Here is a 141,659-nt window from a genome sequence, read left to right as displayed (position 1 = left end):
TTTTTTTTTGTAACTTTATTTTAAAATAATTTCAAATTCACAGAGAAGTTGCAGCAATGAAAATAGTATAAAGAACATTTATATGCCTTTTAGGCAGATTCTCATAACATTTTACCCGTTTTATCATTTGTTTGTTCTCTCCCTCTCTTTCATGAGTATACATGTGTGTACAACATTGCCTGTCAGTGTATAAATGAATGTCTGAGTACCTATAATATGTATATAAACATCATATGTGCATAATTTTTTTCTGAACCATTTGAGGGAAACTTACATACATCGTTTAAACCTAAATACTTTAGAGAGTATTTTCTAAGAAGAGGGATATTCTCTTACATTACCAGGATTTAGTCACCAACTTCAGTAAATCAGACATTGATGCAATACTTTCGTCTAGCTTACTGTTCATACTCCAGTTTTGTCAGTTGACGCAATAATGTCCTTTCCTTCATAGCATTTTTCCCCTGGAGGGTTGTGTTTGAAAGCATATATATGTATATGTGTATGTATGTATGTATGTATGTATGTATGTATGTATATGTGTTCTCAGTCTCTATTCATCACTGGAATTAGTGACCCAAAATTGTGAATACTTTCCAGGTTGAAAGAGTTAATCTGACTAAGGTGCAAAAAGGCTGAGAATCCTGACCCAATGACCCATTCAAAAAGCCATGGAGAGGAAGGCTTTGATAAAAGTGAAGGGAGGCTGCAGGTGGGAGAGACCAACCTCCAGGTGGTTACCTGCACAAGGCACCCAGCCCCAGCTGGAGCCTGAATGCATGTCCTTGGACACAGGGGACATGACCCAACTCCTGCAGTTCCTGTCATTGGGAGGTTGACTAACTATAGGTGGGTACCGCTAGCTCAGAGGCTCACTTCCTGGGGAAGGGATCCTTGATGGACTGGTTTACAATGGGAGTTGGGGGAACCAGCTCCTTGTGCACCAGAGCAGATGTGGATCCCGAATATCAGAGGAGGGACCCTGCATCAAGCAGACTTGCCTGGGACTCCCAGCCCTCTTGGAATTGGGATCTCATATAATCTTCAAATAATCTGGCATGCCCAGCAGGAAAAGATTAGTCTCATTTTATAGACAGGCGTCTGAGGCTCAGCATGGTTGAGCGACCTGCCCCAGGCCACTCACCCACTAGAAAAATCTTCAGGATTCATACCCAGGTCCACGTGACTCCGTGTTCTTCCTTTTCTAAGTGGCCACTGCCTGTCCTGGAGACCTAGTGGGTGTCTGTTATACAGCCTCAGCTCATCGTCATGTGTGTGCCACCGTGGTGGTTAGCCAATTGGTGACAGGGAAGGGACAACAGGGTTCAGTCTGGGCTGCCTTCTTTTAACTGGACCATTCATGGGGTGCTTTGACTCAACTCCTAAGTCTCCTCGATTCCTTTACCCTGCAATGTGTGTTGGGACCAGGGTGGCTTGACCAGCAGTGTCACTCATGTGACTGAGCCAAGACTGGGAGAAATGACTGAACGAGTAGGATGGGTTTCAGTAGTCATGGTGATGTGGTGTCTGCAAAGGGGAGCACTTAGGAGTGCTGTGGTCACAGAGATGGGGAGAGGCCCAGCCCAGGAGCTGGGGGCTGGATTTGGTGGGTTCCTGTCAGTTCCTGGGGTGGCGGTGCACTGCATCTGTCCCAAGGCCCTGTCTTCCCATCCAGGGTGGGCAGAGGAAAGAGCTGAGCACTCCTCTAATACAGGACCCGGAAGTGGGGCACTGCCGAGAGCTCTGGAAGCCAGGCCACATCACACTTCCTTCTCCGAGCTTCCCCAGTCACTGCACAGCCCCCCAGGACTGATGCACACATCATGAGCTGTGCGGTGTGGGGATAATGTAGTGGGTCCAGGAGGGCCTTGGAATCAGATGGAAAAAAAGGATGGATCCACCTCCCAGTTCTGCCACCTACTTGCCCTATTAAACAAATCACTTCCATTTTCTGAGCCTTAGTTCCCTCGCTTGTAAATATCTACCTGACAGGGTTGTTCTCAGAACTAGAAACAATGTAAAGAACCCGGCACCATGGTTGGACTCAAGAAAACTGTGCACAGACAGTGCAGGCCTAGCTCAGACCTGGATGCCTACTGGACATGCCCCCCGCCCCCCCCCCCGGGAGTTCTCTCGTCTGCTTCCCTGTGCATGGCAGAGGGGTGTCCTCCTGACCTCGGGCACACCCACCACGGGGCCTCCACACCAGCACAAGACCACGTCCAGGGGACCAGAAATACAGAAAAACATGGGGGAAATGTTTGATCAGGGCTTTCAGTTTCACAAAAGTGAAACTGAAAATTATGAAAAGTATTTTATACTGTGTTTACTTTTTTAAAAGTTGTAATTGCAACTGAACAATCAATGAGGTTGGGGTCACCTGTGGTTAATTTTTCCACAGCTTTGTATGACAGTCATTGATGCTGAACTTTTCCAGCAAATAGGGTTCTGCAAAAGGAATTAAGGGCCCAGTGGTTTTCTCAAGGCCTCTCTCAATCATTTGATGGTCCATTATTCTCTTGAGAAGTGTCTGTCTCCTTGCGGATTTTCTCTCACCTTGCCTATCCTGATGTAGCCATTTCCCTCACAGGAGGAATAGCTGTCCATGCCATCCATGGCCTTCCTGACAGGCTGCACCTTTTGCAAGATTTACAGCTCGTGTGCACCTTAGTGTCTTTGCATTTTGAGAAAGACCCACCAGCAATGCCTTTGAATCCATAGGCTGGCAGTAATGCTGGGGGTAAGTGGTGAGGATCTGTTTGCTTTCTGGTACAGCCTCCTAACTGAGCAGGCTCCCCGAAGAAATAAAGCGCCTCTTCCCTACATCTAAATAATTTTTTTGCCAACTAACTAAGGTACGCATACAAGGTCACACCACCCTGACCCCCTGACCACGCACTATGTCCACCCTTCTTTAGCACTGTTCTGCAGTGGGGCCAGAGTTCGAGCAGGCAGTTTCTGTCCAGACAAACGGCCAGCGGGGTCGGGAGTTCCTCTTGCATTTTGGCCTTGAGCAAACTTGATCTTGACCAAGGCCAGCGCAGTATGCAACCGGACCTCGGCTCTTGGCAACCTCCCCCCCAGCAAAGCAAATAGCCCGCAGTCCCGATTCTAGAAATACCCACAAGAACGACGTCCAGCAACCCCCAACCCTGCCCCAACGGCGTCTCTGCAGAGCCTCTGTCCACTCCAAGCAACATTTATTGAGGGTGGCGTATAGCTAGGTGGGGCGGGCCCGGGACTGCCCTCGGCGTCCAGACCTCAGGCTTTATACACATATACAGGGATTGGTCGGTAGGGGGCGCAGGAGCCAGGGCGTCATCTGTGGTCTGTGGCCGGGCCTCAGACAGCCGACGCCAGCTTCCGCTTGGTGCTCTCGCTGCAGCGGTTCAGGATGAGGTCTGCGCTGGGCCGTGGGGGCACTGCCGGCTGCGGCTTCGGGCGCTCTGTCTGCGGCTGCTCCTCTGCTGCCAGACGGCGCGGCCCAGTGAGAGGCCCCGCCTCTAATCATCCGCTTGGCCCCGCCCTGCCCCCAGGCCTGGCTCCGCCCTGCCCCCGGCCCGGCCCCGCCCTGCCCCCGGCCCGGCCCCGCCCTGCCCCCAGGCCCGGCCCCGCCCTGCCCCCGGCCCGGCCCCGCCCCGCCCCCAGGCCCGGCCCCGCCCCGCCCCCAGGCCCGGCCCCGCCCTGCCCCCAGGCCCGGCCCCGCCCCCAGGCCCCGCCCCGCCCCGCCCCCAGGCCCGGCCCCGCCCTGCCCCCGGCCCGGCCCCGCCCTGCCCCCAGGCCCGGCCCCGCCCTGCCCCCGGCCCGGCCCCGCCCCGCCCCCAGGCCCGGCCCCGCCCCGCCCCGCCCCCAGGCCCGGCCCCGCCCTGCCCCCAGGCCCGGCCCCGCCCTGCCCCCAGGCCCAGTCCCGCACTCACTCAGCGGGCTCCGTGCACCCTGCTGCTCCGGCCGCGTCTGGCGGCGGCGCTGCTGCAAAAAGCGGACGCTGTTGCGCCGATAGGTGTCCTGGCTGATGCGCTTCCGTGATCGCTGGTGGATGCTGTGCGCATTGCGGATGGACGACCTGGGCCCAGCCGGGAGGGGCGGGGACGTGGGTCATCACCCGGGTATCCCCGCTGCCCCCGCTCAGCCGCGTCCCTGCCCGCGGGGACTCGCATGGCCACCCCTGGGGTCCAACGACTGGCCCGAGGAAGTGGAGAGAGGCAGGGGGAGCTGGGAGAGGGGAAGCACTGCCTGAAGGCGGCTGCCCTTCACAGTCGCGGACCCCTGCAGCGCCGCAAAGCCCAGGTCCATTTCCCACCCCCTCGCCAGACTTCTGCCGGCCCCTACCAGGAGGTCCTCCGGACTGCCACAGGGACCCACCCCCAAGGACTCAGGACATCAAGTGCCTTCACCTCCACCTCACACTCCTGCTTTCCTACCGCCCGGGTGCCAGGGCATGTCCAGACTCAGACTCTTGGTCCGGAGAGGGTGCTGACTCCCCAGCCAGGCTCGGAGCCCCGGCCCTGTCTCCCCTGCCCCAGCCCTGCCAATCCAAGACTGACAGAGGGAATCCGTGGTACACCCTCCTCAGCCCCGCCCAGTCCCCCAGCCCCAGGGACTCGCTCACCGGCGGGGCGGTGCCCCTCGGCTCTTGATCTGGCGTTGGGCCTGGGCTATGTCCTCCCCTGCCTTCTGCAGGTACATGGACGGGAAGTAGCCTGTGACGTCGTCTTTCCTGCAACAGACAGAAGCCCCGGCAGTGGGGAGATCAGGACGCAGTGGGGAGATCAGGGCTCCCTTGACGGGGGTCAAGGCAGCTGGGAGGTTGCAGACACCTGGGATGGCCAACACCAGACCCTGCCCCTCTGGGCTTCAGTTTCCTCGTGAGTGCAACACACAGGCCCTCCCAGCTGTGATACTGGGAAGGCGAGGAAATTAGCAGAGCCAGCTCTCCCCAGAGACGTGTTTGCTGTACATCTGCAGTATTATATTTGTCCGTTTTTCTTTTTTGGTGATTGCCTTGTGTGTCCTAAGAAACCTTTGCCCAACTTCACATCACCAAGCGCTATGCTTTCTCCTAAAAGCTTTTTAGTTTTGGGTTTTGTGCTTGGTAAAACCTGTGATCCATCCCAAATAAATGTGTATGGTGTGAGGTAGGGGTCTAGATTTTCTTTTTCTTATGGATCTCCATAAGGAATATCATTTGTTCCAACATCATTTGTTGAAGTTTTTCATTCTCACTATTATATCTGGGAGTGGAAAAAAAACATTGCATAATACAAACGTCATTCAGTAAAACTGATTCTTCTTGCCTGGTGGGAGAATCACAAAAATATTCTCAGGGGTGCATGACGGGGATTAACTGAGTGTCGATCTAAAAGGCTGAGAAACTGTCTCAAAACCTCCAGCCCAGGGCCATGCTGAGGATAGTTGTTGCGGCCACAAGTTTGCTGGGGTCATGGGCTGGCCCTCTGACCCAAGACTCTGAAAGCATGTGCAAGGACCTGGGGAGGCCTGGTGGCTCCGGGTAAACGGCTCTCCAAGCCCTGGGATTCTACTTTCCCCAAAACTGGGGGGCGAAGAAGGGGCGGAATTAGCATTCCTAAATTCATTTGGAGAAATAAACAGAGGGGAATTACAAAGAAAGATTTAAAAGGATTAGGGATGACGGGTCTGTTCTACTAGTTATCAAACATAATTAATATAACAATTAGTTGCATTGCTGGAGAAGAAATAGATGGACTGGTCAGGGGAAGTGACCCCAAGTCACAAAGGAAAAACGTACCCACTCTGACAAGGACACTGAATCCAAGAGGGTGGGATTAGCACTCATCCACTACCACAGTGGAAACTGAGCCCGGAGAGGGGCAGTGGCATCCTCAGTGTCACCCAGCCAAGTCAGCACTGAGCCCAAACAGGCCCTGCCCCGGGGCAGGCACAGTGCAGAGAGGTGGGGAGGGGTGCTCTCCTACCTGATGACCCACCAGCCGTCCAGGAGCTTATGAATGACCTCAATGGTTTCACCCTGGTTCAAGGACACCTCGTCCTCCAGTATGGCAGTGTAGGTTTTGATGGTGACATAGGGCTCACCTGGTCCGAGGTGGGGGGAGGGGCATTGTGTGAGGGTCTGCCCAGCAAGGGTCTTACCACCCCTCCTCTCCTCTGGGCCTGGGGCTTCCTCTAGCTGGTCCTTCTTGGTCCCTTTCTGCAGGTTCCTCCCAGCCAATTGTGGGGGCACCCTGGAGTTCTGCCCTTTACCCATTTGACCCAGGGGAGTTTGCCCACTCCCACCCACCACCATCCACACCAGCCTCCAGAAGCTCCCATGGCTGCAGAGACCTGGTCAGGCACCTAAATAAAGGAGTGGCTGGGTGGAAGTGTGGGAGTGTAGCACCCCTCTATGTGGCACCTGAGCCACTCGACTCCAGCCGACTGTTGGCATGTGGGGCTGTACACACATCTTTCCAGTTTTTAAAGAGGAGCCATAAATCCACATAAAATTGTGAAACCTCCCCATTTTAAAATATGGGTAACCAATTCTAATTTTTTCAAACTCCACAAGGACCCCAACCAACCTGGAGGCTGCCAGTTTTCCCTTTCTAATCAGTGATGATGCTCCAGCCTCCAGGCAGCCCTCCTTCTGGAGCCTCAGGTCTGCTAACCATTCAGCTTTCTACTGGCCCTGGCCCCAGGCTGACCTCATCACTCCCCACCTCTACCCCACCTCCTGGTGCCCTGCCCTGACCAAGGGCACCACCTCCTACCAAGGCCCTCAAGCCAGTCAGTCAGCCCTGACACCCCTCCGCCAAGCCCCCGTCATGTCTAACTTGCGGCTTTTCAATATCCCTGGGCCCCTCTCACCCTTCCCTCCACACCTCTACAGACATGGAGGGCAGAGCGCACCTGCATAGTTGGGCTCTGGGTCCTCCACCTCATCAGGACTGTCCAGGGGCTCCAAGTAGGATGCCGGGACCCAGCCGCGCTTTGTCTTCATTTGACAGAACCACCAACCTGTGTCAGGGGTGTGGGGCCATAAGTCGGGTCGGGCCTGGCAGCCTCCCTCAGCCATCAGGGAGGTGAGGGCACTGGGACACAGACCCACAGACATCCGACAAGTGGATTCGGAAATGTCATCTTCACTCCACTCCACACCAAAGTCACATACACCCACACACACAATCACAGAATCACAGTTCAGAACCCACTTCACACACATGATGAGTTGGCTTGCCCACCCGAATAGGACCCCCAGACATGTGCAGTGAAGCAGGCAATGCGTGCAAATACATGCAGCCACCCCGGGGTACATGCTCAGACACAGGGTGACCCACAATGTGGGAGAACAGTCAGGGCCCCACTGGGCCAGCCGCCTGAGGGGCAGAGCCTTGGTGGGGGCTTGTGGCTGTGAGCCAGGAAGCAAGGAAGGAAGGTCCCGGCAGGGCAGGGGCTAACCGCTCTCGCTCTTCTCCACGACGTCCACCACGTCGCCTGTGGCCAGAGTCATCTCCGTGCGCGAGCTCTTCTCGTAGTCAGCAACAGCCCGGTATGTCTGCAGGATGATGGGGCCCGTGATGTCTGGGCAGAGGGAGGGCAGGGTAAGTGGACTGGGGAGGGGGCCGCCTCCCTGTGGTCCCCTGTGGGGACACCGGAACTGGCACTGGCATCCCGACCCCACCCAGCCACAGATGGACTGCAAGCTGGAAAGCAGCAGAGACACGCTGGTCTTTGCAGCCGTGCGTTTAGGGAGCGCCAAGTGTCACACATTCTCTTTCTCATTTGAGGGGGTTAGTGAGCAGGCCTCAACATTAATCAAGGTGCACACAAATCACCCAGGAAATCATGCAGAAACGAGGTTCTAATTCTATGGGTGGGACCCAGGAATCTGCATTTCCAATCAGTCCCCAGGTGATGCTACTGCTGCCGTGTATTATGGGCTGAATTGTGTCCCTCCCCACCCCCACCCCCCGAATTCATGCACTGAAGCCCTAACACTCAGTGCCTTAGAATCTGACTGTATTGTGAGCTAGAGCCTTTAAGGAGATGATTAAGCCTAAACGAGGTCATAAGGGTGGGGCCTGATCCACCAGGACTGGGGTCCTTATAAGAAGAGGGCGAGACACCAGGGCTGTGTGTGCACAGAGAAAAGGCCAAGTGGGGACACAGCGAGAAGGCAGCATCTGTAAATCAAGATGAGAGGCCTCGGCAGGAACCAGCCCTGCCACACCTTGATCTCAGGCTCCCAGCCTCTAGAATGTGAGAAATAAATGTCTGCTGTTTAAGCCGCCCAGCCTGTGGTATCTGTTATGGAAGCCCAAGCTGGCTAAGATACTGCTGGTCCCTGGACCACACTTTGAGCGACCCAGAGTACTCTCCTGGGCATCCCACTGACTGGTTGAAATCCTGCTCCACATTTAGTAGCCATGTGACCCTTGGTGAGAGTCTCAGCTTAAATCAAACCGCAATGTGTCCAGCTGTAAAATGGGGATCATAGCACAATAGTACCTATTTCATATTGTTATAAAGATGATTTTGTGAGTTAATACATGGAAAACATTTAAAATAGTGCCTGACACAGAGTAAGCGCTCGGTAAGTGTTAGGTAGTATTATGAACAGTTATCGTGCAATAAAGATGAGATACTGCCGTGCCCCTGTGGCACCCCTGAAGGCCACCTCTGCCCCTAAACCTGTTTGTTCAGTGAGTCACAGCAGCCTCCAGGGTCTGTGTTGGGCTCTGCAGCCGTGGAGACCAGGGAAGTCCTTCATCTCCTAGGAGCTCCCTCACTGTCCAGTGACACTCAAAGACCCCAACTCTTTAGTATGGCCCCCAACACCCTGCACACCCCGTGCTCGGGTCCCCGATCACGTCACAGTCCCTTAGGGTGACCAGACTGGCTGCCCTTGGTCCTCACCCGCAGCATTACTCTTGCCATCTTTAGGCACCAGGTATGTCTCCGGCTTTTTCACCCTGAAGGAGAGAAGTCTGGGTTAGATGCTAAGCTTCCCACTAGGGAACGGGACACTCCTAGTAGACCTACAGAAGGACTCCCCACAGGGAAAGGACTGTGGGAAATGGGGGCCACTAGCAAGGAAAGGGAATTGGGGATGACAGGGCGGCAGCTCAGCCAGCCCGAGGAGGGGCTGTGCCTCCTGTAGACCCCAATGAGAAGGTGCCAGCTGTTGAAGAGAGCAAGGGCCTCCTCCCCCAGCTGGATAGAGTGAAGCACTGGGCCTGGGCAAGGCTCCTGTCAGCTCCTGGGCCAGCTCCCTTCTTCTGGTGCCTGGAGAGAGCAGCCAATGGGAGGGGGCACCCCGCCACCCTGGCCGATGGGAGCTGCCCTTCCCTGCAGCAGGGGTACGGTCAGGGGTCAATAAGGACTGGCTGGGTGATGCTGTGTCTATGGAAGCCCTGTCCTCTGGTCTCCCCCACACTTAGTGACCAGAGAGGGACAGAGAGAGGGACCTTCTCAGGCCACGCCCCTGAGATCTCACTCAGCCTCTCAGATGTCTTCTACACAGGGCCTTGAGGACAGCAGACCACTGGGGCAGGGGCAGGCAGAGAATGAGGTGACAAAAGGGAGTCAGGGGCCTGAGATGTGCTCAACAATCAACAGGGGCCCCCGACCTCCACATCCTCTTGGGGACGCGCACTTCACTGTCTGTCAGTGCTCTCTACACTCTCCAGGGCACCCAGGACTGCACTGGCCCTCACCACCCCATCAGAAACCGCTTTCAGAAGGCTTTCCGAGCGCCTGCCTCGAGTGCCTTCCCTGGCACCATGAGGCTCAGAGGGGTCCAGGTGGAGACTTGGAAAGATGCCGGGTGGTTCCAGGTCACAAGGGCCGGGTTGGAATCCTTGTTGTTTCCCGCCTCTGAGCTTCAGTCTCATCTGTAACAGGGGGAAGCCCCGCCCCCGCCCCCCAGGGTGGGGCGTGCCGGCCCGTTTCCTCTCCTGCCAGCCTGGGAGCGGGAGGAGGGGGCCACTCACTGGCTGTCCGTGGGGAGCTTGAGGTCCTCTGGCCGCACCTTGAAGAAGTCCAGGACGTGCGGGCAGCGGGAGATCTTGACCGGCAGGCCCATGAGTGTATTGCAGTACTCGGTGAGCGTGCCCTGGCGGCTCTCAGCTGCCCGCTGCCCGTCAAACCACCGCGGCGCTGACCCGACCGGGGAGGGGCACCAGAGCACCAGTGAGCACATTCTCCAGGCCAAATCCAAGAAGGGGTGCGGGTGAAGGGGACAGCGTGGGGGGCAGGTGTGGGGAGCCAGGCCAGGTGACCCGTCCCAGGTGATGCAGCCTCTCACCTGGCAGGTGGGGGATGACCCTGCTCTCTGGGCTGATGTCCCCTGCCTCGATAGGAAACATTTCCTTTAAGGTTTTCTAGACAGAAAAGCAGACGTGAAAGAATATTCTTTATTACAACACCGTCAAAACACAAAGTTGGGAATGACCTAAATATCCTTCCAATTGCTTGGGCTAGAAACTTCTGGTGGCATCTGTGATTCCTTTCTTTCTCTCCCACCTCACATCTAAGCCACCAGCAAATCCTTTTGGTTCTCCTGCCAGTACCTCCCCATAACCTGACCCTTCTCAGTACCCCCACTGCCACCATCCGGGTCTGAGCTTCCACAAGGCCTGGATTTTACAACCTTTTTCTGTCACTCCCCCTTCCACTATTTCCTGTCCTCAATCCAGCACCCAGAGGGATGCTCTTAAAACCTCAGTTGGATTCTGTCCTTCTTCTGCTCAGAACCCTCCCTGCCTCTCGACTCGCTGCGAGTGGAAGCCAAAGGCCTCACGTTGGTCGGCGCGGCCCCACAAAACGTGCCTCTGCCATCGCACTCCTCCTCCCCCACGACTCTCCCTGTTCCCTCCGCTCTAGCCACCCTTAAACACGGCAGGCCTGCTCCTGCCGCAGAGCCTCTGCACTTGCTCCTCCCGTTCTTCCCCCACATACCTTTCTCTTGCCCTTTCTTCAAATCTTTGCTCAGCTATCACCCCGTCAGTGAAGCCTTCTCCCTGACAGTTGCCCACCCTTACTCAGTCCTCCCCTCCCCCTGCTGCTTTATTTTTCTCCATCGTTCTAATGACCACCTAACACACTATATAAATTACTTTTTTTTTTTTTGTCTATTATCCTGACTCCTCCACTACAACTTAAGGTCTTCAGGGCGGGCAGGGATTTGTATCTGTTGTTTGTGTCCTCCACCTTCAGCATGGTTTCCTGCTCCCCAAATAGAACGTGCCTGGCACTTAATTGGTGCTCAATAAATAGTTGTTGAATGAATGAGTCCATCAACTGATAAAACGGGCTAATCCTACAATGGAATAATCCAGAATAGTTTAAAGTGGTGAGAAGGAGCCACACACCTATCAGCAAGGACAGGTCTAAAAAACGTAGCCTAGTGACGGTTATAAGACAGAGAAGGAAGCCAGTGGCACACTGATGGCTTTTACATAGACCACATAAAATGCACACGTAACACTAGTGCATATTGTGTGTGTGTGTGTGTGTGTGTGTGTGTGTGCGCAGTCACCCAGGGTAGAAGCTGGGACCGGGTGTGGGGTGAAGGGAGACTTCCACTTCTTTTGTGATGTTTTATTTCCCTTGTCTTAAAAAGCACTTGTAGCAAATGGCCCAGTGACATCAGCTGTGATCCCAGGTGCTGGGTCTGCAGGGCTGGTTAGAGTCTTCTTTGCATTTGTCTGCATTTCGCTTTAAATTTTTCACACAAGAGAAATGCAGGAAGTCTCACAGTCCAAGATGCCATCCCTGGTTAAGGAGGGCTCATTTGGCTTTTGTGGACCCTCCGTCCACCTGACCCTGGAATCAACAGCCAAGCTCTACACACCATGACCCCCCCACACACCCCCTCCAGTGACCACCCTCAATTCTCTAACCAGTTGCTGGTGTGGGGACCCTATGGCATTTTAGTGCCTACAGGATTTGCTCATGTCAACCTTGGTGACAGCAGGCACCCACAAAGGAGAGGACCTGATTTATTGGGTGTCAGGATTATCAATCCTCCTTCTGATCCACCAGCGGCCCTCATCAGGCCAGTGACCATCAAGCTCCTAGGATGACCATGGTGGTGACACTGGCTAGGCTGCCCCCTGCAGGGCCAGAACAAGTGTGTCCCTAAAGAATGCCCCTTTGAGTTCATGTTGAATGGACAGAGTTTCTGTGTGAGAAGATGAACGTGTTTTGGAGGTGGGTGGCGGTGAGCATCACATGACATTGTGAATATACTTAATGTCACTGAGTTATACACTTAAAATGGTAAATTTATGTTATGCATATTTTACCACAATAAAAAATACATTAAGTAAAATGATTTTTAAAGTTAAAAATGCCCCCTTAAGTGTGGGCTGGTGGGGGGAGACTCCAGGTGCCTCAGCTCCCAGCCAGCGCCTGGGTCACTCTCCTCCCCAAAAGGCAGAACTGAGTGTGGCATCCCCTCCCTGACCCCCCCCCCACTGGGCACTCACGTGAAACTCATAGATCTCGGTGAACCGCCGGTAGACCACCTTCTCAGACAGGTCCTGCCACTTCACCAGGAACATGTACACCTGGGGGGCAGCCGGGAAGAGAGGACCTCATTAGCTTCCAAGGGGGCCTTGCCATGCACCTGGGCAGCCTCCCACCCCCGGTGGAAGCCTGAAGGACTGGGGGGGGGGCGGAGAGCACTTTTTGGGGGCAACCTGGGCCGTGGAAATGGCATGAACTTAATGGACCCAGAGTGGTCACTCTCCAGCTTTTGGACCCAAGGCAAGATAATTGGCTTCTCTCATATTAATTCAAATTCCTCAGTTGGAGATAGAAGTAGGACCTCACCCTAGGGCTAGTATGAGAGATACAGGAGCTAAGATACAGAAAGAGCTGGGCTCAGACAAGAACTCAGTAAGGTACTGTATGGTTCCATTTATGTGAAATGTCCAGTATCGACAAGTCTGTAGAGACAGAAAGGAGATTAGTGGTTGCCAGGAACTGGGGTTGGAGTTGGGGTGGGGAATGAGGAATGATCATTAGTGGTACAGGGTCTCTTTGGGGGTGATGAAATCTTCTAAAATTGATTGTAGAACTCTGAATATACTAAAAACCGCTGAATTGTACACTTACATAGGTGAACTGTAAGGTATGAGAATTATATCTCAATAAAGCCATTATTGTTTTTGTTTTAAAAAAAAGAATTCAGTAAAGAAAAATAACCCTGCAAAAGAGCTAGGAGAATACTACTCAGCCACGAAAAGGAACAAAGTGCTGCTACATGCAACAACATGGATGAATCTCAAAGCAATTAGTGAAAGAAGTCAAACACCAAAGGCCACACACCGTATGATTCCATATCCATGACATTCTACAGAAAGTGCAACTAATTTAAGGTGGAAAAAAATCCGAACAGTTGTTGCCTATGGGGGCTAGGGGAGGAATGAGGGGTGTGAGGGAATGTTCTGGAGCGATGGTGGTAATGCTCTGTATCTTGATGAGGGTGGGGTGACGTGGAGACATGCACCATCAAAACTCAGCAAACGTATCTCTATGATTTGCATATTTCATTTCATGTAAATTTTACATCAAAAGAGAAAAAACTATAAACAAATACTAAACTCTAGTTAGTGATATGCGTGCTGAAGTACTAGGGCGAAGTGTACTGAGTTTTGCAATTTGCTTTAAAATGCACCAAAATTAAGACAGATTGGTGGATGGATAGATAGCTACGTGGTTAAGCAAGTATAGGAAAATGTTAATAGTAGATTCTCGATAGTGGGTATATGAGTGGTTGGTTTGGGGGGAGTTGTTTTGTTTTGTTTGTAATATTCTTTCAACTTTGTTGTAACTCTGTGTTTGAAAATTTTCAAAATAAAATCTTGGGCAATAAAAAGAACAGTTACTAATGGATACAAGGTTTCTTTGAGGATGATAAAAATGTTCTAAAAATTAGCTTATGGTTATAGTTAGACAACTTGGTAAATATACCAGAAATCATCTTGCACATTAAATGGATGATGTATTTGGTGTGTAAATTATGTCAATAAAGCTGTTTAAAAGAAAGAATATGAACTTCAGGCAGCTTTCATAGTACACTACATGATTCTAATGTTAATGATTAGATATGAATATTCTAATTCAGATCTCAGACCAAGGGGGGCAACAAACCTTTTCTGGAGCCAGAAAGTAAATACTTCAAGCTCTGCAGGCCCTCTAGTCTTTGTCCCAACAACCCAACTCTATCATTTTAGCATAAAAACAACCATAGACAATATGTAAATAAATAAGCATGGGGAGAAAATAATAGCTAGGAAACCCCTCAAACAGAAGAAGTATGTGGGAGACTATCCCTATCAGATAATAAAACAGACAATAAAACCTTTATAATTAAAAACAGTGTGCTTCACACTGGTTAGCTATTATTTAAAAACACAGAAAACAGAAAAAACAAGTGCTGTCAAAGATGTGGAGAAATGGGAATACTTGTGCATTGCTATTAGAAATGTAAAATGGGGCAGTGGCTATGGAAAACAATACGGCAGTTCCTCAAAAAATGTAAACATATATCATATAATCCAGCAATTCCATTTCTGGGTATACACCCAAAATAATTGAAAACAGGGTCTTGAAGAGATATTTGCACACCCGTGTTCACAGCAGCATTACTCACAATAACTAAAAGGTGGAAGTAAGCCAGGTGTCCATCAGCAGATGAGTGGATAAATACAATGTGGTCTACACACACAATGGAATTTATTCAGTCTTCAAAAGGAAGAAAATTCGGACAGATGCTACAATATGGATGAAACTTGAAAACAGTATGCTAAGTGAAGTAAGGCAGACACAAAAGGATAAATGTATGATTTCGTAAATATGACATACCTAAAACAGTCAAATTCAAAGACAGAAAATGGAATGCTGGTTACCAGGGACTTGGGTGGGGCTTATGGGAAGTTAGTGTTTAGGTACAGAGTTTCAGTTTGTGATGATGAAGAAGTTCTGAAAATGGATGGTGGAGACGGGTGCACAACAATGTGAGTGTACTTAATTCTGCTGAGCTTACACTTAAAAATGGTTAAGATGGTAAATTTCACTATGTATATTTTATCGCAATAATTTAAAAAAAAACAGCAGTTTTTGGTACTATTAAAAAAACCAGTGGTACAAAATAGAAAATCTAGAAATAGATCAAGTACATATTAGATCAAGTACAAATTTAGGATATGATAAAAGTGGCATCTCAAATCACAGAAGTAAAAGTGGACTTTTAAAAAATTGGTGTTGGGCCGGCCTGTGGCTCAGGTGGTTGGAGCTCCATGCTCCTTATGCCGAAGGCTGCTGGTTTGATTCCCACATGGGCCAGTGCCAAATGGTTCAGTTGGTTGGAGCCCGGACTCTCACCCACAAGGTTGCCGGGTTCGACTCCTCGATTCCTGACTCCCGCAAGGGTTGGTGGGCTGCTGCGTCCCCTGCAACTAAGATTGAACACGCCCCCTGCAACTAAGATTGAACACAGCACCTTGAGCTGAGCTGCCACTGAGCTCCCGGATGGCTCAGTTGGTTGGAGCGCATCCTCTCAACCACAAGGTTGCCAGTTTGACTCCCACAAGGGATGGTGAGCTGTGCCCCCTGCAACTAAGATTGAAAGGACAATAAGTTGACTTTTGGAAAGAGTCCTGCAAGTACACACTGTTCCCCAATAAAGTCCTGTTCCCCTTCCCCAAATAAAAAATAATAATAAATAAATAAATAATTGGGGTTGGGACAACTTTCTAGCCTTTTAGGAAAAGATAAAATTGGATTGGTTTCTCACACCGCACAGCACTATAAACTCCAAATGGATCAGAGATCTGAATGAAAAAATCAAAACCATGTAACAGCAAGTGAAACTGGGTCTGAACACTGAAACCAGGTGGTCGCTGATGGATCTAACACTGAAACCAGATCATGATAGGTTTTGTTTGTTTTGTTTTGTTTTTTCTTCAGTGTTTTTCAGCAGATAACATCAGTGCTAGACCTAACTGGATCAAACTGGGCCCGGAGGCTTGAGCAGGCGAAGTGAGCTGTCCGTGAGCCTAAGCTGACCTCAGGAGCATAACAGAACAAGGTTCTTGGAACTCAAAGAACAGAGGTGCTGCTGTTTGCCACCTGGAACCCTTTAAGAAGTGAGAGGTCCATCAATAAGGAAGATCCTGTGCCTGGATCAAATATGGGCACATAATAGGACTGACCACTAAAACTCTGCCAGATTGAAATTACTTTGTTCTGTCATGCCCTCTTTTCCATTCCTTACCTTGGATCGCTTAGTTCCAAGACTATCCATTCAGACCCCCTGACTTAGAATTAATGAATATGCATGGCTCCTCCTCTCCTTATTCTTTAAATTTGCTTCAAATCTATTTGGGGAGATGGATTTGGGCTTTCTTCCTGTCTCCTCATCCAGCTGCCTCAGGAATAAAACCTGATTTTCTCTGAGGAAAACCTGTTGCTTCAGAATCTGGCCTCTCTGTATGTGACAGGCAAAGGACCCACCAACTTTGGTCAGTAACACAAGAAGGAAACATGGATATATGGGAAGATGTTCTAACTGACTCAGAACCAAAAGGCAATAAGACATTGCTATTTCAAATACATTATATTTTTTTCAAACTTTTGCATATAAAACCATAAGCAAAGCCAAAACACAAATGATAAACTAGGAGAAATTATTTGTAATACATATCACAGATACAAGGTTAATGCTCCATTTATATATATATATATATATATATATATATATATATATATATACACATATATATATATATGAAACTTTTTTAAACTTTGAAGGAAAAAAGACAAAAAGTCTGATAGAAAAATGAACAAAAGGCATGAACAGACAGTTCATTGCAAACACATATATATGTAACCCTTAACCATACAAAGACGTGTTCAACTTTATTCACAAATGCAGGATGATTAGGTAATTGCAAATTAGTGAAAACAATCTAAATGGTTATTTAAAGAAACAATGGCATAGTCACACGATGGAATATTATAAAGATATAAAGAGGATGGAAAAAAAAGAGACAATGAATTAATTTGGAGGGAACTCCGGGATATTATAGGAAAATGAAAAAAAAGCACGTATACTATGTCACCTGGTTTGTTATCTGTGTGTACTAAAGAAGGAGTAATAAGAAAATATTCATATATATATATATACCTACATATATATATATATTTATTTTTGCAAAGAGAAATACAGAAAAGATGAATAAGAATGAGTCTTTGAGTATATTTTTTATAAAGTTTTGATATCTGATCATGTGTGAATATTTTATATATTTAAAAATAAACTTAAATCAACAATGAGGGGTTTCCCATCCATGAGGGCAGTGTAGGAACACACTGAACTCACTTCCTCCCAGGGGCACATAGAATTTACACCTACAGACAGAGCAATTCCCCTGAAGAAGAACCCAGGGCTGACTGAACATCTTCTGCACAACAAACAAGAGGCCACACAGAAACAGGTAGGACAGCTGAAAACACGGCACCGTGGGCACCCCACCCCAGGGCACCTTGCAGCCAGAGTGGACTCACCTACCCTGGGGCACAGAGGGAAAATCAGTGGTTTAAAAGACACCTAGGCTATACGGGAGGGAAATCCATTTACTAATCTGAGCCTGAGAGCATCTGCCAAGTGGGAGAGGAGCTGTGGGAACTTTCTCCAGAGCTGGAGGCACCAGAGTGGTGCCATTTGCAGCCCTCCCCCTCTCCCTTGATGGCAAGGGCAGGAGCTTGAGCAGGGGCTCTAGCCGCGCAAGCCAAAGCTGTCCCAGTGCACCCTAGGCCCATGGCTGCTCACCGCTTGCTCCTGGGACTCCTCCTCGGCCTGCTCCAGCTCCAGCTTCCAGCCGGCCTACCAAGGCAGCGCAGTGCTGCTTGCCCCAGGGACTCTCCTCAGCTTCACACCTGCCCCAGCTACAGTTCCCGCCCGGGTGGGGCTTGTCCCCAGGCCTTCCTACAGACCATGCGCCTTCCTACAGACCCTGCTCCTTCAGCTCCAGGCCCCGGTAGGGCCTGCCCCCAGGACTACCTGAAGCCTGAGCCTGCTCCAACTACAACTCCCACCGGCCTGCCAAAGCAATCCAGGAGCAGCTTGCCCTCGGAACTTCCCTTGGCTGGTACCCATTCCAGCACAGCTCCAGGCCCCAATGAAGCTTGCTCCAGGAACTCCCTTTGGCCCACAAGCTCCAGCTCCAGCTTCAGCTCCAGCTGGCCTGCCAAAGACACCCAGCAGATGCAGTCTACAAAGGGGTAGATCCTACACAAGGCCACTCCTTCAAGACCCAGACAGGTTACGGTTTTTGCCTACTTCATAGAAACAGAAAGACAGCCAACATGAGCAGACAGACAAACATGTTCCAAACAAAAAATCAGGACAAAACCCCAGATAAAGAACTAAATGAAATAGAGACAAACAATCTTTCAGATAAACAGTTCAAAATACTGGTTAGAAGGCTGCCCAATGAACTCAGGAGAAGAATAGATGAACTCAGTGAGAACTTTGTAACAGACAGAAACTATAAGAGTGAACCAGTCAGAAATGAAGAATACACTAGAGGGAATCAACATTAGATTAGTAGATGCAGAACAATCAGAAAACTGGAAGACGAGGAGTGGAAATCATCCAATCGAAACAGTAAAAAGAAAAAAGAATTTTAAACAATGAGGATAGTTTAAGTGGCCACTGGGTCATTCTAACATTTGAATCACAGGGGTCCCAGAAGGAGAAGAGAGAGACAAAGGGACAGAAACCCATTTAAAGAAATAATGGTTAAAAACTTCCCCAACCTGGTGAAGGAAACAGACATCCAGGTCCAGGAAAGAAGCCAAACAAGATGAGCCCAAAGAGGCCCTCACCAAGACACATCATTAAAACGCCAAGGGTTAAATCAGTAAGGTTTTTTTTCCCCTTAACTTCAAAGTTAAAAACAAACAGAAACAAATAAACTTAACTGTATCAAATGAGTAACAACCTTGTGAAAGAAAAATGGAAAAGAATCCAAATAACTATAGTACTTTCACTCTCCTCAGTCTAAAGATAAAAGGACCAAAACAACTACAAAAAAGCCTTAAATTTGACTTAATAGGTTAGTAGGTTTATTAATAGTGGTGTGAGTGTAGTAATTCTGAAACAACTTTATGTATATTGTAGAATTGTGCAAAGGAGTAAATATATTGATTTTTTTGGGAGCCAGGCTTCTCATAGTGAGAGAAAGGAGCTACAAATAGAAAATGGTGAAAGGCAAGAATGATGTGTAATGGCTATTTTCCCCAGTCTGTCCACTGAAAGGACATGAGCAATGACATCTCAGTGGCAACGAGCACACCTAGCTTCCAGATCTCAGGTTCTAATATCACTCCCCACTAACAAGAACCAGGGGTCCTTAGTGAAATGGTTGAGTCCAGGGCTGGGGCTGGGAGAGTAAGCCTGGGCCATCTTGTGCCAGAAGTAAGAAAGTACTCAAAGAATGACAGGCACAGAAGGCAGCTTGAAGGAGCTCCCATTGGCCAAACCTGGGACAATCTGAGCATCAAAATAAGTAATGATAGTAATGGATTAGCACCCACTGAATAAAATCAGAATCCATATCTACAGAAATAAATAAATAAATAAATAAATAAATAAATAAATAAATAAATAAATAAATAAATAAATGAGAAGGAAAGACCCTTATGGCGAAATGTTAACTAATAAATGCAGAAGGAATGATAGAGTTTAAAAATCACTATTTGGCAATCATTGTAGTGGTTTGACTCAGGCAAGAGCCATCAACGTACTGTAAGGAACAGGACATTCACAGAGCTTCAAATAATCTCCCCACAGGTTAGTGGTAAATTAGAAAGGTGAAAATAGTAACTTTACAGTAAAGAAACTTGGAGGTCATGTCCAGCATATGGTGATCATCGCCTGCCACCTGATAGGATCAGTGAGAAGAACGCGGTGTCACTTCTGGGGTATTCCTGCCACCTATGCATAACCTGCATCTAAGGAAGTATCAGACAAATCCAAATCGAGGGACGTTCTACAAAATAACTGGCCCCATCTCTTCAAAATGTCAAACTTGAGAAGGACAAAGACTCGTTACGATTGATCCGGATGAAGGAATCCTGAAGAGACAAGACAACTGAATGCAACAAGTGATCTGGAATTGGATCCTGGACCTGAAAAGGTCTTACTGCAGAGGACAGGGAGGCCAGTGGGTGAGATCTGAATAAAGTCTATGGGTTGGGTAACAGTGTTTTATCAATGTTACTGTACTGATTTTGACACATTCACATTGTGGTTATGTAAGAGAATGTCCTTGATTTAAGAACTACACACCAAAGTATTTAGAGGTTAAGACACCCAATGCCTCCAACTTACTCTCCAATGTTTCAGATAATTTATATTGAGAGAGAAAGGGGTGGGGGGAGGGAGGGAGAGAGAGAGAGAGAGAGAGAGAGAGAGAGAGAGAGAGAGAGAGAGAGAGAGAGAGAGAGAGAGAGAGAGATTGAGGGAGAGAAATATATGGTGAGGTCGCTATGTCTGGGCAGACAGTTTCCCAGCCCCCCATGGGCAGGTGGGGGCTTTTTTGGCCCCCGTGGGGTGTCACCCTACTGGAGGGGATACGACTCTCCCGTAACTGACCCAACGGGCAGCTGGGGGAACCGAGAGCCCGCCGCCCGCCCGGCCGCCCTCCGGGAGGACCGCTCCCCGAGAGCTGGGCGGGTCGGGGTGCTACCGGAGCAGCGCGCCCGCCCGTGAAGGCTGCTGCCGGCGGGGAAGGGCCCAGGGCGCGGAGAGGGGCTCCTGGCTGGGGCGCGAGGTGGCTGGCGGCCCGGGCGCCGGGGGGCGCATCTACTGCGCACCCACCCGCACGGCCCACTGAGGCCCAGAGACCAGGAACCATGTGCCCACGATCCCGTCCCTCCAACGTCAGCCGTCCAGGGAGACCCTGTCTCGGGCGGAGGTCCTGGGGGCGGCGAGAGAACCGCGCTGCGTGGCACCCGCGCCTGGCAGGCCGCTCCGCTACTCACGTAGTGCTGGCTGGGGACGAAGCGCTTCTCAAAGCCCAGGAGGGCGATGTGGCGGATGAAGGTGTCCCCCATGGTGGGGCTGCGCGCGGCTTCACTTCTCGGGGAGCTCCCAGCTGGGCCTTAAATGGGCTAGAAAGAGGAAGTCACTGCTGTTGCGGCCCGGCTGGGGACAGGAGGGGTCAAAAGGGCCCAGAAAGGGCTTCCTTCTTTCAGTTTCTGGGACTCACTAGGCATCCACAACGTGCGAGTGGGCAGCCGCACGCACACATGCGTGCGAGGACGTGCTTACCCTCGTCCTCCCCGTGGCCTACAAGGCCCATCTGCCACCCCTGCCTCGTGGCTCCCTCTCCTACCACTGGCCTCTCTGCTGCCCCACCTTAGGGCCTTTGGTGTCTGGCTCCACTTAGGCCATTTTCTCCCACAGATCCCCAACTTCCTCCCTCACTTTCTCCAGGTTTCTGCTCAAATGTCACCTCCTCTGAGAGGCCTTCCATGATAACCACACATAACACAGCAAAACGTTGTGCCTCCTCGTGTCCCTTTTCTGTTTTTATTCAGAGCATGTATCATAACTGGCATAGTACCTATTTTATTTTTTTAATGTCTCTCCTTACCAGAGTGTGAGCCCGTTTAAGAGCAAGGGCTTGGCCTGTTTGGGCACCCAGTGGGCCCTCCATAAATGTTCGGATAGTGACTGCAGGGTTCACCGAGTGAATGAAAGAAGGCCCCCATGGGAGTGTATGCAAGCGTTAGGTGCACGTCTGCGGTGTGTCAGCCTGCCTGAGTGCCAGCGGCAGCTGGGACAGACTTTCTGACCTGATCAAATCCTGATCAAAGAATGAATCAGAGCTGACCCAGTTTCCTCCTGAGTGAAATGGGACCACTATCTCTGCCCAGAAAGGGATTTGGGAGGGACAGTTGAAGAGGGAAGCAGCATGCTGGAAGAGAGGCTGGGCCTCTCTCACTAAAGCCTGGAGCCCTAGGGCCAGGCAGATGCAGGCCTGGGAGGCTCAGAGGTTATAGAGCTGGTCCAAGGTCACACAGCAGGTGTCTCAGACCCAGGCAGTCAGGCTGCAGGCTGGGGTGGGCGGGGCCAGTGTGTAGTTCCGATGGGCAGATTGCAAGATTGAGAGACATGGCAAAAGCACTCAGAGCCATGGGTCCCCCTGAACTACTGGGGGCAAGGGTTGGCATCTGGCTCAGAATGATTTGCTTGGCAGTGCCCCTTCAGTCACTGCTGCCCCTCCCACCCCTCCTGGAGGTCACCAGAACTGAGTGTCTTGGCATAGAATTAACCCCTGGTCATTCGCAGAATGTAAATGAATTTACGAGACTCTACACGACTAAGAAAAGATTTATTGAAAGTAAAAAGGGGAAAAGAATTGAAAACCCAGAAATAAAGCCACAGAAATATGGGCAGGTAATTTTCAGCAAAGGAGCCAAAAACATACAATGGAGAAAAGATAGCCTCTTTAATAAATGGTGCTGGGAGAATTGGAAAGCCACATGCAAAAGAATGAAACGACTGCTATCTTCACTATGTACCAAAATTAACTCAAAATGGATCAAAGGCCTAAACATAAGACCTGAAACAATAAACTGCATAGAAGAAAACATAGGTACTAAACTTATAGACCTTGGGTTCAAAGAGGATTTTATGAATTTGACTCCAAAGGCAAAGGAAGTAAAAGCTAAAATAAATGAATGGGACTATATCAAACTAAAAAGCTTCCACACAGCAAAAGAAACCATCGACAAACTAAAGAGGCAACCAACCTAATGGTAGAAGATTTTTGCAAACAACGCCTCTGATAGGGGGCTAATATCCAAAATATATGAGGAAATCATACAACTCAAAAACAAAAAGCAGGGCGTCCAGTTAGCTCAGTTGGTTAGAGCCCAGGCTCTTAACACCAGGGTTGCTGGTTTGATCCTCACATGGGCCAATGTGAGCTGCGCCCTCCCCAGCTAGATTGGAACAACTGCTTGATGTGGAGCTGATGGGTCCTGGAAAAACACACTTAAAAGAAATAAAAAAGTTAAAAAAAAATAGTTGCTAGAATAAGCTTACTTTAAAAACAAATAAACAAAAAACCCAAACAATCCAGTTAAAAAATGGGCAGAGGACCTGAATAGACATTTCTCCAAAGAGGACATACAGATGGCCAATAGACATATGAAAAGAGGCTCAACATCACTAATCATCAGAGAAATGCAAATAAAAACCACAATGAGCTATCACCTCACCCCAGTCAGAATGGCTATCATCAACAAGACAAATAGTAACAAGTGTTGGAGAGGCTGTGGAGAAAAAGGAACCCTCATACACTGTTGGTGGGAATGCAGACTGGTGCAGCCGTTATGGAAGGCAGTGTGGAGGTTCCTGAAAAAATTACGAATAGAATTACCATATGACCCAGCAACCCTCTCCTGGGTATCTACCCAAAAAATCTGAAAACGTTTATCTGTAAAGATGTATGTACTCTGATGTGCACTGCAGCTTTGTTTACGGTGGCCAAGACACGGAAACAACCAAAGTTGTCCTTCGATAGATGATTGGATAAAGAAGATGTGGTATGTATACACAATGGAATACTATTCGGCGGTAAGAAAAGATGAAATAGGACCATTTGCTACAAAATGGATAGATCTTGAGATTATTATGCTAAGCAAAATAAATCAGAAAGGAAAAGTCAATAACCATATGATTTCACTGATATGTAGGATATAAAACTGAAAGCAACAAAAGAACTAGACAATCAAATAAAGAAACAAAAACTCATAGACACAGACAATAGTTCAGTGCTGACCAGAGGGTAAGGGGGGAGGGGGATGGTGGATGAGGGTAAATGGGGTCAAATATATGGTGATGGAAGGAGAACTGACTCTGGGTGGTAAACACACAATGGGATTTATAGATGATGTAATACAGAATTGTACACCTGAAATCTATGTAATTTTACTAACCATTGTCAGCCCCAATAAATTTTAATAATAATTTTAAAAACCTTAGTCAAACTTCAAAAAATAAAAATTAAAAAAGAAAGAAGGTCAAAAGGGGGAGAGAGAATTCTGTTTGGAACTGGCAAAAGGAGTTTTGCCAGTTCAGTCTGATAAAAAGAGCTGCTGCTACAAGAGTAAGAAAAGATTTATTGAAAGTTAGAGAGCGAGTTCTGGCAGAAGAAGTTTTGCCAGGGCACACAGTCTGATAGAGACAGCTGCTGAAGATCTTGAAAGTCACTGGCAAAGGGAGTTTAGCCAGAACCTAGCCAGAGAGGGACAGCCACACTAATGAGAAGCAGTGCTGGGGTTTCATATTTTTCCAAGGATGTAGGGTGCTTGTCAGCTTGCAGGGGGGCTGGTGTTACAATTGTCTTCTCCTGGGAACTGTCCTGTTCCCATCTATGATGGATGCCAGCTTGCAGGGATTTGCTGTCGCGATTGGGAACCGTTCTGTTCCCACCTATGATGGATGTCAGCTGCTTGTCAGCCCGCAGGTGCGGTGCTGGCCGGGGGAGTCAGAGCCAAGCGGTTAATGTTCAGCTCGTTCCTGTTAGCCCACAAGCTCGCTCCTGTTAACTCTGTCTGTCCCATCCTGCAGCTCACAAGTCTGCTCCTGTTAACTCTTTACTTGTCTCATCACTGGGTGTGACCAGCCTTGCAAGTCCTTTCTCTGGTCATTTCTATTTATGTATATAGGATATTCCCATACAGAAGGTACACTACTCAGCAATGAAAAGGGACTGCTACACACAAAGAGAAACCTTCCAGACACAATGTGGTGGGGAGAAGGCAGATGCAAAGCACACCTTCTGCAGAACATTCATACCGAGCTCAAAACTGCCCAAGTCAGTCTATGGTGTTGGAAGCCAGGGTGACCTGGGGTGGCGGTGGGAGGCCAGTAGTGACTGCAGGGGAGCCGCAGGGGGCAGGGGATGGGCCTTCTTTTGATAAGGATGCTAGTTCGACAAGAGTGCTCACTTTTGAAAATTAACCTCGCTCCAGGCCCAGAAGATTAGTAGACAGATCTGTTCCGTGGCTGTTTTACTTCAATAAAAAGTTGAAGACAAAGAATGGATTGAGTGGAGTCATCTGATGGGTCCTGTCCTCACTCAGCTTCATGTCGGGAGGGCGGCCCCTGGCAGCACAGCACTGGGCTCACTGCTGAGCGGCTGTTCGTGGATGCCCCCTCCCTGTTGGACACAGCTTGTCTCTGGCCGTCCCCGTCCCACGCTGCTGCCCCGAGGTCCCTGCACGGACACCAGACTCCCAGCATTGCTCATGGGCATGGTGAGGGGAAAGGCAGAGGAAGTCGCCCGTGGGGCTTGCTGCAAGCAGGACCTCCTCCTGGGTGCCAGGACGGGGGCCCTCAGCACTTCCTTCCTTTCCCCCAGTGCTCTTTCCAGTCTTGCATAACCGCCTGGCCTGGCTGCCCTGTCCTGTGGACACCAGCCACAGTGGCCCCAGCCATCAGCTGCTATCTTTCCACTTCCCTCCTGTGGCCTCCCCATGGGCTGCCTTGCCCTCCACATGGCATAAGGCAGGGAGGTGTCCAAAGCATGAAGTGATAAAAACTCATGTTTCACCTCTGGGAGCAGGCTCACAGCCTTGTCAGGAAGAAAGAGGATTTACTTCAACGCATGGATGAAACAAGTGAGTGACCAAATGATTAAAAGAAAAGGAATCAACAAAAATGAAGGAAGGAGGTAATGAATAAATATAAGATTGGGGGGCACAAAATACAAACTTTTTAAAGTTGTAAAACTTTCAAAAGAAAATTGCAGGAAAATGTACAACTTAACTAATTCTTATAAAATTTTGGTTATTGTAAGTATCTATTTACACAGCAGCAGGTATGATGACACCGAGCCTCCAGAATCCCCCCACTTCCCATGGAGTGCTAGCCAAGGAATTACCCGGCATCAGGAGCGCTTTGTATCTATGATCACATCTTATCCTCACAATGAGGCTGTCAGGTAGGTACTATATCACCCCCACTTTATAGATGGGAAAACTGAGGCACAGAGAGGTACATAGATTGCCACACTGGTAAGGCAGGAGCTGGGACTTGAACCCAGGCAGTCTGGATCCCAGGCCCATGCTCTTAAGCACTGGGCTTCTCTACCTTGTTTTTGAACAATATGTGAATGAAGGGTAACTGGGGGTTCATGAGGCAGGAATTCCCAGACTAGCCTCAAAAATCTCGGCTTCTTTCCAGTTGAGGAACTGGCCAGCCCGGCCCTTCCCCAGATGGGCTGGGCTGGCCAGTTCCTCAACAAGGAAATCCCCAAGGCTGGGCCATGGAGATAGGCTGTATGGAGAGGGGTTTGCCACTGGCACCCAGGCAGTGCCCTCCGGGACCTTCTGTCAGGAGAGGGAATCTAGGGCTTCCCAGGGTTGGAACAAATCAGCCTCACTATGGTACAGTTCTTTCCTGTCCTAGCACTTCAAGTCCTCCTGCCCCTTCTCAAGCGAGAGCAGCCGAGAGCAGCCTGGATCCCCATTCCAGGCTCCGTGACGAAGCAACCCGGGCCATACCACAGGACCAGTTCTTGCCTGGTGACTGGTAGGCAGAGGGGCCACTTGGTGGGATGCTGGCTATGCGGAGCTGAGGGTCTCACAAGCAGGTGTCTCTGCAGAAATGCAGGCCACTCACCATCTGTTTCCCAAGGGACCCCGAGCCTTCCTTTCTCAGCAAAATCAGACCATGAATGGGCTCTGGCCGGATCAGTGACGGACTTTGAGGCCTCATCAGAAGGGAACCAGGTGCCTGCACTCGGGAGACAGGCTGAGAACACACCTGAGCCACACATCCTGGTAATTCCTTCCTCCTTGGCCTCGGGACACGGGAAGACATGCACACATTGACTGCTGGCTGTGGACACGGTGGCCTGACTCATGGACTTACTGGTAACTCTTGACTCCCATTTCTAGTTTTGTGTCCGTTGGCAAGTTGACTCAAGTTTAAGCCTGTTTTTCATCTGTAAAATGGCACTAAGTGTACCTATTCCTTGGGCCATTGTGTTCCATAAGAGCAGGCACTCCAGGTTGCTGGGACCTCCCGTGCAAGGCTCAGACCACGGGGCAGGCTTGTGTTCTCTGTGGGAACGGTCAGTGGGCAGGTTGGTAGGAGTGTGGGGTCAACTCTGGTCTAGAGCTGGGAGAGCTCAGCCTTTGCTCTGCCCAGGGATGGAGCTGAAGGCAGGGCCCGTGGGGAAGGATGGAGGTTTTCCCAGACCAGGCTGGGCTGCAGACAGCAAGGCCACGGACAGAGCCTGGGAGTACTGGGGGCAGGGCTACGTGTCCCACTGCCCTCAGCGTCTGGCAGAGCTCAACATCAACATGGCCCTTGGCAAATAACCTAATGCCTGGGGGATCTGCGAGCCAGGCCCACTCCAAAGCCAAGGGCCCCCAGCGCGAGGCCTGTGCCCGCCCCCCTCCAGACCCACCTCCTTGCCGAGTGGGCCCAGGTGTGTCATGCGGTACAAGTTATCTGAAGCTCATCATCCAAACATCAAGGCTAAATACAGCAGCCAGCTGTGACCACAGAGAGTTTTGTGATGATGTTTGAACTTGAAACTATTTCCAGTAATGAGAAAATCATGCCTTGGGATCCAGTCTCCAGCGCTGGGCAGCCATTTCTGCTGCTTTCCAGTCCAGAGACAGAGTGCAGGCAAGTCAGCTGGAAGCATGAAGTTGGGCTGGGCCTTGCCAAGGGCCCAGCACCTCTGCCAATTCCAAGGGAACAAAGGAATGAGGGGGTGGTCCCCTGCAGACAGGTGGTTTACAACGGTGGGAAGTGGCTGGTCCTGCCAGCTTGCATCAAGCACCAAGGCCAAAATGATGCTACCTCTGGGGCTGCAGCTCGTCTCCTGAAGACCAAAAAGTCAACACTTGCTACGGCTTTATGGCCATTCACCATGGGTTGCCTGCTCCATCCTTGCCTTTGTGGAAACCTGTACTTGCCGTCTTTCATCAAGGATTTTTCCTAGAGGATCTAGACTGGTCCTCTTACGGGAAGGACAATTTTAGACAAAATTGCAGAGCATGAATTCAATAGACCCTTTCAGGATTTATCTAGATCTTCTCATAGCCTAGGAGGTGGCCTTCATCCCTTTGCTGCCTCTGGGTGAGTCTACCCCCAATGTTTTACTGAAATGAGAGGAACAACCCTCACCAGGTCCTCAGGCACTGCCAAGGGCATGCTCTTTACCAAGGGTCATCACTGCCTTATAGAACTTGACACTGTAAGCTTTCAATGAGCAACCTTGAGACTATGCATGAAGTTGATGTTACAAAATGCCCGTCAACTATCGACTCTTGCATCTGAGAAGGAAATCCGGCAGGAAACACCTTTACAAATAGGTGTTGTATCATAGCTTGCTTGACACTTCCTCAAAATAAAACCACAAGGTATGTGGTTGGGGGTGAGGCAGGTCAGGAGGGAGAGGTAAGGCGACACACACACCACTGTTGACCAGAATAGGGAAGCTGGGAAAACTGAGCTAAACAAACCCAGTTAGAGGAGTGAGGCAGACCCTCGGAACCAGACGAGATAGGCTAGGTTGTTTTTTGTCAACAGGCCACCAGGTACCTAGGGACCCATGATTTCTGCAATTTGCTTTGTCTGTTCTTTGAGCCAAGGTTGGTAGCCATGAGGTGAAATACAGAAAGCTAATGACCTTCTATCACATATTGGAGTAAGACCGAATCCTAACTGTGCAGGCTGAGGAAAGCAACTCTTTTGGGGGTCTAAACAGGATGGGAGCCCGTCTGTACTCCTCACACCACTCACAGGGAGAGCTGGTAACTAACGTGGGCTACAGGTCATCTGAATTCCTAAAACCCTGCCTCCTTTTCCTCCCCCACCACAAGGAAACAGGCATCCCTGGGAGAACATACCTTCCAAACACATACCAGTGCAGAAACTGGGCTCCCACTGAGGAAGATGAGTACTGGGCAGTACAGCAGAGATGCCCACTAGTGGGGAAGCGAAGCAAGTCCCTTGAATTTTAGATCAGGGCTAGGGTGTTAAGTGGAAAGGCCCGTCCCTCAATCTTCCTCCGACAGACCTTTTGGTCTTGGGGGGTGAAACAAAGCAGAAACGGAGGCAGGATGCGCAGAATAACCAACCTACTTCCAAAGGGAACTGGCCACCTGCTGCACGTCACAGCATTGTGGGAGGGCTGCGGGCTGCAGACCTGGCAAGTCCTGGCCCCGTCTCCGAGTAAGAAAGACCAGGGCAACTACTTGATTCTGACCTGACTTCATCTCTGAAGTCCCAAAGCAACCTTGGCCAGCAGTGGGTGCAGTCAGGACACCTCATCTCACTTCGGGTACCATGGGTGACTTAGACCCCTGAAGGTAAAGGTGTCTTATGATAGGCTAACTGCTGAGAAGGGTGAGCTTGTATGCACTGAGGAGAATTCAAGTCTAGGTGGGCAGACTGGCTCCCAGCCTCCCAGCCGCTCTGTGCCCCCATGTAAGGGCAGAGGCCGCTCCACAAAGCTTTGCTTTCCCGCTGCTGCAGGTCCGGAGCTTGGGATGGGGGAGTATTGGCATTTAGCCCAACTCCACTGACAGGATTTAATTTGTACCATGTACCCATTTCTTTGGTTTTATGGTCAGATGAAAATTTACTCAAGAGAACAGCTGTCTAGATGCTTGGATTTTGTCATCAAGTCTATGTTCCTAGTCACTCTACTATATTCCCTGGCAAAATAATGTTTATTCTTGAACTATTATGGACTCAGGATCTTGTTTCAGAAACACTAAGCACACTGAAATTTCTTGATTTTGTCTGGTTCTTACTGATCTTATAAAGCTCTTGGTGGACGAGTTTAATACCCACTGCCAACGGAGTCAGGCCATTTATCAATTGTCTCATTTATGGATGCACTAGCCTATTCATTAATACAGGCAGCTGGAGGCTTCTTCTTACAGACTTCCTGGGCTCTGCGTTGGCAGGCCAGGGTGGCATTGCCATCCATCTTTCAACAAGCCCAGGGCCTGAAACCAGGGCTAATTTTGCCATTGCAGGTAGAAAGGCAATTTGTAAGGTAGTCACCTTGCCAGAAATCAATGCTGTTCTAAGGGAAGCTTTCCTGAGAGGCATCCGACTGCAGGAGGCAGAGACTGAGACATACTGAGATTCAGGAGACAGTGAGTCAGTCAGCAGGAACGGTTTATTCCACCGCTTTATTCCTCACGCTTCCAGTGGAAGACAAGCCGGAGCCACAGCACCCACTGCCTGAGGTTCAACATTTCTGGAAGAAGTGGAGCCTGTTTTGTTTAGATGAGACGGAATGGGGCAAGAGCGCATTCCTTAAACCTTTCAGAAGCTATCATGAGGCTGTAGGGAGTACTGACCGGGGGGCTTGTCCAGAGTGCAAACTCCGGTCTACTTGGCAGGGGCGAGAACATTTTTTAAAAAATGCTTTCTAACAGTATGTATAAAAACAAAACATGTGCATACATATATACAGAATTTTTATACTGGATATACCTATGCTGGATAGGACAACAAACCTCCTTGGTAAGTCCGTGGTACCACAAAATGTTTGTTAAAAAGAGACTTATGCATAGGAGCTTAACTCCCTTTATAAGCAGCCTTCGCATGGCACGATTCTCCATGTTGGGATGTACGTGTGGGTGAGGACAGCGTGGTTTTGTACATTTTCTGAGAACACTGTAATGGGACCATGAGATTCTACTGTAGGAGCCGTCTCCTCCTAATGTCTGTTGGTAGAGTAATAACAACTTAGTTTTCCTGAGCACAGATTTGTAGGGCACAGGAGAGGCAGAGGGCTATGCTGAGAACAGAAAGTAACTGGAGTCAGTGTGATTTTTATGTGGGAGGAGCTAATGTATGTGCTCTGTCTGGGGAGGGATTCTGACCTCAAAATCGTACCTCAGCTGCATACAGCTGGCATGTTACAGATGAAAGGTTGGGGCTCCAGCCCCAGCCCCCACGTTTAAGGGCAGATGCACAGTGGTCTCAGAAGCATCGTGGCGTCCTCGCGAGAACCTGCACTCTGAACAGCACCGACTAACCCTCATTTTGCATTCCACCTACCACCGAACCACCCACGAGTTTCCCCAGATATAATCATGAAAACACCTTAGAAAGAAATAAATTGGTGTGTGAAAGGCATGGATGGATTTTATTTATTACCCTATATCTACATTTTAATTTGAGGTAAAATATAAGCAACACATAAAAATGCCTATTTCTGCTACCATGTAATATAATTCTCCATTGTGAATATTGTGATAAAGCTAATGAACACTCTATGCCATCACATACTCTAGCTTTTCATATAGCTGGGATTTTACAACTCTTATTGTCTGTGAAATCTCAACACATGTCAGATTCTCCTAGAAATGGCGCAGAACAGCAGTGGGTGCAGAATGGTTTATGACCCCTCACTCCCCACACTGGAGCCTCAATGTTACAAGTAGAATTATAAAATAATGAAGGCAATGAAAACCCCTTGAGATTGATCCAAGCTGGAACAGTGTTCCAAAGAAATCCACACCACAATAGGTTACAAGATAGTGAGGCTTTAGTGTCATTTCGTTCGCCCAAACACTCATACCTGATCTTAAACTTCTGGCACACCATGCATTTTATTTGGATGACAAGTAAATGTGGAAGAGGTTCTCCTATAAGGTATCCCACCTATAAGCCACACGCAGAGATTCTGACCTCTTACTGGCTACTAGGTAATCCAGATGGTTGCTTTTTAATTAGGATAAAAAAACATATGAACCATGATAGATAGCTTAGGAAAAGGTTTAGTCAAATATACAGATACTAACTGTTCACTCAGTCATTAAGGAGAGCCGTGAACAAAAGGATCATTTAAATGATTTTTCAGATAGAAAAACTAAAGAACTAAACTATCACAGGTGTTTTCTTCACTGCAGAAGCTGAGATGTTCAGTAGGAGATATCTTCACTTGATTGGAAAATAAACACCATAGCTGAAGGCTCTGCTGAATCCGTAAAAAAAATCTGGTGCGATTCATCCCTGTCATTTTCCCTGTCATTTTTCCAGCATTGCTGTAAAATCCTTATAATACATTCCAAAGTAAACCAGCCATTCCAAATCTACAGTCACTCTGCTCTTTAATTCAATTCACAGAACTGCTGAAAAAGTAGACATTTCTATCTAAAAGTAGAAAAAAAGGTTTGTATAGAAGGTATTTCTGTTATACAAGTATATTACACAGCTTGGGGCAGTAACAGGTCCGAAAAGCTCTTCTCACCCACTGATACTTTTAAGCTAAAATAGGAAAGAAAACAAACAAGCAAGAAAACAGGTTAATCTGATTATAGGAATTGAACATTCACACATATCACAACTTAGTTAGCACTTCAACCCATGAATTGACAGTACATGGCAAATTCCATGACAAAAAAAAAGTCTATAAAAAATGCAGCATCAGGTACAGATCGGTCCTATCAAGCTGTGTCCTTTTAACCATCAGCTAAACATGCAGCAGCTCAGGCTTACTGAGGTTCAGCAGACATGAGAACCAAGTTCTGCTGACTCCTGTTCTAGAGCTGCCCCTCCTGTTACTAAGGTGGCCCAGTTTAAGAAGTCTGGAATAATAGTACCAGGCTTAAGTATGCAAGATGCACAACGGATTGTGCAGCTCAACCAGACTCTGCAAACACTGTCGCTATGACCAGGGGAAAGTCAGTGTAGGGACAGTGACACAGTGAACGCCACTGGTGAGACAAGATTTACCCTGTGGATTAAAATTGTTTCCTTTTAAGGCAAAAGTGCATTTACACTTTTGACTGACATGTACTGATCCAAGGGAAAACTTCTGCTTGAATCTTCTAGCTCAAGCCATCTGGTTATGGCTTACAATTGGACCTTACATGCCCTGAAGGTGGGGAATTTATGGCTGAAGCAGGGAAAACACATTAGCTTGTGGATGTGATGGACGCTACACGGCACCCGGGACACAGAGGCTGAGTTACCCTAGGAGGAAGAGGTCTACCACGTAGGGTCTGGTTCTTGCTTGATCTGAGAGTTTCCATCAGCCTCCTTTACTTCTACCAAGAAAAACAAAAGAGAACCGTTTCATTCCACTATTAATGCAAACCTGCTCAATTATAAATCCACTCATGCCAAACTATCTACTAACATGATTTAATAGGAATAATACGATACTAAAAATAACATTTTCGGGGACAATAATGTTTCTCTAACAGTAAGTTCTAAATGTTGCTACTTATGTTTTCAAAGTAATAAACATCTTATTAATTATGTCTGTAAAGGATCAGCACTATCTAGGTTCTATAGCAGTCATTCCACTGTTTCAGAATTCGTTAAGAATCACTAGAGGGGAAAATGGAGCAAAAGAACCCATGAGTCATCTCTGAACACAATGTTTCTGGACATAGACTACAAATCCAATTCACCCAGAAACAAAAGAACAAAACACCCACAGTTCTAGTTTAAAAGCTGTAAAAACAGCTAATCCTTTATCCTAATAAAAGTCTTAAGGAACTCCCGTTTTTGATGACCCTTTTTACCTTCTGTTGTGGGAACCTCCAACTGGCTTGGCTCAGCTGATTCTGAAGAGAAACACATGAAGATTTACTGTAATTATTGTTTCAAAAGTGGCTTTCAATTATTTAGAGTCCAGAGGAAGGAGAGAAAGCTCTCCAGTCAGTGTACACAAACCACAAGTTTAGGATGAAACAATACCCACAGATTCTTGAGATTAAACACACAATTACTCAACTAGACTTTCAAATTTCTCCTTTTCTGAATTGTGTTAAATTAGCTTACACAACCAAAGTATAATTAAATAACAATATAAATTAGCACAGCTCTAACATGAAAGGAAGAAGTTCCTGCTTGATGTCCTCTCCCCCTTTCTTTTGTGAGTTTCCTTTTAATAAAAGCCTTTCATTACTTTCAATGAATCACAGTAGTAGGCCTGATCACTTGGTCCTAAGGAATTTTTAAAACCACAACACACACATTTCCACCCAACACAATTTGGCTTACAACTACCATTAGACAAGTGGCATGCAGAGTAAAGTTAAAAAGACAACCTTCTCACTCAAAAAACTGGCCTTGGTCTTAGGGTTCGTGACCTTTACCTGACCTGGTACAGTGGATCAAATAGCATGTGGTCCACAGATGTCAGTCAGGACCTATAGACTGAGCTTATACAGGCTTTAGTCAAAGAAAGTCTAAGGGTGTGTGCACACGTGTATGGTCTGTGTAACTGACTCCTAAAAGTGAGGCAAAGGTAAGCATGTGCTGCCAAACAATTTTGTCTGATCTATTTTACTGAAAAAGTAGGAATATTTCTATGTTCTACCCTGCTTAATTTACCTTGGATCACTGGGCCTTCTGACTCATTCTGATCAACCAACTCTGAAAATAAAACAATTCATTTAATAATTTAATGACATGCTGTGGCATCTGGAAAGCATTTTTATATACATTCTCTACTTTGGTGCTCCAATTTTACCATAACAGACACTCTTTTTTCCTTATGACAAGAAGAGAACAAACATTAAAAGTTCTGGCATGTTCCCTCAAAATAACTAATCCATAGCAATTACCACAAAATTCTATTACAGACTATTGCACAGGGATGAGAACAAAACTGAACATTTTGTAAGAGGCCAGAAAAGCTTAAAATACAATCCATGACCCTGAAAAGTAAAGGCCAGAGAACAGGGTCAAGTGTGAAGCAGTACATAATGACAGGGAACAGGTGTGATGACAGCACATAACTCAGTTGGGGTGGGGGTGAGGGACTCAACTCACAAGGCCCTGCTGCTCAGTGGCCACTGAAAACCCGACCGTGAAACTGAAGAGACTTACACCTTTTCTCAATGAAAAACTATAGAACTGAATACTCAATACAGATGGATTTCAAAGAGCTAGAATAATAATACCAACTGGAAAAAAAGACTGAAATACCAACGGTATTAGAAAAGGATCATTCTCATTTAAAATTTTTTAAATAAAAAGTTAAAAGAACATAAACATACTACACAAGTGTGTTTTGCTAAAAGCACTATTTAAAATGATATGAACATCAGGGAACTGAAAGAACACTTATATTTGTTCATGCAACAATATTTGATAGCCCAGTGTCTACCAGACATTATGCTTAATAATAGAAGTTACTTATTCTAGCACAGCAATTACATAACAGTAGTAAAAGTAGTAACAGTAATAATGACAAATATAGATTGTATTCACTGAGGAAGCACTATGAGGACAGGCATTGTTCTAGCTTATGGGTAGACAAACTTTTTCATAAAGAGCCAGGTAGTAAATATTTTAGGCTCTGCAGGTCACAAATGCTCTGTGGCAACTTCTTACCTCTGCCATGAGCAAACTGGCCTGGCAGTGTTTTAATAAAACTTTATTCACGAACATGGGCAGGAGCTTGCTAACCCTTTAGATGCTTGACATATGAGTCATTTAAAATGCTCTAAAACTCCCCATGTGGGTACTAATATCATTACCATTTTATGATGAATAAACATATTTTAAAAAGTTAAGCAACTTGCCCAATTTTACATCTACAAAGTGCATTGTGCTTTAACACTAAGGGCTAAACTAATGCTGACTTTGCAGGGTTATTGCTGTACATGAAGTGAAATTTCACACTGAGCTAAGTGCGTGAGCACACACACACACCCTCTCACATTCTGGGGAAAAGACAAAAATCCAAAGACTTCATGAAATACTCACGGTTATTAATCACAAGGCCTGGAAATGGTCTAAAGAAAGAAATAAATTACGTAACAGTTTATTTTTACTCTACAAGAATTTATAGGTATATTCAGTTTATACAACTAATATTTAACCTATGTCCGAAAATGAGAAATGATATCTACTACTTTTTTAATCTTATATTTTTAATCGATTAATAGATACATAGATAAATGAATAACTAATATGGAACATTGCTAGAAAATGTTACATTAAAGATGGTGAGGAAAACAAAAAATAGGAACAAAGAAAAGGAAATAGAATAATTTTGGTGAAATGATATAATGGAAGAAGGCTTTTTTCCCAGACCCCTGGAGCATGGCACGGAAAATGAACATTGGTTAAGTGGGGCAAACATATGGGATTTTTAGGGAAAGGGCATTGTGAGAAGATGGGGGTGGATGAGAAAAGGTCTTGGAAGGGTACTAAGTGGATGAGAAAAGGTCTTGGAAGTGCATTAGCTACTTCTCAATGCCAGTCCTAAGGGATGTATACTAGAAAGGGTGGGAACTTGACAATGAACTGACTGGGGAAGATTTAGATAGTCAAGTTTTTGTGAGTTGGAAGAGAAGAGTGAAGACACCTTGGAACTTCTGCTTAGGTGGATGGAAAAGAAGACGGGTTGAATGAACACACACTGTGATAAGCACATATTAATAATGTAATTCTCATTATGCTGTTAGAGGGTAGGTATAATTATCATTCCTACTCTGTGGATAAGAGCTGATGTTCTCAAAGGGAACAAGTACAATCTCATTGTCCGGACAAGGAAACAGAAGTGACTTGGCTGACTTGGGATCAAATCCCTGAGATGCCAAAGACAAAACCTTTCTGTAAAGGGCCAGATAGTAAATATTCGAGGCTTTGCAGACTATATAGTGTCTCTGTCACAGTGCATCTAAAGTTTACCACTGTAACATGAAAGCAGCCATGGATAACGTGTAAACAAACAGATGACTGTTTGAATAAGACTTTATCAAAACAGGAGACAGGCTGGATCTGGTCTACAGGCCATGGTTTGCTAACACCTTACCTTAAAAACCAGAGAATTAAAAGAGTCGGCCCAGGGAGAAGAGACTCTAATAGTACAATAACTAAAGTATTTTAATTGTTCGTTTCATTACATGGTAAACTTGATTCTATTACTACATGTGACTACATTTTGGAAGGTGACTTAGTGTCATGATCTGCAGATTCATTCTTATAACCAAGCAGAGAACTCCACTTACCTAATGACTGTGAATTTAATGAACTCAGCAGAATCTAAAATCCTTCTCATGGAGCTGATTTCCAGGTAACTAGGTGCTTTGAATGACACTCCAGGAGGCATGCCATCAACCACCACACAGCCAGGGTTAATCGTGATTTTCCTGTAGGGAACTTTCACAGGGAAACCCATCCCAATAGCTTCACCTACAATGAGACACACAGCATGAATGCACAGATTAACCCATCAACTTAAGGAATATTTAAAAAGCACATGACCAACATTTATTTTAAAGACTGCCCCCACTGCTAACTAACGTCTTTGTACACTTGAAACAACCTTATATATAAACCTTAATTTTATTTACTTTGATACTGACCATTATCAATAGTATAACACATTTAATGTTTTCTTACTGAAGAACTTTAGGAAAACCAAAACACTTATTTTGTAACTTTATTTCCTTTTATAACAGGAAGATTATAACTATCTGAGCATAATTTACTGTTAAGTTTCATTGAAACAAAGTTTTCTTGCTTATTTCAAGCTGCCCTATGCAATTGAAAAACTTACCAAATTTTCGACTGAAGAGGTCATTGACTTGCTCTCTTAGCTGTCTAGCTTTTTCAACTTTTGACAGTCTCTCATTATCATCATCTAAAAAAGTTAAGAGAAAACTCATGACTTAATAATATAATTTTAATTCCAAGTAAATTTTTAGGTGCTCTGTGTAACTCACTTTGTTTTTGGAATGTGTAAGTATTTTAAACTAATCAAGACTGAAATGATTTAAACTGATTTAACAATAATATTAAATTGAAAATGCTACAGGGGGAGGCCAGATGGCTCAGTCGGTTAAAGCGCGAGCTCTGAACACCAGGGTTGCTGGTTCGATTCCCACATGTGCCAGTGAGCTGCGCCCTGTACAACTAGACTGAAGACAATGAGCTGCTGCTGAGCTGCCGGAGGGGTGGCCAGATGGCTCAGATGCTTACAGCACGAGCTCTCAACAACAAGGTTGCCGGTTCAATTCCCGCATGGGATGGTGGGCTGCGCCTCCTGCAACTAAGATTGAAAACGGCGACTGGACTTGGAGCTGAGCTGTGCCCTCCACAACTAGATTGAAGGACAACATCTTGGAGCTGATGGGCCCTGGAGACACACATTGTTCCCCAATAAAAATAATTAAAAAATTGAAAATGCTATAACTTTATTCTTGTTATAAAGAGCTTTACCTGCTGTTTTATACAGATTTTTAAAACAACACCAGGCATCTGGGTGGTCACCGGGTTTTAGCTCATGCCAAGTCCAGTAACTGCCTAGAGCTGTTTAGAAATCAATTGACAAGGTGATGTATTGGGTTAACAATCTCTGCAGGGGGGTGGGAAGGAGAGCATCCCTGCGTGAACAGAGCCAATCTCAGTAATCATATCATGAAAGTGAAAAACTGAAGAGGAAAACACCCCACCAGCTATGACTCAGGCACAGAAATCTTACCTGGAATTGTCACCTGAATGATGTTAAGATCTTCCACACCTGATGCAGTAGTATTAACATTGGGCGATGAATTTATTTTTCCTTAAAATAGAAACTTAAGATTACCACATATACAAAATGTAATTAAATCTTCTCTAATAATGTGCTTATAATTCAGACTGCACAACATAGTATTTTAACCCAACTTCTATTCCAGGTTTGTTCCTTTTCATGGAATGTTTTGTCATTCCCCAACATTAAGCTTCCTGAAAGACATTTCTTTTTTCTTCCTTCTGATGCTTAGAATAGCATCAGACACAGAGATTCTCAATCATTAAAGAACTAAAAATCGTAAACTAGTCACAACCCCAATTTTGAATGAGCTTTCCTGTTTTCATCTCAACAGCTGGTCTTTAAACAATTTTTAAACCACTGCTGCAAAATAAATGTCTAACAGCATGTCTTCTGTAGCAAAAACACTTACTTGGAGGGCTCTTAGAGGAGGAGGTGCTCTCCTTAATTGCTGTCTCAAACATTTCAGGCCTAAAAACAAGAAAAGAGAAAATGTGTGTTAATTAATTTCAAATTACTTTAGAGCATAGATATGTATTTTCTAATTCTAACTATTCCCATCAAGTTCAACTGTGTTGGCTTAATTCAAAGATCTCTAAGAGGCAGGAGAGAAATTTAAATAGTAAAAGATTAAAAATTAAACAAGTAAAAGATTTTAAAGATCAGTAATTCTAAGTATACATTAGATTCTTAGTAATGGAAGAACAAAAAAAAGAAAGTAAAGCAAGGTTTATCTGAAGGAACACAAACAAAAAGACTAATTATAACTGTGATTACAACATCCACCCCAGCCTTATCTAATTTAAACAGTTCCTTCTTCCCACGGTTTCAAGACATCCTGGAAAGAGTCAGTTCTTGAGCAAAAGAATCTTTCTTTCTCTATTCGGAAGGGGAAGCAGAGGCCACACCCGGACAAAAGCACAAAAGGTGGCCACTGTGCTTGGCAATGGCAGCTTTGATGACTTGACAGCATCTCTGGATGATGCAAAAGTGGTAATTAAAAAAAACCCTAAAATTAATTTTAAGTAATTCTTTTGTGTGTGTGGGTGAGGGGACAGAGCCTGGAGTACAGTTTCCAGGCTCTCGGCCTCACGTGGAAAGGTGCTGGCTCAGGTAGTAAATAGCCATCAACTGTGATTGGATGGCCACCAGCTGTGGCTAGTTGGCCGTCAGCTGTAACCAGTGAGCCATTGGCCACTAATATAACTGCCGTGGCTACACTAGCAGCAAATGGGGGACTAGTAAGAAGACGGTGGCTGAGCTAGCAAGTGAGGATTGCAGTCAGCAGGGCGGATTGCAGCTAGCAAGTGAGGTTGGTTGGTAGGCAGAGAAGTGGACGGAAGGTTGCAGATCATGTGGATCCTGCTTCCTGTGTCTCCAACCCAGCCACCAGCGAGAATATGGTGGTATGACACCCCTATCTATGGCTCCGTGGGTGTTCCCTTTTGGCCTCACCATCTCCTGCGTTCTTATGTGGGGAGCGTTCTTGTGTGCTGAGACCCTGCCTGACAGTGTGGCTTGACTTTTCATTCTTTTTCTAATCTGCCATCTTGGACCTTCTCCCAATTTCAAGTAATTCTTGAGTATTAATATGTATTTTCTAATTCTAACTATTCCTATTTATATTAATTGTGTTGGCTTAATCCATAGATTTCCAAGCAAATAGGAAAGAAATTTAAAATATTGTGTTAAGTTGGAGAAATAAAAGGGTTTTATAAAACCAAACCACTGCTTAGATTCCAGGACCATCAACCATTAAAAATACAACTGTGGGTAGGTTTAACAACATCAAGCTGTTATCCCTCTGGTAAGCTAGAGCCCTCCCTTCCTCTTTTAACCAATTAGGGAAAATTTTAAACGTATACAAAAGTACAGCTTAAAGAGCGTTTTTGACACGGGGGCTAATTTGGCCCCAAAAGTGAATCCATGAACCCATATCCTAGTGTCAAACAGTTACTAACTCATGGCCGACCTCATTTCATCTAATTTCCTTACTTTTTAATAATGAACTTAATTTTGGCTTTGTTTCTGAGTATCTTCTCCAGCCTTGGAATGCCAAAAGTAGATGGTCGTCGGAATGGCACACCCTCAGGTAAGCCTTCCACATAAAAGTCTTCTGGAAAAGACTCGAATAATGCAAATGGCACTTTCACAGCTTGTTTAAGGCCGAGAGCTTCACCTACAAAACACATACACACATTTCTCACATTTACAACTTTTAAAAAACTAAACCTTTTTCAAAAATGCATTTTAAATTATATTTTGAGGCTACTAAAATTACATTCTTTTTAAAAATCACATTAATTTTAAAACAATTTCTTAAATTTCTTGGTGCTCAGAAAAGTGGAAGAAATCATGAAATTCATGCCTACAAAACCCATTTACTTCCAATGATAGTTGAATTTAAATGTGAACATTTTTACTCTGCTCACATTCTATCTAAAAAAACACTAACTGATATTTTAAAAATGTTTCAAAATAAACTTACCACATTTTTCATTGAAAAGATTTTCAACTTTCTGTTTTAGGTCTGTGATTTTGGCATTCCAAGCTTCTGCATTAAGAAAACAAGGTAGGGAAGCTGCTAGTAACATCGATCAATATACATCTGTATCAGGATTTTTCATCTTATTTTAATGTGTATCTTTAGGAAGTACAAAGTAAGAAAATACATCGGTTTTTAACAGTCATGTCTTGACAACCACTCTAATCCTGACACATATTAAACTGTTTTTCTTATATTACTAATACATTGGTTACAAATAAATGACATACGCTAAAGCAAATAAATAAATAAGGCCCCCAAAACCTCCCAAAAGACAATTATAGTACCTGCTATGGGCCAGGTATAGTCCTCCCCTTTAAAGGGTTTAATATTTATAATCCTCATAATAACGCTATGAAGCAGGAAGTAATGTGATCCCCATTTACACACGAGGAAACAGGCCCAGAAAGGTTAAGCAGCTCGCCCAACATCACAGAATTACAGTGTTGGCAGCAGACTGGAACTCAAGCAGTCTGACGCTACAGTCCGTGCCTTTAATTGCTAATACATACTGACTTACAAAATAAAAAGCAATTCACTTAGTAAAGTATTTTTATTAATTCTTTTCATTTAAAACGATGAAATCAAGAAAAATAAAATGCATATTTACCAAAGGAAAACTCTCTCCCTCGAGGCTTAAAAGGAACATTAGAACCATTGGTCTGGGTAGGGGTTCGCACAGCTGAGGTCTGAGGGTTGTTGTTATTAGGGCCTGAAGAATTAAAGAACAATATAATCAACTACATATTTAATGATTCGTATTGAAGCCGAGTATGTGCTGGAAAACAAAGTTAAGTTCAAACAGCACCCTGCAATGAAAACAGGCACTGCAGCTAGTTCCACAGACCTCCATTCATTTCTCTACTTCCGTCTCTACAATCAGGCATTCTCCCCCAAAACAATGAGCTTTCTGGCTCATCTGAGGTACTTTCAATTTACTTAAGGTTTCATCGTGCCCTCTGGGAGCCATGTAACTTTCGGTTACCTATGCTGGCTTTCATGTTTCCCTTTCAACCCTTGAACATAAGCACAACTTTGGGTACAATTATCTCCACTATGAAGCTTTCCTTTGGATTATCTGGCTGACTCTGACAGGCCGTTTCTTTGAATTCTTAGTACAACTTAGAAACCATGCTACAGGTAATAATAATCAGTTGTTTACCATTAAATGAAAGTGAGTGTTAGTTTCAGTTATCCTTATAAACACCAGGCCCTAACTCTTCTTTATGGAGGGTCATCTAATGCTTAAAGAATAAACTTATCTTAATCTGAAGTAAGACAACAATTTTTTAAAAAGCCAAAGTAACATCCAAACATATTATGTGTATTAACTGATTTAGTTCCCAGGCATTGTTACCATTTCCACTTTACCGATGGAGAAACTGAGTCATGGGGGCTAAGTAACTTACAGTCGATTGCACGGCTGGTCAGGGGTGGACTGGGGTACCAACCTTCAGAGTCTGGCTCCTCAGCCTTCACCACTACACTATCTCCCCGACATACTGCAGACAAAATTTTCCTGGATCATTTCCTAGATCTAAGTGATGGATGGCAAACCCACAGCACACATACGGTCACTCCTATCTTCCGTCTTAGCCTGGATATGGCCTCAGAATCCGTAAGAGTATTAGAGGTGTCTCATAAGAATGGGGAATGCAGATGAAATTTATCTGTCAGTCCCTAAAAAAAAAAATCAAGATTCAACATTCGAGTCTTTAAGCCTCTCAGAACTCCGGGACAAAAACCATAGCTTCCTTAGTCAGCATAGTGATGAAAGCAAAGTGTGTCTGGACTACCTGGCCCTAGCAACCTGGTTTACCTGCACATACAATAATCCAGAGGAAAGGCGTCCATTCCATTAATCAGAGTTCTGTAACAAGCTACTAAGGTCATCCAACTAACATCTCCGCTGAAACTCCAGGCTCTTAAAGCACCCTCTTGGTAACAACAGGACAAGACTGGAGGAAACCTGTGATCAACTGACAGAGTTGATTTGACTGAAATATCTAGTTCATGTTCTAAATCAATAAACTGGCCTTCTTGTTTATATTTAAGTAAAACAGCACTATACACCCAGTAGAATAGCTAAATTAAAAAGAACGACAATACCAAGTACTGGGAAGATGAGTAGCAACTAGAATTCCCATCCATTCCTGGCAGGGGTGTAAAATAATACAACCACGTTAATAAATAAACTGTTGAGCAGTTTCTTAGAAAGATAAAAACCCAGCAACTCCACTCCTAAATATCTACTCAAAAGAAGGAAAGCATATGACACATTTGATACACAAATATTCACAGCATTTTTATTAGACAAAGACTGAAATAAACCCAAATGTCCACTGATAAATGTATAAACAAAATGTGGGGAATCCATCCGATGGAGTAACACTCTGCGACAAAAAAGAAATACTGCAATAGGCAACAAGTATAAATTTAAAAACATTATGCTGAGCAAAAGAAGCCAACCATAAAAAGAACAGACACAGCTATATTCCATATATTTAACCGCAATATTTAAAAAGTGGGAGGGGGGAAGGAATCAGAGTACTAGTACCTGGTACAACAGAGATGAACCTGGAAAATACTATGCTAAATGAAAGAAGCCCGTCACAAAGAACCATGTATTATGATTACACGCATATGAAAGGTCCAGAATAGGCACATCCATGGAGACAGAAGAGTCGGTTAGTGGTTGGAGACGGGGAGCAACTGCGGTGAGTATAGGTTTTTCTTCTCCTTCGGTGGTAAAAACCTTCTGGAATTAGATAGTACTGATGATGGCTGCACAACCTTATGAATATACTAAAAACTACTCAATTGTGATTTTATTACGTGATTTGTATCTCAATTTAAAAACATCATGAGTTAAAACTAAATACTATTCTTGTTGCCATTTTATAGATGAACTAACTGAAACAGATTTTAGTGATTTGCCTAACTGGTGGTGCCAAAATTTAAATCTAAACGCACTAGCCTCAGAAACTGTGCTTCATTTTATTTAAAAACATTTTCTTTCTTCACCAAAAATCTGCTAGGGGATTCTAGAAAGGCGTCCCGCTTTTCCTAACAATGGGTCCAGGCAGGGCTGATGCTGCATCTCCTCCACCATGTCTTGCCGTGAATGCAGACATGACGGCTGAAGCTCAACTGGTCATTTTGTACCCATGAGGAAGTGCCTAGACGAACACAGGAGCCAGTCTCATAATTTTTGAGCTACTGAATGAAGCTAACCTACCTTCAGAATGTTTTTTATGTGAGAATAACAGGCATCTCCTGTTTGTAAAATCACTGTTGGTTGCAATAGAATGCAATCCTAAATTTATACTCGGCAACCTTACTTCTATAGGCGTATTTTAACGCATGACATTAACTCTTCATTTTTCTAGTTTCCTAACATCTAATTGATAAACAGGAGTTTATTTATAATACTTAGTAAGCTTCACTTTAACAAGCTCAATGGATAAAAAGTTTAAAACTACAAGAGTAATAACCTCCAGAAGTATATCTCTAGTGTGCCAACTGACAATTATGAATTAATCTATTTTTGAGAAACAATACTCTACAGTACACGTGTCTAGACAAATGATGTGTGTCAACTGGTTGTTTCCTTTTTTACCCGATTTTAATATTTAACATCCACAGATCAATTTATCTGAGATCAGGACATCGTATACACAATGTAAGTTTGTACTAGACAAAAAGCAGGGAAAAAAGTTTAGAAGTTATAGTGACTTTTTCTAGATGTTGTCCTCTGTGTATAGAAGGTCTTAAGCCTTTCTAAGTGTCCAGAATGTTTTAAAACAAGACAGTCTGTAGCTCTGCCAGGTTTCTTTGACACAGGAATCTCTCCTTTTTTTGAGGTACATACTGTTTTCTTATGCCAACCCTACTCCTGTCCCAGAATATATTGTTATATTGTAAAATACTTTTTTTACCTCTTAACCTAAGCATGTGTTACTCAACTTCATGATTGCTTGCATCTCACCGCCCACCTTTCCTTCTGAACTTACTCACTCTTCTTTGTGACCTCTAATCTTGCCAACTCTAATGAAGTTTGGGGACCGTGGCTTTACTCATCAATCTATCAAATGAAGACAGCACAGCTCAATCATTTCAAGAATACAACTGCTATGACCCTAGAATCAGCTGGTTCCAGGACTTCTTCTGGACACTGATACCTTAAAAGGTTCCTGAGATAACAAGTACAATTGGAACAAGAGACAAAACTACGCTCCCTAGAACATGAGATTACTTGTCATCACTCAAATCGTATTACTGTATTGAATCAGCACCATGGCTCACGCTATGCTCTCTCAGGGGCGGCATCCCCATGTCTCTGCCTGGAGATAGTCTACTCTTGAAGCAAAACCCAAGTTAAATGTAACCTTCCCTGTGAAGCTTCCAACCGTGTTGCTGAAATCTACGGTTTCAGGCCCATGTTTCTTTGGTTCCTCAGCATCTGTGTCTTTCTACTAAAAGTAACACCACAAGTATCTTATTTTTACTTAAGAAGTCCTTCAGGAAAGGATGGCAAACTTGTGCATTAGAGAGATCTTCTTCAAAAGGAAGTAAAGGATTGAGTACATTTTTAATTAAATTCTTGGCAATTTTTAATGGAAATGATTAAACAGGCGCATGACAGCCATAAATTGTCCAAGGATTTTTGATCCCTTTCTGGGAGAGAGTAGGTTCTGTTGGGTATACAAGAAAACTAAATGGGGATGGACTAAGGTTCCACTTAGTATCAACATGAAAACTCTTAATACAAAACTTGAGGTTATGTGACAACAAAGGACAATCCTAATGAAGTTATCCTTTGCTTTTGCATTAGTAAAGAGAGAGAAACAACCACACCTAAGAACAGACTGAGGATTGTCTAGAATATTGTACATTTTAATACTGTGCACCTGAAAAGGTAAGAATCCCACAGATCTAGTGGGAATGGAGAGAAAGTGAACCTGAGGATACAGAAGGAACTAGTTTAATCCAAGGTACTGCTTTGCTATTTAAACCATCCCTGAATTTTCTCTCCTGAAAAGAATATTAAAAAAGGAGACAAGAAAAAAATTCCACACATTCCTGTCTGTATCCTTACTTTATTATTAGGAAAGAAAAGCATTTTAGGAATTTTCTTGCAAGCAGTTTACAGTATGCTCAATGAACATCATGTTAACCTTTTTGAAAATTTCAATTAGAAACATTCAGAAATTCAGCTTTAATCACAGGTAGCTTATTCACATCTAAAACCAGTTTTATAAAAACTCATTTGCATGAAAATATAAATAGTAACCTGAAGAACTCGTGAATTGGGGCATCAACAGAAGCATGCCACAGAGGGGCCTTACCTTCCACAGTGACCTCGATTTCAGGAACTTTTGAATTACTCCCAGGACTTCGTGGTCTTTTTGGGGACTGCAAGGCTGCAAAGTAAGCACACAATTACTTTTGCATATTGTAAAAACAAAACAAAACAGAAGGGGATGCTTTATAAGAGCAGAGTATTAAAATTCATACAGTTTGGCTCTTTTCAAAGAAACCTGAAGAATTAAACTGGTAGTGTAATCCTCCACATGAGTCTCAACAAAGCTGTGGAAACATGAATGAAGGAGGATTGCAAACATGAAATTTTCAATGAAATGTTTGAAAAAAAAAGTCCATTAAGTAAAATATCTTAAAAATATTGGCCAATGATTCAGTATGATTTAGGTAACGTTGATAAAGAATGTTTAATGTACTGAAGTATAATTAAGAGTATATATAATTTCTTACCTTTAGTGTTTATTTTACTAGCCATTCCAGGAGGCAAGTAGGAAACAACTAGTTCAGGTCTAGAAGGAAAATCAAGAATCATTACAGTAACCAGTACAATAGTGGCCTTCACAGCAAGTAAAAATGATCTTAACCAGTGTTTTTCATGAAGGCGATCACAGAATCATTCTGTAATGCAACAATAATGTCTATGTTTCTGGACAAAAAAACAAAACCAAAAAACCCTCACTTTTCCTATCCACAACTATCTGCTAAATGATTTTAGGAAGAGTAAATAACTTCTTTATTGAAAATGAAAATTAACACTAGTGTCTTCAACTACTGAAATTCTGGAGACTTGTAAATAAGGAACTTAATCACTGAAATTCAGTTGCCCACAAGTTTAATCAGGAATAATAAAGAAGACAAAAATCAGCATTTTCACCCTCCTTTCAAGAACACTAGGAGACGTCGGCGTCTCTCACCGACTTCACCCCCACCACCGGGAGGCAGGTGGTACAATTCTCCCTGTACTAACGAAGAACCATCAGTACAGGGGACAGGATTTATTTGCGAAGGCCATGGATGACACCAGGACTCCAGCTCAGAGCTATGAGTTTCATGTCAGGGCCTTAGCTGACATGTGTAGCTAGAAAATAATTTATATAGAAATATAACTTTGTCATTCTAATTCCAGAAATGACTATGTTGGCAAATAGAACTTACTTTTTAACAACAAACTTGATTTTATTACTGCCACGGACAATCCTTTCAAGTCGTGGAATTCCAAACCAGGTAGGGCTTCGAAAGGGAATTCCTTCTGGCAGGCCTTCAACATAAAGGAACTCAGGATTTGATTCGAACACAGGGTATGGTACTTTTACTGCCTCAGTGAGTCCAAGAGCTTGAGCTGAAATTGTAAGAAAACATAACTTATGGAAGGTAAAATTTTACAATCTTTTACTTTTGTTTGACAGCATAATCTTTTTATTATTTTTTATTTACGTGTAATTGACATATGACCTTATATTAATTTCTGGTGTACAATATAATGATTCAGTATTTGTACATATTGCAAAATAATCACCATAAAAAGTCTAGTTAACATCCAGGCATTCTCAAATATGTTATGTAAAAGTTCCCTACAATCTAGTAATATCCACTTATATGAAGGCATTTTGCTTAGTATATTGCACCAAACTGAAGAATAAGCCTAAAAAATAAGTACTTTTAACAGGAACATTTTAACACTTCCAATCAAAAGGATAATTCTATTATTAGCCAAAATTATCTCTGTGCTCTGGGCAGAAACGAACAACAACCATTCCACACTGAAATGGCACCTACCCAGCCTATGTTGTCATCTAGACACAAGTTTGCTATTGAAAAAATAAGAGTTGCATATGATGTATCTAAGCAGAACTCATCACGTTAGAGAGATGAAAGGCAGAGTATTTAAGTTTCCTGATCTAGGACACAAATGTCAATACCAGGTATTAAAATGACAGATGGAAACACCCCGGGGAATACTGCTATCACTCCCACTCCTTACTTCCTTCTCCATGACAGACACACCCAATCAACTGAAACACTCTTGCTGAGCCTCCTCAGAATCCTTCTCAAGACAGCGCTCCAGGAAACCGCTGTCAACAAATCTAAGTTGAAACAAATGGTGAAACCTATTTGCCATATGGTGTTAGCCAGATGAGAAGTACAGACAGTGGAACTGAGATTTACCCCAACTCCTCCCTTCCTCTCCCATTTTGACACATGAGAAAATTGAATCCAAGAGAAACCAAACTAACTTGCTCGGTTTAAGTAGCCAATTCAGTCGCAGAAGTAAACTGAAACCCAGTTTCTGAGACTTTCCTTCTTTAGGTCCTGAACTGCTATACTTCATTCACAACACTGCCTTTCATTTGTTTTTAAATAAAGACATAATCACTGTGTTTTACTTACCAAATTTCAAATTAAAAATCTCTTCCACTTGCTTCCGTAGCTTGGTAATTCTGACATTCCAATCTTCTTTTACTAGACAGCAAACATAAATCTAATTAATAATGCTCCTTATTGGTGTTAACACAAAATTAGATCAGATGTTCTTTCCAGTGATGCTCTTTTTTAAAATTCTAAATGTAATCAACATAATAACACTATATTAGTTTTAGGTGTACAATCCAGTGATGCATTTAATTCAATTTTGTTTAAGAACAAAACTTTGGGTCTTAAGGAAGAGAATGATTTCCTGCACTTGTCAAATACCAGAACTGAGGGAGACAGAATTCAAATTGAAGTTCACATTGTAAATAAACAAGAACTTGTTCATGAGAGTGCTCTAAATGAGTGGTTTTCAAACATTCCTCCTTGGAGTCACATTAGAGAATCGTGTGAGGCCGGGGAGACCAGCTGTCTAAGGCTCCAGCCTTCTACACCAGGTTCAGCCACAACACTTCACTTGTATCTGCTTTCTATACAAGCATTTGCTTCTTTTATCAAACAGGTACGTGCCTAGAAATCCACCCAAAGCAACACTTCACTAATCCCAGCAAGAAATACATGGTAAAAGGATTAGGGAGTTGTCACTTAAAACGGCTTGTCACTTATTCATGGCTACAGACTGGTTTATTTCCTTACCCCTTATTTATAAGACAGCCGTCCCCTTTGAAATGTAACTTTAAAATAAAGGGAAAAAAACTATTATAAAGGTTGTGTAGGATGTCACTTCCTTGGACAGATAATCAGGGCCTGTTTGGTGAAAATGAGGGTGGAGAGCACCGACTTTGGGGACATGGACGATGATGGAGGTATTGGGTAATGAAAGGGGGGGCAGAGAGTACAAGAATCACACCAAGTGTGGAAGCCACCATGTTTGCTTGCAAAGGCAGTGGGAAATGTTGGAGAAGTTCTGAAAATACTGCTAAAAGTTGGTGGCCTCAGAAATCTTTTTTAAATATTTCTTTTACTTTACTTTTCCCGTAAAAGTACTTTACAACTTTTACTTTAAAAGAAAACCTAGCATTTCAAGGATTTAACATGGTAGCTCAACCATTCATTCAGCCAGAGTAACTCTGGTATAAACCCAATCTGAATTATTACTATGAAGATATCTAGACTCTCCTCGTCCAAGGTAAACAGCTTCTGTTAACCTGTTGCTCAGTCATCCTTCTGCCTCACCCTACACTTTCTTCACCAGCATCTGCTACTCTAATACAAAAGATTTCTGCATTACTCCTCACGAGAGCCAACACCTCCCTGTTCTCCCCCTTCAAAGCTCAATTACCCGGCTAGCTCTACAACTTCCTCACACAAGACATATATCTTTGACCAAATGGAGGGCAAAGTGTACGCACAGTGTACTTAAGCATACAACTGTCGTGCCAAGAGTTAAGTAGACATCGCTGATGGCAACAGTGATTAGCAAAATTCTCCGGTCGTGTAGTCTATGACTTCAGTTTGCCCAGGAAAAGACTAACCAATGTCTGGTTCACTGGTAGGCTAAGTAAACATTTTGTTGGAATGAAAAATGATAACCTGAATTCTTTCCAAAGTCTTCTATGAATGATAGAAGGCCAAATACTGTTACTGATTCAGAGTATCGAAATTCTTCTTTTGACAACAGGCCTGTAAATTATCTATGCTAGAAGACAGCAGACAAGTACTGCTGAAAATGCTATTACTCAGTCCTTGGAGTAAGATGTACGGTGCCTGTATATCCTGTCAATGATAAATGTTTGCAGCCACTCAACATTCTCCGTTTGCAGCCCCTACTGGAGTTGCCCCTAATGAAGGCAATGATCACATTACTCACAACCTTGAATTTGAGGTGTCTTGAGAAATAAAGGCTCACACGTAGACTTTGGGCACGTTCCGGCTAATAAACAGTAAAGCTCTGTCTTTGGGAATGTTTCTTTCCATTCTTTCCCTTAGCCAAGTCTGTGTCATCTCCAATGTTCAATTTATCACCAATATTTTCTCTGCCTAAACAAAAGTGTGCTGAGGACGTTGCTGTGCTAATTCTGACGCTCAGCCTGAGCTAAGCATTGCTTATACCTTCTCCTCTGCAGGATTCCTGGCACCGGATAATTTCGTTTTCTTACTTCAGTATTTCTCAACCGCTTTTCATGCCACGATAAACACAAGATTCTATAACCTATCCGGCAGACTGGCTGACCTTTACCCGGTGCCCCAGGTACCCTAAGAGCTCAGCGATCGGTATTTTAGTACAGGCAAATTACGCCCTCTTGTGTAACAGTTCACCTTAGTATTTACAAGAATGATTAACTACACAAATTCAGAAACAACCACTGGTTCTTGGCCACAAAAGTTCCTAAGGTTGTAGAAGATCTACAAGTTGTGGTCACTTTTCTGACATTATGCAACAATAAACAAAAATATGGGGAACAAATAAAAACAGACTTGTAGCTCAAATAAAGAAAATAAAACTATTTACACAACTGAGACTTAGACTTCATAGTTCTTTTCTATTGGGCAGTGGTATCAGTGAGCTCCCGGAATTACAGTTTTGTCATTTAAAAAAGAGTCTGTGTGAATAAAGATTAAGGTCTAAATCTGCATGGTCTGACACATTAGCCACATGTGGCCACTGAGCACTTGAAAGAAACAGCTAATTGAATTGAGAGAGTGTAAAATACACACAGAAGTTTCAAATAAAGAATGTAAGTACATGAAACGAAAAATGTAAACTCCTTCATCATGTATGTATATATTTGTATTGATTACAGGTTGAAACAGAGTTGACTACTAGAAAATTTAAAATGACAAACGTTTTGTGACACACATTATATTTCAATTGAACACCATTGGTCTTATTTTCCCCAAACTACTTATGTTCATTGTTAAATCAAGAAGTGCCTGGATTGAGCTTGCACAAGGTATTTTGGGGGGAAGGAAAAGGAATTCCGTCATTTTAAAAACACTGATCTGATAAGGTTTTAACACAAATTCACAATTATTTTACCTGGAGTATTCGTTCTTGGCTGAGTAACTTCAGTAGTACTGTGAGTCAGAAGCTCCGGTCTGTAAAAACACGGCTGATTAACAGAGCACTAGGAAGGCCTTTTTCAAAGACCTTCCCCACACAGCTGTGCATTGCCAGTGATTTGCAATACAGTTCGTTCTGCCTTCTTCTGCAGTGAAAATTACCATTTTGGTGACTCAAGATTATTTTGAAAGTAGGAATTTTCACAGATTTGGTGAGACCGCCTGTATGTCCTCAAAGGCAGTTTAAGCTTAACTGCACAAAACAGTCACCTATCCCCCAGCCAGTTCAGTCTTCTGCTTCTAAACCACAGATGAACTGTGCCACAATACAGCTAGACATATCTAGCGATGCCATCCTCAAGTTGCCTGTCCCTTATACAGTTAGTCCTGACAAGTCCACCACCCATAATCCTTCTGTATTAACAACAGGCCTTCGGGTTCACACTCCTTGCTCCCAAATTATCCATTCTGCTGTCCTTCAAACTCAAGCCAAAATTACATTTTAAAAATGCAAATCCGAATTATTTTCAGGAAATCAACTTTAAAACCTTATAATTACTCCACTGGTCATGTAGGTCCTAAGGCCTTCTTCCACGTGTCCCCCTCAGTCTGTCAATCACGCCATGCCCACAAGTGGTCTCACTCATTCGACATAGAAAGGTGTGCTCAGGTAAACATTCAAGTACCTCTGACAGCTCCCTGGCCCCTCTCATTATTTCTTTTACTCCAAACACCATTCTCTATGTGCGACTGATCAATCTACATGCTACCCTTGACTTCTGTTGCCAAAAGTGCCCAGTGACACTTTCCTGTTGCGATAAGCCTCCCAGAGACAGGGGTCCTATGGGACCCCATTTTGTATATCTGGTCGTGCTGGGTACTAAATGGACATTTGCTCAACGAACAAATCTAAATGTAATACCTTAATTCTAAATGCAAGAGTAAGTCCCACTGAGAGGGGAACAGAAGGCCCACTTTTATGAAATTAATCTTTTCTTAAAGACAATATTAAATGTGTTTCTGCAGATTATAATCTTACCTTTTAATGACAAACTTAATTCGATTGCCCACTTGAATGATTTTTTCCAGCCTCGGGATCCCGTACCACGAGGGGCTTCTAAAAGGAATGTTTTCTGGCAGTCCTTCCACGTACAGATCGTTCGGATGTGCCTCAAATTTCTGATAAGGCACAGCCTTGGCTTCAGTGCTCCCCAAGGCTTCAGCTTTGCGAAAAAAGCAATTCAGGAGACTAAGTTTCTGTTGAAATCGTAGTTTGGTGCAATCCAAAGCAAGGTACACATCAACTTTTAAAAAGCCAAGAATACTCTGGAAACATATGCACTAACTACTGAAGCAGAGTTACTGCAGCAAGTGCAAGTGTAAAGCCCCCCTGCCCCGGTCAAGGGTCACTTGTGGTAGACTGAGCTCTCCAGATTCTAAGACCATCTCAATAGCTCTAAGGCCTTAAAAATATTTTTCTGATATCTTTGGGAAGAAATTAAAGAAAACCATGACACAATAAAAAACACAACTTAAATACTACTTTCTCAAATATATAAAGGCAGATTTTTGCTACTGAATGTTTTCTGAATGTGGTAATCTCCTTTTATTGACTCCTGCACATGAACGTGCGTTCAGCTATACCTTTATTTTGACTGCAACCATGAGATTAACTTTCTTTACCCCTTAAATATCATGAGGGTCCCATTTTAAAAGGAAATAACTTTCTTCAAAAAATTCATAAAATGGCAGCCGGATGGCTCAGTTGGTTAGAGCGCAAACTCTGAGCAACAGGGTTGCCGGTTCGATTCCCACATGGGCCAGTGGGCTGTGCCCCCTGCAACTAAAGATTTAAAACGGTGACTGGACTTGGAGCTGAGCTGCGCCCTCCACAACTAGATTGAAAAACGACGACTTGGAGCTGACGGGCCCTGGAGAAGTGCACTGTGTCCCAATATTCCCCAATAAAAATTAAAAAAAAAAAAATTCATAGAATGGGAAACAAAAATAGTAAGCAAAGACTGATTTAGATTAAAAGAAATGTATCGACCAAAGTAAATGCATGAACTGTGTTTAGATCCATATTCAAACCAAAAATTTTAAAGATACTTTCCAGCTGAATGAGGAAACTCAATGAAGAATTGGAGAAGAGTGGATAAAAAGAAATAGTTACTTCTGTGAGGTGTAATAAATGACACCGTGCTTGTGTAAGGAAATGTCAACACTGTTCGTGGATGCACACTGAGCAAATAAAATGACACGACACCTATGATTTGCTTTATAATATTCCTACAAAGGGAATAAAGAGGAAATGACAAACAAATGTGGAAAAATCTTAACAATCACTGAATGCGAAAGTGGGTATGCAGAATTCACTGTACTATTTTTCTACTTTTGTACTTTTTCTACAATTGAAATTTTAACATGTAAAAGTGAAATTACTAATCCCTGCTCTGAAACCACATCAAAACAGAGCTTTAATAAGAAGGATTCAAACAATTTACACAGTATCAGCATATACAGAGGGTGTCAAAGAAATGTACACACATTTTAAGACAGGAAAAAACGGTATTAAAATTGTAATACTCAACATATATCGATAACAAAAGATGAATACAAGTCACGTGTATACATATTTTTGGCACCCATTTTTTTTGGCACCCCCAGTGAATAGGTTGCCCTTGTATTCTGTACCATTTAAATATTCTACAATCTGATAGTTTAAGAGTGCCTCCCTGAAGAATTAATTTGCATTTCTTTGACTGTTAGATTAACTTTCCTCCCAAATTTAAAGGCCTTCTGTGAATTTCTCCAATGAAAATTTCAAGACGTGTAGTGTTTGACAGTTGTAGAGAATCTACGTTTTCCTCTTTCCTTTTCAGGAAGCTTAACTTAAAGCCGCAATCCTGCGGGCATCTCTCTCTACGTCGCTCTCGTCCTAGACGCCCCTAAGGCCACTAGCAAAAGAGCCAGGTGGTTGTCCGTATGCAACAATCCAGAACTCACACCGATTTTCTCAGCTCTGATATGCAATGCCAAATAATTTTCCACTGGCCAGTTTCTGTTAAGAACACTAACTCGTCACCAGCCTCCTCTTTTCATGAGGCACAAGTCAGCTTGCTTGGCAAGCGTGGGTGATGTTAACAGGTTTGGCTGTTTCTTTTACTGGCTCAACTTCCAGAACTAAAGGTGAGGACAAAGGTTAAGCCTGTTCACGCAGACACCCATTATCGTGTCACCTACTCCTGAATTACAATGATACTATGGTGACATCTCAAATGATAAACAATGTTCATCATCGGATTTATTTTATTAATGTCTTGGAAGTATAATGATTTTTTAAGTGGTGGAGATTCTTTAGTTTATTGTTCATTAGCTGATTTCTGGCCACATTAAGAGGAGATAAATTATCACTAAGGTCTTACATTTGTGCTGGGTAGTCAGGGATATTAAAGACTAAGAAAACCTTAAACTTCTGACTTTTTCCTGATGCACTACATTCTGAGGGAGTTAAACAGTGTAAGTCAAAGTACATGGGTTCTGCAAACAACACAAAGTTAGTGACCTCAGTTTGTAGCTGCCACTTGAGTTGCACCTAAAAACTGGTTTACTGGGACTTTTAAAACCCAGTGCCATGCACTCCTCTTGGAAACCATAGGACAAACACGAATCCTCATTTTTTGTGGTGAAACTCAAATGGTTTCCTTCACAAAACAGTGAGAACAGGGAGGGGAGGCCCCAGTGCCAGTGTCCGGCAGAAGTGTGACACAGAGCCAATCCTTCCCTGCCACCGGGATAACCCAGTGGTCCAACCACACACACTGCCCTGCACTGCAGCCTTCTGTGCCCGTGCCAGCTGTGGCACTCCTGCACTTCCTACGGTCTTCTCAGTGTTCTACTAGGTTGGTGCATAAGTAATTGCAGTTGAAAAGGTTGAAAATAATTGCAAAAACTGCAATTACTTTTGCACCGACCTAATAATTTAATAAGGCCCAAGGTGCACGATGTGACTGGAAGGCTCCCTGTGTCTGAGGGCTTTAGAAGGCACTGTGAAGACACTCCCATTCAGTAAGGATTCGCCGCATATCTGAGCAGGCACAGTTCTAGCCATCAAGAAGACACAAGCTCTGGGCTGTCACCTACTGTGTTCCAGCAGAAGGAAATAGACAACCAGCAGTGCGCTGAGGAAAACCAAAGGGTGATAAGCGATAGCGGGCTCAGTGGTTTATGTCAGATGGCCACTCAGTGAAGACCTCTCCAATGTGGTCACATTTAAACGGAGACGTAAATAAAAGGAGAGGCACAAAAAGACCTGAGGTAAGAGCATTCCAATGCAACAGTCTCAAGGCGGGTATGACCTTAGAGCAAAAGAAAACAAGTATGTGGTCAGTCTAGCAAGTGGGATAGAGGATGAGGTGATATTAGAAGAAAGGCAGGTGGCCATGACCAGGGACTGTGGAGTTTACTCCAAGTACAAAAGGAAACCGAAGATTAGAAAGCAGGAAAGTGATAAGCTCCATTTTACGTTTTTAATGAGATTAAAATCTGGCTGCTTTGTGTCACTGGCTTTGACTACAGTGATAGATAGCAGTGATGAAGAAAAGGGTACAGATTTGGGGTATGCTTTAAACGTACAGTCAGCAAGAGGCCTTTGAAAATGAAAAAAAATCAAGGGTAACTCCTAGGGGGTTTGGCTTGGACAAACGCGTAGAGTGTGTGCTGCTGGGCAGACTGGGAAAGGAACGTGTTGCAGAACGGAAATCGAGGGCTCTATCTAGAACCTGTGAAGTCTGAAAAGGTATTAAATAGGTGGGTGAGTATAAAGGTCTGGATTGAGGGAAATTTTTAGGGCTAGAAACTGAAATTTGAAAGTCATCAGAATATACGTCTGTGGCTGTGTCGTGCACGTTGAGCCCCACAGGGCTGGAGAGGCACCAGCCGCTGCGTGGGGAGCAAGCCAAGGCCACTGCTTGAAGGGGGCCCCGGCCTCAGTGCCTGTGTCTGGCAAAGCATGTGTGAGACCAAGAGACAATCCTTCCCTGCCACTGGGATAACCAAGAGTTTTGACGGACCTTTGAGCACACACTGAAATAGTGAGGAGCCAGATTTAATAAGGAAATTAGTAATTTGGCCTGGGCCCCTCCAGCACAATGGCTGAGGGTCCAGTTGGAGGTGACATGTTTCAATGGCAAGCACAGTTGTGGGTCCTAATGACAGCCCAGCTCAAAGCCGTGTATTCTTTTTGACGATTCCTTTTCCTACAGACTGCCCCTTCAAGCCACCTAAGACTGCATTTACAACAAGGATTTATCATCCAATTATTAATAGTAATGGCAGCATTTGTCTCGATATTCTAAGATCACAGTGGTCTCCTACTCCAACTATTTCTAACGGTGTTTTATCTAGTTGTTCACAGCTATGTGATCTAAACCCAGGTGACCCCCTAGTGCCAGAAACTGCATGGACCTGTAAAACACAGAGAGGTTAAGTCCCACGGAGTATCCTGGGAACGGGCTCGGACGTGTACCACACGGTACTACCTGAGCGTCAGGATAACCTGCACTATAGCTGGGCTATATTTTAAATTACTGTTCCTTTTATTGATTTTCTTATCTGGCTGCTCCCGTCAGACCTCATCTTTTTTAATTTATTTTTTGTTCACCTCCCTCCATTCATTCACATGCTCATCTGAGAAGACTCAAGTTCTTCCACTTTTGGACAATGAACTGCTTTTGGAAACTGTAAAGTAGTTATAAGACAACAGCTGCCCAAGATTCAGAATCTTTTAAAAAATGGAGCATGTGTATGATGTGGCCAACGTCTTCACTCTCGCTGGGTTATGAGACTAAAACTTCATTCTTCACTGCTCTAACATGCTGAAGACATTATCTGAGCGGGGGGGAGATGGACATGCACTCGTCACATCAAAGGAAGCACGTTATTCTAGCAGCATCCATCCTGTTTAAACCTCCCACTGTTAGAGATGAGGTTATATGGCATACTTAACGCTCATAACTGATGTGGCTGGAGAATTGGTACTGAAGTCATAGCATCTGCAGAACAGAAAATATGATGCATTTTATGCATGTCAGTAAAGGGACGACCTGTTCTTATTCTATAAAGACTGGAAATTGCAAGTCAAACACACTTTGTATTCCAAAATGGGGTCTCAAACATTTTGTACTTCTCATTTAAATGGTTAGGAGGCTTGGAGCTATTAATTAAGCTATCTTCCAACACACTGTTTAGTATAGCACTGAATAAATGATGCAAGTTGTCAATGGATAGTCAACTAATAGTTCTGCTAGTAACTGACTTATTTTTCTTCAATAAAGTTGCATAAACCAAATGAAAAAAAAAAAGTCATCCACATATAGACCATGTATTATTTTTAAGATATGAGACGAAGTCTGATCACCTATGGAGAAGGCACAACAAGAAAAGAGAAAGGGGGCTCGGGACTGAGCTGCAGAGAACCACTCCCAAAATTTTAAAAATGAACAAAAGGGAGGTGACATCAAGAGAATGAGAACGACAGACAATGAGACAGGAAGAAACCAAGAATCAATAAGGTTTGAAACTTTCCATAAAAATAGTTTAAAATAGTTTTAAAAAGAAAAAGAAGAAGAAAGATGACTATGTTGAAAGCTGCTGAGAAGTAGGATAAGCAGGGGACAGAGTGACTTTGGTGACCAACAGGCTGCAGTGATAACCCTCACTTAAGCGTGCTAAGTGTTTAGGGACACAACACAGCAGGCACAGCCCACGGGATCAGCACGACAGTGTGGGCCTGCTGCGTTTCCTGGTAACCACGCTACCCTTCCCAGCACTCCCGTGACCACTGCCCGGACAACCTCCTTGGTCCAGAGCAGCACACTAAACATCGTTAAGGTCCCTGTGCTGAAAAACCCACACTGTATAAACAGCACTCAGTGAAGAGTACTGTTCTCTCCCCTTCTGTACAGGTTTAAAACTTTTCATAATAAACACATATTTGAAAACAACAGAAGAAAACTGGGAGTGAGTCATATTCATCGTATTTACAGTCTTATTATACTTTAGCTGGGGGGTAAAGTTAGACTCACCAAATTTTTTGCAGAAAAGCTGATCTACCATCTTTCGTAATTTAGTGATTCTGGCATACCACTCTTCCTTTACTGTAAGAATAACAAATATACAAATTTCCTCAATTTGATAGCATTAATATATTATAATTATAAATTAGGCAGTATTATTTTTGTTTTGACTAAAATTACTTCTAAGATTTCAGATTGTGTTCATTCAATTTACTCAAGAACAGCTAGCAGATGATTTTTGCAATGATAGATTTAGGCATGTAAGACTGCTGGCAATCTTTGCATTATACAAAATCCAAGGGATACGACTTCCATTTTATAGACCTACCCCACTCCAGTCCAGAACAAAAGCAAGAGAACAAATCACAATTTGCTTCAAAACACATTGAACAAACAAGCGATGATACCACTGGCTATATATGCTTTAAGAGGTAAATCTTTTTATGTCCTGGGTATAATGGTGAATGATTATTCAATTCAGTGATGCAGGCCTGGGTAATAAATTATTCAATGCATTATAGCAGATGAAGTTTGCATCTCACAAGTAGAACAGAAAGGCTTCTTTTAGTCTACCAAGAAATGTGATGCTTGTACTTATTTATAATGGGTTGTTATTAAGAAGAAAATGAGTTTATTCTTCTAGAGTACTGGACAATATTCTGACATTGTATGTTTCTTATATGTAACCTTTTGATTTGACACAAGACTGAAGACTTACCTCCTGAAGCTGGTTTATCAAGCTGTAAGTCTTCACGTGTTGAATTCAGAAGTTCATGTCTGAAAGGTGAAAAAAAGTTCTAAACATTCACAAGGTAATACTGAGCAAAAGTAGTAACTACTAGTACTTATTAATATTCAGTCATCAAGATCAGTTTAAAAAGAAAAGACAATGTGGACCCTTGAGTATAATTAAATCCTGATTTCTTGAGATTTCCACAGAGTAATAAAACTAAATGGTAATTGCATAGTTTCATAAGGTACTTCGCAGAGCGTGTATCTTCACAGAAAGAGAGATAACTTTGCAACCCAAAAGCATTTTATGAAATCATAACAGCAAAGGAAGCAAACTACAAAAATTTTAAATGAGATCCTTTAATTTTATATTATATTCAAGACTACCTTACTTCAATATATATAAACTGGTTATAAAAATCGTAAATATGGGCAGCCGGATGGCTCAGTTGGTTAGAACACGAGCTCTGAACAACAGGGTTGCCGGTTTGATTCCCACATGGGCCAGTGAGCTGCGCCCTCCACAACTACATTGAAGGACAACGACTTGGAGCTGATGGGCCCTGGAGAAACACACTTGTTCTCCAGGTGTATGTTCCCCAATATCCCTCAATAAAAACTTAAAAAAAAAAAAATCGTGAATATATCTCGATACTAACATTTACAGGACAATATACTTGCTTATTTTTGTAATATACAAACAGCCTATAAAACATAACTTCTTGATGACAGAATTTTTACAATCTAACTTCCATATCCTATATCACTCTATTTTGTTGTAATGGCCTCAAGTAATAGGGCGGGGTGGGGAATACCACAGACAAGCATAACCATGTCTATATTAACAATAACCCCAGAAATGATGGAAACTAATATAGGATTAAGTCAATGGTATACATAATATTTGATCAATATTAGTGAGCTGTAAAAGAAAACATTTGCTAAACTCTATATAATTACCCTACTAAATAAACAAAAGAGTTTAAGTGTATCAAGACTAACCACATTAACCTTTGGGGAAAGGCTTTAAAAGGTCCTTTAAAACTACAGCTTCCCATGAACGAGCACCCTGACGACTTGAAATAGGCTGTGCAGAGCACAAAGTATCTTGTGATGAGCTTGCATCAACATTTAAACATCCAAACACAGAGTTTTATAATGTTATATACTTTAAGATTAGCAAAACCTGTAAAATCATTTATATTTTCTTTATTGTTATTAAAAATTAAATTTAAAAACTAACAAGTTAAACAATTTAATGACAGTACAAAGGATTTCTTAAAAAAATAAATTTATTTACATATCAACGTGTAGCGGCGAGAGGGATTCTCGTTTATGGCTCTTGGCTAGTGTCAGGGTTTTAGAAAAAGCCAATCTGTTTACCATTTGATTTCATGAGAGACTACTAAATCTTTGAACTACAGTTTAATGAAAAGAAAAATAACTGTTAACAACAAGTTCCTTCCTGTGGAGGACAGCTCACCTATTATCTTGAGGGATCTCTTGGGCCCTTTTAGTTAAATCTTAAAAGCTCCTGTCATTCCCTTATTTAATTAGTCAATACAGAGGGGCAAGCTTGCGTGGTTGTACTTTTTGATCAAGGTGGTTGTTAATTTCCCCATTTCTCAACAGTATCAGAGCGTTACTAGAGTAATGAAGTTGAACACTTTTGCAATTGATATGGCTATTATCCTACTAATATATACATTCATTGTTTATAGCTTAAGTACAGAGGGTGCCAAAAAAAATGTATACATGTTTTAAGTAAGGAAAACTGTGTTAAAATTGTAATACTCAATATATACCAATAACAAAAGATGAATACAAGGCCTGTTTGACTTCTGCAATTACAAGGGGTGCTCAAAGTGGTTACCATCAGCATCCAGACACGGCAGATTATGGCGAACTACTGCTTGAGCAACGTTGACCAAAGTGTCCACTTGTGTACGTTTTTTTGGCACCCCCAGTAGATGTCAGAAAATTTTTTAAAAATCAGCGAAGCACATGACTCAAAAAGACTCATTCATAATAGAAGGACTTAAAATGCCTTGTATTTGAGGAGAAGTGAACCCATCCCCATTCCCGGGGGGTGAGTACTGCTTGGTCTAAACACATCATGTTATCTTTCCTATGCCTGCGCCTGGCTGAGGAACAAGCACTTGACATAATTCTAACCAGAGAATTAAGGCCGCATTCCAAGGTTTCCTTGATCTCAAAGGAAACACAGAAAACTATTATCTCTCCTTCATAGATGTGTCTGGATGTGAGGCCTCAAACTATGCATCTAGCTCAAGGAAACTATCAGCATGAGGAAGGAATAATCTAGAAAAGAGAAGAAACAAAGTCCAACTGCCATGGTTTTAACCATCCTATCTATCTCTGACTTCCTGGCTAGGTAGGAGAAGTATCTTATTGTATTAAGCTAATCTGAATAAGGGTTTTTGTTAATTACTTCTGGAGAGACATCCTAACTGCTGCTACTTTTCCTTTTCCAAGTCGGAAAATCTCTATTTGCTTTCATACACATTTGGCAAGTTTGGCTGACCACAGAATTTGAGGTTCAAATCATTTTCACTTAGAACCTGGGAAGATTTGCTTGACATTGTTACAACATCCATTACTGCTCAAAGCAGGTTTATCATCAGTATGATTTCCATTCTTTATGGATGACCTGGTTTGACTCTCTAGAACCTAATGATCTTTTCCCTATCCTTAGGGCACTGAAACTTTATGAAGTGACTCATTTTTTTTTTTTTGAAGTGACTCATTTTTGATACTCTCCGCTTTTCACTTTAAGTCAGATATCACTAGATGAAGATTCAATATCCTTTCTCATGTCTCATATACACAATCTTCTTTACAACTGACAAGACTAACAACCCTCCAGCCCTGTCATTGAAAATTTTAGTTTAGCAATTATATTTTATTATTTCCTAGACAACTATTTGTCAATTTTTCCCTTTTACAAATATATCTAGTACTTGTTTCATGGGTGTAATAGGAAGTTTCCATATATTTGCATTGCTAAATCTGTTGATAAATGACCTCTTAGTGTTTTAACCCTTTTACTGTAATCTTAATAGAATCTAAGAGAGTACAAAATGTGGCTGCTATTTTTAAATGGAAGCATTCACACTTCTAGTCCCAACTGCTGCAGTCAACTTTATCTAAAAGCTCCTTTATGCCAACGCTAAAAAATTTATAGCATTCTGCTATCTTAGCTTTTCTTTCCATTCTTACTTCTATTGTTTCATTTATTTTTACAGTTTACATATACTTCCACATGATTTAAAAAATTCAGACCTAAAAGAAGACACTGATACCATATCATTTACTTTCTTTAACATATTTAGCAGAAAATTGAAAGAGAAAAAATGACAGTTGTATGCCAATCAGGTATGAGCAGATGCTCGTGTTCCAAAAGCCAACTCTGGCATGACTGACAAAATCTTACACACAGGCACATTGAAAAGTGGAAAATAAAACAATATATAATAATTCACACTTAATTTAAATATAGCCCTGATGGTTGATGAATTATTTGTCAACAATAAAAAAAAAAAGGTGCATTAATCAGGAGCAAGCACAGAAAAGAGCCGAAGAATCTTACTTTTTAATCACAAAACGAATCCTTTCCTTTGCAAGTAATATCCTTTCGAGGCGAGGAATTCCGTAGGTAGATGGCCTCCTGAAAGGAATTCCTTCCGGAAGTCCTTCTACATAAAGATCTTCAACATGTGACTGGAAAAGAGGGTATGGGATCGTCACAGGACCTTTGGCTTTTATAGCTTGAGCTTTAAGGATAAAAAGAGGGAAAAGAAGAATATTAAATACAAAGATTAAGCACAGTTTGCAGAAAAGAATATAATAGTTGTATATGTATTGCTCTTAACTTTTATAACTTTATTTATGTTAATTATAATTCAATCCGAAGAAAAACAGTACAAAAAAACTAAAAGGAAACACCAAAGATGCCAATGCTCTATTTAACCAAATCTGCAGTGAACTAATGTATTATTTTAAGGTAATGTAGGCACAGCCAGACTCTCTGTTGAAATCTGAACCACAAATGAACACAGAAAAACATACCAGTTAATATTAGCTAATACATACAGTGTGCAATGGAAGAGAAATAGTGTTTCTAAAACATTTAAAACATCAGTATAAAACTGATTTTTAAAAATATAACTGACACAGAAAATTTAACTACAAAAAATTGTGCAAGATTTATGTACTCAAGAGTAAAATAGTGCAACAGCTACAAAAGTCAAAAAGCATGGGGAGTGTTAAGAATCAAATATATTCAATACTGTAATATCTTTGTGCGGTGACAGATCACGACGATCACTTCGTAAGATATAAAGGTCAAACCATTATATGTTGTACACCTGAAACTAATATAATAATGTGTGCAACCATAATTTAAAAAAGAATCAATTGTAACGAACAGACATTGATTTTATTAAACAAAGTATAAAGGGTCAATAGGGGACATTGAAATATCACTGGGTATTAAATGTTTTTAGATGTGATAATGTTTTTAGATGTGAGATTAAGATAATGCCTTCTTCTCACCCAACTCCCCATTTGAAATGCAGACTTTTGAGAGGTGAAATGACGTAATGTCTAGGACATTGGAGTTTTAAAATATTCTTACATCAAAAAGAGATGGGACAGGAGAGGACATGAAAGGAAATACTGTAAAATGTTAAAGGTTGTTGAACTCGGGTAATGGATACTTAGAGAGTCTTTGTATTCTTTACTTTTGTTTTTGTTTGGAACTTTTCATAATAAAAAGGTACTAAAAAGTATCAGTTATGTTCATCTATAACACAGACACATTTATAGTTAGCATTAACAATTTCACAGGTCAGCCTTTTGACACTAAGTAAAGCAATGCCAAATCTTCTATGACTGCAGACAGATACCAGTATTCTTACAAAGGCTTCCGTTACATTAATTCACACAGCAGTTACCTAAATGCTTACTAAAATGCTTTCTAGTAAGCTGAAAGAACAGCAGAGGTGCTACTGACACTGCCCAAAAGGTTCCAAAGCCAAAATGACTCCTATGGCCTTCCCCCCCACCTCTCCTCCCCTAGGAACGGCCATCTGAACAGCTCCACTTTGTTGCTGGCATTTTATGTAAAAGTCTATTTGCTAAACATTAATATTTGTACTAAAATTTCAAGTGTCCCATATTACACATTAGTGAGTGAGATTTAACATTCTTGTACTACATCTGAAAATCATATTCACATCTAACAATAACAGCTTCTCCTAAGGCAATCACCATGTTATAGTGCTTCCCACACAGAGTATGTTACGTGTTTTTGCTTTGAAATGGACTAATTAAAATCAATGGCAAAAGGCTCTGACTATTGAAAAGAAGGATAAACACTAAGAAAACCTTAAGAAATACCTGAAAATATTAAGGAAAAGTTACTGAATTCATTATTAAATTTAATCCTAAATCTTCATCGAGGGGTAGATTATCATCCATGATAAAGAGAGAAACAGGCATTTCAAGTTTATTAAAGTAAACGATGCCAATGCAGTTTATCATTTAAAAACTTCACTTAGAAAAATTCAGTGATGCAAGACAGCAGTACAGATTAATTTTCAAGTTAAAATTCAATGTATTATACAATTTTACAGTTGATTGCAAAGAATTTTCCAAATAATATTAATAAAAAACCAGCAAAACGGAGATTTTTAAATGATTATTGCTATTTCTGGGTGAGCATGTGAAATATACCATCACATGATAATGAATTGCTTCTTTGACCACCATATAAAGGACAGAATAGTAAAATAAAAGGGAATTCGAGCTCTAACTTAAACTCAATTATATATCAAGATAAAATAAGGGCATCTAAATGAATACTCAGTTTATAATAACAGATTAAGAAAAACTAAGAAAATAATCTTCAATTAAATCTCCAAGATCCAGGAGTTTGCAACAAATATATAAATAAATTCCCACATATACACGCTGAAAATTTAAAAGAAATGCTAATTGAGACTTAAAGGAGGAAAAAAAAACTTTATCTAAACTTTGTAGTAATCCAGAAACAAAGTTTCTAACATTTGGACAGACACTATCCAATGACCTTTGCAGAGACAGATATATAATAAGGCACAATTCACTGGGAGAAATGGACTTGCTCACATTAGATGAACAGTACCTCCATTGTTAAAAAGCTTATGAACAAAATATTACAAGAATTTTTTAGTTTAAACTTACCATATTTTCTTTCAAACAACTCTTCGACTTGTTTACGTAGATCAGTAATTCGAGCATTCCATTTCTCTGAAAAATGAGAGAAAAGTTAAATCTCAGTAATAAATCCCTGTTTAGTGCACTAGTAAGTTTTTAAGATGATCCAACATCTAATGTTTTATTTTCTACATAACACATCCTGATTTTTAATTACCCATCTCCATCTTTATAATTTTACTGCTTTCCCAAGAACGTTTTCCTTTTTTGTGGTTCTTAGAATTTGGTTCAATAAGAGATTATAGAGGATGTTTTCAAGTTTATTTTTGAAACACTTCAAACCAAGTACCTCTTTTAGCCCTGTAATTTCTGACAAGTGGGAGGGCAGTAAAGTTCAGTACACTAAAACACTACAAAATTCGGGAAAAAAAGTAGGGAGATCTCCGAGGTCATTCAGGAAACTTTCTAAATCATGTCTATTTTGTATGGAAATAAGACTTTATATATAGCTGCAATTTACAATCAAGTGTTAAAAGAATATAAATATATGTAAACTCACTCTCTCTCACGCGCGCTCTCTCTCTCTCTCTCTCTATATATATATATATATATACATATATTCAATTTATATCCAGTAATTGTGACTATGACAAGTTAAAGTATTAAAATGTTATTTTTAAAAAAGTATTTAAGTTAAATCTATTTTATCTATTCAAAACACAGGTCACAAACACAATTTGCCACTAGTATTTTATTTTGTCCCTTCAAAAAGCTACATCATCCACTGAGGGTTTGCACAGATTAGCTGCTGGCATTTACAGAGGACAAGAAAAATCAAGATATGAAGTATATCTTAAGATTTTCAAGCTAAGAAAAATAATTTAATTACTAAGTCATTAACACTGATTTAAAGTCTACTAATTATAATTAACATCCAACATCTTATGCTTTGATAAAACCCAAACTATGTTTAAACAATGTTTGTCAAGTTACTTCAAACTGTCCCTGGTTTCCCTTAGATTAGGTTATAAGGTGGTAATACATTTTAAAGCATCCCCCTAAAGAAAGCTGTAACTTTTATCAGGTACAGAAAGAGTTCAGAATCAAAGAAAAGGGGCCTGTATTTAGTGAAGAACTCACCAAAGTTGAACTCCCTCACTTTCCGTTTTCCGGCATTGGCAGGTTCCGTGACTGGCGGCTGGGGTGGCTCGTTGCTCTTTGGTCTCTTAGTAGGTGGAGAATAATCGTCATCTTGAAAAAGAAAACTGTCATCACTGGAGGAACAGACTAAATGAGTTAACAGCCACCACCTGTAAAATTCTCAATATTCAAAAGATGTAGGGAGCTTTAAAGCTGTTTGGAATATCAATCATTATTTCTGTATTATCTGGGGAGCATGTTTCTCCCCAGTTACCTTTGAAGCTTTCCTACTCTTTTGGGGAATGCTCAAGTGAGTATTCCTCATTTTCCCTGTCTTGCTTCATTTTTTTTTTTACTTTGCTTAATTTGAATTAAATCATTATAAATGTCCCCTTCTCGTCATAACTTCTGAGAAAGCTGCCGAGAATTATAGTCTATTTTAAGTCTTTCAAGAAAAAGGTTTTAATGGAGACAGCTCCCCACAATTATAAAAACACGTAAGAAAGGGGAGAGAAAATATAGCTTGAATGGAAACAAAATTTAAACTTAAATAAAACTCAAGCATATATAAACAAGAGAGGCTGGATACCACATGCCAAACACTTTTAACAAACAGAATTTATGGAACTAAATAGAGCTACATTATTTGTGCAACGGGTAGTGTTGATTCAGTCAATACAAAACCTATGCAGAAATAAGCATCAGATATTTAAGCACAGAATACAGACTTCTCAAGACATTTGTAGTAAGAGTTCATGCTAATTTTTTCATGGCTATGCAGCTCAACTCTGCTATGATACTTCACTATATCTAATGCTAGAATTAAGGATATTTGGCTCAAATAAGAAAAGTTATCACTGTCATCTTCTTATAGTCCCTGAAAATGTCAGGTGGCCCACTATTAAGATGTCTGCTCAAACATCACGTGTACATTATTGAAAATATCGTTTAAAGACATCTGTCCTTAAAAATACGTGATAGAGAATAAAATAAGTACTGTGTTAAAGACACTAGCAATAACACAAAGATACCATTCAAATACAAGTTACCTTTTTGATCAGTGTCATTTTCGTTCTCATTTTATAGCTAAAGAAACAAGCTCGGAGACTATTATGTGACTTAACCATGTCACATCACTAGATAGTACAGCTGAGATTTGATTAAGCTTAAAACTCTTTCCACTAAACCAACAGGTTAATTTTCAAATAAATACCAAGAAATCCAAATTCAGCCTAATACAAAATGTTGCCTGGGACAGCAATGGATAACTATTATCTACTCTGTATATACGTCATATATAAATTTATATACTTTGTATACAAATCAAGAAAAAAATCTGACTGAAGCATAAAATACTTGATACTTCATTGTTATCATAGCATGAGAGGACACAACCAGACATGGGCACACTGGTGCACTGACTTTAGGTTCTATCGATAATGCCAACAGATACTCTGGTCATCTGAAATCGTTTACTGACTATTCTAACCAATAGGAGAAAAAGGTACCCCAATATCACCAAGACCAGATAAAGTCACATTAGGACCCAAGTATGTGCTGGGAAAGACAAAAATGCTAATTTTGGAGATACTATTTCAGGCAAACATTATCTTCTAAGCAAGTGACGACACTATAAAACTTTCATGTGTTAGATACAGCTGTAGAAATCCATGCTCAAATTCAGAGAAAAAAAAACCTACGGTAAAAAACTTTAAAATGACAAGCTACTAGTAAAATAAAACTTGACTATGTCACCAGGACTTACAATTATTAAATTAGTATAAGGATTTTAAATGGTCAAAAGACCGACAATAAATTATTAAGTGATTAGATTCAATCCCAAGGAGATAAATTTTGGAAAACACATTAAATATCGTTAATACGTTTGGACTTCAATTCTGTAAATGTGCTGGGGCGGAGGGGGGGAGAAACAAACCTGTCTTTTCCAACTTCCTGATTTGTAGAAGCCTAAGAGTATTTTTAGGCTAGTTCCAAAGGATAGAACGCAATACTCAAGTTTCACCTATGAATGTTATCAAAGTATTTTAAATGCTTAATATTAATATTTCTTCCCAAACATTAAGCAGTAAAATTTAAAACAGAAGTATCTTCCCTATAGGCCAATGTCACCTAAATATATCTATAGATCAGCATTTAAACTGCTTGTTAACTGAATTACATAAACTAAAAACTCAAAGTATAAAATGAAAAAGAAAATACAACTAGAAGATGATAATAAAGAAATGCAGCTATTATAAGCTAAACTGAAAATGATGCCAAGGTAAAAAGGCCAAGAGAGCTTTTCTTCAGCATTAAGACCTCACTTCTTCCATCAGTCTAACCTGTTACAGAACACAAAAGATTTAATAGTATAAACATATTTTATAAAAGTAACCTCGCTGACCATAAACAGAAAAAAAGATAAATCTGGGGGGAAATTTTTTAACAATACAGCAATTTAACAAAGATTATAAAATATTAAAAAGTGATTTTAAAAAAAGTAAGTGATATCACATTTCTCAAGGACAATGTAGTTCAATCTATCAAATGTGAATACAAAAAGATACATTTAATTATTTGTGATAAAATGTCACACACCACACATTCTATTAAGAGTCATCCATTTAAATCATATGAAACATGGAATTAGATCATATGAATAGCTATGAACTCAGCCACACCTTGCATTTTTTTCTCCACTCTTTTCTGAAAAGAACTATAATTGGTATTGAGAAAGTATGAGAAAATGTTACTCTTGACCTCAAAATACTTTTCATAAAGGGTCAAAATTACTTCTCTGTAGTAGAAAACAAAATAAAGCTCCAAGAATTTACTTCTAATAATTAGGTCGAGCAGATAGCACTGTTTTCTAATTATCATAGTGTTTCAACATTATAAACAACCACTTTTCGATAAGATGACACATATTTGAGGATGCTTCAAAATCAAGCCCAAACTAAAAATGTTTACAGCATCAAAACTAAAAGCTTATTAGATGAATTTCAAAATATTTTAACGTGTAAAAGCTGATACTCAGGAATATATATATAGTTATTCTAGCAGTACTAACACAAGTAGCCCCACACCTCAAAAAAGGGCAGCAACTCAAAATTTTTATTTAGAAAAAAACGTATTTTTCTTTTAGCATCATATTTAGGCTTCAGAGCTAAAATTTATTACTGCATTCTCAATGGTGAATGCATTAATAGAATATGAAACAAATTTTCTGATACCTTATTTTCAACATAGTCAAATTCGTTAATATTATATCATACAATCTGACACCTATTCAAATTAAACAAACAAAAATTAACCAGTCAAACAAAAACCAGGCACTGTATCTCTTTTGAAATTAATTACTCAGAGCCATTAATTACCCTACACATTTCAAATTAATAAATGGTCTTTTTACCCATGGATCCAGGTCACAACTCCTCTGAAATTCTAATTTCTACATAATAACTGGATGTTAAGTGACTCTTCAGCAACTATAAAACTAAAAACACAAAATCTTCCAATGCTAACCTACCAGATTACATAGATTCTATGAACTCTCCAGTAACATTTATAAGATACGCACATTTTAAACAGTGACAAACAGCAAAGCCTATTGGCTCTATCTTCAGAACATACCCAGAATTCAACTTCTTATGTCCCGAGCCCATCCTGCTCTAAAGCACTATGGTCTCTGTCCTAGATAACGGCAACAGCTTTCCAAACTGGTGTTCATGCTTTCCCTATGGTCTGCTCTCAGTCTCTTGCAACACAGCAGCCTCGTTTCTTCCAAGTGGTAAGGATGGAACGTGGCGCTTTGTCCAAAATCCTCCAATGGCCTTGCCTATCTTGTTCACTCCTAAACCCTTGACACCTAGTACAGACACCAGCACATACAAGGTGTGTGGTATTTGCAGAATGATGAAGTGAACATTTGAATAGGATAGTCCTTAAATATATGCAGCAGCTGAATATTTACCAAGGTCCTAAGCATGCATTTCACAAAAAAGGATAACCAACACAGGATGACAGGTAGTGCAAAGACTGAATGTCTAAAACAGTTTATCTAAATTATGTGGTCCATGTGCCACATGTGGTAATATGAACAAATTATATGCAGTACTGCATTCCTGTATATGAGAAATAAAATTAAAAATTAAAAATTTCAAAGACAGTTTTATTTTGGAAGATGCAAAATTAGTTTTTAAATGAATCTATTTAAAATCAATTTAAAGAAAAAACTTAAGAAATGAACAGGGTAAGGTTAGGCCACAGGAGAACGAACATATGTGAATGGCTCTGGTTTGGGAAACAATGCCTTAGAAGAGAACCAATCACATGATAGGAAACCTCTTTTAAAGCAAAAATCTTCCCGTTATTATCGTATTTTGCCGTGTATAATGTGTATTTTTTTTTTGCCCAAATTTGTGAGGAAAAAATGAGGATGTGCATTAGTATAGATATACTAATTCTCTATCCATATAAATTTTCTTAAGTCTTTTATTTATGCTTATGAGTTAAATGTATTACTCTAGAAATCAGTAACGATATCTGTATGCAAAATAATACCCTGGAATATGATAATTGGTTTTGTTGAACTTACGACGAACTTGCAATGATGAAAAATGTTAAGTGATCCAAAAAAGACCCCTAAAGTTATTATAAGTTATATTTAATGCAGGCCTTCTCTGATGAGTAAATATCGTAAATTTGTTACCGGTACATAAAATTTCTTGTACCACAATATGTTAAAAAATGCTAAAATTCATTTATAATACAAAAAACAAGTATCTTAATGTAAAAAAAAGAAAAAATTGAATTAAAATGAAAGATTTTTTTCCCCTGAAAGTTTGGGCCAAAAACGTGGGTGCACATTATACATGGGAACGCATTATACATGGCAAAATACCACAGCTTGCCCAAAACAGCTAGACCTCAAACAATTCTGAGGTAAGATTTTCTTTGCACTTATCAAAAACGTGATGGCAGTTTAATTTTACCCCAAAATGTAGATGTGATATTTACAAAATTAAGTTTTGCACAGCTGTATTATTATTCTAAGGGCTATTTCTCAAACCTAAGTCCCATAAGTTATAAAAGTGTACCACTGACTTCAAGCTCAAGTGGATCACCACAAATGGAAGAGCACAGCACTGGTAGCGAGTGAACATGACGCGACAGAGGTAATGCGTCTGTATCGATGTCATTCAGCCGCTTCATTAACACTCCACATAATGTCAAATAAAGACATCAAAGTTAAAGTACTGTGGAAACTCTGACAAACTTACTTGATGAAAAAGTTCTCTCTTTCTCTCTCTTTTTTTTTTTTTTTACCTTTTCTATAAACTGGAAAATGCAGAAAGATACAACAGGAGAAAATAAAAGTCATCCACAAGCATGCAGGATTATCTTCATTTATCATCTTCCAGCATTTAAACAAATCTAACATTATTCTCTAAATAACTTTAGGGTTCTTTTTTTGGATCACTTATATTTTTAAAACCTCACTGTTTCAGTGATTTTTTTCTATTATAATATACCAAAACTTAATTTTCTAACTATAGATACTTAACTAGTTTCTACCATTTTGCAATCATCGTTCCAGAGAAAATAAACAATATACTTATCAAAAAAATGTGCAAGTTCTCATTTGACCTTCCTGGTTAACATCACAGACTTAAACTTTACCCTCTTTAATGTATGGATTAAAAAACAATTAGCAATTTAATTAAGGCTGGTAATATAGTTTGTTCATGAACATATATGCCGTGGAAAATGCTACTTTGTGAAGTAATTACTTACACAGACCTGGTATTTCACTGGTCTTCTGAACATACAGAAGCCACCTATATAGCAAAATTCTACTACTTGTTGATGAATTTGGATGATAAATCAAGCTTCTTGTAGTATGCTTAAGTTTAAGAAAATAAAGTTTATCGCTCCCTCCAAAGAGTTAAAATTGAAAAGCTTGACATACCAGGTTCACGAGCCACTTATTTTGTGATTATCATTAACATCTCTTTAAAGGCCTTATGTTATAAAAGCATGTATTTACTTTCTACAGAATTTTAATGCAGCCTTTATCTACTTTAACATTTGATAAAAACAACTTTATTTTTCCTATTTAAAAGTTTTGCCCAAGTAATTTTAATAGGCACCTCTATTTTTCCTATCTGTATAGAAAGGACAAAATTCTAAGTGCTTATGATATCTATACATCCTTCAGATTTTTCTTCTCTGATAATAAAGTTTCTAACTAAAAATCAATTATGACAATTATTTATTAATACACTATAAACAATTCAGAATTGCTTTTAGGTTAGTAAAATTATATTAATGATAAAAGAAACCTACATATTAGAGAGATATGAGTATAAAGTATGAGAAAAATTCTCATTAGGTGAAAGCTACCAATCAACTTATATTTTAGAAGCAATGAAGACAAACATTTTGAGTAGTTGAAAATAGCCGAATACTAAATAACCAAGTGACACCTACAGAAGACATTATGAGAGAGAGAGAGAGAGAGAGAGAGAGAGAGAGAGAGAGAGAGAGAGAGAGAGAGAGAAACCAAGAAGGGTTATGCAGCAGTTTAAAAAAATAAAAATGATGAAGTACCAAGATGTGTGGTTATGGAAAAAAAAAAACCTATGGGAAATGTGATATATGTGTATTTTAATATTTACTATAATGTATGCTGAAAGCATATATATTTTTTCATAAAATGAATTATATATACATCAAATTATTTTTAGATATATACACAATGAACTGCGTATAGGGACTTTAGAGCAGGGCAGGAATAAGTAAAACTTTACACAGTGCAATTTGTAGTACTGTTTTAATATTTTATCTTAGGAAAGAATTTAGGGGAAAAATTTATAGAGGAGTAGTGTGAGACATTAATTTAAAAATAAAAAATCAATATGTATTTAATAATTGTTAAATATGAAATGTGACACTGCTAATAACTGTATTTGCTGAATTTTTAAGTAATTCAGGACAAATTGGTTCACCTGCATTCATGCATTATCTTTAAAGAAAAAACTAGGCTTGAAGCAACTTTAGCTATAGAGATTAATTTAGAATATATCTGTAGCTATTGATTCAAAAAGTTTTTAAGAACACGTTATATGTTAGCCTCTAATAGTACTCTAGGGGGAAAACTCTCTTTAAAAATTGACTAAGCTATCAACACTTTCTCCTCCACTTTACTCAAGTAGATATCAGGGGTTATTGATACTGATTAGGTCTCTTTTTTTATCACAACCCATTAACAGGTTACAGAATCTGGTTCTGTGTGCATCCAGTCTGGTCATAGTTTTCGTTTTGTGTTCTCGATTCCCAATGATAGAAAGTATAGCTTGGTCCACCGCTCATTTTCACGGCTTATTTCTGTTGTCTAAATCTCCCAAAGCACTGGATACACTGCTGGGAAGTGGGCTGCTTTGGTCACACATACACATATATGCTTCACTTTTTATCACAAGTTTCCGTTAAGAATGAATGAAATGCATACTTAGAAATGTGAATGTGACAAGTGTTTTTATGACCAGAAGTAAACTGTTGGAATCAAGGCTTTTCAATAACTAACCTTCAATAGTCACCTCAACTTCGGGGTCCTCACTTGTTTCTGAAGGGACATGTTGAGTAGAATCTTGAAAAAAATAAAATTCTAAATGACATTCATTATAAAGCACTTTCTGTATGTTCCAACATTTTATTGATCTGATACTCCAAAAGCAGCCTACTATAAAATTTTACTGGCATTTTAATTCATCTCATATTTATTAAAGTATCTGACCCTTTTAATTATAAATAGGGATAAGAAAAAACAAAAAGAAAAAAAACTCTGGAAAACTATTAAATAATACCAAGTTACCTGCATTAATGGACTCAAAAAAAGCTTGTATTTTTAGAGGAATAAAGTTATAATGAAGTCACAATTATTTTCCTGCTGTAACTGAAAAATGATAGAATAAAAACAAAGGCTTTCTAATTCTTTGTTTTCCTTCACTATTGCTCCTCTGCTTTCAGAAATCCTAGGAGTGGTTTATACTGTTAAATAAAAAAATTTTTTGCAGTGGGGACCTTTGGATCAAGACAATGACTATAACAAATGCATACAAGACTAGATCCCCTAACTTCATATGCAAGATACTTTTAAAAATTAAATATTTTACTAATATTTGTGTTACTACACAAAACAAATAAATGTACATCAGAATGTTAGTGCTAGAAGTTCAGCTAGAAAGTATCTTCATCAACTCTCATTTTGCAAAGGTTGAGAGATTAATTGATTTGCCAAAGATTATGCTTATTGGTTAGTAAAGGAATAAAGACCAGAACCCAGGTTTGATTCAACTCTATTAACACTGCAATATGACAATTTAAAAATATCCTCAAAAATAAAGTACTTCCAAGCCTAGTACCTAATGACAGAATTATAAACTGTGGAGTAATTCATATTGCCTGATGAACCCCGTACTGTGTGTCTTGTATACAGGTATTTTGTTGTAAATACCACCTATTCAAAACAGAGGAACATCTAATTACCTCCACACAGTAAAACATTAAAAAAATTCATCCACATTATCTTCTATAAAAAAGATGTCAAAAAGAAATGTAAAATATTTAAAATGAACATCTCAATATTTCTGTAAGAAATGTATTCCAGTTAGAAACCCTAATTCTAAAACTGAATTTGGTAAGATTAGCCAACATTCCAAGGACCTTAAGAACTCCCTCCACTCAAAGAGGGTAAAAGATCAAATTAATGATTTTTAAAAATAAAATGAAAAAGCAATTATAAGGAATAAAGTTACAGAATAGACTTCATTCTCATCCTAGAAAATAAGGTACAACATGACCAGTTTACGAGAGAAACAAAAAATCTAAAACAAGATTAAGTTACCTTACCAGCCATTTTCCTCGGGAGCAATCTATAAAAATTCTTTTGAAACTATACAAACCACTCAGAAATAGGAAGCCATTCTACGTAACAGTTTAACTCAAGATTCCAGTAATTAAAAAAGCGGTACCACAAGTAAATAGTTATTCAATCAGGAGAACAAAGGAAGACGGCTGCTTAAACAGACAGAGTAGTTCAGGAGGTAGTTATGGGTATAAAAATAAGCAGAGAGGAAATCTCTCTTTTATTCATCTTCTGTAGAATATATTACCCTACTTTAAAAAATGGCACCATTAAATCGTATGTTTAAAAATTAAATATGAACAGCCAGTAATAATTATAATTCTAAAATACTGAAGTTATTCTTTCTGTAAAATAATTTAACATGGCACAAGATGACCAAAAAAAAGGGGGAAGATTTTGCATCAGGAAGAGTTTTACTTACCACTTAAGTTTTCATCCCCATATGCTTTATTATTCAGTACAGTAAAAGAGGTATATTACATTTTAGGATTCAAAAAAAGAAAACCTGTTGGCTAAGAAGACATACCAAAACAATCACCTTTTTATTTCCAAGTAAGGTGTTTTAAGGATAATATTCTCTATGATACAGAGCAAACATAACACAAATACAGCAGAATAAAAATTCCTTTATTTCTAACCTTCTGCTGGCACTTCCATTTCTGTTCCTTCATTGCTCTCTGAAGAATGATGGCTTCCTAAAAAGAAAATCAATCACATATAATAAACCAATAAAAAATTACATTGAAAGAAGAGAAACTAGGTAACAATGCAAACAATTTTAAACATAACAAAACATATACAAATTGATTCTTTTAACTCCTTAGCAGTCACTTCAATGTGATCTAATTCAGAAAACATTTAAGACCTCTATTTGAAAACTCAAAAACTTATTTAAATGTAAACATAGAGTAAACCTAAGTAGGTTTGGGGATTTAAAGTTAGTTACTGTAACTACACAATATAATTACTCATAGATATTAGAATTAGAGAACTAGAACAATTATGTTTCAAAGTACCATGCTCGTCTGTCAATGACGCACACACAAAAAACACAAATCAGAATAAATTTGTTCTTTGCTCATACACTCTAGTAAGTCTAAATAAACAAGTGTAGGTTTTGCTGTGAAATGTTTCCTGCTTTCCATTTTTACTATGGTGGAAGCTATGGAAACTCAATCCCCATTATTTATTCAAAGTTGTACTTAAAAGAAATTTGTAAGTTAAAATTTAAGATACTACCTTTAGTCTCAAAAGCATTTTAATTCAGGTAATATAATCTGCCTGCTTCTAAAAACTGGAACATAAAGCAATGTATCAGGTTAGGCAGTCACAAGGTAAACAGGCTCATCCTACTAGAGCAGAAGCTTTACTCATAAATAGGAAAAAAGTAATCTAAAACATTAGAGAGCCACTTAGGATTACGTACCCAAACTGCCCCAAAATATTCACCTCTGTCCCTACATATCTGAGCTACTAACATGAAAAAGGTTGACAATCACTTCCTCTGTGTATGCATGTATTACCTAAGAGTGAGAACAAATCACATGGGGGCAAGGGAAGCAAAATCACATCTCATTTTGTCACCTAATTTCAGAAACTGTACTAAATGTACAACACTCAGACATAGGCTTTAAATATACTTTATTTTTATTTTTAAAGAGCATTGATTACAGTTTCAGAAACTGTCATTTAGTGTCTAGTATCTTTGAATTTAAAATGCCATACTGAAGTCAAATATTTTTGATTTTCCCTGTCTAGCTTTATCATGCCATAATTATCTTGGGATTCTTTCCCACTTACTTCAGATTATGAAAATTCACCTGAGCTCAAAATGCTAGATAAATCTATAAATCTAGAGCACTGAATTATTCTTCAACTTTTTAAATACTCTTTCTCAACACACAGTCCCTTCCCTCCTTTTTTTAAATCTTATCATTTGAATTTATGGAACATTAGGTTCTTTGACTCTAATGTCGGAAAAAACAAAGATGTGTGGTCAAAGGAATGAGAGAGAATGGAGAAGAGACCAATACTTAAAAAGGAAAGACTGAGTAAAGGAGAAGAACACGTCAGGTGGTTGTTCCACCTCCACATTACAAGAGTGCATGGAAACAGTGATTCTATGTGCTTTTTGGTTCTTTTAAAATCTGAAATAAGCAATCACATTTATATTAAAAGTAAAGCTAAAGAAAATAAATCTTATGCGCTCAAAGCCAGGAGAGAGAGAAAGCCATCACAAATAGCCTAGATAGGGAGCACCATACAAAAATTCCCAAAAAGGTATTCAATTAATAAACTTAGGGATTTACAAGTGATATTTACAATCTTTCAATAAGCTAAGTATCAACATGACCTTAGTATCGATATTTACATTACTAACTATACAATAAAAACCTTACTTCTGACTATTCTGATATAAGGTATAAATGTGTACTTTACCTTAAATATGAAAGTGTGTCATGTACCCATTTCGAGATTCATTACTAGATTCACAAAAGGGAAAATTGGTTTTGAAAAATTGTTGCTTGTGAAGTTCATTTATATGTTTTTTTTTTAAAAAAAGGCCAATACATTTTTTCCTTTTCCATTTAGAAAAGTAATAATACAGATATAAATACTAAAACACAGTCTGTCCAATATAAAGAAACATTAAATATAAACAGTATGTGGGAAAATGGAAGTGAAAAAGTTATACCTTGCAAAGACTTCGAAAGGGGAACTTTGTCATCAACATCATCAGTTTCAGAAGGGCCTGCTTTGGAATACAAAGATAATACTTCAAAAGTAATCCCAAAAATATTTTTGGGTCACTTTAGTAAAGAAATCTGGGTGAAAGATATGGAATAATACAGCCTTTTCATGAACAAAAAAGGAAAAATTTAAAAAAAAATGACTGAAAATGAGTGGTGTCAATTTATGGTCCTGATGAACGAAAAAAGTGTGCTCAGGTAAATTCGTACATAGACAGTCAAAAGAAATTTTGAAAATGACTACAGTATGGATTGGATGGAAATGGTATGTCTAAAATGGTGAGAATGGGTTTTTTAGAACAGTAAAAGATTCTTAAGAGATTCAAATTGCCACTTTTATGTCATACAGATTGTAAGTGCAGGTTTATCTTACAAGGGTGTATTTGTTCCTTCCATGACAAATACTTGCTTAATTTTTTGTCATACTGAAGAAAAACGCAGAATCAAATTGTTATACCTTTCTTAGAATCTCTAAAATCACGTAATTAAACTATCAGTAAGCGTGAATCTCCACTGAAATAGAAACATGACAAACTAATAGTTAATTCAGAATCCCCCTCTTTCCTGCAGATAGATCCATTAAGAACTTTTTTTAATAACACAATTCTTTCTAATCATTAATATATGAAGTATTTTGGGTTAATTAAACCTTCATAAAATGCTATTATAAGAGATTATGGTAACACATTTGCAGGTACGTGTATTATTCAAGCATTTAAGTGATGAAAGAAACAGATTTAAAAGAGAAAAAGCGTGTTTCCAATGACTACTTAACATAAAACATGCTCTTACATGAATAGGAATACAAACCTCTTCACTAACTATCTCTGAATATTATTCGGAAAATATCCTAGGACTTTTGAAAGTCTTGCTAATGCATGAGAAATTTCACAAAAAGGCACAAAACTACACATTATAAGCAAAGGACACATTATAAGCAAAGGACACATCATAGAGGAAAACAATTTTCATACAAAATACAAAAATTGTATTTGGAATCTCAACTAAGAGCAAGCCACTGAATGAAAGAGGCCTGAATTCAAATGCCAGATTCACTGCTTCCTAATGATGTGATCCTGGGTAAAAATATACGGAAAAAAATAATTAAATGATAGCTAAGAGTATTGACATCTAAATACTGTGTTAGCTGCTTTTTCACAAGTTTAGCTATATGGCATTTTCAATATTATTCTGTCCTAAATTTTTTAAAAGAGGTCCTCTTTAAGTCAAATATATTTCTTAGGATTCCCAGTGAATAGGATTTCTATTTTAAATAACCTGAGTTCTACATTACGTTATGTTCAAGAAATTTTTAAGACTATCTGTGAACAAGTATAAAGTCAATTTCTGTAAAAGATCCATGTTCTATAAGTAAACATTTATTTGCTGGGTATAGAATTCTGGATATACATCAACTAGCTTATGTTTGTAAACTGTAGAGTTAAAATATTCTATTTATCATTTATAAGTACTCATCATTTGTTTCTGTTAAAATTTCCCACGTGACTACAGATCTATCAATATGTCCTAATTATGTCAATTCTTTATTTCTACTTTTATTTTGAGGCTACATTGTTAGGTATATAAAACTAATGACTGCTTTATCAACTTAGTGACATTACTATATACATTATGTAGTCTTACTCTTTACACTTTTTCTGGGGGTTTTTTGGCCTCAAATTAATATCGCGAAACTTGATTTCTTTTGGTTAATATTTGCTTAGCATATCTTCACAGATCATTATACTTTCAAGTGATTATCAATGATGTTTACTTTTAGCAATGTATGTTTTAACAGCACGTATTTGAATTTTATTCGTATGACAGGCAGCATATTTGACCCTCACACTCAAAATGACCACAGGACAAAGGCAGCAAGACATTTAGTACTCCTACAATTGATAGTAGTGTCTACCAGTCATTGTGAAAAATCAAACTTTATCAACGCTCACATCTGAGCACCACCATCTTAAAGAAAGATGTGTCCAAGACTATTTGGGAACACCAAAAGTTTTGGAAGAAAACATAAATGTCCTTATATAGAAGAATGAACGAATGATCACATAATGTAATTACCACAACGAAAGTATTAAATCCACATGTGACAAAATACATACATTTTGAAAATGTATACTGAATGACTGACACACAAAAACATATATAAAACATATACAGTATGATAACATTTGTGACAAGCTTAAAAACTGAGAAAATACTATACATAAAATATATGTGCATGGATGGATATTTATACAGACACTTCCGTGGGAATATATACACAGTATAAGTATAAAATCATTACCAGGAAGGACAACCCTCAATTTCAAAACAATGGTTAACTCAGAAGCAATAGGTGAAAAAGTGTAAATCCCAAAGAGCTCAAAGAAGGGTGTCAATTACATTTAACATGTTACATCATGTGGGCGATGGGGGACGACAAAATATTAAGATTCGGTAAACCTGAGTAGATGTACATTATGGATGTAGATTTTAAACATTTCCTTTTAAAAAGCAATTTAGAAACACAATATAGCAATGCAAATAAATGAAGTACACCCAACAATGTCTCACAAATTATATTTTACAAAAGAAGCCTGAAACAAAGAGTACATGTGGAAGGATTCTATTTATATGAAATACCAAAGCAGACAAAACTAATCTATGTTGCTACAAGTCAGGACAAGGGTTACCGCTGGAAGGGAGTTGCCCGAAACGAGCCCAGGGGAAAGGATACTGGGATACTGACATCTAACATCAGACCTTCAGAACTCATGAAGCACAACTGACAGAACTGAAAGGAGAAACAGATAAACCCACAAAGGCAGCAAGACATTTCAGTACTCCTACAATTGACAGAACAAGTAGACAGAAATATCAGTAAGGATACAGCAGACCTGTACCACTCTTGTCAACCAACCTTAACAAAGTTAAAATAACTGGAATTATACAAAAAATATTCTCCAAACATAATGAAACTGAAAATCAGTAACAGAAAGATATATGAAAAGTCCACAAGTGTGTGAAAATTAAAACTACACACTTCTACATAAACCACAGGACAAAGGGGAAATCACAAGGGAAATTAGAAAATGTTTTGAATTGAATAAAAATAAATACAAATGGAAGTTTATGCAGTGCAGCTAAACAAATACTTAAGAAGTTTACGGCATTAAATGTTTATATTGGGAAAAAAATCTCAAATCAATGATTTAAGCTTCTATCATAAGAAACATAAAACAAAAACATTAAAATTAAAGGAAGCAGAAAAAAGAAACAAGAGTAAATCCCTGAAATTCTTTAAGGGAAAAAACAAATCGTTGAGGGGAAAAAAATTTTTTGAGAAAACTCTAGATCTGGACCAATGGTTCTCTACTGAGAGTGATACCGTCCCCTAAGGGACATGGCAATGTCTAGAGACATTTTGATTATCACAACTAGGAAGATGCTACTGATACCTAGTGGTTAGAGGTCACTGAGATGACTAAACATCCTACAGCGCACAGCATATGGCAGCTGCCCACAGCGATGAATTGTGTGATCTAAATGTCAATACTGCCAAAGCCTGAGCTAGATCAACCAAGAAAAAAGGAATGACACAAATTACAAAATTGGCAATAAGACATCATGACAGACCTTGCAAATAGACATGAATATAAAAAGAGGAAAGTTAAGACAAAGTAAATAAATTCCTTAAAAGAAAGAAACTGCCAAATCAATCAAGAATACATAAATTGAACAGTCCTATAGCTATTAAAAGAAATTAAAAACAGTATCTCTTAAGAACATTCAACAATATATAAAAAGAACAATACTTCATAACCAAGTAGGGTTTATTATCCCAGGGATACTTGGCTGGTTCAATATTTGAAAATTAATGTCATTACCATTTGAACAGACTAAACAAGAAAAACCGTATAATCACCTCAAAAGGTGCAGGGACGACTTTTCACAAATTTCAACACCCAATCACCATAAAATCTCTTCACAAACTCTGACACAAGGGAACTTCCTCAAACTGATGAAGGGCATCAACAAAAAACCCAGAGCTGTCATACTGAAAGATTTCCTGCTAAAACTGTGAACAAAGCAGGGAGGTCTACTCTCACTGCTCCCATTCAACAGATCGCTAGATGATCCTAGCCTAAATGATCCTAGTGAAATTAACACAAGAAAAAGAAAAGGAAAAAAATTAAAATCCCAAAGATCTTTCCAAACAGTTGCTAAAACTACTAAGTGAATTTTAACTAGGTCACAAGATACAAGGTCAGCATGTAAAAATCTACTGTAGTTCTATGTATCAGCAATAAACAGAAGCTGAAATGTAAAAAAAACACTACCATTTATGGTAACACCAAAAAACATTAACTACTTAGGTGTAAATTTTACAAAGTATATACAAGATCTGTATGCTGAAAACAAAGCACTGATGAAAGAAACCAAGGAAGAGCTAAAAGATAAGATATATACATACCATGCTCAAGAATCAGAAGATTCAGTATTAAGATATCAACCCAAATTAGTCTATAAATTCAGTACAATCGCCATCATTGATGTTTTTGAACCAATCAAGCTTATTTTTAAAATTTATATGAGAAGGAGTTAAAACAGGCAAAAAAAGTTCAAAAAAGAATAATTTGATTTTAAGACATTGTAAACTACAGTACTCAAGACAACATAATTTTGGCAAAATGATAGACACTGAGATCAGTGTAAAAGAATATACTCAAGAAACTGACAGAGATGTAAATGTAATGCAATGGAAGAAGAACAGCCTTTTCAACAGATAGTGCTGGGAAAACTCAATATGCCCAAATTACAACTCAGTATCTTGCACACTATACAAAAACTAAGTCTATGAGCAATCCATACAAGGAAAAAAACCCATGAATTCAACTTCATCAAATTAAACTATTGGCAAATCACACCACAAAGGACTTTTATTCAGAATATACAAAGAACTGTCAAAATTCAATTATCAAGAAAAATATCCAAGGTGGCCAGTTGGCTCAGTTGGTTAGAGTGCAGTACTCATAACACCAAGGTCGCCGGTTCGATTCCCACATGGGCCAGGCAGCTGCGCCCTCCACAACTAGATTGAAAACAACAACGAGACTTGGAGCTGATGGGTCCTGGAAAAACACACTGTTCCCCAATGTTCCCCAATAAAAATAAAACAAAATTAAAAAAAAAGAAAAATATCCAAACTGCATGGACTATATCTCTCTCCTTGCTAGATGAAAAACTAGTTGTCTCTCCCACCTTCTTCAACTGCATTAAGGATACTATCATTTCAGGCCATCTTGACTCTCTCCAAACATCTGGGTTCCAACTCTTATTACACAGGCATCCCCTTAAAATCACTCACACTTCCAATTTCAAAAGGGTACAAAAAGGCTTCCTTCTAATATCATTGCTAGTGATTACAGCAATGCAAAAAGACAATACCAAAGACAAAGGCAAACTTTTTATTTTAAAAATTAAACATAATCTGTGTAAAAAAAGAGTATTTTATTAAACAGTATTTATTAAACTTATGCATATATGTTAATCAGGTACCAACAACTGCTATAAAGGCTAAATATTTTCCAAAATTTTAACTTCTTAATTAAAAATCCTCTCAAAGCTTAATTAAAAATTATCTCAAGCTTTTAGCCATGCACTTCCTAATGTCACAAGCAATAAATTTTTCAAAACTAACAGATGAAGATCATGAAATTCACCATGAAACTGTTTAATAAATGTATGTATTCACATGGTAACAAAACAGAATAAATTTATTCATAACACTTTTATATTTTCCCTTTCTTCCTCCTCCCGCCCCCACCCCTCACCCTCTACCCCCTACCCCCACCCCCCACTCCCCACTCCGGGTTCAAGCCGTTGTTTCTCAGTCTAGTTGTGTAGGACACAGCTCCCTGGCCCATGCTGGTATCATGAGCCTTGCGCTCCCCCGGCTGAGGCAGTCGGTCCCAAGTCGATGGTCAGCCGCTCACAACAGCTCTAACCAGCTGCTGGTGGCTCACGCTGGCTGCCGGCCTCTCAAGGCAGCCCACAGCAGCTGACACCAAGCTCTGGCTGCTCACGACAGCCCAGCTCCAGGGAGAGCTGTTGTTCACAATCTTAGCTGTAGAGGGTGCAGCTCACTGGCCCACGTGGGAATCGGACCAATGACCTCGGTGTTGGGAGCTCGGCGCTCCAACCACCTGAGCCACCGGGCTGGCCCTCATAACACTTTTATAATGCTCCAGAAGTGACAAAGGTTTATTTTTTTAAATGAACTAAACCTATTAGGCAAACGCATATTAAAGCCAAAATGAGGTATCATCAGACTAAAAGTAGCTAAAAAGAACAAGACTGACCATACAAGTGTTGACGAGGCTGGGGAGCAGCTAGAACTATGGAACACTGGTGAAGGAAATGTAAAACAGTACAAGCACTGTGCAAAACAGTTTGGCAGTTTCTTAAAAAGTTAAATACCTACCATATGTCCCAGCTATTCCATTTCTACGAATCTACTCAAAAGAAATGAAGGTATATTTCCACACAAAAGTTTATACACAAAAGTTGACAGCAGCTTCATTTTTTAATAGTCCCAAACTGGAAACAACCAAAATGTCCATCAATAGACAAGGAGATAAACAAATTGTAGTACAGCCATAGAATGGAGTAATACTCAGCAATAAAATGGAATTACATATTGATGTTTGTATGCAACACTATGAATGAATTTCAAAACAATTATGTGTAATGAAGCAACTCACAGCACCCCACCCCAAGAGAACAGTACATACTTTATTATGATTCCATTTATATAAATTTTAAAAAAAGGAAACTAATCTAAAATGATAGAAAATAGATCAGTAGTTGGCTGGGGAGGACAGTGAATGACAAAGGGACACAAGGAAACTTGGACGTTATGGACATTTCATTATCTTCACGGCAGCAAAGATGGTTTTATAAGCATATACATAAAAAATCAGATTTTATTACTTAAATGTTTTAATGTACTTTATGCATCTATAAAAATTGAACTTACTATTAAATATAGAAAACATTCTTCTAAACTAACCCATTGGATGCATAAAAGGCAAAATGCATTGTGAAATTATAACCTAATTTCTTCCTCCTCATCAAAAAGATATGTAAAATAAAAAATAATAGCTAAATTTTATCAATGTCTTACCTTTTATAAGTTTTTAAGATAATTATATTTGAACAGTTATGGCTGCATGAATAGAGCTATTTAAAGTGCAGAAGACCTCTCATGCCTTGCAAGTAATACAAGAAACTGGAATTAAAATTCTGTGTGCCACTTTTGCTTGTCCTTTTAAGAATGTTAATGGCTGTATTTTAAAAACCAAATATATATATATGTATAAATGGCTATTTTATATTTCCCCTGTAATTGAGTTTATTGTATTGCCCCATTTTTCAAATCTATTTTATTCTAGTGATAAATTATAAGCATACACACACATATAAGTATACATTGTTCAAGCAACTATCAGTAAAAAGTATTTAAGGAACTCAGGCAATTGATTAATTTTAACCACGAATAATTTTTGGAAAGAAAAATTGTATTATTAGTATTACCTTGAATGTTATATTGATAGTAATCAGGATCTTCTGATTCTTCCTTTACTGTCACAGCTGCCATTTCCAAGGAAATACCTGTAAAAGCAAATAAAATGATTAATTATACTTCAGGGCCTTCAGTTAAATGGTGCAGGGAAATCCCTTCTGCCCTTCTAATAATGTAGCGTAATGCATATGTATTTTAAAGATGATGAAAGGACAAAAATACACTAGGTAGCCAAGTGGCAAAAACCACCTAAAATCCAACCTAGACAAAGTTTTAACCACTAGTAATATTCTGGGATTATTTCTTGCTAATTTTTTTCTCTGACAAGTTCTTATCTTTGGAATTGGAGAATATTAGTCAAACTCTATTCACTTAATATCAAAAATACTTTTAGCAACCACTGAAAATCACATGTAAACCTGTTTTAATACCTCAATATTCCAGAGTAATAACTCAATTATTCCAGATGGTATAATTTTCACCCATTTTAATAATGATACATTGATTTTTTTCCTAAAAAATTCCTGTGTTAACAAGGGTACAAGCACACTTTTCTACATAATCCTTTGCCCACAGTTAGGATAGACAATTTGAAGTAGACCTTTGTGGCCAGATATAAAAGAGAGCATGTTGTACAATTCCACATATAGGAAGGTCAAAATTAGGGAAAAGAAATCTGTTATTAAAACACAAGTAATGTCAATTATACCTCAATAAAGCTGAAAAAAAATAAAATAAAATGCATAAACCTCTGGTTAACAAAATGCTTAATCAAGTGGTTGACTTTGGGAAAAGACTAACGAGAGTGGGACAGGAGAGGGCCTCTTTGGGGTGTTATTAATGTACGGTGTCGATGTGAAACGTTACAGAGGTATGTATACATTTTATTTATTGAGCTATATAATTATACTTTATGTACTTTGCATTATGCTTCAATTAAAAGTTTTAGGGAAAAAAGATTCTTAAATTCTTTAATAAATTTTTATTAAAGATATATTTCCCATATATTGTTCAAACATAAATATCCCTTGCTGGGCAATCTAATGCATTAGATAGCAGGGTCTCTCAAAAATAAGATGCTGATTTCATCATATGATTGCAGGAGTAGATAATACTCTCAGACAAGTTTAAGAAATGAACAACAAATGGGTGTCTACACATTTCAGACTAAAATCTTCAACCACAATCATACCAGTCCTATGATGAACTTAACCTTTTCACTGCCTTGATTTCAAGTTTATTCTCCAAAATGTGTCAAAAATCCACAGAAAATAATTAAAGTATTTATATTTTTAAGTAAATACAGTTAAGGTGTTACATTTTCTTAAGATAAGTGATTACTTTAAAGAATAAAAAATTCCTATTGTTATTCATTCTTGAAAAACAAAAATGGGGCGGCCGGATGGCTCAGTTTGTTAGAGCACGAGCTCTCAACAACAAGGTTGCCGGTTCAATTCCTCGACTCCCACAAGGGATGGTGGGCTCCGCCCCCTACAACTAAGACTGAAAACGGCGAATGGACTTTGAGCTGAGCTGCGCCCTCCAGAACTGGATTGAAGGACAATGACTTGGAGCTGATGGGCCCTGGAACAACACACTGTTCCCCAATATTCCCCAATAAAATTTATTTAAAAAAAAAAAAAAGAATCACACTGAAGTAGTTAAAAGAATGACAGGGGTTGCCAGAGGGCAAGGGGGAAGGAGAGTAGTAGATGAGAGTGAAAGGGACCAAATATATGGTGATGGAAGGAGAACTGACTCTGGGTGGTGAACACACAATGTGATACGTAGATGATGTATTACAGAATTGTATACCTGAAACCTATGTAACTTGACTAACAATTGTCACCCCAATAAACTTTAATTAAAAAAAAAAAATAGGGCCAGCCCAGTGGCTCAGGTGGTTAGAGCTCCATGCTCCTAATTCCGAAGGCTGCCAGTTCGATTCCCACATGGGCCAGTGGGCTCTCAACCACAAGGTTGCCAGTTCAATTCCTCGACTCCCACAAGGGATGGTGGGCTCCGCCGCCTGCAACTAAGATTGAACACGGCACCTTGAGCAGCTGCTGAGCTCCCGGATGGCTCGGTTGGTTGGAGTGCATCCTCTCAACCACAAGATTGCCGGTTCGACTCCCCCAAGGGTTGGTGGGCTGTGCCCCTACAACTAGCAATGGCAACTGGACCTGGAGCTGAGCTGCGCCCTTCACAACTAAGATTGAAAGGACAACAACTTGACTTGGAAGAAAGTCCTGGAAGTACACACTGTTCCCCAATAAAGTCCTGTTCCCCTTCCCCAACAAAATCTTTAAAAAAAAAAAAAAGTGACAGGGCATCCTATTGCCAACTTATTATCATATGATACAGAAAAGGTTCCTCACACTACACTGCAGGTTTTTAGTAGCTTGCAATAATTTCAAAATGTAACATTTCTAAACAAAAATTTTACAATACTATTCGTCTCTTTCACATGTAGCTCTCCAACTAACTAGGAAACTGTCTTACGAATAGTATTATAACCTATCTCATCTTACCATGTTTACTGGCAACGCAGAATTCCCCTGATGAAGTTGTATGTTAGTTGCCATTTTTGCAAGGCAGTGGTGGTTCAAATAACATGTATATCTTAAAATGATTTAAAAAATGTCAAAGTATCACCTATAAGGTAACAATTTATACACACAGCAAGAATTTCTACAGCTGCTGTTTCTCCATACCCTTTACTGAGCATGGGGATGGGCAGAATTTAATGTTTGCCCATCTGCTGGGTACAAAACTTATCTTTCTTGGATTTTATCTTCGTATCTTTAACTAGACAGCATTTTCTGTTGTTTCTTGAATCTTTGGTCATTTACATTTTGGATTAGCTCTTTATTAGTCAAATAAAACTTTGTAATTTGCCTTACCAATAGCCATTCCATCTTACATGCCCTTGACACATTTTGGCTGATTTTTGCCATACTAAATTTTTAGATTTTTCTTTAGTCAAATTTATTGCTTAGAAAGCATTCAAAGGATTATTAAATTTTTTCAAGTGCTTTTAATCTAAACTTTCATTATATCTGGAATGTTTAACACTTGAAGTCAAAATCAGATTATATTTTGTTTTCAGTGGCAGTGTAGTTGATTCTCTTTGGTGTTCTATGTACATAACCATATCACCTGTAAAAGTTAATGGTGCCCTCTATTTTCTAATTACTAATACCTCATATCTGTACTGGTTTGTACATCTAGAACACTGGTAAAAACTGGTAAAAATGTGCTTCTTTTTCTTATGAGGAGAGCTTCTAGCAGTTCACTATTAAACAGAATGATGGGTTGGCATTTACAATTATATATTTCAACCAATTATGTTAAGGATTTCTGCTGCCTTTTCATCATCTACCCAGAAGACATATTATTTCTAATTAGGTCAATAACATAAGAAAGTGAATTAAAGGGCGGCCAGATGGCTCAGATGGTTAGAGCGCGGGCTCTGAACAGCAGGGTTGCTGGTTTGATTCCCACATGGGCCAGTGAGCTGCACCCTCCACAACTAGATTGACGACAACAGCTGTAGCTGAGCTTCCAGAGGGGCAGCCGGATGGCTCAGTTGGTTAGAGTGAGAGCTCTCCACAACAAGGTTGCCGGTTCAATTCCCGCATGGGATGGTGGGCTGTGCCCCTTGAACCTAAAGATTGAAAACGGAAACTGGACTTGGCGCTGAGCTGCACCCTCCACAACTAGATTGAAGGACAACGACTTGGAGCTCATGGGCCCTCGAGAAACACACTGTTCCCTAATATTCCCAAATTAAAAAAACAGAAGTAAATTAAAAAGATTTTCTATAAAATCATCCTTGTATTCCTAGATGAATCCTAAATCTCAAATTCACTGCATAAGACAAATTTTTAACTACTTTGAGGGCACAGTAAAAGCCCACAATGACAGGCTCTGCAATAGTGAGCATTCAGATGGAACACAACTATCAATTGACTCCCATCCTCTGCAATAGGGCAAACTGGAGATGTCATTATTTTATAGAATGAAGCTGCGTTTTACACAACTGAAATTTTTGGACCCCACCTATAGTCTATGCTCAGGTTATGTGGTTTATGTATTCCTTTACTAAGAAAATACTGTAAATATCCATTTTCCTTTGCCAATCACTAAGGCTAATTATAAAATATCAGGGGTGCCAAAAAAATGTACACACATGATTTGCATTCATCTTTTGTTATCAGTATATATTGAGTATTACAATTTTAATACAGCTTTTTTTCCTTTTTTAAAATGTGTATACGTTTTTTTTAGTACCCTCTGTATATTCCTAATAATAATACAATAATCTTTTAAAATTATGTTATTTTTAAAAGATAAAGGTGCATCATAGAAATCAGCGTAATAAAAAATTATAACAAAATTGTAATTAAGTCAGTAAGAGCTGTATGCTCCTTAAATAAGCTAAAACACTTGTGCCCTAGAAATGGAACATGGCAAGAAAACAAACAAGCAAGTATAAAATAATATAATCATTTTCCATATGTTAATAGGCAACAAATAAAACCAAACCTTAAAACTACATGAAATACAGTGTGGTATGGTATTAAAATTGGCATTAGAGTTCAAGGGAATAGAAACGAAAGTGCAGAAGTAAACTTGGTCAATTGATTTTTGACAAAGGTGCTAAGGCAATCCAAGGAGAAAGGATATCTTTTCAAAAAATGGTGCTGGGACAATAGTATATCACCTGCAAAATGGTGAACTTTGACCCTTCACAACATGCACAAAAATTAACTCAAAATGGATCTTAGACCTAAGCATAAGAGCTAAAACTATTAAACTCAAGGAGAAAACATATGTGTAAAATCTTTATGACTTTAGGTGGGCAAAGCTTTTCTAACGTAAACTAAAAACACAAGAGATGGGGGGAAAAACACAACACTTGGAAAATTAGATTGCATCAAAATTTAAAACTTTGTTAGCCTTCAAAGGACACCATTAAGAAAATGAGAAAAACATGCCACAGACTAGAAAAATATATTTTACAAAAACTTAGTTCTGATAAAAGACTTGTACCCAGACTATATAAAGAACTCATCCACAACTCCAAAAAAAGGCAAGAAAACAACCCAATTAAAAAATGGGCAAAAGATTTAAATAGATATTTCATCAAAGATGATATGTAAATGTTTTATGAGCACAAAAAACGATGTTCGACATTGTTAGGAAAAAGCAATTAAAACCACAACTATATGACACTCTAGAAAAGACAAAACGATGGAGACAATGAAAACATCGGTGGTGGCCAGGTGTGAGGGGAGAGAGATGAACAGGCAGAGCACAGAGAATTTTTAGGACAGTGAAACCACTCTGTGTGATACTATATAATAGTGGATAGATTTGTCAAAACCCACAGAATGTACAAGACTGAATCCTAATGTAATCTACAGACTTTGGGTGACCACGTGTCAAGGTTGGCTCATCCGTTTGAACAGACTGTCGGATGTTCGTAGCAGGCGAGGCTGTGCATATGAAGGGGTAGACGATATATGGGAACACTCTGTTCTTTCTGTCCACTTTTGTTGACTAAAACTGCTCTTAAAATAAAATGTCTATTTAAAAGCAAAGAGAGAAAGAGACACGCACTAGAAAAGCTGTAATCAAAAAAGACAGACAATAACAAGTGCTGGCCAAGACAGGGGGAAACTGAAACCCTCATACACTGCTGCTAAGAACATTAAAATGTTGCAGCCACATGGGAAAACAGTACGGCAGTAGCTAAAAGGTAAGCACAGTTACCATAAAAGTAGTAGTTCACTCCTTGGTGTCTACCCAAGAGAAACAAAGACATTTCCACACAGACACATATGTCAGTGCTCACAAAAGTGGTATTCAAAACAACCAAAAAGTGGGAACAACTTAGATGTCTACCAAACAGTGAATAAAGAAAAGGTAGTATATCCGCACAATGGAAAACATTCCACTATGAACTTAGACACGCTGCAAGTTTTTTAGAAGATGGACCTCAAAACACGATGCTGAGTGAAAGAAGAAAATGCAAAACATCATGTACTGTATGATTCGACTTGTATTAAATGTCTATACAAGCCGACTCAGTGGTGGATACAGGGAGTGAGTGCAAAGGGGGAACCAGGCTTCTACCTGGGGTGATGGAAATGTTCTAAAATCAGACTGTGGTGACGTGACCTCTGCAAAACCCTGTATACTTACTAAAAGCATCACTGAGTTATACACTTAAGACAGGTAAATTCTGTAGCATATAAATTATATCTCGATAAAACTATCCAAAAAAATCTCTAAGAAATAACAGTATAAAATAAACATAACATTTACAAATAAGGAATTATATAGCAAAAAAAGCTTAGACTAAAAAGTTTTCTTGGAGAGTAGAAAATGGGAGTGTAATGGGAGAAGGAGAGTAAGAAGGTATTATATTGATTTTTGTAAAAAGCCCTGTAGAACTAGCTGACATTTTACACTATTATTCCTGTATAACTGGGAAAAGGCTATTACATTTTGTCTAGAAATGTGCAATTAGCAACATACTTCTAGCTACCATTTATCAAACAAATTATTTTTTTGGTTTTGTACAATATAACAGCATTAACAAATAACGTCACCCACTGGCATAAATCTGTCCACTTCTCATCAAAATAATATAATAAGTAATTAGTCAAAATATAACCTACATTAAGGCCTCGTTATTTAAATTTCGTAATTAATTCTAAAAGCACTAGTACGTACCAGACTCTTCTGTGGGTTCAGTTTTCACTTTGACAGGGCCACAACTGAAAGGACAAGGAAATGCTGATGATGGCGATGCAGTGGAGAGGGCCGCTATTCAAACGCACTGGGTCTCAGGACAAAACCATCTACCTGACCAAGCTGCATGCAAAACTGGCTCAAGTTTAAAATTGACACATTTATTTCTTGCATAAGTAACTTGTCAATTGAATTTCCTACTTTCATTCCAATCAAACCTTTTTTAAGAAAAGTGTAACAAAATAATATAAAGTAGCATATTAACTTTCTAATTCCACTTTATAACAAAGTCTTCCTATCTACAATGTGACCATCAGATAATCACATCAATTTCACCAGGAACTACTACCATTCAGAACTAGTAAGTCTGCAATTTCACAGGATCCCCAAACAATTCCACTGCATATTAAACTTCAAGATGTGTGACACTGGCCTTTCTAATATTCTAACACCTCAATCATCTAAAAACTTAAATGTGGTGAGGTGTGGAAGTTTCTTAGTACTAATGAAATATGTTTTACCTTCCACCCGGAGATAGCAGTGACCTTTCAGCATCTGTTACCACCACACGACCACCTACGAACAAAAAAAAAAATTAGACTTAGTTCTTCCAACACTTCAAATATGATGAATATTCCCAAAGGCCCTAAATATAGAATGGATTGGGAGAGAGGGAATTCATAGCTTGGGTCATACTAGAATGAGTATTGCATTAGTTTATAAAAGCGTCCTTTGTTCTCCCTTGTAAGGAAGATAACTCGGGACGACAATCATCTAATAGTTCTCATCCCCTTACTCACCAGCACCCTTCCTTTAATGAAAAAGCTCTTATTTTTATCAGTGAAACAAATACCACAATATACTATTACTCTAGTAATGTCGAGTAAGACTCTACTGATGTATAAATGATGACAAAGATTTCTATTAGAGTAGACTTGGCTCTAAAGAACTGGAAAGCAGTGACTGCTAATAGGTATAAGGTTTCTTTTTAGGGTGATGGAAATGTTCTGGAATTAGAAGTAGTGACAGTTGTACATCTCGTAAATATACTAAAACCCACTGAATTGTCCACGTCAACACTGTGAATTTTATGTATGAAAAAAAAAAAGAATGGAAAAAAGAAAACGACTGACCCCACCAAATGCTGCTGAAGATGTAGCACAACTATCATACACTGCTAGTGGGAATGGAACACTCATGTAAAAAACCAGTTTGGCAGTTTCTTAAAAAGTTAAATATATAACTACCATATGATCTAACCATTCCAACTTTAGGTTATTTACTGAAGAGAAATGAAAATATATGCCCACATGAAGACTTGCACTCAAATATTCATACCGTTTTCTTTATAATAGCCGAGAAACAAAAACACAAATTTTCATGGACAGGTGAAAGACTTGCACTCAAATATTCATACCGTTTTCTTTATAATAGCCAAGAAACAAAAACACAAATTTTCATGGACAGGTGAATGAGTAAACAAATTGTAGTCTATTTGTACAATGGAATACTACTCAGAAAAGAAAAAAAACAATGAACTACAGACACATTAAACAACATAAGTCTCAAAAGAAGAAATCAAACAAAAAAAGTACATACTAAATGACTATTTATATAAAAAAAAAAATCTAGAAAATATAAATGTATCTACAGTGACAACAAGATCAGTAGTTACCTGGGGACAAAGACAGAAAAGAACAGAGGAAAGAATTGCTAAGGGGTGTAAGGAAACTTGCGGGTGAAAGATGTGTTCACTATTTTGATTGTAATGGTTTTCAGGGTATGCATGTGTCAAAACTTATCAAATCGTACATTTTAAATATGTGTAGCTTACTGTATGTAAATTATATCTCAATAAAGCTGTTAAATTTTTTTTTAAATAATCCCATTAAAATCAGAACATTTCAATTACTTTGACAATAATATGACAAAGAAACTGCATCATACAAACCACTCATTATAAATACCTTATGGAAATATTCATTAATTAACGATCAGGCCTCACTGTTTCAAAACAAGTTTCTAGAATAAAAGACTTCACAAAATACAAATGGCAGACAAAAGCTAATCTAGAAAACTTCAGGGGAAAAAGATACTGATCACGAAAAAGTCTGAATTTTAACTTAAACATGACAAAGAATCTTTTCTTTCTCAGTCTTAAAAAGAACATATACAAAAACCCAACAGCTAACATCATAATGGTAAAAGCCTGAATGCCTTCAAGCTAATGTTGAGAACAAGGCTACGTCTGCCATCCCCACTTCTATTCAATATTGTATTGCATGTCCTAGCCTTACCAACAGGATTAAGAAATAAGAATCATTCAGACTGCAACAGATGGTGGGCTCCGTCCCCTGCAACTAAGATTGAACAAGGCACCTTGAGCTGAGCTGCCGCTGAGCTGCCGCTGAGCTCCCGAATGGCTCAGTTGGTTGGAGCACATCCTCTCAACCACAAGGTTGCCGGTTTGACTCCCGCAAGAGATGGTGGGCTGCGCCCCCTGCAACTAACAGCAGCAACTGGACCTAGATCTGAGCTGCGCCTCCACAACTAAGATTGAAAGGACAACAACTTGACTTGGAAAAAAAATCTTGGAAATACACACTGTTCCACAATAAAGTCCTGTTCCCCTTCTCCAATTAAAAAAAAAAAAAATCTTTAAAAAAAAAGAAGTCTCTACTTTTTCAGCTCAATGATTTTCATTGGTTTATATAAACATCACAATACCCCCACTCCAAAGAGTCTTACATCATATTCTCAAAGAAAGTAAAAGAGAAATCATTAAAATGTATTAAATTTGGCAAAACAGGTTTAGGAACCTATCCAGCTATCACGTAAGCAAAGCAATCACTTACCTAGGTGCTTCTTTGGCTCTAGGAAAGGTCTGCATTAAAACAAAACAAAAAAACTATACATGAGTACACAAAACAAAATTACTATAAAGCATACATTTAAGTGACTTCTACAATAAGCATGAATTTTAAAAATAAGCTAAATATTCAACTTTATATGAATAAACTATTGATGGGCAAGGGAGAAAGTACTTTACCTCTTAATGATGAATGAAATCCCTGCTTTGTTCTCCAAAATCCATTTCAGAGTTGTAAGATCATAGTTCTCTGGGTGTTTAAAGGCAACTCCTTCTGGAAGCCCCTGCACTACCACAGCTGACTGGTCTCGCAGCATCTTCTCGTATGGAACAGGCACCACTGTTGATTTGCCTAAAGCTTTCCCTGGGGGTGAAGGACAGGGGTGAGGTGGAAAGAAGATAAACATCACTAAATGGTTAAGGTTAAAAAACTAAACCATCATCAGTTTATCATGGCTCAATGAACGGTATTCATGCTTTCCTGTAATATCTGATTTCAAAACTAATCTGAAATACTATAGGTCCCTTCTCCCATATTAGCAGAAGTTCTAAACCTGAAATGGATCTAAAGGGCCCAAATGGAAAGGATGTAAGATATTTATATAAAATAAAACCTACAGAAAGGAAAGGAACAATGGGTGATTTCTTGCACTATTCTCTTTCTTCACAATGGCCCCAGCCGGTATAACACGATCTTCTCATATACTATTCAGCCTCAGTACATGGAAGCCTGACAAATCCAACTGTTATCATAAAATATCAGGCAATTTTTGGTTAATACTCTCATAAAAACTTATTAGATAAACAAAACCTACATTCACAAATGTCGGTACGCTGTCGGCCTGTCGGTGAGTCCCACGCAGTGAGCCCGCACCTGCTATAAACCTCATTCCCCAGAGGTGAATTTCACCTCCAACCTCACAGCATGACCTGTACCCTCCCGCCCTGTGTTTACCACTAATTGGATTCACAAAATGTAGTTTTTCGGGGAATTGGCGCACATATCAAAAATAAACACCTTTCTTTGAGTGATTATGACATGGCGATGGATAGGGGGGATATCCCCCTAGCCCCCTGTGGTGAGGAATTCTGACAGTGAAGGGCTATGCATGTAGGGAGGTACATGTTCCACGAGAAACCTCGGTACCTTCCTCTTAAATTTGCTGTGACTCTAAAACTGCTTTTTAAAAAAACAACAACAAAAAACAGCACTAATATCTATATCTGTTTCTGGGTTCCTTCAAACTGGAAATAGTAAGATTTTTCCTAACGTTAAACCCACTATTTGGAAATTAGTGCATTCAATTTGTGAGAGTGTGTTATATATTAAATCTACCCTTTGGAAAACTCAATTTCATGTCTTTTGGAAAATTCAAGTGTATAACCTACCATAGCAAAAGCAGAAATAGTCCTCAACTGTTTTTCTGAGTGTTTCAATCTCTACAGCATCTACACTCATCCGATTCGCCTGGGTTGTAGATTTCATTTTATGCATCTCTGCAGCCTTTTCTTCTTCTTCAACACCTATAAAATAATTAATGATATGAAAACCCTGCATCCATTATCTTAGTACCTGGCTTTTAGTAAGAATATTTTTCCCTATATTTTAACATTTATGGTGTGTTATATAAAAATAGAAAGGAAAAGGAAGAGAGGGAATTTTAAATAGAAAAACCTAAAAGATATAAATGACTTGAATGAAAATGACAAGAGCAGATGATCATCTCTGAAATAAGTGTAGCTATAACTAAAAAGCCTACAAATTAGCTACTAGTAGTTTAAAAAGAAAAATTTCCTTAAGAGTAATTTATCAGCTACAAACTTAAATATAGGAAGATTGTCACCACAAAAAATATTCTAGGCTACCAAAGTCTGACACAATAGCCACTAGATACCTATGGCCACTGAGCACTTGAAATGCAACAGTCCAAATTAAGATGTCTTGTAAGTCTGCAATATACACTGGGTTTTGAAGACTTAGTACCAAAAAAATATGCAAAATACCCCATTAATAATTTTTTATATTGATTACTTGTTGAATATTTTAGACATATCAAGTTAAAATATAAGCACTAAAATGAATTTTACTTCTTTCCCCTTACTTTTTGTCAATTTCATAATTAGAAAATTTTAAATTATATGAGTGATTCACATTATTTCTATTGGATAGTGCTTTTCTAAACCCTACAAAAGAGCTTATAATTCTCCCCCAAAATTTCTAAAACTGACTTACAAACCTATTGATTAGGCTTCAGAAGACCACTATTGATCCCTATCTACAAAATAATTTATAGAAATATTAGTTACTTAAGAATTCTATCCAAACAACCAGCACAGCCAGCTTAATTTGTGAAACAGGAAAATAAAGGATTACTTCTCTCAAAAAAATTAAAAAAAGGGTTCTATCCAAAGATTATTTTCCATGACATCAAATTACTGGCAATAGAAAGAAAGTATGACTATTAACAGGCAGGAACTACAATTTGCAACTGAGGACAATCCCCTAATGCTTAGTTCTAACCACTGGAGAACCATAGCACGGTGATACAGGGAACAAGAATATAAACACAGATGCCAGCGGGAGATTATAGTATTCATGAGACAGACAGATGGCAGCTGATAAAAATATAAAGCAACATTATCAGCATAAATTTAAATACAAACATTCTCAAAGCCTTAAAAATTCTCAAAATGATAAGAAATGAGGAAAAAATTTTAATAGATTATTACCATGAAGTTTAAAAGATCACAGCTCGGTGGGAAGGAAGGCAAACAATGGAGAAGAGAAGATATGATTTTTAAAAAGGACTAAAAATACAATTGAGAATTGAAATTAATGAATTAAGAAATCTATTTTTACTTACCCATGATCTGCTCTATTTATCATGAATTGGATCCAACATGATAATGGAAATTTAAGCTTGGATCTTAAAGACTATTCTATTATATGCCTATCACTATCCCCTTTTTTGTTCTCTGTCCATGTTTAAGAATATGCTGTATCACCAAGTTACTATGAAACCTACTGACAGTGTCGGGTTAAACATAGATACGAAACTGTCAGACTGTGGAAGGCCATAGTGTTAACACCCTACAATAGATTGGAGGACCCCAAAACTCACTAAGGTTCTGACAAGTTGACTCCACTGAGGGAGTCGGAGAGACCTACTTAATTTTGCATCATGCTTACAAAAATGTACTGCACAAAGAACGGCTTGTTTTCAACACATCTAACATCTATCAAGAAAAGAACTGCTTATCTGAATAAGAACTTTTAATCAGTTCAAAATTTCTCTATCTTCTCTAATGTGTTTCACCAATCCAGAGTAATGCGAGGCACGAAGCAGAGCACAATAAACATTTACCATTTTCTTAAATTCTTCAGTATTTACTCTTACATATTACCATGTCAGTGATTCTTTTGAGCACTTTGAATGTCTCCATGGACATTTCAGAAAGTATTTTTTAGTATAAATTTCATTCTGCTTTAGAATAAAATACATGTTAAGCATAAATATTTAGATTTAATATTTATAAAATACAAAAGATAACAATACAATACTTACAGTATTTCACGAAATCTTTCTGAAAATCCTTTCTGGTGTTGACAAAAGCACGTCCTCTCTCAGTTCCGACAACAAACACGTCTGTTTCATACACTGCGATGCAGGCCACTTCTGCCTTGGACTTGGCCAGTTCTTTACACTGAAATACAAACAGCAAACCTTATGTGATATACAGATGTAATTTAAAAGCACCATTTTTGCTTGCTGGCTGAATAAAAAAATCTTATCACTTAAACTGTCTTAATACATAACCTGGAAATGGATAAAGTTTCTATTTTCCGGATTTAAGTTGTCATAGACAAAAAAAGCCCCCATTTTTTTAAGGTACCTCTCTTTCTAAATGGTGTTAACCTTGATTTTAAACAGAAGGAAACAGAATTTATAAGGAAAAAAGGCAGAGATCCCTTGTAATCTGTTATAGGTCAAATTCCCAAGAAACAGACTCAGATTTCCACATGCGCTTACTGGAGAGTCCTCTCAATAACACCTGTGGGGTGTGAGGGGCGCGGGATTCAGCCAAGGAAGAAGTGAACAGCAGAGTTCCGGGGAGCTGAAAGCTGATGCAGGTGCAGAAGGAGAGCTCTGAGCTGGAACAGCCCTCCCCAAGGAGAGGGAGAGACCCTGGGCGAGGGTGCCTCTAACACACACAGCAGCTGGGACGATCAGTGCCACCAATCCTAACGTGGGGTCTGGAAGCCACCGCACAACAACCATTATATAATTCTACCTCCAGAAATATCTCCATGCACATACACAGCAGGAATCACACTCAGGTGAGTAGACTTTAAGTATATTTCTGAGATTAAGTATTCTTTGAAATCCGAAGAGTATGTAAGATTCCATTTTATGGATATACAATAATTCATTTCACGCTGATCTTATTGAAAATGTTGGTGATTCCAATTATCACTCCTAAAAATAACACTGAAATAATCTGGGAACAAAATTTTTTTGTGTCCCTTGAATGACTTTCTCAGAAAAGTCAGGAACGTGAAACAAGAATCAAAAAAAATTTTGACTATGAAAGTAAATACTTTAAAGGTTTTCAAAACCTACTGCAAATTGTTTTCTAAAGAGGGCTCTATCAGCTCACACTCCCAGCTGCACTTCTAGAAGACATAACTCATGATATCCTAACAAATGTTATTGTGCAACTTTTCCAGAAACATTTTAAAAGGGTGCCTAGTATACTCAATAATCCATTGATTGTTATTAAAAGGAAAGAATATCGTACCTGAGAAATTTTTCTGTAAATCAGCATATCCTTTGCTTATTTTTCTACTGTTTAGTTGCGTTTCCCCACTGATGCATAAAAATACCACATTGATTTTAGGCATAGAAAAGCTACTTATAGAATTAAACATACAATTATATATTTTTCCTAGTTTTTAAATTTGTCTTAACATAACATTTTAGTTTTACTCATCTAGAATTTAACTTGGTACATGATAAACACTTGAAAATTTTTTTTTGCATAATAGTCTATTTTCTCACAGTACCATTTGTTGAAAACTACAGCTTTCCTCCATTTGTTTTTTATTTGTACAATAACTACTTTCTAATCTCTTAAATGGAAATTACTTGCATAACATTGTTTTAAAACGTTATCTTGAATAAATAACATTATACCTAGTGCAATGATTAGAAATCTTTTGAACCATAACAGAGAACTTCTGACCTAGAGGTGAGCCATCATGCTGTTGTATATATACTTCTGTTATACTGCATTTATATGAGATGCAGTGGCTGCTCACCTGTAAAATTACATTTACTAACCTTGTGATAAATGAGAGTGCAATCTTGGGGCACCATCCACTCCCTTAGTTGGACAACCCTGTCACCAAAGGCAGTATCTATGAAACTCAAAGCAAGATTCAGGGACTGTCCAAGGATTAGATCAAAGAAATCTCTGGGCCAAAGGAAGGATGAAGCGACCTACACACCTGTAATTATACTTCGTAATATACAACTAGGAGCCTGAGGAGAACTACTCTTACTCCTGCTGGTGAGGAGCAAATAAAAGCTGAGAATAATAAAGTGACTGCCAAGGTGATAAAACTATAGAGACATTCTAAGGAAGAGAACAGGTCCTATGTGACCACATGTTATTTTATGTAGAGATCAGTAGTAAAAAAAACCGTATTTTAATTATCAACAGAGTAGGATTTAATCTCTAAATTATCATTTAAGTTTTAGCCACAAATTTTGACTGGTTTTATGATCATGATGCAGAAATGAGTGACATTCAGAAAACAAGACAGTAAATAGTCACTAACCATTCTAAAATTTTTTAAGGAGATAATTTTTTTAAATTCTTAAATAGTAGAAAAAAAGAAAGAATTGCCCTACTGGAAAAACAAAAAAGAATCTGCAAACTATGTCATACTGAGACCTGTGAGGTTAAACACTATCTAATACTAGTCAACACAACACAGAAAACACATAGCTTCCTCCTACTTAGAATAATTTCATTGTGTCAAAATATACCTAAGTCTGATGCTTTTTAAATCTATGAGCTCAAATACTAATTTCCAGCTACATATCCATAAAAATATAAGCAAATTGTATTACTACCATCACAGAAATACAAAAAACTACAGCCAAAGAATATTTAATATTTCGCTGTAATTACGTATGATATGTCTTTTAAAAATGAAGAGCTAACACCTTATCTATTTAGCAAAAGGTGGCAGAGTAAGGACAACTGTGAATGCATAGCACAATAAAATATAGATATAAAATAGTCACCATACTCTTGTGGCCCAAAATTCTGGTACTGTTCTTTGTAGAGATACAATAAAATACCAGCACCACACTATAATATACCAGCTCATTCTGAAAAACTTCAAATATTACACATAAATTCAGAGTGAATGCTTGCAAAACAAGGGATTGCCGAAATATTGGTAGGGAAAAAGCTGAAATTAAATGTAAAATTAAATGTTAAATTAAATTAAATGTTAAAATGTTAAACTTTTAAGTAAGTTAAGAATATTTTGAAACATGGTTTTAAAATTTGATTTGAAAGGCTTAAATCTGTAATTATTATTCAAGCAAAAAAATTATTCGTATCAATAGACCAAAAAAACCTATGTTTTATAAAAACAAATCCAGCTCATCCACAAGCCCAATCCACAAGCCCAATCGCATCCAACCATGAGACGCTTTACAGAACTGTAGCCCGCCTCACCATGGACTCGAGAGCAGACATGAGGAATGTCACCACCATCCTGCTCTCTGAAGACTCCTCATCTTCCACTGGCAGAGTAGACATTGCTACTTGGGCCATGATCCCTGTGCAAGAGAAGAAAGAAGAAAGTGAAACCCAGTGTCCTGCTAAACACAAGCTAATAGCTGTGAGGGTCCTTCACAAACTGCCTAATTTACAGTTTTCTTGCATAAGAAAAAAATAAGGCTCAGAAACCAACTACTATTTGCCCCAAACACCTATCTTTTAAGATAGAACATCTATCCCCTCACTTTCCATCTAATTTTATGCCCATAAAATTAGGTCAGCATAACCCCAAAATAAATTCTGATGTCACCCAGAACCAGTTAAAATTTCTCTCAAGTGAGAGGAAGGTGATGCACTTCAGAACCTAGCAGTTTATCATAATGCAACATAGGAAACATGCAAAGTTCCCTTTCTCCCATGCACACATTGATTATAGAAAAAAGTGGGTAAAGCAGACTAAGGTTGGGTGAAGAGAATGTCTCCTTTCTTACTAAAAAGGAAACAGGTTAGTGGACAAGTACCATCTAAGATTCCTTTATAACAGCATATTATTCTCTTTAGAAAACATTTTCTCATACTTTGCTATCAGCAAAAAGCCTCAGCTGAATTTCAAGCACTAGAAAAATTCAACACATAAACATTAAATATTAAGTGTTGGCAAGGAAGTGGGAAAACTGGAAGCCTGCACACTGCTGTTAGGAATGTAAAATGGTGCCCCTACTGTAGAAAACCATTTGGCAGTTCCTCAATATATTACACAGAATTCCCATGCTGCAGCAATCCCACTTCCCAAAGAACTGCACACCCATGTTCATTCACAGCATTAGTCACAATAGCCAAAAGGCGGGACCAACCCAATGTCCACTGTCAGATGAACGGATAAGCAAAATGTGATATATATATATATATAATTCAGCCTTAACAAGGAGTGAACTTCTGATATATGCTACAACGTATACAAACCTTGAAAATATTAATCTAAGTGAAATAAGCCAGACACAAAAGGACAAATACTGTATGACACCACTCCCGAGTTACCTATAGTAGTTAAATTCATTGAGACAGAAAGCAGAATAGTAGTGGCCAGGGACTGGGGGGAGGGAATAATAGGGAGTTATGTTTAATACGTATAGTTTTAGTTTGCGCTGATGAAAAAGTTCTGAAGATCACTAGTGGTGATGGTCACACAACAGTGAGAATGCACTTAAGGCCAGAGAACTGCACTTTTAAAAATGGTTAAAATGGTAAGTTTTATATGAATATTTTACCAAAATTAAAAAGCAAAAATATACCACATAAAAACACTCTAATGTAAAATCTAAAGCAAAATTTTAAAAACTGTAATACTAAAAATATTATTTTTCCATCAATAGTATGCTAATTCGATACCTGTTAAAAGTAATCTCTTTCAATTTAGTTGAATTAACTCTAGTTTTAGCAAGAGATCAAATAATCAAATGAATATAATATGAAAAGATGATTAAGAAATTATGGACTGGAAGTATGAATGGTAATTCTAAAAACACACCTAAATATATAATAAATTTACTGAATACCTGGGTATCCCTTAACTGAAGCCCCAATATTCCAGAGAACACAGAGCTGTTAGCATGAAAATCATTTTGGCTGAAAACGTACCTAAGTTTTTTCCTATTATTAAGAGGATTCTCTATTTCCCTGACACTAAAACCTGTGATCTATTTCCCATCTGTTACCATGGGAATTAACTGCTAGGCTGGATTTAGATATCAGCAAGTAATAAAGTATACGTACTGAGGAAATGTAACTTGATAATAATAACCAATAATAAAAACAACTGACATATATTTCCATATATCTCTGAACAAATAACAGCAATTTTGTTTCCCAAAACAAGATCTGTATCCTAAATGGAGAATAAGGAAAAGCATCAAGCAAGAGAATGATTAAAATCACAGAAATTATGTTCCCTCATTTTTTTCTCTTGGATGAATAAGTTTAAGTCAATACGCATTAAAATATGGCTCAGTCAAAATGGACAACTAAAGCGTATCAGAACATTCGCTTAGAATATACTGTTATTATATTTCATATTTCTTAATAATCTCACTTTTCCTTTAATTCTCCAGCACAAGGAAAGGAGTTGTGTTCTCATTTTACAAATGCAATGATTTGTCAAAGTCATAGGGCCGCTCAGAGCCAGGACATAACACTAGGACGCTTTTCTGCCTACTGCTGCTTCCACTTCTCAACTTAAATTGCCGTAAATCTGATGATGTCATTGACACTCAATGTTAAGAAACAGGAGACAGATGCCACACCGACAGCCCCACAGAGATGTCACAGGCAATGAGAGGTCCTATTTCATTTCCAGAACTTTTCAGGAAGCATGACAGAATTTTTCAAAGGAGAGAACCGTGGCGGTGACTGAGTCCAATCAGACTTAATGGGGAAGGATGTATTTTGTTGGGAGCTTTCTGCTCTCTAGAAATGGGTGAATCTGGATTACAACAGAAATTGGCTGAGCTGTTCTTTGCCAGTTCCAAGCGGTCATTTCCCTGCGCAGTCGTAAGTCAAGACTATTCAGGGAACATTCCAGTCCCTCTTATTCAGTGACTGCTGCCTGTCTCCTCCCTCCCTTTCCCAGGAAGAAACTGCCTCCACAGCAGTGGTGTTAACGACAAACACCAGAGGACACACTAGGCCAGGGTAGGACTCAAGCGTGTGGAGCCTGCAGCCCGGTCCTCACAGAAACAGCAGCCCAGACAGCCAGGGTGTGAGCTGCCCAGACCACTAACCAAATCCACGTCCCCACGGGGCTGCGCCAGGCTCCTCTTCTACCATGTTTCCCCAAAAATAAGACCTAACCGGAAAATAAGCCCTCGCATGATTTTTCAGGATGACCTCCCCTGATCATAAGCCCTAATGCATCTTTTGGAACAAAATTTAATGTAAGACCCGGTCTTATTTTCGGGGAAACACGGTATGAACAGAGAAAGACACTACACCAATCACTTGCCATGAACGTTCCTTTTATCTCTGATCTTTTGTGAGCCCCCTCATTTTAAAATAAAGAGTTGGATAGACAAAAAAGAAACAAACAACTCTTGAATATATCTACAGTGCTTTATTGGCCATCTTTTTAATATTGATGAAGACTATCTGACGAAGAAAGAGTAAGAGCAGAAAAGCAAAATGGAAATATCCAGGGAGCCTAGAAAACAGACAGTGTTCCCTAAGCCACTGGAGCAGGACCAATGCAGTCTTCTTAAAGTTTTAATGGTGTGTGTATCTCATTAGAAATGAACAACAACAAAATGAACAGGATATGATCGATCGTATCATGTCAAAACTCAGAAGTCTCCTAATAAAAGAGGCCATGCCATGAAACAAAAAATTGAAAGCAACTGAAACGGGACAGTTAGCTCTGTATTCATAAGGAATGCAAATAGGCATAGTATGTACTTCTGAACTTGATGAGTTCTTTGGAACAAAAAGAAAAATGACCAAAATGATCATGTACTCCATAAAACATTAAATACAAAAAGGATAAATGATCCCTTTGAGTCATTACAGAAATGGAAGACAAATTGAACTGAGACAATTCATAGGGTAAAATGTCAGACAAGAAAACGACTTTGTTTCTGGATTTGTAACATCAAGTGCTTGCTCCCTCCCCATTGTGTATCTCTGATGCTGTGTTGCTAAAGGACAGTGGTATGGGGAGAACAGGTGATCTCTTTAGAAGAAGGCAATCAGCTAAGGCCAAAAAGCAGTAGTCAGGGAACAACAGAAAGGGTGTCCCTCTAGATAATAGCCACATGTAGCTATTTAAATCTCAATTAATTAAGATTAAATAAAATTTAAAATTCAGTTCCTCAGTAGCACTAGCACATTTCTTGTGCTCAGCAGCCCATGTGGCTACTATATTGAAAATCATAGATAAACATTTTCATCATCACAGACACGCCTCTACTGCTACAGAGATTAAACTATGAGTCAACTTATTTAAATTCGCAGGATGCCTTGAGCCACCCTGGGGGTAGCTATAGTAAAACAATGAGTTAACCAAGGGAAAAGAAAACGTAGGGTACATGAGCCAGTGTACAAAGGTCCACCCCAACCTCATGTGAGCATCTTCATCTCCCACTTCCAAGGATTACCTGTACAAGGGCATTCCCAGGACAGGAGAGCGAGGTATATTCCCTGAGAAAAGGAACACAGAGGTACAGTCTTATGATATGCTATGGGTCAAATGCATGTGAAACACCGGGGACACAGATTCTCAGGATAAATTAATGAAATTCCAAAGAGCCTAACCCACTATGTGTACAGTGACCTTGCCTCAATGATCAACTGGCCATTGAAATGGAATCACACAATTTTTCTTAACATCTTTGTCAAGTTAGCTTTTGCCTTTTTATTTCCACATTTTAAAATTCTTAATACTGAAATAAATAGCATGAACATCTTTATAGCTCGATACATAATGCCAAATTTTGTACATTACTACCAGAAATGTTTATATACCGTGTTTCCCCAAAAATAAGACCTAGCTGGACAATCAGCTCTAATGCATCTTTTGGAGCAAAAATTAATATAAGACCCGGTCTTATATAAGACTCGGTATCATATTATTATATTATATATTATATTATATTATTAAAGACCCGGTCTTATTTTACTGTAATTTTATATTAATTTTTGCTCCAAAAGATGCATTAGAGCTGATGGTCTGGCTAGCTCTTCTTTTCGGGAAAACACGGTACACTACATTTATCAGTCTCACAAATATTTTGGAGAGATATGACCTATCACCATGAAAGCCCCCTTTCACTAAAAGAGATGAATTTCTTTGCTAACTAAAGAAATACTTTTCATGGTTTTTGTATTCTTGGGTGACTCATCATCTACTTAGGCCCTCCGCCATTACTACACTGATGTCTGATGACTGCGTATTTGCATCAATAGTAAATAATTCTTTATCCCAGTCGTTCTTTTAATCTTCACAATTATTACTTGGAGGTAGGTCCTTAACTATTCAGCTTTTGTATGTTTATTTTTAATTCTGTATTTTTAAATCTATTATTTTTGTTTCAATTTAATTTTCATTTTGATTTAACCACATTCTTTCGTATATCCCAGTTTCCTTCTGCTTGAATTTAATCCCTTAGAATGTCTTCCTCATGGCAAACTTTTGAAATTTATTTTTCAATAAATTTCCTTTATTTTTGAAAGCTATTTTCACTGAAATAGAAATCAAAGTTGACAATTACTTTCTTTCAGCACGCTGAGGCTATTTCATTATCTTTTGGCTTCCATTGTTGCTATTCAGAAGTCATCTGCAGTCTCTTGAAGGTAATCTCCATTCCCACCCCTGCTGTTTTTAAGATGTTTTCTTTGTCTTTGGTGTTCTACAGTTTTACTGGGTGTCTAGATGTAGATTTCTTTTCATCCACCATGTTTGTCATTCACTGGGCTTCTTGATTTAGGATTGCCATCCTTCAGTTGTGGCAAATTCTCAGCTATTATCTCTTCAGGTACTGTCTCACCTCACTCTCTTATCTCCTATCCTACTGAGATCCATTAAATGTATGTTAGTCCTTAAATCTCTTACCCTCTTGTATATTTTTTTCATGGTTTTCTCTCTGAACTAAAGTCTATTCTAACTTATCTTCCATTTCACTAATTCTGTCTTCATCTGTGCTTATTCTGTTAATAAGCACAGAATAAATGGATTTATTTTGTTTACCATTTTCGTATCTAGAATTTCTATTTATTGCTATGTCACATTTTATAATTTCCTTTAAAGATTTTCAAGCTTGACGTATTTCTTTAAACAGAATTGTTTCATAGTTTCTGGTAATTCAAAAATCTCAAGTTTTTGCAGGTGTTATTTTTGTTGTTCCTGGTGATTCTTGCTCATATTCATGGTACTTGATCCCATGAATGCTTGATTATCTTTTACTGTATCCTGGTAACTTTATATTAAAAAATTATTTTAAATTTGAGGCCTATGATGAAGGCACCTTCCTCCAAGTGTCTGGGCATACTACCTACCTGGAGTCACCATAATCCCAGTTCAAGGATTCAGTTTCCTTGGATCGCCCAGGAGATGTTAACCCAGACCACAAACAGGGATATAGGCTGGTTTACTTCTCAATCACCCTAATCCAATTTGCAGTCTCAGCTTCCTGAAAAGACGGGTCTCCTATTCGACCTCTGCATTTTGGGCAACTTGTGGACTTTGATTTCTGAGCCTCTCATCTCACAAGGTTTTCAAAACTCAAGTTCATGTGATGAAATAGGCAAATGCCCTGAGAACAAAGGTGATTCTGACTTCTGTTATCTGAGTTCCATTTTCCTTTTAATACTAAGCCTTTTCACATTACCCCTTCAAAATGCCTGTCAATCTTACCAACTTTTAATAAGATTTTGCTTTGTAATAAATATTTTGCTTTGTAATTTTAGAACATTCTTATTAGTTCCACCAACTCCAGGAACCACACCTTACAATATTCTTTACTTTCAAGAACAATTTACAAATTAGCCAGAACTATTTGATTACAAGGTTACAAATTCCCAATTCAAGCCACCTCAAGTAAAGGGAACTTTTATTGTTTCTTTTCTTAATTATTCAATCTAAAGATTGCACGGACTCCGCACACAGCTAGATCCAGGAACACAGGACATGTATTTTGAGTTCTCTCTATTATCTCCCTGTGGGCCTGCCTCATTCTTGCGCAGATGGGTTTGGTTCTTCCCTAAAACAGAGATGACAGCCACATGCATCTTTAAGTTTACCACATACCTATAGTATACTATAACCCAGAGAAAACAGACTACAGGTAACCCCGTATAACACGGTTGTTAGGTTTCTAAAAAGTGCCATGTTTCGTGAATCCGTGTTATACGAAACAAAGAGCTAGTATAAAAAAGGGGATTATGCTCCAAAAACTTAAAAAACATAATATTGTATTTTAATAACTGAGAAATATCTTTATTAAAGCAATTTTCACCAAAAGTATAACATATTAATATGTATAAAATAATGTTTTCTTCGTCATCACTACTAAGCTTTTATTACGTTCCGTGTTGTTCGGGGATTTCCCTAATTTCGAATGAGGTATTTTTTGCTCTTAAAAGCTCTTATTATGCTCCATGTTTTTAGGGGATTTCTCTAATTCTCAAACCGTGTTAGAGTGAAACCGTGTTCTAGGATGCCGTGTTGTGCGAGGGTTTCCCCCAAATCTCAAACGGTGTTACAGCGAAAAACTGTGTTATAGAAGTGCCGTGTTATGGGGGGTTACCTGTATCATGTCTTCCTGCTACTGTTTGCACAACAGTTCTAGGGGTTTGTGTCACAAGCTTATCCTACCCCAAGCCCAATTACTGTGACTAGTCATAAAAAGATTACCTGGGATACACTGTGATTAGCAGTGTAGCTAGCGGCTACTCAAACAAAAGGCAAAGCAGGACACTGTTAGCAGGAGAAAATGGAATGAAAAAGTATGCCACCAACACAAAACATTAACAGCTACCTGAGGCTGCTATATCTTCTTTCCCATTTTTTTCAATTTAATTCTTCCATTCTTTTATCTTTTGTGTACCTGATTTAATTTTAATTCTCCTTTATGAGTTTCAAATATGAACTAGTTGGCCTGCTCCTGTTTGATTTTCTTATCTTTTATCCTGGTCAGTTGGCTATTGTTTAATAGATGCGATGGTCTTCTTTTATCTCTCTGAAAACAGACTCCAGCCATTCTTTAAAATCTTCTTGTGTTTCTTGTTGGAGATCCATTTCAGGGATTAGGTTTATCTGTGTCCTTACTGTTCTGATCTGTTCTACCTCAAAATATGCCAATAATTAATTCCATATAAATTTTTTCATTTGACCATACTTCTGCTTTTAATTTACCGATCCTGCTGTTAAATGCAAAATAAAAATTATAGCGAGTCAGAGAGCTCTTGAAGATTTTCACACACGCCATCATCACTCTTAACAAAGGTAAAAAACTGATGCTCAGCAGGGATGGATGGCTCCTGTTGGTTAGAGGGGGAGCTCTTAACAACAATGTTGCCAATTCAATTCCCACATGGGATGGTGGGCTGCACCCCTTACAACTAAAGACTGAAAAAGGCGACTGGGCTTGGAGCTGAGCTGCGCCCTCCACAACTAGACTGAACGACAATGACTTGGAGCTGATGGCCCCTGGAAAAACACACTGTTCCCCAATATTCCTCAATAAAAAGAAATTAAACAAACAAACTGATGTTCTTAATATGTTTTTATTATGCTGATCCCTAAAATATTACTAAACTTTCAACATATTTCCACTTCAAATTAAGTTTCAGGTCAGACTGGTAAATGGAGGAGGTACCATAACACTGATCATGTTTTTTTTATTACATTTATGCACTTTCTTTTTTGTGCTATTATGTTATTTTCAACAAATATCTTTCCATTTCAATCATACAACATACAATCTTAGATCAAGAAGAAAACTCAAGATATTTTAGTGCAACCACTTTGATCTATTATTTTATAAATGAGAAACCCATCCCAGAAAGATTAGCCATCTTGCTAAGGTCATACAATTAATTTTATAACAAGGAACTAGAATCCATATCTCCAAATTCCAAGTTACCTCTTTCATGCTTATCGTGATTATTATCACGCTAATAATCAAAGAAAAGCAGGTTAAAAAAAGAACCCAAAGTAATTATATCGTGATCAGAACTGTAACACCAGGCAATTTTATGAGGCAGTAAATTAACTGCCACTCATCATAAATAAATTAAGGCAAAACTGTATCTTTTTTTGTCGATGAAGCAAAGATTATGATTGACATTAAGAAATAGTTTACATATCAACATCAGTCACATTCTAAAAAGAAAAGAAAGGATTTGGTTCAAAGAAAAACATGAATGTGTTACAGAACAATTGTCTAGATGAACACATAACTTATGTCACAACACACTGCTGACAGGCACTTAAACATATCATTAAATTAGCAAAACTTAAAATCCAAGACCCAAGACCCACTCTGAACTAAGAGGAAATGGATTTAAATTGATCAAGGCACCAGAATCATTTTATTTTATTGTGGAAAAAAAAAACTTATGTTCACAATTTTCTGCAGACTACTAAGGTTATCTCAGTTACTTTTACTTGTAATAAGCAATTAAGATCTACCCTGTATATTTACTTAAGTACAGTGAAATAAAATTCAAAATTATAAAAATCAGTAACTTTCCTAACTCAGGTTTTGTATTAGTCCTGTAATTACTACACCACAGATACATGGATCAATTAAAACTGACAAAATCTTCAAAATAAGCTAAAGTACCTACCACTAGGATACTGTCCATGGAAGGCTACAGAAAAGTATTAAGGACAGGTAATGGTATTCATTCTATAATTATTCAACAGGCTGAAAGGGAGGGTGGGAGGTGTTGGGAATACTTTTACCAGGAGTATCTTCCATCCAAATTTAAGTTTTGACCGCAATACCAGAAACTGCAGTGTGATTTTCCTGTGCTGTGGATGTTCTGCTTCTGGGCCAGATTTTAAGATAAGCTATCTCCTCCTTGGTTTTTTAGTCTTCCAGTTGTCTCCATTCTTTAAGATCTAGTCTCAGGTTATTTTTTGTATATGAGGTAAAACTGAAATTTACCAATTCATTAAGAGCCAGTAAAGCCAAGTTTCAACAAAATTAATGACTAAAAACATCACCATAATCTTAAATATATACACTAACAGAAAAATCTTCAGTGAGAAGTATAAAAACAACGTCAAGTATCACTGAATTCTACTTGAAAATAGGATCTCAAACTTCTAAAATACATAAATTCTTATTTATAAAAGAAATTTCAAAATCATGAGTACTAAGAAAAAGTTAAAATTCATCATCTAAAATGTTACACATTTTGTCCTAAGATGGTACCTAAAATAAATGGAAAAGATCTAAGAGTTGAATCAGCTAACTTCATTTTGATCGAGTTTTAGTCGCATTAAAATTATTCAAACTATCATGTAATACTATATTATGGCAATCTTTTAGGGTGCCTAAGTTTTTTTACCTCTAAAATTTATAGTACTTAAATACCTCCGTGTTCAACCTATAATTACTAAGTACTAATGAATCTGTTTTTCAGGAAAGGAAACTTATTCATCCCTACAATGTCAGTATACATTTAGTACAATCAGTTCAGATTTTGAACACAGAATTTACAAGTGTCTTTAATTTTTTTCAACATACTGCCATTTTTTCTAATTATGTCCACTTAGTAGCTTCTATAGAAAATGTTTACAGTTATTCATTGACCCTATCGGTTTGTCTTCTAATGATACCAAAGAAATTAATTTAGTATCTCGGTGTGTTTATTACAAAAGGATAACATCTGCCTGACACATTGTACAAAGCAGATCTTTATTAAACATAAAAACGGCTGATAGGGCAGCTGGTTGGGTCTACTGGTTAGAGCGCAGTGCTCGTAACTCCAAGGTCGCCAGTTCGATTCTCACATGGGCCAGTGAGCTGAGCCCTCCACAACTACATTGAAACAATGCCTTGACTTGGAGCTGATGGGTCCTGGAAAAACACACTCTTCCCCAATATTCCCAAAAAAATTAAAAAAAAAAACACAGCAGCTGGTAACTTGGTAAAAAACAAGGTAAACTGCCCAAGATCACAGAATTATTAAATAGAATCTAATCAAGAGCCGACTGCCTTAATTCCCCGTTCTTTCAAACCACATCATACAATGTAAAAATTTAATCCGATTTTTAACATTTTTCACGGTATCTAAATCTCAGAAAAACATTACCTTTTCAACAACTTAGACAACAACACTAACGGAATTTTTAAGTCTGTGCACTAAACTTCATCTCTAAAAAATAAAAATATAAAAATTCCCAGCCTTAAGAGAAAAAAGATAGAGTTCCTCAATTCTAAAAAAAAATAAAAATAAAAAATAAAGATATTTTCATTATCCCAAAGTATTGCCACACAAAACACTAACAACGGAAAACACGGTATATACCATCTTAACCAAGTGATCAACATTCACAGTCAACCCAACAGAACAATGAGAACATTGTTATACTCTAGCCCAACTTGGACAAATCCAAGCTGAGAGACATTCTATAAAATGACTGCCCTGTAATCTTCAAAAAGATGAAACTCAAAGGACATGAAACTCAAAGGCTGAGGAACTGTTCTACAGTGAAGTATACTGGAGACAAGACAACTGGGTGAAAATATGATCCTGGATTAGATGCTTCTGCTATAAAGTGACATTTGGCAAAACTGAATGGGGTTTCTACGTGGGACATTTTGTTTGTTGACTGTTCTTAAATCTACAGTTGATCCTTAAACAACACAGGTTTCAATGGCTTGGGTCCACTTACATGCAGATTTTTTTTCAATAAATACATACAGTACTGTAAAAATGTATTTTCTCTTCCTTATGGTTTTCTTAGTAACATTTCCTTTTCTCTAGCTTACTTTATTGTAAGAATACAGTATATAATATATGTAACATACAAAATACCTGTTAATCAACTGCTTATGACGTCAGTAAGGCTTCTGGTCAGGCTATTAGTCAAGTTTTGGTGAGGAGTCAAAAGTTATAAGCAGATTTTCAACTGCCAGGGTTGGCACGTCCCTAACCCCCATGTTATTCACGGGGCAACTGTATTTTGTGAGTTTAAACAACAGCATTCTAAAATAACTTTTAAAGCAAATTAAAATTGCTCCGACTTTTGTCTTTTCTCGTAGGTGTTTAATTCTCTTGCTGCTTTTGCTGTTACAGGTGTTCAGAATGTCAGAATTGGGAGAAGAGAAAAGGACATTAAATAGTAAATTATGATTACAATTTGTCTCTGTTAGCTAAATAAAACTAGAAATAGGCTGTTTTTCTTCTTGCGTTGTAAGGAGGGAGTGCTTGGAAATTCATAAAGGCAAATATGTCCAAAAGTATAAACAATCTAGAGATTATCAAGTAAAACTCTACAGACTACACATTAACCAGTAAATCACAGTACTTTCCAAAAGAAATCCAATTAGGTTGCTTTTCACTCAGATGTTCCATTTGATAAATATTCAATAACAGAATATAAAGCATCACAATTTATATTAATATGTTAATTATATGTTAACATATATACATAACATATACACTTCGGCAAACAGGAAAAATAGTCAGATAGCCCATTTTAATTCATTTATCTTTCTATATAAAAAGGCAAGTGCTTAAAAATAAAATAAGAAATCCCTAAGACAAAACTTTAATCAAGATAGATTTTTAAGTCAAGGCTTTTAAGTTTTTACAGCAGGTTATGCTTATATTTTAAGACACTATATTCTGAATTTCTATCTGCTCAAATAAAGCTGGTAATTACATCACTAAAAACCAAGTGATCACTCAAGAAGAAACAAAATATATTTGAAGGATTCAGATTTGACATTATCGTCAACTGTGTTACATTTATACTTAAAACTTTATACCAAATGTTGAGAGAACCAACAAAATTAGCTAATTTTCTTTTTTTTAAGCCTGGTGAAGGTAAGAATGACAAAACAATAAAACGAAGCCAGGGAAAGAAGATCTGCCCAATCAGTGGACCACAAGTTCAATTCTGAGTTCCACAGTAGCCAAAACAATGTCCTTGAAAAACAAACGATAAAAAAATTAGCTATTCAAGAACACTCACAACTTTTCTTGGCACTACAGTTCAAGAGAAAATTTTCACAAATGCATAAATTACATTTTTAAATTGGTAGTCCAGATTTTTAAGCAGCAGCTTGCCCTGCCAATACACAAAGAACAAGTCCCTTTGACCTTACTCCAAATTTAAAAATCACTTGGTATTGGGAAAAAAGCTGGATTACTTGTTCTTTTTCTAACTTTCCAACTTTATAAATTGGAAGAGGAAATGAAAATCAAGTAATTATGATCTAAAAGTCCATCTTTATTTTTTTTTTTAATGTACTATTTCCAGAAGGCAGGCAACAGAGGCAAAGCTATTATGATCACCAACTTTGGATTCAGGCCAAAGTTCTGAATTCAAGTTCTATCAGCAATTAAATATGGCTGACCTTGCGATTGTTCAATCCTAAATTTATTAGTCTGGAAAAAGACAATAATATATATACTTACCTCAAGGTTGTTATCAGAATCTATTAGGTGCTTCACACAAGCATTCAGTAAATTGAGTAAGAATTTAGAAATTTAAATGTTATTAAAATAATCAGTTATTTTAAAAATACATGCATATGTGCCTACTTGTTTACATATAAACTCTCCAAATCCAAGTTTGATAAAATGAAAATTTCCCAACTAACTGCTAAAGAAAATAACCTATTTTCTGTTGGGCAGGAAAATTAATCAGAAAAATGTTAAAATAAATCACTGGGGGTTTTTTTGTATTTATTTTTACTTCTTATTGTTCCCAACTTCATTGAGATATAAGTGACACATAACATTGTGTTAAATTTAAGGTATACAACAAATCACTGTTTTGAAATAAAGTATGTGCACCTTTTAAAGCATGCATGTGCAAGCATGAAAGCTTGCTTACATTTAATGTACTCCTCAAAGACTGTTTTAAAATTTAAATTAGAGTCACCTCACTCCAAATATTTAAAAAAGTAAATTAGACTGAATATACAAACTAAAGAGTCTTTATCCTGAAGCTCTCAACAAATAATATAATTTGCCCATAGCATTATTTTCAACAGATTGTGTTCTGGAGCCTCAGAGAATACCTATCTCCCCACACCGAAGGCCCTCAACATGTTGGGTAAGTAAGGGGATAAATGAGTACTGTTCCAAATGTAAGGAAAAAAAGCTCTTCTTTTCCAAAGCTTAAAGTATAAAAGGTGAACAACGGCTCAAACACTCAATTTTGCTATTTTTCATACACTTAAAGCTACAAAGAAGGGAAAAAAATAATGAAATAACTCAAAAAGTGAGAATCTAGTTGGGTAAAGTGACTACCCCGCTGTTTTACAACATACCCTAAAAAATTACTCCAAAAGCTTTACAGGAGCAATCAACACGACAAGAATACATAATCACAAAACAATTTTTAACTTACTATAAAAAATACTATCTCTAAGGACCATGTATGTTAATGCAATCAAAACAGTCATTCTCAAAATACCAGACCTATCCAATCAGAAATCTTCACAGGCTCTGTCTAACCGGGGCTCATTTTAACCAACTCTTCACTATTCTCTGCTTCTACAATTATAATATAATCTTATACAGTACTTTTTTAAAAAATTATTTCCTTTGCCATACTATAAAAACAAAAACTTCCAAAAAACATCATTTTGAGGATTAAAAAGGAAATTCTGACACATGCTACAACATGGATAAACCTTAAGGACATTATGCTAAGTGAAAGAACAAATACTGTATAATTCCACTTATATGAAGTACCTAACATAGTCCAATTCATAGTGACAGGAAGCAGAATGGTGGATGCCGGGGAGCGGATTGGAGGGGCGAGAGGAGATTATTGTTTAACGGGCAGTTTCAGTTTAGGAAAGTGAAGTTTTGGAGATGGGCGGAGTGACGGTTGTACCACAATAGGAATGTACTTAAAGCCACTGAACTGTACACTTACAATTATTAAAATAGTAAGGTTTATGTGATGTATATTTTGCCACAATTTTTTTTAAATATCACTATAAAGAACCTCTTCAAAGAAGTAAGTATTCGTGGTAGAAATGGCAGACACAAATTTAATATTCACAAAAGGACAAACTCATTTTACACAGATTTTCTATACTATTGAGAGATTTGTTCTGACCCATCCAAATTCTTCTGCCCCAAGAAAGCATTAAAAAGAAAAAAACAGGACCAGCCCGGTGGCTCAGGTAGTTGGAGCTCCGTGTGCCGGTCTGATTCCCACAAGGGCCAGTGGGCTCTCAACCACAAGGTTGCCAGTTCAACTCCTCCAGTCCCGCAAGGGATGGTGGGCAGCGCCCCCTGCAACTAAGATTGAACACGGCATCTTGAGCTGAGCTGCCGCTGAGCTCCCGGATGGCTCAGTTGGTTGGAGCCACAAGGTTGCCTGTTTGACTCCTGCAAGCGATGGTGGGCTGTGCCCTCTGCAAACTAACAATGGCAACTGGACCTGGAGCTGAGCTGCACCCTCCACAACTAAGACTGAGAGGACAACAACTAGACTTGGAAAAAAGTCCTGGAAGTACACACTGTTCCCCAATAAAGTCCTGTTCCCCTTCCCCAATAAAATCTTAAAAAAAAAAAAAAGAAAGAAAAAGAAAAAGAAAAAAATATGTGGCAGCGGGTTAGCTCAGTTGGTTAGAGCGCAGTGCTCATACCACCAGGGTCACCTATTCAATCCCCACATGGGCCACTGTGAGCTGTTCCTTCCACAACTAGATTGAAACAACTACTTGAGTTGGAGCTGATGGGTCCTGGAAGAACACTTAAAAAATAAATTTTAAAAAAAGTTTAAAAAAAAATAAAAAACAATGACCCAGCAATTCCACTCCTAAGTATACTATACACAAAATATCTGAAAACAAGGATTCAATTACACCCTACACCAATGTTCACAGCTGCAATATTCATAACAGCCAAAAGATAAAAACAACCTAAATGTCCATCAACAGATGAATAAAAATGTGGTGTAGCATACAAAGAAAACTTATTCAGCCATAAAAAGGAATGAAGTTCCAATACGTGCTAACACACAGATGAACCTTGAGAACAATATACTAAGTGAAATAAGCCAGACACAAAATGACAAACATTGTATGATTCACTTACATAAAATATCTAGACTAGACAACAAATTCATAGCGACAGAAAGTAGACTAGAGGTTACCAGGGATGGGGGGAGGAAGGAAGGGAGAGTCTTTGCTTAATGGGCACAGAGTTTCCATTTGGAATGATGAGGTTTTAGTGGTGGTGATGGTTTTAACAACACTGAATGCAATGCCACTGAATCAAAAATGCTGACAGATGCTTAATACGGCAAATAAAAACAAGAACAAAAGGGCAAAGTGGAGCTAACGCATCTCCTTTTACCCCTTTAGCTAATTTTACACTAATTGGGTCAGCTTCTAGGACCGGTTTCTCTGTTCTTTCCTCATGTATAAAGTAGGCATAATACATGCTGCCATCCTCCTTTGTCAAACGATCATTTCACAACTAAAATTTTTTAAAGTCTGAGGCCAAGACCATTTATTAACTTTAGTTCAGTTACAATACCTCATTTTCTTTAAATCAATTTTGGTCTGAAAACACAATCTAGACAAAGTCTATTCACATTTATATTGAATAAATATAATTTACTGTTGATAAATAGTAAGGGCTTTATCTAAATATAACAAATTATAAGAATACAGAAGCAACGTTTTCTCAGCTTTCATCAATCGAACTGTTGTGAATTTCTAGTAAAAACATCTGAGTGGGGCTGGCCACAAATAAGATAGCTAAGTTTTTCTTATTGCCTTTAATTGCCCTATAAAAGCAAAGAAATTGCAACTACTCTTCAACTCCTTTACTAGTTTCTATCTCAAATATACAACATCCCCAGTCAGGGGGGAACGGGGAGGCACTTTCTCTAAAACTTACAATAGTTGAAGATAGAAATAGATTAATTTATCTGTTGGGTAACCAGTTCCAGAGGCTATTTAAATTATAAATTCACTATTTGCAGATAGACATCAATCTCCATAATACATTATACATATATATTAGAAATGTATATGGGACAGCCGTTTAGCTCAGTTGGTTAGAGCGTGGTGCTCTTCACAAGGTTGCCAGTTCGATCCCCACATGGGTCATTGTGAGCTGCGCCCTCCACAACTGGATTGAAACAACTATTTGACTTGGAGCCGATGCGTCTTGGAAAAACACACTTAGCAAAGAAAAAGAAAAAAGAAAAAGAAAAAAAAGAAATGTATAGGTTCTGTCCACCAACCAGGGCTCATTTTAACCAGATACCCTAAATAGGACCAAACTTCACTCCTCTCTGCTTCTACAATTGTACCATAATACAATCACACACAGTACTTTTTAAGGGGGGAAAAACATTATTTCCCTTACCATACTACAAAACCAAAAACAATTTAACAGTGACAAGAGGGAATTTCCAGGAAGAACAAGTCCTTGCCTTCACAGACTTCGTCTGCAGACTCTCTGGAGATTACCCTTGGAGTCAGTATTACTAGTAAAATTTTTACTTCCTTAGAAACTCAATTTCTCAAAAGTGTTAAAAATATTATTTTTATGGCTAATATTTATTGAATGCTTACTGTACACCGATACCATCCTAAGCACTTTAACTCATTCTATCTTCACAAAAACCATAAAAAAGAAAGAGGTTCTATCATCATCACCCTCCTTTGTTTTAAAATAGGGAAACTGAGGCACAAAGATGTGAAGTGAATGCTCAAGGTGACACAAGTAGGAAGCGGCAAGAGCCCGGATTTGAATCCAAGCGGACTGATTTCAGAACCTGTCTGTATCTACTAAGCGATACTCCAGCTCTCAATTAGATATTCATTTTGACTCTTGTTACACTTTTTAAATAAACAAATTCTTTAAAAAATCCTCTATAGCATTTAATCAAGTTACAACCAAATCCTCCATCAGCTGACAACCCATGACTAGATCCTCCATCAACTCGGACAATCCATGACTATATCGAACTCTTACTTTCCTACTAGACCAAAGTGGGAAACAGCAGAGTAGTACTGCCAGTAACAAGCAAGGAATACTAAAACAAGAATTGTAGAAACAAAGAGGAGAAAAGAAAAACAAAAACATAAAAAGGGAAACTGCAGTGTGGAGAGTTCCAGTGAAGGACAAAAGGAAAACGGTAAAGGCAGAAAGAGAAAAAAATGGAAAATGAAGAATATCAAGATAATACCCTCAACACTTCTGATTTATCCATAATTTTTCCAGTATACATAGGTCCTCTAAAATACTAATTCTTAATTTTATTCCCGCAGGCAGGAAGCCTCAGCTACACTTTCGTTAACCGAATAGTATTCTTCACATTGCTATGCTGCCATTTTAAGCCCACTGATTACATCTCAACTCTACAATGAACCGATTAATTGCATTTTCTACTTTCAGTTAGTAACAATGAATAAGCTTAACCCAAATAAATGTATACAGCTTTTGAAGAAAAATTCTATGAATGAGCTTTAGTAGACTGCTACTAAAATTCTTAGCAATTATCTTTCAGGTAAATTGCCTCTAACGCCTTTCGGAAAAGTGAAATACCATCCTCAGTGTTACTTCTTAAACCACTCTTCAAACAATGCTTTCCCCTAGACATACATAAAAATCACTTATCATTTGTTTAACCCAAAGGTTAAGACCATTTCAGGTCAATTATAACCACAACCGTTCAGAAGAGGATTGCAATACTTAAAAACTCAGTTTCAATGAAGAATGAAACCATGGTAGAACAGAATCGGGGATGCAATGCACACAGGCTAGTCACCAGGAATAACAGTAAAGGTTCAGTGTTTAGTAAGTTGTCAGTGTTTTATTTACTGCTCCTATAGATCACAACCACCTAGATAGGGCCTTGTCTTTTATATTTTATGTTTTGGAACACAACATCAATCTATGGATTATCAAAAATTATAGAATGGAATCGTAAATTAATCCCATTCCTCCTACCTAATTTACTATTAAGAAATCCATTACAATTAAGAAAAACTAAAAATCTTTCTCAACAAGACTGGTACCCCAAGAAAAAGAACCTAAAAGCCTACATTTTAATAACAAAATCTCTGTAGTCATCTTAAAAGCAAAATTCTTGGAGATGCAAAGGGCTGGGGAAAGGGGAGCAGGGGAGGATGTTGGAACTCTGGCTTGCTCTGCCAGCCCCCGCCCGGCCCATCCTATCTCAGTGCCAAGCTCAGGCGCTATCACCTCACCTGTCCCGGGTTCCTAGACTTCATACTCAGAGGTGGGGATGGGAGGCTTTAGGCATCTCTGGAAGGAGATAAATGCCTGTGTCATGAATTAATAAATGAATGAGTGGGGGGGAAAGGCCAAGATTATTAGGTTCTTAATTTTATTCTTAAAAATCCGCAGCTCTTTCTTAAACTGGAGACTTTTTTGTTTTTAAACTTTTGGTTTTGTAATCATGGCTAATAAACCAACTCTCAGTTTCCCAAACAATCTACAGTAAACAGTTTGAATTAGTTTTAGTTCTTCAAGATCTAGTTTTAAAGTAATGAAAAGCAAACATTTACAACAGATTTTCCTCACTTAAAATTTAAGTTACACCATGGTGAATGGTTCTCAAGCATCAGAATCATGGGTAACTAGTTAGAAATATAAATTACGGGGCCCCATCCCAGACCTGCAGAATCAGGTCTGGGGTGGAGCCTAGCAACTGTGTTTCAACAAACTTTCCAGGGGTGCTGATGCTCACTAGTTTGAGAACCACTGGCTTAAGGGTTAAGAGTCACGTTGCCTAGTTCAAATCTTGGAGTCAAGGTTTACTTGCTGGGTAATTCAAGAGTAAATTATCGCTGGATAATAGAACAAGCCTCTAGGCTTGTTCCTCATCTATAAAACGGAATTACAGAATTGTTCTGAAGATTAAATAAGAAAACATATGTTAAGGGCTTAAGAGCGATGCCAGGCACATAAGAAATATTCAAATGTTAGCTGTTATTACAATATGCAAAGTACTTCGACAGTTGTAGACTGGCAGATGAGAAACAAAGGCAGAAAAGGCTTTTAATCCCTACCCACCGAGGAGTTTAATACCTAGTGACTAGGCCAGGTACATGTACAACAAGGCAGAACCAAAACCACTCCTCGAGGAAATAAAGATGCCCTCCTAGGAGGGGCAAACAAGTTGACAGGGATAATGTAAGAAGAAACAGCAAATTCTGAGAAAGCTTTAAAGGAGTGATTACATATAAGCATATAAGCCTGAAAAGAAAGTCATCCTAGCCCACAGGTGTGTGAGCCAAGAAGCCAACCAAGAAGCAGGCCAAAGAAAAACACAAGGCAGCACACCACAGTGGCTTAAGAATGGCCAAAGCTAAAATGTGTACAGTAGCACAGGGGGTCCATTCCCTCTTATGCGCAGGGGGTCCATTCCAAGACCCTCAGTGGATGCCGGAAACCTTGGAGAGTGCTGAACCCTACATATACTGGTTTTTCCTATGCATACATACCTTCCTCCTTAATCAACTTCAACTCTGCCGGAAATGTGACAGCAGCTTCTTCATCAGCAGACGCAGCCTCTGCAGTAATTTTTACATTTCTCAGTCCAAACCTATTCCTGAATCTGTGTAACCATCCCTTACTTGCAGTAAATGGCTTGGTGTCAGTCCTTTCAGAGGATCCCTTACTGAAGTCTTCATACAGGCTCAGTGCTTTCTGGCGCAACATGCTGCCATCAACCGGAACACATTTTCTGTTCATGTCTTCCACCCACAAACTTAATGCCTTTTCCATCTTAACTAAGCACTGATCACGCACCGTGGCCGTCACTTTTGCAGTTTGAGGTGCCACAGCAAAACTAGCACGAATTTCCTTTTCCTTCTTCACAATTTCACGGATAGAAGATTCGTTCTTACTGTAGATCTTAGCAACTTCAGCATAGGATTTTTTTTCTTTCCTTATTAAGTCAAGAATTTTCACCTTTTCACTTAAAGGAAGCACTTTACGGCTCCTCTTTGGCATATCTGAATTGCCAGCATCACTGCTCTTGCGTTTTGGGGTCATTGTTAAAGAAAATTAAGTGTTACTTGAACACAAGCACTGCAATACCGAAACCGAGATGGCTACTAAGTGACGAGCGGCTGGTAGCGTACACAGCGTGGATACGCTGGACAAAGGGATGATTCACATCCCGGGCGGGACAGAGCAGGACCTCATCACGCTACTCAGAACGGCGCGAGAAATTTAAAACTTATGAATTTATTTCTGGAATTTTCCATTTAATATTTTCTGACCTCAACTGCAACTGCAGGAAGTGAAACCGCGGATAAGGAGGGGGTCTACTGTACTAGAAAATAAAATCAGTCATCTCCTGGGGGAAATACCCTGCCTCCTCAGGGCACTCTACTGCACATTCTCATCTGCAAACTAACTTCCCCTTTTTATTTCCTCAACACCCAGAGACTACGCTCAGGCTCTATGGTCTATCAAGCCATTGTCTGCTGCAAAGTTGAATGCAGAGGGTGAGAAGTCTGCACGGGACCCCGCATTCGCAGGAGTGAGCACTACTTGAACAGGACCCGACATCTGAACACTCTCAGCCGCAAATTAGCGCAAAACCATAACACTAAAAAACAAAAAACAAAAAACCTCGCTTTAATAAAGGCAAAACTTGGACAAGCAAAAGTGGAGGGGGTTGGAAGGGGAAAGAGGACAGTTTTTGTCTTCTTCCTCCCCTGAAACGCCGACTGGGTGCTGGCCCAATCCAGACGGCTTATTTTCGTGGCCCAAAGGCTGAGGTTTTCCTTCCGGTCATTGTGTTGATTTCCCCCAAAGAACAGGCACAGCGGGGCAGGCGCGCCCGCCGGCCGGGACAAAGCCCACTCGGGGCTCCACCTGGGCGCAGGCTGGGAAGGGCAGGGGTGGGGACGGGGAGGGGCCACGCTCCCCGGCCCGCCCGCCTGCCAGCCGCAGTTACCAAGCAGCGCGGCACCGCCCCCGTTGCCCGCCGGCCAATCCAGAACGTCTGCTGCCTGGGCGCACGAGCCCCGGAGACACCAGGCTGAGCGCGACCCCACCGTTCGGGCCTGGCACCGCGCGCGCACCCGCACCACCCGAGCCGGCCAATCAGCGGCCGGGTATGCGCAGCCACAAGCTCGCTCGCGCGCGGGCCTCACGCGTGAGACCCCCCCACGCGGCGCAGGCGCGCGCGCCCCTCCCCCATGCGTACCCAGGCGCGCGCGTGCAACTGTCGTCCCCCGCGACCACATCTGCGCCTGCCCCACCCCCAACGCCGGCGGCCCGGGGTGGGGGGGCTGGAGTACCCCACACGGCTGCCGACAGTCCCCAAACTCTTGTCCGTGCAGGCCCCGGGGGGGGGGTCCTCAAATAAAGGCCCTGCTCGCGATGGCAACTAGGGCGGGGGACGGGGGATGAGGCGACAGGGACTCACCCGAGTGCAGCCGCCTCCAGGCAGCGCCGGGATCGGGGGTGCCGAAGAGAGGCGAGCGTGGGCCGTGCGTGAGCTGCGGCCGCGGTGAAGCAGCCTCGGGCTGAGGCGAGCCGATTAGCGGGCAGGAGGTGAGAGGGCGAGGGGCCCGTGCGTCTCGGCCGAGCTCCTGTCACCGCCGCATGGCCGCCCTGGCAGGGCCTCGCTCAGCGCCTAGATCCAATCACAGGGGACCGAGAGAGAGGCCGGGGTAACCGAGGCTGTCGGGCGGCCACAGCTAGAGAGTGCGTGCAGGGAAGCGGGGGGGCGATCGGTGGCCCCTTTTCTCTGCTCTCCGAGCTTCTCTCTCACCCTCCTCCTCCTCTTTTTTTTTTTGTTCCTCGAAGACTTGCTGCGCGTGCGCACTGGCAGCGCCGCCCAGCGGGAGTTGTAGTTTTTGATTCGTCCCCATCAACGTGATGGCGGGGGCGGCGGACTACGACTCCCAGGAAGCGTCGCGCCTGCGAACCCCAAGCCGGGGGGACGCGGAGAGCGCGGCGCCCGGCCCTCTCGGGCAAGGACTGTCAATGGAGGCGCGGGTGGTGGGATCGAGAACATGGCTGCACCTGGGGCCTGCGCGGCTGCCCGGGTGGGGGAGGGGACCTGGGGTGCAGGGGTGAAAATCTAGGCCGGTGGCGGTCCAGCCGGCCTCAGCCGCGGGCCAAGATTCGCACTTACTCTAGCACCCGAGATTCCCTGCAAATGTGAGGCCGGAACATGACAAAGTCCAGGGAGCCCCAGGCCGGCCGGTTGGTCGGCCTACTGGCCTCCGTGTTCCGCCAAGGGATTTCCTCCGCCCTGCACCACCCTCCGGGACACAAAGAACTCCTGTTAGTTTTGAAAGCTTGCCTGTAAAGACTGTTGCCCCAACTTTGGACGAGGGCGGGGAGGGGACTCATATTTTTATTTACCCCCCTGAGGTATTGCTCACACTCTTTCTCACACTCGACGTTTAGAAAGAAAGTTGAGGAAAAACCATGGAGTGGGAGCAGAAAACCTGATTTGTAGCCCGTTTTGTTCTATCAACCGCTAAGCAGTTAAACCCATCCCCCCCATTATTTTTTGCTTCTCAACTTTCATTAGTTCATGAATTTCGAAAACGATGAGACATTACTGTTCACCTAAGTTAAACTCAAAAGTTTAAAAAAAAAACTCTTGGCCAGAATTTTTAGATATTTATGTAAAACACAAGATCGAGTGCATTTGTGATTTTTTCCCTCCCCACCGGAGATTACAGCCAGGGCGGCCAACCTCCCCCTCCCCCTCCCCCTCCTCCTCGGTAGGTGGCGACCACATCGCCTTTTCTAGCCTTTGTTGCTGGCAAGAAAACTTTCCAAACAGCCAGTCTTTTGATGTATAGTAGTCCCCCCTTATCCGCGGGAAATATGTTTCAAGACCCCCAGTGGATACCTAAAATCACAGATAGTACCAAATACTACATATACTGGTTTTTCCTATGCATACATACCTTCCTCCTTAATCAACTTCAACTCTGCCGGAAATGTGACAGCAGCTTCTTCATCAGCAGACGCAGCCTCTGCAGTAATTTTTACATTTCTCAGTCCAAACCTATTCCTGAATCTGTGTAACCATCCCTTACTTGCAGTAAATGGTTTGGTGTCAGTCCTTTCAGAGGATCCCTTACTGAAGTCTTCATACAGGCTCAGTGCTTTCTGGCGCAACACCGTGCTGTCAACCGGAACACGTTTTCTGTTCATGTCTTCCACCCACAAACTTAATGCCTTTTCCATCTTAACTAAGCACTGATCACGCACCGTGGCCGTCACTTTTGCAGTTTGAGGTGCCACAGCAAAACTAGCACGAATTTCCTTTTCCTTCTTCACAATTTCACGGATAGAAGATTCGTTCTTACTGTAGATCTTAGCAACTTCAGCATAGGATTTTTTTTCTTTCCTTATTAAGTCAAGAATTTTCACCTTTTCACTTAAAGGAAGCACTTTACGGCTTCTCTTTGGCATATCTGAATTGCCAGCATCACTGCTCTTGCGCTTTGGGGCCATTATTAAGTAAAAAAAAAAGAGGGACTTGAACACAAGCACTGTGATACCCAGACAGTCGATCTGATAACGGAGACGGCTACTAAGTGACTAATGGGCGGGAGTGTCTACAGCGTGGAGACGCTGGGCAAAGCATTGAGAGTGTGTTAGAAAGTGAGTTGTTAAGACAAAAGTTCATTTAGTCAAGATTACCCATGTTATCATTAAATATTTGGGTGATAGTCCTCTGCTTCCATGAATTTGTTTAATGCTTCAGAGTGGAATTTTGCTGCTTCGTGAACAACTCCAATTTCTTTGATGTTGAAGCAGTTCCTAAAACTGTTAAATCTTAAAGCAGTTCTTAAAATTTTAGCTGGCTTTGAATTACCTCTAGACAGAAAGCTGGCCCTTTTGGGACAATATGGAACGGTGTGTGTTGTGAACGCGTGTGGAGGCCAAGCCTTTTTCTCAGTGTACTGCTATTAATGGGGGTAACCATCAAATTTATGTCTATAGTCACAAATGTCATGCTTTTTCAGTCTTCCCTAAGGCCTGACTCACTACCTTGGTCATTATTGGTGCACTTGTTGGTATTCATTAGCCAATTTCTCCCTTACCTCATTGGTACAGGTGCTTTGTCAATTGTGATCATAATTATAAGCCACTTTGGAAACCATCTCTCAGCACAGCCAATTATTTTTCCCACATAGGATCGAACGGATGTCTTTTGGGTTGAGCAACAGATGAAAGAAAAAAATCATTTATTTGTGTTTAGGAATTGTATAATATGGAATCCTCCTTTGTTTAAATCACACTCAATCTACTTTGCTTAGAATCACATTCAACATAATAAGATGTATACCAAGTCTGAGATTACAGTAAAAGCAAATTTGCAGCTCTTTACTCATTGTCACTTAAGACATAAGTGCAGAGGCCAACAGTTGGCAGAATCTTGCACGTTATTTATTTCAAATATGTCAAATATTTCTCTAGTTGATGTTTAACCTAGCGTATACAATCCTGCAAATGAGTGTCCATATAATATGATACCTTCTTTCAATTGTATATTTGGGAAACAGAAACCAAGTCAAACGGGCCTATGCCAGGCTAGTGATGGATCTAAACCAAGTGTGAGCTCTTCCAGCAACTCAAATGCATCTTCACACAGACTGAGCTTACAGCTTGTTGACTGCTTTTAAATAGCAAGTGATCTGGTGATATTTGAAAGTCTTCACCAGTCCTGAAGAGTAATCACCTTCTCCTTGGATTCTTAATACTTGGTATCAGGAGTAGGTCTTCTCCACTATCATGTGACCCACCCAGGATAGGAACCTCTGACCACCTGTGCTGACAGAACCACACTTACACCACTTGGTCAAGGTCATTGTTACTATGATCATTTAGTGCTCTTTTTAAAGATGCTCTTTCGAATGCAAACTGAATAATCCTTTTGTCACTCTGTCGTATATTTTACATTGCCCAAAACCATATTTCTAGCAAAAGTTGAGATATTCTTGACAATTATTTTTTGCAACACATCCAGTCTTTTGATGAATACTAAATAGAGAACTTTTTTCCCCATAATTGCTTGTTGCAAGTTCAATATCTTCTGGGTCCAATTTCTTGGTTTTTCTTTATGGTATATATAGTGGATAGAGGAGTGGAATGTAAAATACCGTGTTTCCCCAAAAATATGACCTAGCCAGACCATCAACTCTAATGTGTCTTTTGAAGCAAAAATTAATATAAGACCCAGTCTTATTTTACTATAATATGAGACCGAGTCTTATATAATATAAGATCGGGTCTATAATATAATATAATATAATACTGGCTCTTATATTAATGTTTGTTCCAAAAGACGCATGAGAGCTGATGGTCCAGCTAGCTCTTATTTTGGGGGAAACACAGTATGTACCATTTGTAAGAAAGCAGTTTGACCTTTTAGATCAGTGTTCCCAGTTAAGATTTGAATGCCCAGTCCCCACCAAATGGGTACAGCCTCAGTGACATTTTTAGCTGTTGGATAGCGTCTGTACTCTAGGAGGTAATACCTTCGTTATTACAAGGTGCTTTTTTAACTGATTACAAAACACTATTTTGGAACAGTATTTTGTTTGGATAATTTACTATTTGGGTATTTAGAATCCTGGATAAATGACCTTTCACAGAACTCTTCCAAAGTTGGGAAAAAAACTAAATCCAAGTTATAATTTATTCAGAATAATTAATAATGTAGATGTGATCTACATAGACCTTCCAGCTCTTGCTATGCCTTTTGTGCAAACAACTGCCCTATGCAGTAAACCCAGTATTCATGTGACACAAGTTAAAATAAACAGTTTTATCGGATTTAGATGAATGTTATCATGTATTTAGTATTATGTTAACATTGCTGTAATTGTTGCATAACTTAATTTTTAAAAAGTAAAATCTTTATAGTATTTTCTCAGCCTCCCTCAGGGACTTGGGGGATCAGATGATATGTAAATGAAAATACTTTATAAAGTCTTAATTAATTGTTATATAAATATTAAATTTTAATAAGTTAGCATTCAAAACATTATTTACAAATATCTTATGAACAAAATTTCTTTGTTTCTTTTCTAACTAAAAACATATCTTGCTCATTTAAAAATTTCTCTTTAAAATATATTTTGTCTTTTTATTTCCAATATTAACTTAGCGTTCGTTTTCTTGATTCTTTGTCTTTGCATATTTACCAAACCTTTCCTCTTTTTCTGGTGAATCATAACAACCCTTTTAACTCCCTTAAGACCTTGTGTTTATTATAATTAAGGTAGATACACTTGGGAAAGTTTTCATCTAAGAATAAAGGGAATGTTGAACAACAGATTAGAGGGGAAAGAAGCCAATAACGATGATGCTGTTCAAATGTGAAATCCGCCCACCATCAGTGGGTCAGGGACTGTTTTTTTCAGCAGTGGGAAAGTGCTCAATCATCCTCTCCCTTCCTCCTGCACCTAGGTAGGGGGGCTGACCAGGTTCTGAGTTATACCTGGGGCCTTTGGCTTTACTCATTGCAGCAGACTGTGCTTTCCAATCCTAAATGAACTCAGATTGGCTCCTGGATACTGGGGGAAGTGAAGAGCAACAGGAAAGAATCTGAGATATATTAAATTCTGAAGTCTGAGAAATTGTCTTTGTCCTCCAGGAATGTATAATAATGACTAATATTTATTGAGCATTCCTTCAGTGCCAAACACTGTGCTCAACACTTAATCGATTATCTCATTGCGTGCTGACAACAAACCCCTGTGGTAGGTGCTTAGAGCATCCCCATATGCTAAAAAGGTTCAGAAAAGTTAAGTTACTTAGCCAAGGACATACAGAGGGCAAAATCCAGATTCTAATTTAAGTCAGCCTGTGTCCTGCCTAGCCTGAATTCTTAACTCCTGCTGTCTATTTTTAGGCTATAGCCATCTCATCCAGGCAGATATAATAAATTAATCAAATACAAGGTAGACTCAAGTAAATGCCATGACATAGTATGAGAAGGTTGACGATGAAGCAGGAACTTTTTTCATGATGGAGTTAGATTTGCACTTAATATTAAAGAATGGATGAAATTTTTAAAAGTAAAATAACATGGGAGGAACTCTCTTAGCCTTCTAATACTTCTAATCAAAGGCATCCTTCCAAAAAAAAATTATGCCTGTAGTGGGCATATATCCATTCTTTAAAAATGTATAGAAATGAGCTCACGCTGTGAGTATTATCATCTGTCCCCTAATGATGGGTGTTTAGGTTGTTTCTTCCATTTTTGCTACATTGTTGCTTGCATGTTTTTATGAGTATATTTTTAAAGCAAAATTCTTAGCAAAATTATCACAAAGAATCTGTGCATCTAAAATATTGATACACATTGCCAATTTACCCTCCAAAAAGACTACACCACTGTTAATTCAGGTGGAAAGTGGCTATATTTATTTTTTAAGCAGTTCTGATGTGCATATTAATATGAACAAAGTTGGGCATTTTTTCATATTTTCATTAGCCATTTGCATTTAAGTTTCTGTAAACAAGATGTCGTTTGCATTTTCACAATTAGATCCCATGCTTTTTCTTCCTTGTTCTCTTGTATGAGTGCTTTGTAAATGTGCCTTTTGTTTGTTATGTTACAAATATTCCCTGGTTTGCCTTGACTGTGTGTGACATCTTTTTATTTTGTTATTATACTGGTTTCACTTTTACATGGTCAAAGTTATCATTTTTCTGCTTACGTCTTCAGTGTTATAAAATCAATGCTAAGAAAAGCCTCCTGTACACCAAGATAAAGAGATAGAGATAGGGATAGGGAGATATACATTGTATGTATGTGCATATACACATACATATTCTTTCCCTAGCAAGATTTCTTTATTTCTATCTCTATCTCTAGCATTTCCTCGTTTAAGTGGGCTATCCCGGGCTTTCCATCTCAGGAGCCCTTTAAGGCTCTGTCTGAAAATAGGCTGCGCACTCCCGCCCGGAGGCATCCTTTTCCGCCGGCTGCCGCGGCTTGGGGCCACCTCCTGGGACTCGCTGGGCTCCCAGCGCTGAACCCGCTCGTCACTTCCCTTGCAGCCCCGGGTCAGGGTTTTCCAGGCGGGGCGGAAGTCCTCCTCCGCCCTGCACCTGGAGCCCTTCCCTTCCCTCAGGCTCCCAACACCTCTATATCGGCTTCATCGGTGGCTGGGAGCGCGCTGGTTTAGGGCGTCCCTGGAAATCCCAGAAGCTCGTGGCCGAAGGAGTGTTTCGGAGGTTTACTTACATACAGGGTGAGGAGGGTAGGTGGGAAAAAGGGCCCCTGAAACTCCTGAATCGTGCTGCAGTGTCGGGCACCTGGCCAACTAAATAGGGATTTCCATTTACGAACATCTTTGAACAAAAGCTGGGTTGGACCCACTGACAATTCAGTTTCTCACTGTATAAACTGTGAGTAAGTATTCTGGGTTTATAGTTCGGTTTGCAGTGAGCTCATTTAGGGTTTGCCTCCCCAGCCCTCCCAGTCCTGCTGAGCTAGACAGCATCATTGACCTAAGTAGTGGAAACATGCGATTTTAATCTTTCTAACTGGTTGAAGAGAAACTTTCAGTTTGCTATGGAGTTTGTCTTTGCTTTATTGTAGTAAAATATATATAACAAAGTTCACCATTTAAACAATTTTTAAGTGTACAATTCAATGGTATTCAGTACATCCACAGTGTTGTGTAACCATCGCCACGATGTATTCCCAGAACTTTATCATCGCCCAGCAATAAGTCCCCATCCTCCTGTCTTCCTCTGTTCTCCGAGCATGATTCTACTTTCCGTGTCTATGAGTCACCTGTTCTAGATACCTAATAAAAGTGGAATCAATATTTGTCCTTTTGTGACTGCTTTATTTTATTTAGCATGATTTGAATGTAGTATGTGTCAGAAATTCATTCCTTTTCATGGCTGAATAATATTTCATTGATGTATATATAGTATTTTGTTTCTCCATTCATCTGTTGGGTGATTTCTACCTTTTGACCATTGTGAATAAGGCTGCTATGAACATTCATGTACAAGTATCTGAGTCCTTGTTTTCATTTTGGGGGGGATATATACCTAGAAGTGGAATTGTTGGGTCATATGACAATTCTATGCTTAGGGTTTTGAAGAACCACCAAAGGGCTTTCTATAGGACCTACACTATTTTACACTCGCACCAGTAATTCCCAGTTTCTCCACATCCTCACTAACACTTGTTATTTTCTGTCTTGTTAGTGTGTGTGTGTGTTTAGTAATAGCCATCCTAGTGGGTGTGAAGTGTGATCTCACTGTGGTTATTTTGATTTGCATTTCCCTAACGACTGATGAAGTTGTGTGTCTTTTCAGGTGTTTATCAGCCATTTGTATATCTTTGGAGGAATCGAGCCCTTGGTCCATTTTTTAATTGGGTTGTTTGTCTTTCTTGTCTTCCAGGTATAGTAGTAGTAGTTACCTATCTATCTATTAGGGATATTACTCACTTATAACACGTATGAATTGCAAATACCGTATTTTGTTGTGTATAATGTGCACTTTTTTACCCAAATTTGTGAGGCAAAATAAGGATGTGCATCATACATGGGTAGTACTAATTCTGTATCTATATAAATGTTTTTAATTCTTTTATTTATGCTTATGAGTTAAGCATAAATCTAGAAATCAATAATGATATCCATATACAAAATACTACCCTGGAATACTATGATCGGTTTTGTTGAACTTAGGACGAACTTGCAATGACGAGTTCTTGGCCTTCTATGATACATAAATATCGTACATTTTATTTAGCATGATTTGAATGTAGTATGGTACATAAAATTTCTTGTCCTTTGTATCTGTTCTTGTGTTTTGTAATTATTTGTTACATAAAATTTCTTGTACCATAGTGTTTCCCTGAAAATAAGACCTAGCTGAACAATCAGCTCTAATGCATCTTTCAGAGCAAAAAATTAATATAAGACCCGGTATTATATTATATTATACCCGGTCTTGTATTATATTATATTATGTAAGATCTGGTCTTATTTTACTATAAGACCAGGTTTTTCACCCCCTTCTTCTGCCCCCCTTCCCCCTCCTCCCTTCTCCCTCCCCACTCCCCCCAAGCAGTGGGTCGCCAGTCATTGGTTGGCCCCTCACAGCAGCTCACTGCAGCTCTCACTGGCTGTGGGCCACTCATGGCAGCCCATGGCCCCACACGGTAGCCCACAGCAGCTCATGCCAACCTCCGGCTGCTCACAGCAGCCCAGCTCCAGGGAGAGCTGTTGTTTACAATCTTATTTGTAGACAGTGCAGCTCACTGGCCCATGTGGGAATCAAACCCGCGACCTCCAAGGCGTTAGGAGCACAGCGCTCCAACCACCTGAGCCACTGTGCCAGCCCCAAGACTGGGTCTTATATTAATTTTTGCTCCAAAAGACGCATTAGAGCTGTTTGTCTGGCTAGGTCTTATTTTCGGGGAAACACGGTACCTAATTTTTTATTTATTTGCCAGTGCATTTGGTATCATATTTAAGAAACCATTGCTAAATCCCAGGTCATGAAGATATTTCCCTGTTTTCTTCTGAGAGGTTTTTGAGTTTTATAGTTTTAGCTCTTAATTTTAGGTCTGATCTATTTTGAGTTAATTTTTGTATATGGTGCAAGGTAAGGGTCTAATTTCATTCTCATGCATATGAATATCCAGTTTCCCAGCACCATTTGTCAAAAAGACTGTCCTTTACCCATTGAATTGTCTTGGTGCCCTTTTCAAATATCAATTGACCATATATGTGAGGGTTTACTTCTGGGCTTTCTATTTGTTCCATTGGTTTATATGTCTCCCTCTGTCAGTACCACACTGTTTTCACTACTATAGCTTTGCAGTAAGTTTTGAAATTGGGTAGTGTGCATCACCCAACTTTATTCTTCTTTTTCAATATTGTTTTCACTATTTGGGGTCCTTTGATATTCCATATGAATTTTAGGATGGATTTTTCTATTTCTACAGAAATCTCCATTGAGATTTTGATAAGGATTGTGTTGAATCTGTATGTCACTTTGGGTAATATTGTCGTCTTAACAATATTAATTCTTCCAATCCACGAACATGATGTATACTTCCATTTCTTTAGGTCTTAATTCTTTCTGCAATGTTTTGAAGTTTATAGTGTACAAACTTTTGTCTCCATGGTTAAATTATTGCAAAGTATAATATTTTGTTCTTTTGATGCTATTGTAAGTTGAATTTTTAAAAAAATTTTCTTTCCAGCTTGTTCATTGCTAGTATAGAAATACAACTAATTTTTATGTGTTAATTTTTGTATCCTGAGACTTAACTGAATTCTTTTATTCACTCTAACAGGTGTGTGTGTGTGTGTGTGTGTGTGTGTGTGTGTGTGCGCGCGCGCGCTTTAGGGCTTTCTACAAGGTGTGATCAAACAATATGGTGAATGTTTAAATACAAAAAAGTGTTACAGTAAAAGACACACTGCCATTAACCCCCCTCAAAATACTCCCCTCACTTCGAACATACTTATCCCATCGTTCTTGCCACTTTCTGAAGCAGTTCTGGATGTCCTCTCTCGTGAATGTCTTTTGTTGAGCAGTCATGGGTGCCTCAATGTCCTGAATTGATTGAAAACATTTACCTTTCATGGTCATTTTGAATTTGGGGAAGAGCCAGAAGTCGCACGGTACCAGATCCAATGAATAAGGTGGATTAAGACACACCATAATGTTTTTATTTGACAGAAATTACTGTACCAGAAGTGATGTGAAACATGGAGCCCTTCCGTTGTGATCAAAAACTACAGCAAATGCTGCTGCCAAGTGCCATCCAACGGAAGGGCAGGGATCTTCAACGCAGGAAGCGGTGCATTGAACCTTAGTAACAGTGTGTGACAAGTTTCAGCTTTTTTAGTGCAGTTGGGTGTGAGCTACGATTGAGAGAAGGTGTGTTTTAAAGTGTGCCATAAATCATCCTCCATCATGACAATGCTCTGTGTCACACATCACTTCTGGTACAGCAATTTTTGTCAAATAAAAACATTTTGGTGTGTCCTTATCCACCTTATTCACCAGATCTGGCGTCATGCGACTTCTGGCTCTTGCCCAAAGTCAAAATGATTCAGGACATCGAGGCAGCCATGACAGTGCAACTAAAGACACTCATGAAAGCAGATTTCCAGAACTGCTTCAGAAAGTGGCAAGAATGATGGGCTAAGTGTGTTTAAAGCAAGAGGGAGCATTTTAAGGGGATTAATTGCAATGTATCTTTTACTGTAATAATTTTTTTTTTAATTTAAACATTCACCATACTTTTTGATCACTACATACATATAACGTCATGTCATAGTTAATTTTATTTCTCCCTGTCCAATTTTGATGCCTTTTATTTCTTTTTCTTGCCTATTGCTCAGGCTAGTTTCCGGTACTATGTGGAATAGAAGTGGTGGAAGTGGGCATCCTTGTTTCGTATCCTTATCTTAGAGGAAAACTTAATCATTCCTCACTGAGTGTGATATTTGCTGTGGGTTTTTTATGTATAACCTTTATCATGTTGAGGAAGTTTTCTTTCATTCCTAATTTGTTGAGTGGTTTTATCATGAAAGGTTGTTGGATTTTGTCAAATTATTTTCTTCATCAGTTGAAATAATCATGTTGTGATTTTTCTTGCTTCTGTTAATGATGTGTATTACATTGATTGATTTTTGTATGTTGAACCACCCTTGCATTCAAGGATAAATGCCACTCGGTCATAGAGTATAATCCTTTTATAGGCTGCTGAATTCAGTTTGCTAGTATTTTGTTGAGGATTTTTGCTTCTATATTATATTCGTAAGGGGTATTGGCCAGTACGTTTCTTTTCTTGCAGTGCCTTTGGATTTGACATAAGGGTAATGCTGGTCTCATGGAATGAGTTAGGTAGGAGGTGCTCCACCTCTTTAATATCTCTTTTAGAGTCTGGCAAGGGCTGTTGTTAATTTTTCTTTAAATGTTCGGTAGAATTCACCATTGAAGCCATCTGGTCCTGAGATTTTTCTTTGTTGAGAGGTTTGTGGTTTCTGATTCAATCTTCTTCCTTCTATGGAGATTTTTATTTTTATTTTTGAGTCAACTTTAGCTTCTGTGTTTTTAGAAACTTGTCCATTTCATCTAGGTTATCCGATTTGTTGGCATATGATTGTTCACTGTATTCTCTCATAACCATTTTTATTTCTGCAGCGTTGGTAGTAATGTCTCTACTGTCATTTCTGATTCTAATAATTTGAGTTGTCTCTTTTTTCTTAGTCAGTCTAGCTAAAGATGTGTCAGTTTTGTTGATCTTTTCAAAGAACCAACTGTTGGTTTCACTGATTTTCTCTATTGTTAGTCTATTCTCTATTTTCTTTAAAACTCTACTGTGTACTTTAATATTTCCTTCTTTTGGCTAGCTTTGGGTTTGGTTTGCTCTTCTTTTTCTAATTGTTTAATATTTACAGTAAGGTTATAGGTAAGATATTTTTCTTCTTTTTAAATATAGATATTTCCAGCTATATATTTTTCTCTGAGCCCTTCTTTCACTGCATCTCATAAGTTTTAGTATATTGTATTTTGTTTTAATTCATCTCAAGGTATTTTCTAATTACTCTGATTTCTTGCTTGACCCACTGGATGTTTAAGAACATGTTGTTTAATATCCATATTTGTGAATATTCCAGAAGTTTTCCTTCTGTAGTTGATTTCCAGTTTCATTCCACTGTGATCAGTAAAGGTACTTTGTATGATTTCAAAACAGTATCTATTGAAGAAAAATCCATGTGTAAGTGACATGTGTAAGTGGACCCATGCAGTTTAAGCCCATGTAGTTCAGGGTTGTTTGTACTGGCTTTTATTTACCTAAGTAATTATCATTACCAGTGTTGTTTATTTCCTATAACTTTATTTATTTGTTTGTTTGTTTATTAAGGGTGTTTTTCCAGGACCCATCAGCTCTAAGTCACACAGTTTTTCAATCTAGTTGTGGACGGCGCAGCTCACAATGGCCCATGTGAGGACTGAATCGGCAACCTTGGTGTTATTCTTGATGTTATGAGCACTGCACTCTAACCAACTGAGCTAACTTGCCATCCCCAATTTCCTATAACTTTTTTTTTTAATAAATTTTATTGGTGAATATTGGGAAACAGTGTGTTTCTCCAGAGCCCATCAGCTCCAAATCGTTGTCCTTCAATCCAGTTGTGGAGGGCGCAGCTCAGCTCCAAGCCCAGTCGCCATTTTCAATCTTTAGTTGCAGAGGGTGCAGCCCACCATTCCATGTGGGAATTGAACCGGCAACCTTGTTGTTGAGAGTTCTCGCTCTAAACAACTGAGCCATCTGGGCACCCCTCCAGTAGCTCAGTGGCAGCTCATTGTCTTCAATCTAGTTGTGGAGGGCGCAGCTCACTGGCCCATGTGGGAATCAAACCGGCAACCCTGTTGTTCAGAGCTCGCGCTCTAACCAACTGAGCCATCCAACCACCCCTCCTATAACTTTGAATTACTGTCTATTTCTTTCATTTCAGCCTGGATAATTCCTTCTTTCATTCCTTATAGGGCAGATCTACTAATAATGAACTCCCTCAGATTTTGTTTATCAGTAAATGTCTTTATTTCTCTATTATTTTTAAGGGATAGTTTTTATTGGATATAGAATTTTTTTTTTTTTAAGATTTTATTGGGGAAGGGAAACAGGACTTTATTGGGGGAACAGTGTGTACTTCCAGGAGTTTTTTCCAAGTCAGGTTTTGTCCTTTCAATCTTAGTCGTGGAGGGTGCCATTCAGCTTCAAGTTGTTGTCCTTTCAGTCTTAGTTGTGGAGGGCGCAGCTCAGCTCCAGGTCCAGTTGCCGTTGCTAGTTGCAGGGGGCGCAGCCCACCATCCCTTGCGGGAGTCGAACCAGCAACCTTGTGGTTGAGAGGACGCACTCCAACCAACTGAGCCATCCGGGAGCTCAGCGGCAGCTCAGCTCAAGGTGCCGTGTTCAATCTTTAGTTTCAGGGGGCGCTGCCCACCATCTCTTATGGGACTCGAGGAATCGAACTAGCAACCTTGTGGTTGACAGCCCACTGGCCCATGTGGGAATTGAAATGGCAGCCTTCGGAGTTAGGAGCATGGAGCTCCAACCACCTGAGCCACCGGACTGGCCTGGATATAGAATTCTTGTTGATAGAATATTTTCCTTTTAAAATTTAAGATACGTCATTCCATTGCCTTCTGGCCACTGTGGTTTCTGATGAGAAATTAGCTGTTCATCGTATTGAGGATCCTTTGTACACAACAAGTGGCTTTTGTCTTGTTGTTTTCAAGATTCCGGTGTTTGTCTTTGGGTTTGACAGTTTCACTATAATTTGTCTTTGTATGGATCTCTGAGCTTTTCCTTCTTGGAAATGAGTTTCTTGGGTGTGTTTATTTTTGTCTTTCATCAAATATGGGAAGTTTTCACCCATTATTTCTTCAAATATTGTTTCTGCCCCTTTCTTTTCTCCTTCTAGAATTCCTACAAAATGTTTGTGGGTACCTTGATGGTGTCCCTCAGGCTTTGCTCATATTTTTTTCATTCTTTTTTCTTTTTGCTTCTCACACTGATTTTTTTTTCAGTTGCCTTATCTTCAGATTTGCTGATCATTTCTTCCTGTTCAAATCTATTATTAAACCCCTCTAGTGAATTTTTCATTTCAGTTATTGTATTTTTCATTCCAGAATTTCTGTTCAATTCCTTTTGCTAATTTCTATCTCTTTATTGATATTCTCATTTTGTTCATATTGTTATCCTGATTTCTTTCAGGTTTTTGTCCATGTTTTCCTTCAGCTCATTGTGCATATGTAAAATAGTTGATTTAATATTTGTGACTAGTATTTCCTATTTCTTGGCTTCCTCGGGGTGATTATTCTTTTTTTCCTATGAATGGGCCATACTTTCTTGTTTCTTTGCATGCTTTATAATTTTTTGTTAAGAAGTGGACATTCTGAATATTATAATGTGGTAGCGCTAGAAAATCTGATTCTCTTACTCCTTAGTGTTCGTTGATTTTTCTTGTTGAGGGTTGGAACCATCCATTTGTGTCTTTTCCAAACTACTTTCATAAGGTGTGTATTTCTTATTACATGTGGTCGCCAAAGTCTCTATGTTATTATCTCTGCAGTCAGCCCGTGACCTGGAAAGATAACACACCTTTTCTGCCAAAATAAAAGGTTCTAGTCCCTTAAATCTTTCAAAAGATACCTCCAGGGAGCAGCTGTCGCCCAAGTTGGGCAAAACCAAGGCAGGTGTCTGCACTAGACCCTCAGGGGGTCACCAGGCCAACCGAAATGCACAAACCCAAATTTTTAAAGACAAGATCGCCACTGCCCACCCTGGCACAAAGCCAGCCACTCCCAGAACACAGGCTGCTATCACCACAGTCACAGTGGGGACTGTGGAATGGGAAAGAGTAAGTAGCTGGTTTATGGACTCGGTTTATTGCTGATATGACAAATCAGCAGCCTCCCCCTCATCAGGCACTCCCCTGATTGTTATAAATGTTTGGTTAGTTTCCAGAGCTCTGAAATGGTTGATTACAATTGTTCTTTCCAGCTCAACATTTGCTTCAGTGGAGGAGGAACTGACTCCTAGAGCTCCCTACCCCACCATCTTGCATAACACCAGAATGAATTTTTTGGTCACAGGAATTTATTTTTTAATTCTTGTTTTGCTACTTTTTTGATATATAATTGACAGATAACATCGTGTAGTTTAAAGTGTACAATGTGATGACCTGATACATGTATATATTGCAAAATGATTACCACAATGTGGCTAGTTCACACATTCATCACCTCATATAGTAATGTGTGTGTGTGTGTGTGTGTGTGTGTGTGTGTGTGTGGTGAGAACAGAATGGATTTTTAAAAATGAACTTAAGTGCACTCATTTTAAGAGTGCAGTCCTTTGTCTCTCCTAAAGTTTCATATAAATGGAATCATTCAGTATATAGTCTTCTGTAATTGTCTTCTTTCACTCAGCAGTGTTTTTGAGATTCATTACATTGTTGTCTATATTAGTAGAGCTTTTGTTTTTGTATTTTTTGCTGAGTAGTATTTCATTATATAAACATGCCATAATTTGCTCATTCCTTCACCTGTTGTAAATGAACATTTGGGTTATTTCCAGTTTGGGGATGTAAAGCTCCTATGAATACTTTTGTATATATGTTTTCATTTTTCTTGGGTAAATAAATACCTAGAAGTGGAATTGCTAGGTCTTATGGTAAGTGTAATAATTTTATAAGAAACTGACAAACTTCTCCATAGTGGTTGCACCTTTTTATATTCCCCATTCTCCACTGAATTATCCTTGCACCTTTGTCAAAGATCAGTTGTTCATATATGTGTGCTGTATTTCTGGACTCTCTGTTGTATTCCAATGAGCTGTTTGCCTATACTGGTTTTTTTTCCATTCGAGTGAATGATATAAAGTTTCCTTATTAAATATATAAAAGTACTTATTTTTAAAAGGTAAATATATATAAATTTATACAAGTATTATAAATTATAATATAAATTATATAAAATATAATCATTATATTATAAAAATATAATTATAAACTATATAAAATTATATAAAATATAAATATCAATTATATAAAATATAAATACTATTTATATTTTATATAAATATTTACATATAATACTTATATATAAATATGTGCAATTGGTACACACACACATTGCAAGGGTTATAAAGATTGAACACAAATACCTGAAAAGTTTTAGGGCAGAAGTATGCCCTACATAGTGGTAATTAATTCTCAAGGTATCTTCCTTTGATGAACTGTGTTAATGGTCATTTGACCTTTCTCAAGTAATACTCTGCCTCATTGCACACCTACAAACTTTCGCAAAGTCCAACTGTCCTGTAGCTGGGGACAAATATTTATGAATAAGTAAATTTAACTTACGTTATTCATAATAGTAGAAAAGTAAAAATAATCTAAATGCTCAACAATAGCCCACTTTTTTTTTTAATTGGGGAACAGTGTGTTTTTTCAGGGCCCATCAGCTCCAAGTCCTTGTCCTTCAATCTAGTTGTGGAGGGTGCAGCTCACTGGCCCATGTGGAAATCGAACTGGCAACCTTGTTGTTCAGAGCTCACACTCTAACCAATTGAGGTAACCGGACGCCCCAAAATGCAGCAATTTTAAAAACAGCACTCTGAAACAATAATGACATGGAAAATGCTCACACCCTATCTTGGGTAAATAATGCAGGCTATAAGTATGATACGTATGTC

The 141,659-nt window shown here is 39.5% G+C and overlaps 2 protein-coding genes and 1 long non-coding RNA gene across 14 annotated transcripts; 1 reads left to right on the top strand and 2 right to left on the bottom strand.

The window, feature by feature from the left end:
• Positions 1-2,234: 2,234 nt before the first annotated feature.
• NCF1 (neutrophil cytosolic factor 1) lies at positions 2,235-21,165 on the bottom strand. Of its 2 annotated transcripts, none has more exons than XM_033111221.1 (11): positions 21,037-21,165; positions 12,468-12,548; positions 10,283-10,358; positions 9,969-10,134; positions 8,893-8,948; positions 7,435-7,557; positions 6,886-6,993; positions 5,955-6,072; positions 4,610-4,717; positions 3,918-4,063; positions 2,235-3,467 (listed from the first exon to the last, which is right to left on the bottom strand). In XM_033111221.1, exons 1-11 carry the CDS (start codon positions 21,106-21,108, stop codon positions 3,343-3,345), a joined length of 1,179 nt encoding a protein of 392 aa, XP_032967112.1. In that variant the 5' UTR covers positions 21,109-21,165; the 3' UTR covers positions 2,235-3,342. The 2 variants fall into 2 exon arrangements, with proteins under 2 accessions (XP_032967112.1, XP_032967113.1); XM_033111222.1 differs by having other exon boundaries at positions 2,235-3,464.
• Positions 21,166-25,519: 4,354 nt separating this feature from the next.
• On the top strand, positions 25,520-31,049 carry LOC117025220 (uncharacterized). The gene is made up of 3 exons (XR_004423565.1): positions 25,520-25,689; positions 25,887-26,012; positions 26,464-31,049. It is a non-coding gene; the product is annotated as an uncharacterized LOC117025220 (long non-coding RNA).
• Positions 31,050-31,172: 123 nt separating this feature from the next.
• On the bottom strand, positions 31,173-125,226 carry GTF2I (general transcription factor IIi). Of its 11 annotated transcripts, none has more exons than XM_033111037.1 (35): positions 124,839-125,226; positions 102,671-102,774; positions 99,481-99,619; positions 97,304-97,438; positions 96,095-96,278; positions 95,901-95,929; positions 93,567-93,621; positions 93,028-93,071; positions 86,295-86,372; positions 78,647-78,706; positions 76,590-76,646; positions 74,611-74,673; positions 67,023-67,133; positions 65,910-65,975; positions 63,274-63,457; positions 59,650-59,708; positions 58,941-59,012; positions 52,895-53,078; positions 51,833-51,891; positions 48,814-48,885; positions 47,581-47,764; positions 46,876-46,934; positions 46,452-46,526; positions 41,714-41,815; positions 41,047-41,112; positions 40,554-40,737; positions 38,971-39,029; positions 38,508-38,588; positions 37,584-37,667; positions 37,033-37,216; positions 35,783-35,811; positions 34,403-34,444; positions 33,589-33,630; positions 33,031-33,105; positions 31,176-32,323 (listed from the first exon to the last, which is right to left on the bottom strand). In XM_033111037.1, exons 2-34 carry the CDS (start codon positions 102,767-102,769, stop codon positions 33,047-33,049), a joined length of 3,000 nt encoding a protein of 999 aa, XP_032966928.1. In that variant the 5' UTR covers positions 102,770-102,774; positions 124,839-125,226; the 3' UTR covers positions 31,176-32,323; positions 33,031-33,046. The 11 variants fall into 11 exon arrangements, with proteins under 11 accessions (XP_032966931.1, XP_032966928.1, XP_032966922.1 ...); XM_033111031.1 differs by lacking the exon at positions 124,839-125,226 and adding an exon at positions 122,899-123,308; XM_033111032.1 differs by lacking the exon at positions 124,839-125,226 and adding an exon at positions 122,899-123,308 and having other exon boundaries at positions 78,647-78,703.
• Between the last annotated feature and the right edge of the window lie 16,433 nt (positions 125,227-141,659).

Source organism: Rhinolophus ferrumequinum, chromosome 7 (assembly GCF_004115265.2).
Source record: "Rhinolophus ferrumequinum isolate MPI-CBG mRhiFer1 chromosome 7, mRhiFer1_v1.p, whole genome shotgun sequence".
NCBI classification, from domain to species: domain Eukaryota; kingdom Metazoa; phylum Chordata; class Mammalia; order Chiroptera; family Rhinolophidae; genus Rhinolophus; species Rhinolophus ferrumequinum.
The sequence above is the reverse complement of the archived record's forward strand: the minus strand, read 5'-3'. Positions and strand labels throughout refer to the sequence as shown.

What these genes read in the sequence shown, in the direction of transcription:
- NCF1 (XM_033111221.1), bottom strand. Translation starts at nt 21,108, where the DNA reads ATGGGGGACACCTTCATCCGCCACATCGCCCTCCTGGGCTTTGAGAAG. An exon ending in GGTCATCCCCCACCTGCCAG is followed by an intron (nt 10,135 to 10,282) that starts GTGAGAGGCTGC and finishes CGGTCGGGTCAG; the next exon opens with CGCCGCGGTGGTTTGACGGG. An exon ending in AAGCTCCCCACGGACAGCCA is followed by an intron (nt 8,949 to 9,968) that starts GTGAGTGGCCCC and finishes TCTCTCCTTCAG; the next exon opens with GGTGAAAAAGCCGGAGACAT.
- GTF2I (XM_033111031.1), bottom strand. Translation starts at nt 123,181, where the DNA reads ATGGAAAAGGCATTAAGTTTGTGGGTGGAAGACATGAACAGAAAATGT. An exon ending in TGTCTGCTCTCGAGTCCATG is followed by an intron (nt 99,620 to 102,670) that starts GTGAGGCGGGCT and finishes TTTGTATTTCAG; the next exon opens with TGTAAAGAACTGGCCAAGTC. An exon ending in TGATAAACCAGCTTCAGGAG is followed by an intron (nt 59,013 to 59,649) that starts GTAAGTCTTCAG and finishes TTATTCTTACAG; the next exon opens with TAAAGGAAGAGTGGTATGCC.